General features: G+C 36.6%; 14 protein-coding genes and 3 pseudogenes across 15 annotated transcripts; 9 read left to right on the forward strand and 8 right to left on the reverse strand.

Annotated features, from left to right (window-relative positions):
- The first annotated feature begins 6,822 nt into the window (after positions 1-6,822).
- Positions 6,823-9,745, forward strand: LOC147566344 (ribosome production factor 2 homolog). The gene is made up of 7 exons (XM_086652850.1): positions 6,823-7,055; positions 7,280-7,349; positions 7,466-7,669; positions 8,584-8,829; positions 8,913-9,155; positions 9,247-9,312; positions 9,460-9,745. The coding sequence occupies exons 2-7, from the start codon at positions 7,281-7,283 to the stop codon at positions 9,577-9,579; spliced, it is 948 nt and encodes a 315-aa protein (XP_086508976.1). The 5' UTR covers positions 6,823-7,055; position 7,280; the 3' UTR covers positions 9,580-9,745.
- Positions 9,746-12,331: 2,586 nt separating this feature from the next.
- Positions 12,332-15,719, reverse strand: LOC147566345 (CDK inhibitor P21 binding protein). Its single transcript, XM_086652853.1, has 10 exons — positions 15,455-15,719; positions 15,009-15,180; positions 14,840-14,913; positions 14,525-14,758; positions 14,080-14,289; positions 13,946-13,996; positions 13,709-13,801; positions 13,576-13,626; positions 12,670-12,784; positions 12,332-12,596 (listed from the first exon to the last, which is right to left on the reverse strand). The coding sequence occupies exons 2-9, from the start codon at positions 15,145-15,147 to the stop codon at positions 12,692-12,694; spliced, it is 945 nt and encodes a 314-aa protein (XP_086508979.1). The 5' UTR covers positions 15,148-15,180; positions 15,455-15,719; the 3' UTR covers positions 12,332-12,596; positions 12,670-12,691.
- A 170-nt stretch (positions 15,720-15,889) lies between these two features.
- LOC147566346 (zinc finger BED domain-containing protein RICESLEEPER 2-like) lies at positions 15,890-23,118 on the forward strand. The gene is made up of 6 exons (XM_086652852.1): positions 15,890-16,110; positions 18,798-20,769; positions 20,850-21,153; positions 21,943-22,060; positions 22,729-22,762; positions 22,853-23,118. The coding sequence occupies exons 2-4, from the start codon at positions 18,886-18,888 to the stop codon at positions 22,047-22,049; spliced, it is 2,295 nt and encodes a 764-aa protein (XP_086508978.1). The 5' UTR covers positions 15,890-16,110; positions 18,798-18,885; the 3' UTR covers positions 22,050-22,060; positions 22,729-22,762; positions 22,853-23,118.
- A 5,916-nt stretch (positions 23,119-29,034) lies between these two features.
- Positions 29,035-34,864, reverse strand: LOC147566347 (ERAD-associated E3 ubiquitin-protein ligase component HRD3A-like). Its single transcript, XM_086652857.1, has 6 exons — positions 33,653-34,864; positions 33,002-33,490; positions 32,344-32,559; positions 30,420-30,743; positions 30,007-30,249; positions 29,035-29,579 (listed from the first exon to the last, which is right to left on the reverse strand). Exons 1-6 carry the CDS (start codon positions 34,205-34,207, stop codon positions 29,340-29,342), a joined length of 2,067 nt encoding a protein of 688 aa, XP_086508983.1. The 5' UTR covers positions 34,208-34,864; the 3' UTR covers positions 29,035-29,339.
- A 3,837-nt stretch (positions 34,865-38,701) lies between these two features.
- LOC147566348 (NAD(P)H-quinone oxidoreductase subunit L, chloroplastic-like) lies at positions 38,702-40,216 on the reverse strand. Its single transcript, XM_086652854.1, has 5 exons — positions 40,001-40,216; positions 39,716-39,811; positions 39,520-39,627; positions 39,332-39,426; positions 38,702-38,986 (listed from the first exon to the last, which is right to left on the reverse strand). Exons 1-5 carry the CDS (start codon positions 40,136-40,138, stop codon positions 38,872-38,874), a joined length of 552 nt encoding a protein of 183 aa, XP_086508980.1. The 5' UTR covers positions 40,139-40,216; the 3' UTR covers positions 38,702-38,871.
- An 889-nt stretch (positions 40,217-41,105) lies between these two features.
- Positions 41,106-45,051, forward strand: LOC147566349 (uncharacterized). The gene is made up of 2 exons (XM_086652859.1): positions 41,106-41,436; positions 41,587-45,051. Exons 1-2 carry the CDS (start codon positions 41,344-41,346, stop codon positions 44,875-44,877), a joined length of 3,384 nt encoding a protein of 1,127 aa, XP_086508985.1. The 5' UTR covers positions 41,106-41,343; the 3' UTR covers positions 44,878-45,051.
- A 195-nt stretch (positions 45,052-45,246) lies between these two features.
- LOC147566350 (putative pentatricopeptide repeat-containing protein At3g23330 pseudogene) lies at positions 45,247-46,743 on the forward strand (annotated as a pseudogene).
- Positions 46,744-48,861: 2,118 nt separating this feature from the next.
- Positions 48,862-56,428, reverse strand: LOC147566351 (DNA repair protein RAD4-like). Its single transcript, XM_086652855.1, has 14 exons — positions 56,261-56,428; positions 55,279-55,344; positions 55,070-55,194; positions 54,307-54,606; positions 54,111-54,203; positions 53,660-53,752; positions 53,436-53,537; positions 52,780-52,829; positions 51,694-52,476; positions 50,694-50,973; positions 50,400-50,594; positions 50,145-50,297; positions 49,735-49,944; positions 48,862-49,571 (listed from the first exon to the last, which is right to left on the reverse strand). The coding sequence occupies exons 1-14, from the start codon at positions 56,307-56,309 to the stop codon at positions 49,185-49,187; spliced, it is 2,886 nt and encodes a 961-aa protein (XP_086508981.1). The 5' UTR covers positions 56,310-56,428; the 3' UTR covers positions 48,862-49,184.
- Positions 56,429-57,949: 1,521 nt separating this feature from the next.
- LOC147566352 (protein FAR-RED ELONGATED HYPOCOTYL 3-like) lies at positions 57,950-59,683 on the forward strand. The gene is made up of 3 exons (XM_086654277.1): positions 57,950-58,093; positions 58,465-58,587; positions 58,673-59,683. Exons 1-3 carry the CDS (start codon positions 57,950-57,952, stop codon positions 59,681-59,683), a joined length of 1,278 nt encoding a protein of 425 aa, XP_086510403.1.
- A 12,123-nt stretch (positions 59,684-71,806) lies between these two features.
- On the forward strand, positions 71,807-78,755 carry LOC147566353 (THO complex subunit 4D-like). Its single transcript, XM_086652860.1, has 8 exons — positions 71,807-71,902; positions 73,956-74,354; positions 74,959-75,176; positions 75,832-75,975; positions 76,094-76,162; positions 76,657-76,850; positions 77,928-77,975; positions 78,359-78,755. Exons 3-8 carry the CDS (start codon positions 74,979-74,981, stop codon positions 78,534-78,536), a joined length of 831 nt encoding a protein of 276 aa, XP_086508986.1. The 5' UTR covers positions 71,807-71,902; positions 73,956-74,354; positions 74,959-74,978; the 3' UTR covers positions 78,537-78,755.
- Positions 78,756-81,082: 2,327 nt separating this feature from the next.
- Positions 81,083-82,915, forward strand: LOC147566354 (tetrahydroberberine oxidase pseudogene; annotated as a pseudogene). Its single transcript, XR_015230425.1, has one exon. The product of XR_015230425.1 is annotated as a tetrahydroberberine oxidase pseudogene (transcript).
- Positions 82,916-84,968: 2,053 nt separating this feature from the next.
- On the reverse strand, positions 84,969-87,712 carry LOC147566355 (putative F-box/FBD/LRR-repeat protein At1g78760). The gene is made up of 3 exons (XM_086652856.1): positions 86,121-87,712; positions 85,573-85,733; positions 84,969-85,480 (listed from the first exon to the last, which is right to left on the reverse strand). The coding sequence occupies exons 1-2, from the start codon at positions 87,147-87,149 to the stop codon at positions 85,605-85,607; spliced, it is 1,158 nt and encodes a 385-aa protein (XP_086508982.1). The 5' UTR covers positions 87,150-87,712; the 3' UTR covers positions 84,969-85,480; positions 85,573-85,604.
- A 4,938-nt stretch (positions 87,713-92,650) lies between these two features.
- Positions 92,651-93,244, reverse strand: LOC147566356 (uncharacterized). Its single transcript, XM_086654287.1, has one exon. It carries the CDS (start codon positions 93,242-93,244, stop codon positions 92,651-92,653), a length of 594 nt encoding a protein of 197 aa, XP_086510413.1.
- A 15,206-nt stretch (positions 93,245-108,450) lies between these two features.
- On the forward strand, positions 108,451-109,221 carry LOC147566357 (uncharacterized). Its single transcript, XM_086654298.1, has one exon. It carries the CDS (start codon positions 108,451-108,453, stop codon positions 109,219-109,221), a length of 771 nt encoding a protein of 256 aa, XP_086510424.1.
- Positions 109,222-118,814: 9,593 nt separating this feature from the next.
- Positions 118,815-120,413, forward strand: LOC147566358 (tetrahydroberberine oxidase pseudogene; annotated as a pseudogene).
- A 6,318-nt stretch (positions 120,414-126,731) lies between these two features.
- LOC147566359 (glucan endo-1,3-beta-glucosidase 2-like) lies at positions 126,732-129,921 on the reverse strand. Its single transcript, XM_086652861.1, has 4 exons — positions 129,500-129,921; positions 127,631-128,884; positions 127,480-127,507; positions 126,732-127,142 (listed from the first exon to the last, which is right to left on the reverse strand). Exons 1-4 carry the CDS (start codon positions 129,558-129,560, stop codon positions 126,998-127,000), a joined length of 1,488 nt encoding a protein of 495 aa, XP_086508987.1. The 5' UTR covers positions 129,561-129,921; the 3' UTR covers positions 126,732-126,997.
- A 2,533-nt stretch (positions 129,922-132,454) lies between these two features.
- On the reverse strand, positions 132,455-133,264 carry LOC147566360 (uncharacterized). The gene has a single exon (XM_086652862.1). The coding sequence runs from the start codon at positions 133,192-133,194 to the stop codon at positions 132,622-132,624; it is 573 nt and encodes a 190-aa protein (XP_086508988.1). The 5' UTR covers positions 133,195-133,264; the 3' UTR covers positions 132,455-132,621.
- Between the last annotated feature and the right edge of the window lie 8,706 nt (positions 133,265-141,970).

Below are 141,970 nucleotides of genomic sequence, written 5' to 3' on the forward strand. Positions count from 1 at the left end.
AAATTTCTGATAATTGTTGGTCTAAATTTTTGCTACGGATTCCTTTCATCCCAAATCTCTTCCTGGACTTCCTTAAAGGATTTTGTAATAGTTTAACACCAGCAACACCTGCAATCCCAAGAAAGTGAATAAACCTCAATCACAACTTCGGATAAGATATGCATTTCCTAGATTAAATAATTAATTCCTTTATAATTTTGAGAAGAAAGTTTTCTTCTTTTTGTTTTCTACAATAGCTAGTTAGATGTTCGGGATTCAACTTATGTACTCGGGTTGTCCGTTCTCATTTAATTATGGTTTTTCATTCCCAAATATACATTTGTCTTCTTATTTTATGCCTTGCTTCTTTGTAAGCCTTGGTTTTTTTCCTCAAAGTAAAATATCGAAGTTAAATCTTGCTCGAGCCTACGACTACTTGTATGGTTTTAAACTTCCAGACTTGAATCTGGTCCTAAAAGTCTTCGATTTATAGTGCATGGTTTATTTACGTACCAATAAAAGATTTAAGAAACAAAAAAGTTATCATCTGTAAGAAAAAAAAAATTTAACACGTGCAACTCGAATATTGAATTATTTCAGGCTAAAGTAAATGTACAATCAAGTACTTAAAGTTTGTTAATGCTTCCTAAAAACCGCATCTTACTGACAATACGATTAGGTTTATTATGTCTACATCAATCTATTTTTTTGGTGGAAAATGGTCTTCCTCTGGTTTTATTAAAAACCAAATTCATGAGCACTATTGGTTAATTGCCTTACAATGCATCCCGAAGTATGTAATATCTGCCCGGTTAATTCTACTTTTAAATTGAAAATTAACTGCTCTAACAAGTGCTGTGCTAAATTCGGATTTCGAACACAATAAACAAAACAGTAATCTCTAATTTTCAAAGTCCCCTTCAAACTTTCTGCTATAATGGTTCTTATACTCCACCTTGTTTTTTCTTCCCCTGCATGGAAAAAATGAATCACCTTTTGAGCATCTCCTTCAAGATGCAACCACACTGATAAAGAAATTTAGCCATCGAAGTAGCTAGACGCACAACTTTGGCCTCCGCTTTAAAAGTCGAGGAGGAAGTTTGTTACTTTTTTTTCAAGCCAAGATTAAGTCGCCACATCCATCTCTTCACAAATCAATCTATTTCTCACTAGTATCTAGTTGAGCTAGTTGAGCACGAGACTATAATGAAGAAAGAAAGAATTGATTTATTTTACAATACAGTTTTCCCACTACAACATTTTCTATTAAGTACATGGGGGGAGTTGGAATTATTAAAACAAAAAATCTGTATGAAAATTTGATATATAAACCATGTTACATTATGAACTAAAAATATAACTTAAATGATATACGATCTTTCTAATCTGACGTATGAATTCTTAGTAAGTCATTGGTTTGTTAAAATGGTATATTGATTGTTCTACAAAAGAGATGTGTCAAAAGAATTTTTTTAATTAAAGTTTTTTGTGGGTAAAACAATTAATTTTATAGACTCCGAAATAAATTTTAAATTAATGAGGTAAATATTTGTTCATCTCGAAGTAAGGATTTTAAAAGCCCGTGACGGTTAAAGAAGATTTTTGATTTAGAGTAGTCTTGTTTAAAATTTGGTGGAGGGTTAACAACTCTATATTTCAAATAATGGTTTTTCTTACTGGAAAATGGTACTGATTCATGGTCATATATAATGGTAAATTACTTAATAGTTAATCATTCTAAAGATGTACGTTATTTTGCCACATGTACTTAATTGTTGATATTTTGATGATACACGGCTCTTTGTTTACATTTATATACCCAAGGAACTGGGTTATGTTTTTTTTGATAAAAGAGCAACATTACTTAGTATTTCATATGTATGATGCAACGCTCTATCTATTAATTTTATGTACCTACGAAAAATGGTTTTCGTGGCAGACACTGATTCGGACCGCATCCCTTACAAGTTATTTGTCCGGATAGGGTTTAGAGAGAGAAAGTTTCTTACTTTCACTCCAAAATCCGGTCAAGACACCTACCCCGGTTGGAAATCTCTTGGGATAAGTGTTGGGCAGAGCATCACGATTGCATACTCAAATGTGATGTTTTTCTAATTCTTGGGACAATATTTTTTTTTATGATATTAGTGAATTATAGATGAATCACCTTTTGACGCACCCCCAACATGTTTCCATTTTACATAGCTTAACTTGCGTTATTAACAACTAGTATGTTAATAAACTTACTGTTATGTTTTACAGATCCTTAATGGTTTATTCAAAATTTGACTAATTCATGTTAATTTATATCAAGAGTCGCAACATTTTAAGTAACGGTAATTTTATCTCGGAATTTTGAAATGCTATTTCTATAGAGAATTATTTTGTCTTTATAAGAAAAAACTGTTTCGTAAAATTGGTTATCACTTAATGAAATTCTTATCTCACTTAATGAAATCTGACTAGGAAAAACAAACGTTTGTTGGATCACTAATAGCTATCTATCTCTAGTTATCTCTCGATGTCTATAAATATAAAACTCGAACTTCTCTTCCTTTACAAGCATCTATATTCATTAAAAGGAAAACATTTTCATTCGTACACTAATAAAATTGGATTAAGGCTACAAGAAAAAACAAAAAGATGAAAGGAGGACAAGTTCTCTCCATATCACTAATAACAATTCAGTTATTCACATTTTTCTCACATGGGCTGACACAAAATTCCCATGACATTACAAAAATTGTGAGTGAAACAGAGCTAGCGTTATCTCCAAGTTCGGATGCTACTTATTGGGGATCAGGGTCACAGAAAGAAATAGGATTACTTCCTCCACTGGAAGATCCAGAAATTGGGAAGTGTATATTTCCACTGCAAAGCATTGAAGGGTGTGTTCAAGAAATCTTTACTCCAATAGTAACCTTTCCACTTAGGATTGGGCCCGCCTGTTGCAAAGCAGTTATTGAAATTTCTGATAATTGTTGGTCTAAATTTTTGCTACGGATTCCTTTCATCCCAAATCTCTTCCCGGACTTCCTTAAAGGATTTTGTAATAGTTTAACACCAGCAACACCTGCAATCCCAAGAAAGTGAATAATCCTCAATCACAACTTCGGATAAGATATGCATTTCCTAGATTAAATAATTAATTCCTTTATAATTTTGAGAAGAAAGTTTTCTTCTTTTTGTTTTCTACAATAGCTAATTAGATGTTCGGGATTCAACTTATGTAGTTGGGTTGTCCGTTCTCATTTAATTATGGTTTCTCATTCCCAAATATACATTTGTTTTCTTATTTTATGCCTTGCTTCTTTGTAAGCCTTGGTTTTTTTCCTCAAAGTAAAATATCGAAGTTAAATCTTGCTCGAGCCTACGACTACTTGTATGGTTTTAAATTTCCAGACTTGAATCTGGTCCTAAAAGTCTTCGATTTATAGTGCATGGTTTATTTACGTACCAATAAAAGATTTAAGAAACAAAAAAGTTATCATCTGTAAGAAAAAAAAATTTTAACACGTGCAACTCAAATATTGAATTATTTCAGGCTAAAGTAAATGTACAATCAAGTACTTAAAGTTTGTTAATGCTTCCTAAAAACCGCATCTTACTGACAATACGATTAGGTTTATTATGTCTACATCAATCTATTTTTTTGGTGGAAAATGGTCTTCCTCTGGTTTTATTAAAAACCAAATTCATGAGCACTATTGGTTAATTGCCTTATAATGCATCCCGAAGTATGTAATATCTGCCCGGTTGATTCTACTTTTAAATTGAAAATTAACTGCTCTAACAAGTGCTGTGCTAAATTCGGATTTCGAACACAATAAACAAAACAGTAATCTCTAATTTTGAAAGTCCCCTTCAAACTTTCTGCTATAATGGTTCTTATACTCCACCTTGTTTTTTCTTCCCCTGCATGGCAAAAATGAATCACCTTTTGAGCATCTCCTTCTAAGATGCAACCACACTGATAAAGAAATTTAGCCATCGAAGTAGCTAGGCGCGCAACTTTGGCCTCCGCTTTAAAAGTCGAGGAGGAAGTTTGTTACTTTTTTTCAAGCCATGATTAAGTCGCCACATCTATCTCTTCACAAATCAATTTATTTCTCACTAGTATCTAGTTGAGCTAGTTGAGCACGAGACTATAATGAAGAAAGAAATAAAGAAAGAATTGATTTATTTTACAATACAGTTTTCCCACTACAACAGCTGCTATTAAGTACATGCGAGGAGTTGGAATTATTAAAACAATAAATCTAGAAGAAAATTTGATATATAAACCATGTTACATTATGATCTAAAAATATAAACTTAAATGATATACGATCTTTTTAATCTGACGTATGAATTCTCAGTAAGTCATTGGTCTGTTAAAATGGTATATTAATTGTTCTACAAAAGAGATGTGTCAAAAGAATTTTTTTAATTAAAGTTTTCTGTGGGTAAAACAATTAATTTCATAGACGCCGAAATAAATTTTAAATTAATGAGGTAAATTTTTGTTCATCTCGAAGTAAGGATTCTAAAAGCCCGTGACGGTTAAAGTAGATTTTTGATTTAGAGTAGTCTTGTTTAAAATTTGGTGGAGGGTTAACAACTCTATATTCCAAATAATTGTTTTTCTTACTGGAAAATGGTACTAATTCATGGTCATATGTAATGGTAAATTACTTAATAGTTAATCATTCTAAAGATGTACGTTATTTTGCCACATGTACTTAATTGTTGATATTTTGATGATACACGGCTCTTTGTTTACATTTATATACCGAAGGAACTGGGTTATTTTCTTTCGATAAAGGAACAACATTACTTAGTATTTCATACTGATGATGCAATGCTCTATCTATTAATTTTATGTACCTACGAAAAATGGTTTTCGTGGCAAACACTTATTCGGACCGCATCCCTTACAAGTTATTTGTCTGGATAGGGTTTAGAGAGAGAAAGTTTCTTACTTTCACTCCCAAAATCCAGTCAAGACACCTACCCTGGTTGGAAATCTCTTGGGATAAGTGTTAGCCAGAGGATCACGATGCATACTCAAATGTGATGTTTTTCTATTTCTTGGGACAATATTTTTTTTTATGATATTAGTGAATTATAGATGAATCACCTTTTGACGCACCCCCTACATGTTTCCATTTTACATAGCTTAACTTGCGTTATTAACAACTAGTATGTTAATAAACTTACTGTTATGTTTTACAGATCCTCAATGGTTTATTCAAAGTTTGACTAATTCATGTTCATTTATATCAAGAGTCGCAACATTTTAAGTAACGGTAATTTCATCTCGGAATTTTGAAATGCTATTTCTATAGAGAATTATTTTGTCTTTATAAGAAAAAACTGTTGCGTAAAATTGGTTATCACTTAATGAAATTCTTATCTCACTTAATGAAATCTGACTAGGAAAAACAAACGTTTGTTGGATCACTAATAGCTATCTATCTCTAGTTATCTCTCGATGTCTATAAATATAAAACTCGAACTTCTCTTCCTTTACAAGTATCTATATTCATTAAAAGAAAAAAAATATTTTCATTCGTACAATAATAAAATTGGATTAAGGCTACAAGAAAAAACAAAAAGATGAAAGGAGGACAAGTTCTCTCCATATCGTTAATAACAATTCAGTTATTCACATTTTTCTCACATGGGCTGAGAACAAAATTCCCATGACATTTCAAAAATTGTGAGTGAAACAGAGCTAGCGTTATCTCCGAGTTCGGATGCTACTTATTGGGGATCAGGGTCACAGAAAGAAATAGGATTACTTCCTCCACTGGAAGATCCAGAAATTGGGAAATGTATATTTCCTTTGCAAAGCGTTGAAGGGTGTGTTCAAGAAATCTTTACTCCAATGGTAACCTTTCCAATTAGGATAGGGCCCGCCTGTTGCAAAGCTGTTATTGAAATTTCTGATAATTGTTGGTCTAAATTTTTGCTACGGATTCGTTTCATCCCAAATCTCTTCCCGGACTTCCTTAAAGGATTTTGTAATAGTTTAACACCAGCAACACCTGCAATCCCAAGAAAGTGAATAATCCTCAATCACAACTTCGGATAAGGATTTTGTAATATTTTAACTCTACAAAATTATTTACTAAACTCAACCTTTTCTTTTGTTTAATTAATAAACAAAAAAAATTGTTTTATTGGTGTTATTTAGCAAAATATTATATTGAGAATCTAAAAAAAATATCATCGACGTCGTCATACCTCCATCATTACCCCATACATGTCTTATCCACCACCTCTACCACCACCACCATACCTCCGTGACTACCACTCACATACTTTGTCCACCACCATATCGCAACCACCACACCACCATATCGCAACCACCACACCACCACCGTACTTCCACCATTGCCACCACCATACTTCCACTCTTACCGCATTTCCATCACCATCATCATACCTCTACTACCACCACCACCACCATCCCTATACCTCCACCACCAACACCATCATAGCTTTGCCACCATCAAACCCCATAACCATACTTTCAAGGCACCGCCACCACCTCTTCCACCAATATCACCACCATTTCGTATACAAGAGTAATCGTGGAAATCATAAATAAATTCAAATGAAAATCATGTATCTCTCTGAGTAAAAGAAAAATAAAATTGTCAAAAGTAAATTTGATTGCCAAACTAATTTTTTGTCTTTTTTTGTTGTAAGTAACATTTTTGTCAAATATGTTTTTGATCTTTTTACTTTTTAAAGCGAAAAAACTTCTACTACAAACAAGAGTACCTATACTTTTGATTGCCGAACAACATCTCAATTAATAGAAAATATTACTTATTTTTTTGAAGATAATTATTTGACTCAAATAACTATTTTCTCCAAAAAGTTTAGAGCATTTGTTTAGAGGGTCCCTTTGGAGTTTGGAGGTGCTTTTTTGGCTAAATGGGTCTTTTGCCCATGACCTAATCCGCTACAGGTCCATTAGTAGTTGAGTTGTAACTTCTTCAAATAATTGTCTTTAAACCCTAAAACTTTTTTAGGGTTTATAACCCTCTCCTCTTCTTTCTCTGGCTCCAACGTCTTCTCACCAGGTATGTTGATCCCTTTCCCTATTCACTCTCCTGTTGTCACAACCTCGATTTTATAGTAAATCACATCAAATTTCTCCTCAAATTCTTCGTTTTTACAACTCAATTTGGTGTTCAGAATATTTTGATATAAAGCCAAACCCCTCCTCCACCACTTAAACCCTAGAACGATGACACAGAACAAATACATGATAAATTAAACAATTTAAAAGTACCCATTTTTGCAGAATGTTGAAAATCAAAACCCCGAAAACAGCTAGGGCTAAAAGAGAGGTGGAAAAGCGTGCTCCCAAGCTTGTGAGTATACCCATGATTTGTTTTCATTGATTTAAGTTCAAGTTTTATAGTGCATTTTCTGTTCTGTTTATGAGAATTGATCTTTAGTAGTTTAAGTTTCTGGTCTATTTATGTAGGTTGAAAATGGAAAGAAAACACTTATCCTTCAAGGTACCAAGACCAGCAATGTTTTGAATGACATTTTGACCAATATTTATCACCTCAAAAGGGGTAATGCTATAAGATATACTCGAAAGAATGATAACATTAGACCATTTGAAAGTGGAGGTGAAACGTCTTTAGAGTTCTTCTCGCTCAAAACTGATTGCAGTCTCTTTGTGGTAAGTAAATTTATCCTAGTTCATTTCGGTTGGATGTTCATAAGATTATGTGGATTGTTAGTTTGCCATGTTAAAGATGTATGTTTCTGAATCCTCTTTTAATAGTAAATAAATAAAATTTATGGGTAGGTGATAAAGAAATAATCCTAGTTGAATACGAGGATTCTCATTTTAATTTTTTGTCCGTTTTTTATTATAGCACTTTGGAGAAGTTCACATATTTTTTTAGATTGTATGAAAAGAGTTACCACATTTGCGTGTTCTTACTGTATAATGTAAATCAATTTATCAGTCCTAGTGAAGAAGTTATTTTCGGACTAAGATTATTCCAGATTTATGATTGTAAGATCAAAGGAAAACTTAATCGAGCACCAATTAGAGGAGTTTATGTATTCAAAAACTTCTCCTAGATTATGCTAACAAGTTTGTACAAAAATGATATTTTTGTAGTTCTTCTAATGTATAAGAAGCTGGATAATATGAACTGAGGATTTTTAACAACCTCTCTAAGATCCCTAACTTCTATAGAGAACATGTGAAATAGGGTCTCTGAATAAACGAGGAGGCTGCATGCATCTAAGATGGCTTTTATCCACGACCAGTTCGCTTTTCCCAAGCAACTTTCTTTAGAGTTCTACGTGTCTCTATCAAACACTATTGAGTGAGATGTGTCAGCATGTCAGGACTCAGGACGGGTTTTTCCCATACTATACTGCAATAGGTATTTTAGCTCTTCAACAATGAACCAAACTGGATGAAGTGTTAAGTTTTATTGATCAACTTTATTAAGTGAAAGTAAATAGTAAAAAAGATAGGTAATTACGTTGGTCATGTAAGTTGGTCTTGGAGAACTTGTTTAATGAGTACAGTTTAAAACGAACTTATTTTGATGAGTGATTATTGCCCTTTTTCAGTATGGTTCTCACTCAAAGAAACGACCCAACAATCTAGTAATTGGAAGGACCTATGATCACCACATCTATGATCTTGTTGAGGTTGGAGTAGAAAACTTCAAAACATTGGAATCGTTTTCTTTTGACAAGAAATTGGCGCCTCGAATTGGGTCGAAACCTCTCTTTGCTTTCATTGGAGAGGGTTTTGAGAGTGTGGAAGAGCTTAAACATCTGAAGGAGGTGTTGCTAGACTTGTTTAGAGGAGAGGTAAGATTTGTACATTATGGCATCCTCATTTGTTTTACTTAGTACGAGTTAATATACTGAGGAGCAAAGCTATGTTTTTGTAGGTTGTTGAGAATTTGAATCTTGCTGGTGTAGACCGAGTGTATGTATGTACGGCTGTGTCCTCGAAAACTGTTTTCTTTACACATTGTGCTCTGAGACTTAAAAGATCAGGTACTGTTGTCCCAAGAATGGAGCTGGTCGAGGTTGGTCCATCCATGGATTTGGTGGTTCGCAGGCATCGCCTTCCTAATGATGGTCTAAGGAAAGAAGCTATGAAATCATCTAGTGAACGTCCTAAAAAGAAGGTAAAAACCCGACTAGTGCAACATAAACTACTATGGTCCATTTTAGTTGGTTAATATTGCATATGCTTATCTATGCCTTATCTACGTGCAGGTGAAAAACGTTAAGGGTGACGTAGTAATGGGAACAATCGGGAAAGTTTACATGCCAGATCAACAGGTAGAGAGATCATTTTCTTTTTAGTTTCTTTACCATTTATCCTTAACAAAAAAAAAAGTTTCTTTACCATTTAGAATGGTTGGTTGTTCTCTGCCATGCAGTTTGCTCTTTGTGGTTTTAAGTTTCAGTTTTTGTCGCGTGGTTTAGGTTGGTAACATCGAACTATCAAACAATGCTAAGGGATTGAAGAGGGAAAGACGTGAAAATAAGATGAAGAAGGATCAGAACTCTCAGGAACCAAAGAAGCAGAAGGTGGATACTGAGTAAGACTTCGGGTTAGCTAGTATTTCAGGGTTAGGGTAATATTTGTTCTGTTATATCTATATATTGGTTCATCCTGCCATTTAGAAAGGTGGGTAGTTCTGTTAATATTACTTTATTATAGACATCAGTTTTTGAAGTTTAGTTTTCCTTGTCTGTTTTTTTTCCTCAATTCAGTTTTCACTATCCTTTATGTCTGAAATTCTCTGTCTATCTAAAAATTGTGTGCATCTAATTGTGTCTATAAAAAAACTCTGCACTTTGAGCAATGCAATGGAAATATGCAAACTTTTGGCCACCGGTAAAAAAATCATTAAATTTCAAACATTATGGTTGAAGTATATCTAATATTTTGGTCAGTATATCAACTTCACCCCTAGAAAGTGATAGTAAAAGGAGAAGAGCACTTGCGGTACTGGCAGCGTAAAATGGTATTAAGTTGTATGCAATTTGCAGTAAAGAATTATTTTTCATTATCATTTATCTCTTGCCAAATAATAAATTGATGGGTTAAGAAGATGAATAGAATTTAAGAATATATTGTTGTTCATTGTATGAGAGGACTTGTGGGGTCTAAGGAAGGAAAATATGAAAATAAAAGTAAAATTTATATGCCTCTATCATTTCAATTCTTATTTTTGACCCAATAAAAATCATACTTGATTTCAATCATTAAAAGTAACCTCTCTTTTCCGATTGCTAATCCTAGAATAAAACTTCCTCAACAAAAAAAAAACCGCGGCTTTGGGGAATAAAGAATAATCTCAGGGGAACTTCTTTTATTTCCCGAAGAACTTCTTTTATTCCCCAAAGCCGCGGCAAAAAAAAAAAAGTCCTGCAATAAATTTTTTATATGGAAATGTTGTATGAATAGTCCATCAGTCAGAGACAAAATAGGTAAATTTATTGGAACTCTTACTTATGGACCGACTGTGACAATGACGAAATGATCGATCATGCTTTAATTCACTGTCATTATGCTAGAACAATATGGTTTTATTTTCAGGTGCGGACATACATTATTACCTCGGTTAAACAGTGGATTCTTCAATGGAAAGATTTAGATGAGGATTTGACTAATTTATATGCTAAAATCTTATGGTTTGTAGAAGGTGAGAAGTGAGAAATACTTCACGATGCAGAGACAGACCCCTACGCAGGTTATAAATAAAATCAAAGCCACGCCAACAAAGTCCCTAAAAACAATATTAACAGTATACAAGAAAAATCAGCTGCCATGGAGCCCACCAATGACACCATATCTCAAAATCAACGTTGACGCCTCATTTAAAAATCTGACGGAATTAGCAAGCATGGAATGCATTATGTATGATGATCAAGCAAACGTCGTAACAGCCTTATCAGATACAACCAGAGGACAAAATGCAGAAGAATGTAAATGCTTAGCGTTTCGATGTGCAATCCTTTAGGTGATCGACTTACAAATCCAACATCTCCACATTGAAAGTGATAATCTCAACGTGATAAAGCATATTCATGATTATAGTAAATCCGTACAATGGCAATCAGAGAAACATGTTGAAGATATCCTCATTCTAAAGGAGCAATTTACCAGCATCATTTTCTCTTACACTCCGAGACAGAATAATAAGAAGGCGGACACACTGGCTCAATGAAGGTAGGAAACACCATCAGAAGCGCATTTGGAACTCCCTCCCGACTTTTATTTCTAGTACCAGTTCTTTTTGATTTATTGTAGCACTTACTTTCTCAACAACAAAAAAAAAAAAAAAAAGTTGACATGGTCATTAGGCTAAAGACCTTTCATTGAAACCCATGACTTTGTTAGATGGCTAATGTTGAGCCAAATACTAATCAGTTTAGACCAACTTAAGAAACCAACTGATTGACTATGATTGCATGTGACAAGACCCTTGTCGAACGCGTCTGGATCTGGAAAAGTGGAAAAGCTCTACCACGTGAGCCCCGGCTTGGGAGGTTGACATGAGTCTTGTAGGCATCTTGGCCTTGCGCCGGTCTAGAGGCACGTAAAGCGCGGGTCCGAGTCAGCTTTGCCACTAAATCCTCCTCAAGTCTCGAAACAAAGTAGGAAAGTTGGTAGAAGTCAACTTAGGTACCTCGAGCTTAGATCATCCTGAAGAGAACACCAACGACAAAGATCTGCCTTTTGTACACGAGCTATTATGTGTCAGAAAATCTACAAGTGTCCGAAAATACACACTCATCAAATATTATCTTCCGAACGGGTTATATGCACATTGATATTATTAGAACTGGTGGCTTATCATCTCGGACATGTTTGGACGCGGTCATCCGAACATATATAAACATATTAAACTTGCCCTAAAAAGGAATCGAAAGTCATCTTTTACACTCGGACTTCTAAGTTATTTCCATCAACTACAAAGAAACACACCATTGATTTGGATGTCGCAGTGTCTTCTTTGTGTTTTTTGTAATTGAAGCTCTTGAACAAAGGAAAATATCAACCTATTTCATACATCATCATTTTGTTCTTTTTAGACTAAACCGTTGTTAAAGTGTTATCTAAAGATAATTTGGACTTGCCAGGAAATGTGGTTTACAATTTGCACTTCAACCCAATTTAACATCCAAGTTTTTTCAAGTTAAAATGACAAGTTATATTGTCTGCTTACAAAACCCAAATATGTGCATTTTGTTTGGTTAAGAATACAAATGCAATGGAATGGAACTGATGCAAAAAAAAATTCCAGCACCCTTTATACTAAGTGGGCTCTTCGTACCAATGGCCAAATTTTAACCCTAAACCTTTTTAATAAAAACCAGTGTTACCAGAATTACATGGTATGTGGTGTACCTTTACCTTAACTTGAAAACCAACAAAAGTGAATCTTGAAATTCTTCACCACTATAATATTTGACAAAATCAAAAACTGAATTTTTAATTACCATCACCTTACACAAACTCTCTAGGAAATCAAACAGATTAACCAACAGAAGAATCCTCGTCATTAGGATAATACAAGGAGAATGATGAGAATAGAAAGAGTGCCCTGGCCCTGAAAATAAAATTCATATCAGTGGAAGTGAATATAAAAAAAACATAATAAATCTAGGAGCGGAATTGCTTACCATCTGGAAGGTAACCTCAAGATTAGGTTATTAGAGATTGCAGTTCTTGTTGAAATGTGGGAACTTTGTTTGCTTCAATAGCCATGACTAATCCCATGGGTCTGTAATTCTTCATCTAAAATATTGATTGTTCAAAACAACAATAAGAACATACCTTGGTAATAATAAGAACTCTTGCTGCTAGATTTTGAGAAGGCAGAATTGGAAGGAAAAGAATAGTATATATTATGTACGGCCAATTTGTTATTAAGGTACTAATGTGATTTTTCGAGTACAATGGCATTAGAATGCATATCGATTAAGGGAAGAAACTACTCCATTTACTGATACAAGTACATGACTGCCCTGGCATAGATCAGTCATAGGTTCATAGGTAGTTGAAGGTAAAGAGTTTGAAGACCAAAAGGTGATTTGGTAGCCAAATCACAAAACCGAAAAGCCCAAGATAAATGAGAAGTAACAACTGATATCTTTTTCCGGATTCTGGAGTCGATATCTATATGTTCATTATCGACTATATGATAGTTATATTTCTTAAGAATTGGCTCTAGTTCAATATTTGAATGAGATCAGTAATTGTATTACAGATACATAATATCGTTCTTTAACATCCAGTACTGAAGTAGATCCATGATTATCAGAGAAACTAACACACAAGTTTCAGTGCCTAGAATTTGCAAGGACTCAGAGGTGAAATAAAGTACCAGAGATGAAGTTTCTCTACACGGGGTGATTAAAAATAACAATTTAAGTCATGGTTCTTATTCGAAGTTAGCATCCTACCAAAAATGCAGTTGCCTACATGATCTAGACTTTCAAGCTACTGGAGAGCTTCAGGCACTGGGTTTACTAATTGCATCAATGACATAAAAGATATCCAAAACGTTGACAAAGAAAAAAACATACCTCGTCAGCTGGTCGAGAGCGTAGAGGAAAGGTAAAGGACCATAAGCTAAGCTGAAATTAGTTCGGACAATTAATTAGAAGTTTGAAAAATAAAAAATCTTCGGAGATCAATAAGTACGGAACTTGCATGTACCTTGTGAAAAATTTCATCCTCAGGCCAAACATATATTATTGGTTCGTCATTGCAAACTTTTGATGTCTTTTTTGGATGATCAGCGTTCTTATGCTACATTGTTGTACCCAAAACACAGAAAAGTCCCCAAAACAATGACACGCCAAAATGAAGTACTTTTCAGCTATTTCAGATTAAATCTTATTACTAACATAATTGTAAGTGAGGACTATTGAAGAATAACGTTGAAATTCATACCCTGTATATTCGAGTTATCAGTAGATAAACCTTGAAGCTGAAATTCTTCCGCTATAAGAAATTAAATGAGTAAGTGCTTTGTGTCATCTTTATCCAACAAAAGGAAATATTTCCGAAGTCAACATTCCGGTTACCTCTTTCTTTGCTGCCTGTGCCACTTCCTCAAAGAGAGTACTATATAGTGGAGGCAAGAGCTCAGGAGGAAAATTGATTACATGCTTTGAGACCAAGAGACCCACATCCTGTGCTTGCTCACCTAAAAGTATTTGCAAGTCACCTATAACATCCTTATCATCGCATACTTTAAGCAAATAATCATTGAGCTCCTTAAAGCATTTATGACCCTGTCAATAAGAAAACAAACTCATAATCTAGGCAACTATAGACGGAACTCCCCAATCTAAAGGTAGAAATTAGCAAATAGCACTAGAAATGGAACTGGAAAAGATTTATTTTAACAAGAGAAAGTAGTCATATATAAATAAAAGGGTTCTCGTAAGTCATTCGTGTTTCCTCACTATTGAATGTACTGATTCTAATTTTTCTCAATGAAAAAAGTCGTAAAGGAGTGATGCTTGCCTTATACCGACTCAAGTTAAGGGCTGTAACAATGGAGTAAAGACAATCATCATTTTCGTCCTCCTCGTCTTCTATTTTGACCACAGTACCTACTGTGGCCTGTTCCAGTATCAAGTCTACAAAACCACTCAAATCCCACTTCTTGTCATCCAGGTAAGTTTGCAGCAAGACCTTCACTCCGTGGAAGTCATCAGGTTTTGGACTGAAGAAGTCAAAATCTAATTGGACGGTTCCCTTCAATATAAACAGATCACATAAAAAAAACTTGGAATTAATTAATGAAATCTTGAATAAAACAAAGTGAGCTTTACTTACTCCGTTATCTTCGTCGCTGGAAGATTCAGAACTTTCAGTGTTCTTGTCGATAGTATCTTTTAACAATCTCTTGCCTAGAAGTTAAAATTATGTCATTATACTGAATGTCTCTACCAATAACATAGTTCAAATAGACGGTCACGACAGCTTAAACAAAAATAAAAATTACCTCTGGATCCGGATGGAGTTGTCCTATCCAGTTCAGAAGAGCTCATCTTCTTTGTGGAAGTAGATACAAATAGATTGGTAGTACGACCAAATGAGGAAAATGTAGGAGGTTGGCGATGTCTTGAAGGTTTACGGGTCATTACTTCTCAATCAGGTTGCAATTTGAGAAAGGTCTAAAACCAAATGTTAAGAACATTATAATCCAGTATTATATAGTTGGCAGTAAAAATTATGCACATCATAGAAATTATTGATAGGATACCCAAGTGGAAAACTAAAAACAAAAATCACAGACAAGAGAAACCAAACCCTATTTCATTCATGTTCATTTGATTAAACACACAAGTAATCATTTCAAGGACTAATATTTTCTTAAATTTTGATTAGATGTTTTAATTGATGGATAAATAGAAACTCATTAAGATAGGTAGAGAAAGATTAGATTACCTTCTGATTGCTCTGAACTTGGACTAAGAAGAAAAATCAAACAACAAAAGAAAACGTCCGGTGTCTAAGTGGTGGCGTTTCCCGGCCGTCTACAGCTATAGAGAGAGAGAGAGAGAGAGAGAGAGAGAGAGAGGGAGAGATTTAGTTAGCTAGTGGTGGCGCTGCCATGCTCGGTTGAGAGGAAGGCTGAATGAGTTTTCAGAGAGAGGGAGAGAGAGAGAGAGAGAGAGAGAGGGGTTTTGGTGTATATGAGATTGACCCGATTAGGAATAGGGTTATGAAAGTGACCCGTTTTAATTGAGTATCGTGGGTAATATGCGGTCCCACCGTATTACAACCCTAAGTAACCCTAGCTTAACGAACATCAAAACTTACACGGTAATTTCACCTAACGTATAGGGGTATTATAGTCATTGACTTTACTGACGAGAAAGCATCGTAATCTCCTCCTCTTCTTCTTCTCTTGACTCTTCTCATCATCAGAAGCTCCCTCCAAAAAAAAGAAAAGAACTTGGTAGCTCGAAATTAGGGTTTACAGTCAAATCTGTTCCTTTTTTAGGGTTTTGAGACATAACAATTGTCTGTGTCAGCAGAACTATAATTTTCTTCTAACGATCAGATGGTTCTTCATCTTTAATTTCGTTGGAGAACTAAAGGTGATCTTCAATTTCACGTATTTCTTCTTCTTTTCAGATTTACATGAATTATGATTCTTCGTTGAATCTCTCTCTCTCGCTCTAATCTTTTCTTTCCTTAGATCTCTTTGATTTTAGTTCATTTCAGTTCTAGTGATTAAATTTGAAGTTTTTATGCTTCAATTTTTGGATTTGCTGGTTTCTAAACCCTTTATAATAGTGTTGGTTATGGAATTTTTTTCTAGTATTCATATCCCGATTGGTTTGTATTCTGGTATTGTTCTTCAACCGCCAAAATTATATTGCAAAATCAGGGTTGGGCTAGCTAGAGTTAGGGCTAAGAATTTCGAAATTATTTCCAGAGTTTGTTCAGATCTTACAATTAATTAGGGCTATTTGTTAGCGGGTTATGATGGTGATCTCCATTTCCTAAACCTAATCTGTTTATTGTGCGGGTCATCTTCCCCAGCCCTAATAACCCTAGTCAGATTTATGGTATAATTTGAGGCTTATGTTCAAATCATCTAGTTTGGATTGGTAAGTTTTAGATTGTTTTATCCTGTAACCAGTTTTAAGCTTTGTACAGCATTTGTGATTGCGGAAAAGTTTGAATCTTTTGTTTCTCTAAATTAAGAAGTGTAAACCTTTGTATAACAGAAGGAAAAAACAAACAATCACATAAAGTTTATCTTTTTTGGGCATATCTGGAAATCCCCAAACTCCAACTCTACATATTTGTTTATCTGCTGGCTTAGTTAGGGTTGGGTCTCGAGTCGAGTGATGGTTTGGTTGGTGTGTCGTGGATGATTTCTTCCAGGTCTAATATTTGTACCTGTAGGAGTCCAGTAGACATCTTCTGTATGAATTGAAGCATGCATTCAGGATAAGCTCAAGTTTGGTTAGTAAGTGGTCTTTTTAGCCGTCGCATTCAGTCATCTAGTTTGGACGTCGGTGCATTTTTCCTTACTTTTATAAGGGTGCATTTCTTTTGCACTTCCTGGTCCAGTTAGTTATTGTTATTTACCTAAATCACTGTAGAGTTTCGTTTTTAAGATCATGGCAGACTATTATAATGAAAAATGTGATTGGGAAGGTTTACTACACATCAACGTTCTCGCTTAGCATCATATTTTCATATTGCATGCTTTCTACAACTTTCTTAATTAATGGAAGCTATTAGTGTGAATCCGCTGACATGATCTAGTGGTGTAATACTTGGAAGAGATAGTAAGCCTATGGTAATTCTTAGAACTGCACCTGTTTGTTAGGTTTGTGACTTGTGAATAAAATGTTAATATCTCTTTCAATGAGCTTAGTTTTTCTCTCTTTTTTATATGGACAAAATGGCTTCAACTTCACACATTTTCCTCCTGGTTGAAGTCATTCTCCATTCCAGTTGTTTTTCTAGGCATAACTGGATCCTACAATTAGACCATTAGCCATTAGGTCACTTTTCTACTTGTAACTTTTCATTTCACTGATCTTCCTTACTTAGACTTGAGCTATACGGGTGTCCATGTTGAAAGATGTTTTCACTTGCATTAAAAGTAGGCCGGTCTTACAGCTGCTTTGGTTCAGCTCCATGGTAGCAAAGTGATGCAAACTATCATGAGGTGTTATGAATCCAGACGAGACGATTCTTTGTTACTTGGAAGAATTTCCAACTCCCTTTTAGCTTCTATCCTAAGTTTCTAACATCTAATCCTTCAAGTTGTGTAAAGAAGATATGTTTCAAGGAGCTTTGTTTTGAATGGACAAAAATGCGCTAAACATGTCTTTCTTCTGGTCAGTAACCAGTTTCCTATAGACTTGAATGTATCAGTATCTATGTAGTTGGTCTCGGTATCGGTTCGGCCGAAGGCCGAGACGGACCGAGAAACTCGCCTGAGACAAACATGTATAGCTAATAAGTACTAAGTAATAAGCTTAATTACCTGACTCTTCATTATCTCAAAATTCTCGGACTTTAAACATAAAATTACTTCAATCATTGATAATTTGCAAAATCTTATCATAGTTCACTTCAATGAAATAAATTAATAATGAAGTTCATACTTTATAAGTATTCAAAGTTTCTGTAGAATTTTTAAAGTTTCTATAAGGCAAACGACCTAAAATATACATAGAATATTATTGCTACTTATCTTAGATTGATTGGGAATATAATAAGTAGTTAAGAAGGTAATAAATAGTAATATACAATTAGGATTTAAAGTTTCAAAAGATAAAGTTCCAAAAAACTAAAAGATGCTCGGTCACGGCCTGTCTCGGCCAAGACACCCGAGATTCTCGTCCAAACCCTAACTCGGTGTCTCGGCTGAGTCTCGTCTTGGAAGAGGGCTGAAACTCGAGATTCTCGGCTGAGGCGGCCGAGACCAATCATTCTCAAAAGCAGTTATATTTTGATTAGGCGTATACAATCAGGCCCTACTTAATAGGGCTATCAATGTAAACTTCGTCAAAATTTGAATTGTTTTCTTGATAATAGTTCCAAGCTTTCTAAATAATACTAATTCAAATTAGTTGATATGTTCATAAGCACTCATGGTTGTGAATTACATTCTATATTCTCTTGCATTAGCGAGTTAATTCATCTGTTGTCGTTGCTCTATGAGGTTATGAATTGGATGCTTTATGCTTGTTAGAACTTAGAATAAACTTGGTTCACATTGTTAACCGATTTATTCGTGATTTAAACTTTGTGTCAGTGTGCAAAATTCGGAGCATGCTATCATGATGTAATGATGCCAATCTCGAATCCTTGATTGTGAAGTATACTCCGTTGAAAAGGCTGAAATGGAAGAATCCAATACTGAAGATTCCAGCCTTGGGCCAAAACGCAAAAGGAATTTCAAATCTTCAGTTTGGAGTGAATTTGATTTGATTAAAAGAGATGATCGAGAGAAGGCCAAGTGCAGACATTGTGGAATTGAATATAGCTATGATAGTAGAAAGGGTGGAACATCAACTCTACAACGTCATGTTCAAAAGTGTGCTAGGATTAGGGCAAATGATGGTTGCATGCTACTATTATCTCATACGGGTGGGAGTGATTCTAATAATAACGCGACTGGAAAAGTAGAAATTGAAGAATTGAAGACTGAGGATCAAATTCCTGTAAAAAGAAAAAGAGCTCTGAAGTCTTCCGTTTGGAATGAATTTGATTTGATTAAAAAAAGTGGAAGAGAAAAGGCGAAGTGTAAACATTGTCATGTCGAGTATATTTATGATAGCAAAAGAAGTGGGACATCAACTTTACAACGTCATTTTCAGAAGTGGCATAAGCTTGGCGGGCGTGAAAGTGCTCAAAAATTACTGTCACCTGTGACTTGGAATGGTAATACAAGTGTAGAGCAGCTAGTTACAAACGGGCAAAAATTAGACCAATCGGTATTTCGTGAGAAAGTAGCCATGGCAATTGTCAAACACAATTATCCATTCACTATTGTGGAAGATGAGGGTTTTAGAGACATTTTCAACTACTTAAATACGGAAGTTCAACACATCTCACAAGATATTGTACAAGCAGATATACTGCAACTGCATAGCAGAGAAAAGGGGCTCGCAAGAAAGAGATTATTGTCGGCTTTGGGAAAAATTTGTCTTACATTGGACGTATGGACATCCGTAACTACGGATAGTTATTTATGTCTGACAGCCCAGTTCATTAATCAAGATTGGGCACTACAAAAGTTGGTCTTAGAATTTTCTCATATGCCGCGTCAGCACTCAGATCACGTTGTTGCTACTAAGGTTCTTTCTGCATTAAGTGATTGGGGAATTGAAGAGAAGATATTTTCTATCACCTTGGATGATGCAATAGTGAATGATACGTGTGTTCAAGCAATGAAGGACGAACTTTCTTTGAAGGGTGCTCTTTATAGTGGAGGTGAATATTTTCATGTTCATTGCTGTGCACATATTTTGAATCTTATTGTGAAAGAAGGGTTAGAAACAGTTAATGTGGCAGTGGAAAAGATACGGCATTCAATCAATTATCTTAAAGGTTCCCAATCGAGAAAAGAGAAGTTCTTTGACATTGTTACGGAATTAGGGTTGACAGAGAAGAGGGCTCTTCATCAAGATGATCCCAAGAGGTGGAATTCCACTTTTATCATGCTTGATAGCTGTCTTCTGTATCAAAAGGCTTTTGAACATCTAAACTTTGTTGATGAGAACTATCATGATTGCCCTACTCCAGGAGAATGGGAACAAATTGCGATGATCACTAAGTTCCTCAAAACTTTTTGTGAAGTCACACATTCATTTGCTAAAAGCAAGTATACAACTTCTGATGTGTATTTTCAAGGCGTATGGAAGATTCAAATGATTTTGAAGAAGGAATGTAATAATACAAACGACTTCGTTGGACTTATTGCTGAGAGGATGCAGCTAAAGTTTCGCAAATACTGGTCTCGTTTCAGTATACTACTGGGTATTGCAGTTGTTTTGGATCCAAGGAAGAAACTGTCGTTCGTGGAGTTTTGTTACCAAAAGTTGTACCCTGAGGCATATGGCCTAGAGGTTGAAAATGTTCGTAAAAGGATGGATTTACTCTATGGCGAATACTCGTCATCTACGTCCAAAAACCATACAAGTAACACAAGCACTAATACAGGGTCATTGGGTGAAGTAAATACGTCTACATTTGATGAAGATGCAATCGGGGAGGAGTTGCAGGTAAGTAGTTGCAAATGATTATAATTTATATTGTGGTTGTTTGTCTTTACATGCATTATTAAACTTACTTATTTTTGTAGGAGTTCGCATCATTTCAAAGCACGGATAGGCAATCTCATATGTCAGAATTAGATTTCTATATGCTAGAGCCACAACTTCCGTTACATCAGGAGTTGGACATCTTACAGTTTTGGAGAGCCCAAGAATATCGTTATCCAAACCTTGCTCGAATGGCACGTGATATTTTGACAATCCCCATATCAACTGTTTCATCGGAGTCTGCATTTAATCTTGGAGGAAGAATACTCGATCAATATCGTAGTTCCTTGACACCTGAAACTGCTGAAGCATTGGTAACAACTCGTGATTGGCTCTACGGAGTAGGTAAGTATTATTTAAATTAGAAGAAAGCTAGTATCATCCTACATAGAACAATGATTTAATGCTAATAGCTAATGTAGAGAATGTCATCTCTGCTTTGACGAGTAAAGGCTGGCTTTGTAAAACGGTTAAGATACCCTAGTGAATGCAATCTAATGTGACTTGTTTATGTCACAATAAACAATCTGTTCTTTTGAAGCTTAATGACAGTGCATGTTTCTTATCATCACCTGGGAAGTAATTTGTAATATTTTTAGTTCGATTATGATTGACAGTAATGCCTTTTCGACACAAAAGTTCTTAGTTGTTGCTCAATTTTCTAACTCAAGTCAAGCTTCAAGCTCGAAATGATGGGAGTTTTCTTTCTTTCCCTTCTCTGAATAAATAATTAGTTCCAAAGACGATGCCAGTTACCATTGAGAACTTCATTTGAAGTTTCATCTTTTCCTAAAATTAGTTTTACAAGTCTTAGATGGACCCTGGAAAGGTAAAACAACCCTTTAGAAATCTTCACTTGGTTATGGCGATCAGGAGATTGATCCTTTTTTAAGATAAGTGAGCCGTTTGGAGGCATTTCATGAACTGATAAATGTATATCTGAAAGTAGCAAAGAGATTGCTCGCAATCAAAAAAAGATGAGAAGAAAAGCAGTTGTGGAGAACCTAGAGAATTGGATTATTGTTTGAGTTATGCTAAATGAAAGATTTAACTTCTTATTTCCTATTTTGTCTTTCCTTGGTGCAACTTTGTGCTACTCTTTTGATGTAACTTTTCTTGTATTTTCCTTTACAGGAGTCGATTATTTGGAGGCACGGACTGATGAATTTTTCGTAGATATTTTAGCAGTTGAAAATCTGTCTTCAGATTGCAATACCTTCAATATAGCTGCTGACAACTAAAGGTTTTTCAGGTCGAAACCTATGCACTTCCTTTCAACTTTGTTTATAGAAATTTATAATACCTAATATACCTCAATGCTCAATCACATCATTAGCAAGTTTTCCTATCATTGTATGGTTCCTCCGATTTTGGCAAGTTGTATTTCATTGTTATTGCATCATGTGTTAAGGTTCAAATCTATGTAACATGGACATTAGTACTGCGATCAGTATCTGACACCAATAGGAGATGTTGATCACACTCACTATAGTTATTCTTAGGCCCTTGTATTATCTATTTTTGTTTTGATTCAAGAATTCCTACAAAGAATGAATAGATAGGAGATAATCAGAACGGTGAATGTGGTCGTATCGTGCCATGAAAGTTAAGATGAGTTGGGTTTATGGGTTGAGTCCTTGTTGGGTAGTAACCTTGACAGGGCTCATGAAACATTAGGCCTTGTTCTTACGTGCAATTTATCACGTTAACCTAGAGTGGTAATTGTTCCAACATGATTGTGTTACAAGTACCAACGTACATACATAAGAAGCTCACATTTCACCAATTGAAGTGACTGCAGTATCCGTTTTACACAACTCCAAAACCCAAGCATTACAAAAAATAAGAATAACAAAATACTGTTGTTTTGTTTATGTTGCCTTCTCTAACATGAGCAGCTGTTTTTTTTTCAAAACTCAGAGCAGAAAGGAGCACTCAAGCAAACTCGTATAAGGTAATGAAAGATGGACATATGATGGTTGTGTATTTCTGTTTTTAGTATTTTGGTTTCTGATCGTAAGAGTTTGCTGTTTTGATTATTCAGAACTCGGGTGTCTACTGATTTCTTCCTCGGCTGGAGTACTATGTTATTGATACAACGTCAGCAGCTCTGTGAGGAAGGATGCTGACGATGAAAAGTAGAGTTTGCTGTTGTTAGCCGTGTAAGTAGTTGATTTTATTATTCCTGTCTTATGATATTTTATTGAAGATGGACAACACATTATCTAAGGTTAAAAGATATTTTGTATAGTAGAAACTATGTGTAATGTTTCACATATTGTTAAGGAATTGTTTCTCATAAACCCAAAATAGCTTATTTCAGTTGGTATTTCTAAAATAGCAAGTGTGCATGGAGATGATTTGATGGTGATTTTTTTTTTCAAACAACACATGTTAAATATATTTTTTTTCGGGGTTTAAGTTAAAAAAAGATAAGTTATATTTTGTTTGGTTAAATTCAACGTTAGTATTTTAGTTCGGTAAATAATTCATATATTTATAATTTGTTTGGTTAAAAATCAAATGTTTTTGCAACTCTTTTGCTTTCCCACCACCAATTCTTCTCTACGACAAGGTAACTACCATTGCAGACAACCTTTAATATTTATAATTTGTAATTTGTTCGGTTAATTTGTAATTTGTTTGGTTAAAAGTCAAATGTTTTTGCAACTCTTTTGCTATCCCACCACCAATTCTTCTCTACGATAAGGTAAACTATCATTGCAGATAACCTTTAGTATTTTTTCAGATTTTTCTCTCCTCCTCCATCCACTACCATCATTTACGTCTTATCTTCTATCCTCTCTTTTCTCTCTCCCACCAAGTCCATCTCCAATGCGAAACTTAAAAAAATCTCTAATTGAGTTATATGTCAAGTTTCGATTGAGATTTTCTGTTCTATATGGCTAAATTGACTGTCAAATTTAAGTCTTTCGATGCAAACCTCAAAAAAAACTTTAATAATACACATACCACGCATACATTTAATTTGAAAAAAATAGTGGGTAGAGACTTTTTATTGGTTCAAAAATTAAATTTGATGACTATGACCCTTGAGATACTCAAAAGAGATCTCAAAAATAGAATTTGTATACAAGATATCTTAAAATTAGATGTTTCCACATCTCTCAATTGAATTTCGCATTAGAGAGAGTGTTTTAAAAAAAATCATTCTCATGTGGCATTTAAGATTTTAAGAATGAGTCTTGCATTGGAGATGCTCTAAAACCTTAGGTTTTAGCCGACTAAGATCCCATGGGTTTCAGTCTGAGTCTTTGAGAATGAGGGAAAAAATAGAGAGAGAGAGAGGGAGAGAACAATGGTTGTTGTGGTGACCGGAGTTGGTAGTCAGGGGAGTGTTGGGCCCAAAGCGGTCTCGTAATTTAGATTCTGCATATCACTTTCCAAACAATGTAACACGATTTAAGTTGTAAAATAGTGGTTAAAAATTTAGATCATGTGCAAGCCCAGGTGGTGAGAGATGTGGTGAGAGATGAAAAAGGAGACGTCATGATTGTCCCGTAACATCATTTCTCTTTTAACTCCAGAAATTTTTCGTGTTTTTCCAAATCGTCAACATGCACTAAGTCTGTAAGGAGTTATTAGCATCTAGATTTTCCCTTTTCTTTCGTCAACTCCTCCCCTGTTAGCCATTTGTTTTTACCTACGGCCCAATTCTCAATGTAGAATATAGTTTAGAAATTGATTTTTTTTGTTAAAAGGTTTGGAAATTGAGTTGGACAATTTTATTTTGAATCTAAAAAGCAATTTTATTTTGAATCTAAAAAGCAATTTTTTTTTTCTCTTAATCTTCATCCTCAACCTCACCTCTCCCATCACCACTATTTTTCTCTATTTCTACTAGAAAAATCGATCGGGTTTGAAAGATTCTTCCACCGTGGCACAATCTGATTTGGGGATTCCATCGAAGAGAGATGGTGGGGGACGGAGGTTATAAGTGGTCGGCAGAGATTATGGGTGGTGCTCGGAGTTGGAAAGTAAAAACAAATAAACTGATTTTTTAGATTCAAAACAAGATCGCCACAGAGTCAGATCCTCTTAACCAAAGTCTTATGTTTAGGATGTCCCAAAACCCCAGCCTAATAGATTAGTTTAAAGAGATCAGGATTCCTATTTGAAAATTTTTAAGGGTTAATCATTCTTTTACTACAAAAAGCAACCTAAATTTGTTTTTACCTATGGCCCAATTCTCAATGTAGAATATAGTTTAGAAATTGATTTTTTTTGTTAAAAGGTTTGAAAATTGAGTTGGACAATTTTATTTTGAATCTAAAAAGCAATTTTTTTTCTCTTAATCTTCATCCTCAACCTCACCTCTCCCATCACCACTATTTTTCTCTATTTCTACTAGAAAAATCGATCGGGTTTGAAAGATTCTTCCACCGTGGCACAATCTGATTTGGGGATTCCGTCGAAGAGAGATGGTGGTGGACGGAGGTTATAAGTGGTCGGCAGAGATTATGGGTGGTGCTCGGAGTTGGAAAGTAAAAACAAATAAATTGATTTTTTAGATTCAAAACAAGATCGCCACAAAGTCAGATCCTCTTAACCAAAGTCTTATGTTTAGGATGTCTCAAAATCCCAGCCTAATAGATCAGTTTAAAGAGATCAGGATTCCTATTTGAAAATTTTTAAGTCTTTTACTACAAAAAGCAACCTAAACTGTCTTGAGCGTCGGAGCGGTTTTCGAACCCTTTCCAGTTCCCCCCCCCCCCCCCCCCCCCCCCCCCCCCCCACGAAGGAGTAGAAGCAATGAGCATGAGCAAGGAACCAGAGCTGGAGCGAGGAGCAGGAACCAGGAACCACAATCAACTTACCAGAATCTTTAACCTTAACTATTTTCCTTCTCTCAAACATTCTCTCCTTATATGATGGACAATTAGAGGACATTCCTTCAAAAACGTAAATTATTTTCAATAGACATTTTGTTATTTACCGTAAACAACAAAATTTCCTATACATTCTTTCTAAAATATAAACTATTTCACTGAAAATTCGTAAGACAATTTGTTATGTACTAGACATGTTTTTATGTATTAGGTGTTTATTTATGTACAGGGTATTTTGTTATGTACTTGACACTTTTTACTAGACATTTTTTTATGAACTGGCCATTTGTTATGTACTGGACACGTTTTGAATAGAAAGTATAAGAAATTTTGTTATGTACAGTACATAATCCAATGTTCAGTAATGTATATTACACTTTAATAAAAATTTCATTGACAAATTCATGGAAACCAAATATATAAACCAGATTCAAAAAATTTCATAAAAGATAGTGAAATAGATCTGATTTCATTTACAATTTATTACACCTTCAAATTTTCAAGTCTACAATTTTTTAGATCGATCTAGTAAAGAAATATCTAGGTTTAATAATGAAGATCTGTAAGATGAAGAAAAGCTAGAAAGAGAAAAGAAAAATTAATGGAGTCTTGTTGTTGATGGCCTCAAATCTGAAATTTTGGAAAGAGAAATCACCCTTCCAGAATCAATAACCCAGATCTGATTTCTTCACCATTAAATTTTTATCAAATCTTCTTTCTTCACCGTATTCACTATATTAGAAAATCTCAGATCTATTTTTTTCTTCTATAGTTCATTTATTGTTCACAAATAGTAGACCAAAGATAATAAATCCTTGATCTTCGCTAAAAAGAGAGGAAGAATTTCACATCCAAATCTTTTTAAAGAGAGATTAGAAGTTATTAATCTTTTAGAGGAAGAAGATGATCATAAGAGCCAGGAACCAAATAGTAAATCGATTTTGAAAAGTTATTTTTAAAGGATGGGACCTAAATTTAATGCAATATGTCATGCCAGTCAAAAAAAGGTGAAGGCAACAGGCTTGAGTACCGTGCAGGGGTATAACAGGAAGAAAAAGGAAAAAATTGCATTCCCTGTACATCTCTGACATTTTGGACGTGCTTCAAATTTCTTGTTAAGGTTGAGGGCATCCAGATTATGGGAGGTGTTTTTGGATCTCCGACTCATTTATCCTATATTTTTTGAAACAAAATCATCAATTAAACCTTTGTAATCAATTTTGATTAAGAATCGACTTTCTTTTGTTTCTCTGTTAGTTGTAAAAAAAACTAGAGAGTAAAGCTAAAGTTTATAGGGAGATTTTATAGGGCCCCCTCATTTTTGTTAAAAGGCCTCCCCTTAGTGATAATTTAGCAAGTAAAATGGTTCATGGGGAGGCCTTTTAACAAAATTGGGGAGGCCTTATAAAATTTCCCAAGTTTATATCAAAAAAACTATCAATTAGTAATAAACTAAATGAAGTTAAACATCATTCCTTAATTAATGCTTAATAATTAATGTATTAGAAGTGATTTAAAATAATAGAACAATAAATATTGATCAATATACTCAAGTAAATTAACTGATTAAATATAATAATTAGTTGAAACTTGAGTGGTTTTTTTTTTATGATGGGTGTGTAATGGCATATAAATCAGAGAAGATTATTGAAAATTTTAATTGAAGAACACCTATTTTAAAGAGAACAATTCTTTGTCCCTGTTTCTAATATAGAGAAAGTAAGTTGGAAATGCAGGTGTGGCAAATAATTTAAAGATTTGGAGGGACTGTAAGAAAAGAGAATTGTAATGATTTGTATTGATTTTCATAGCTATTACATAAGATCATTATAAGGAGTAGTACAAGAGAAAAGTTTAAACAATTGAACAATGTGGGACTATATTAGACTATATTTCTAACATTCCCCCTCAAACGAATGACTTTTGCTAGTGAAAAATTCATGAGTTTGCTAAACAAATTTGTAGATTTTGACTTGATTTTGATATGGAGGCATCATTGTGAGGTCGCTATGTTGTTGTTTGTTGTCGATTTTCTTTTCTCCATGTGAAGAAAAGTTGGCACCTGCCAGGTTTTGTTGATGTTGATGTTGATTTTGATTTTGCTTTTCTCCACTTGAAGAAAAGTTGGCACCATTGCCAGGTTTTGATGTTGATGTTGTTGTTGATTTTACTTTTCTCCATTTGAAGAAAAGTTGGCACCGTTGCCAGGTATTGACAATTACTAACCATTGTCTGGTTGACAACTACTAACCATTGTCCGGTTGACAATTACTAACCATTGTCTGGTTTTGGAGATCTTCCTACCTTGGTTTTTAATAGCCCTCACACATGATTATTACTCCAACACCATCAAAGCAATTCAAGCCTTTGATCTACTTGGTTTTATGTGTTGTTGAACATAAACACTAACAATCATCGATCTTGACCTTCCCACTTCTATTCTTCATTTATACTCTCTCTTATCTCCTCTTTGTTTGATCTTATAGAAAATATAATGGAACCAAGTAGCATACTAAAGGAACAAACATTTGAGAGTTCTCATCTTGGATATAAGAAATATGAGCAAATCAAGTAAGAGAATTAACTCCTTTGCCATAAAGGAACCCACATACATGTTTTCAAACATCAAAAGAAAACCATCTTTGAAAATAAGCATGATTTCTTTGATACATTCTATTAAACACTCCATGTGCATCATATTGGAAATCAAGATTTTGGACAACTATAAATATAGTTTCAAGATAAACATGGGGTATATAACTATTCTAACAAGAAATCAATGAATTCTTTTCCCCCTCTCTAATAGCTTTCCAATTTCTCTCAAAATATAACTTCATGGACCATGGATACCCATAGATTTGATGTTGTGGAGGACTTGACATTTGAAATGCTTGAGATCATTGAAGAGTATATCATGTGATTTCTTCAACAAATCACTCTTGTTTGGCACTTTCATCTTCTTGTTAATCTTCATCATCTTCAAATACTATTGAGAAAAGTATTGAAGAATGATTAGATCTCAACAATAGAAAATAACTACTCTTATTGAAAAGGGAAAAAACACTAAACTTTGAACTAAAAACCGATAAAACTCCGGCGGACGGTAGCCATTAATGGGACTACCGCCGCCGGCAAGCGGAAGATTCTATTGACTGACCCAAGAAAAAAAAACCTAGAAGCTCTTGTACCATGTAAGAAAAGAGAATTGTAATAATTTGTATTGATTTTCATAGCTATTACATAAGATCATTATAAGGAGTAGTACAATAGAAAAGTTTAAGCAATTGAACAATGTGGGACTTTCTAACAGGGACAATAAGTGAGAGATGGAGAGAATTAAAGGAATGGAAAAAATTTGAAAAGCAAACGATAAATGTTTAGAGAGAGAAACCAAGAACTTAATTTTATACAGAGTGGAGAAAGAGAGTTATTTATGGTCCGGACTGTAAAGTGGGAAAGCAGAGAATGAATTAGGAGTTAATTCTGGTAATTGGTTACTTTATGTTCACTTTCAAAACCTACGGTTTACAAGACCTAATATTATAAATAGTAACTACTCTGCTAGAAAAATAAAATTGTTGGCCCCGTGAGATGGGAGCCAGAGCGGATGCCCTTCTCGCCTCCTTCAAACAGGGCTCTCCTGGTTGGCGGCAAACATTGTTGCCCTACCGAAGAAGAACCTTAGCGAATTAACTGGTTCGGTGCTGCAGGTAAATTGATATCGTTGTCGGGTTGAAGTGGGACGGCTACATCTCTGACAGCAGCTACTGCATGCCTCCGTTGTCTCTCACGAAGGTAAAGGACAGTCAAGAGACAGACAAAGAGTGTGAGGATTGTTGCATTTCCTTCGTCCATTATCACGTCCTCGACCCATGCTTCCACTTTAGGATAAACTCCAGGTAGTGAATCGATGACATCAACCTGAAAAAAAAAACAAATTTAAACTTAAATAAAGAACCTACAGAGACGGTGAGGATACACCAAGATTACTAAGATCTTAAGTCTGACTCGAGATCTGAACTGACTTGAGTCAAATTTGAGAAAGTTTCTGTTTTAACTGACTTGGGATGGCTGTCTCAGGCTAATTTTGGGCCCACTGAAGTTGGAGGTAAAACGACTATTGGGCCTGACCAAAAGTCAGACTCAGATTCAGACGAGTCGGAGTCAAACAGTAAGAAAACACAGGGTTAAATATGGCATTTGCTTTCAAAGTTACACCGGGCCAACTAGGTCTAGATGGAGATGAGTGGCTATTTTTAACAGTGATTTCTGAAGGTAGCCTACTCTAGGGGGTTCTCAAAGCAATATTAAAAAAACATCAAAAATAATCTTAGTTAGATGAACTCACCAAGAAGCTATTCTCATAGTTTTTCCTTACGTACAAGCTCATAAGAGCCAAAGATACAGGCAATTTTGCTGCTGGATCATTCTCTAAGGCCTGATCATAATATCGTTTGGCAAGATGAAGATCTAGCGGAAGCCCTTGACCATGCTCATGCATGTATCCAAGGTTGAACATGGCTTGGGCGTTGGATTGTGACTTAGCATGCATATAAGCCTCTGCCGCACGATCATAATCCCTCTCTGTACCCTGCAAAATAAAAAAGAAAATAACAACGATGAATTTAAAAGAGGGCAGAGAAAACTCACAAATCTTTCACCCAACGCTGGTCATAACATCACAAGAATAATTCAAGAAGTAGAGTGTAATCAATCATACACACTATAAGATTTAGAAGTAGAGTTCAGACACGAACGTACCCGGCCATAGTAATATGCATCCCCAATGAGTAAAGCAGCATGTTCATTACCCTGCTCTGAAGCTTGCCACCATAATGAATGTGCACGCCGATGTCTTTCAGCATCTGTGCAAAGTCCAGTCTCTCCCATACACATACTGCGTTCCCCGTACTTGTCAAGAATCCATGCAGCATTACTCTGTGCAACCTCGTATCCTAGTTCTGCCATTCTTGAGTACAGTAAAAATGCTCTTCCCACTTCACCTTTCAAGTACGACTCTAAAGCCCATCTTGACAAGGAACTCCAAGGCCCTCTCTCAGCAACTAATTTGTATAGTGCAGTAGCCTGAAAGAAAGGAGAATTCAAGACTCAGTTCAGAAGAACGTTAATGCTTGAGTGCATGCCTGAGGGTGAACAGAATTACAATTGAAAAATATATACATAACCCATGCTAATTACCAAATGTAATATATGAGACTTCCTAAACAATCAAAAAATTCACATGAAAAATTATGGTAACCCCTTATTTGAGGAGTTAAAATGGACAAGTGGCTAAAAGATAATAACACTACAACAGAGTCAGAAAGTACTGCAACCAAAAGCACTGAGCAAACTTTTCTTCTGAGAAATATTGAAGCAGAAACAGTAGCACCAGTAATTGGACTTGATTATAATGCGCAGATAACCATGGATACAATTACTTCATCGAGTTAGCTTGATATTGCTAAGACAAGAACCGGAATGGAACATAAGCTCAAGATGATGATGTGCAATAATTTCAAATCATCACATGATCTTGTTGAGATTGCAAAGACAGGCCAATACACATGGAAGAGAGCCTATCAAATAAATTTGCCTTATGTTTGTGTACTTTATCTTTCATTTCAGTACGAATAGAATAGTTCAAACTTTGAAAGACGTTGATAGCGGGTGACAGCAGAACGGCAACAATAACAAAAATTACTGTTTGTGGTTCTGCATACACATTCTGATGGAACCAGCAATTAGTGACCCAGAACTTTCAACTATGTTAATGAAATCACCAGCATCATTTTTCCCAATCATATGATTTTGTTGGTACTTAAATGCGTAAGAAAGAATATAAGTATATAACTAGAAGATCAGTAGGTCCAGACGTCCAGTACTAATACTTGGATATATCTCACCAAGAAGGTAAAGGACAGTAATTTTATTAACATAGTTGAAAGTTCAGTAGGTCCATATCCATAGGTTAATGCAATCCATAGATCACCTGTACATGGTACGGGTACACGATACGCTACCTTGTGAGTTTCGGGCACGATAACAGTATACTCTTTGGTACGCAATTAACTATTGCGGTACGTTTTGGACTATTTTCCCAGCCAATATATACTCTTTTTGATGCATTTATAATAGATACACCCACTCTTACACATCCTATCTACGTAAAACCTAAAATCTAACAAGTTTAACTACCCAACTGATCGAGTTTATAAATTTTACAAAAACGCGGATTAATTGAGACTAAAAAATTAGGTATTCTAATTTGAGGTGATGGATGGCGAACCCACCCAAAAAGGGTATAGGGAATCGGGTACGTGCTACGTGAGGAGAAGGAGCCTTATCCATCTAATGGTCCACTGCAAATACCCATAATTCGTATACAAGTCCAACAGTTAGATAACTTCTCTTTAGGTGTTATACTATTTGCAAACCTATCTGCTGAGAAATCCAACACAGTTATAAGACAGATCAAAGCGTTCCCACTTCAAGACTAGCAGAGGGCTAGAGGCAACTAAAAATCAGAATATGTTCTTAGGACTAAGGAGGAGATGGCTCGAATGTACAGTAACTTAATGTGAAAGCAGAAAAAGCAGAGAGACCTTGAATGCGTATTTAGTTCTTATAGAGTTATAACCTTTAAGAAAGAACTTCCAAAAGAAATATAAGCAAGTAAACTTACCATAGGAATATTCTTCTTAAGCCCTATGCCTGTCTGGAACATTTTTGCCAATTGGAAAAATGCCTTGGGTTGACCAGCATTAGCTGCTGTAATGAAATACTTGCATGCCGTCTTCACATCCCTTTTTACACCAATCCCTTTGAGGTATACAACCCCCAGATTATAATGACCACCAGCCTCCTCATTCTCAGCCGCCTTCTCAAAGTACTCTTTCGCCTGTTACAGAAAGAGTTAGCTACAAATATGATGAAGTATTTCCATATTAACGATTAATTTTCAGAGACACCAGCAATTGAACAAGTAATCTGCAGAAAATGACTTAAATGTAAAGTTCCTAAATTAGTTTTCTTCAACGATGATTTATGTGGTCATAGAATTGAGGAGTTTCGGCTACAAGTGGTAGACCAACCTTATTGCAAGCACAAAAATATGATCCAAGTCAGTATCAGAAAAGCACAAGATTTATACTACTAACAAGATTTAACTTACGTGCCCGTTATACAACCTTATGGTTCTCCATGTTTATCAATGCCAAATTAATATAGATTATAAGAAGCAATGAAATCACAAGTGTTCAAACAAGCAAATCAATGAAGTCGAAGCAAACCAAACTGAATTCTACTACCAATCTGAAATAAGGAGATAATGAGGAACTTACTTTGGTGAAGTTCTTTTTTTCCACTCCATACCCTTTGACATACAAATATCCCATTCCATTATAAGCTGAAAAATGTTGTTGTTTTGATGCAAGGGTTAGCCATTCAAGTGCCTTTGTATAGTTCCTCTCAACCCCAGCTCCCCTTGCATATATCTCACCAAGAAGCTCCATTGATCTAGGTTCTCCTTTCTCCACTGCTTTCAAAAACCAAGACAATGCCTTCGCGGGATCACGCCTTACTCCTCTCAACCCAAAGTAATAGAAAACCCCAATTCTATACATGGCTCCAGCACTCCCTTTCTGTGCTTGGTACTCAGTAATCTGAAAATCTTCATCATCTTCCCCTCTAGACTTTCTCAATCCCTCTTTGTTCTCTTCGGCGCCACTATGAATCCTCACAGGTTCAATCACTGGATCCTTAGAAATCAGAAAGCTCGATACTGCTGCTTCTGCTAGTTCAGCATAAAGTTTAACCGCTTCTTCAAACATCTATAACAAACCAAACAACAGCTTATTCATCAAATCAAATAAGAGAAGATAGCCTAATGAGTTTTTAAAGCAAAATTGAGAAAATGAAACAAATCAATTTCGAGAGTGAGTGTGTGAGAGAGAGAATTGGTTGATTATATATAGGGTTAGGGCATCAATTACATCTTGTCTGAAGTATGTATAAGCATGAGCCATTTTAGACTGCATATTTCCACCATCAGAAGCAAAATTATGATATAAGAAAGATTTAGCTCCACTCTGCTCTCTCAATTGTCCAGTTCCATAAAGAAACCCTAAAGCCGATTGAGCGTGAGGATATCCATTAACAGAAGCACCTTCGATCTCCGATACAGCTTCCTCCATCAACCTTGAATCTCCATTTGTTGAAGCGGAAATCATTTTTCCGATGCCAGAGTAATACAAACCCTCGTTATTGCTCTTCGGTGGAGAAACAACCAAATCTGGTTCAAAGATCTGACGCCATGAACCAGGGTCAAGTTCTTCTTCCGATTTATTATCAGAGTCACCGAATTCGTCCCATTCAGTCGAGGAATCTTCATCAAGAAGAGAAGAAGGAGAAGAATTGTCTTCAAGATCGTCTTTGGAGAGAACGAGAACGAAAGGACGAGCAATCGCAGAGAAAGGAAGAAGAGAGAATATGAGAAGCGAGTAAATGAAGGGATTGTTCGAGGAAGAAGGGTACGCGCGTCGACGCATCTCTCTTTGGTTTGTTTCGTTTGATCAGTTTTTTGTTGCCGGGCCGGCGATGTATAATTAGTTGTCTGTGAGATACTGATTATCTGACCCTGTTACAGATAAGATAAAGAGAGTTTTACAGAGAGAGACGATGACGATGGTAGAGAGTTGGTGATTGGTCAGTCTCTTCCATCTATGTGCCACGTAAGAGCTTTGTTTCTACCAGGTCGGCAATGTGGCACCTTGTTGATTCATCTGTGTCATTGGATATACTACCGTTTTGAAAAAGCACAAAAGTTTCCGGAGAAGACGGTTAAAAACCAAAAAAATTCAAACCAAAGACACCTTATCTCTCTTCTCTCTTCTCTCTTCTCTGGTCGACCCTCTCTCTCCGATCACCGCTGACCGGCACTCTCTCTCCTCTCTCTATCTCTCTTCTCTTCTCAGTCTCTCTCTCTTCTTTGTATCTCTCTTCTCACTCACTTTCTCTCTAAGTTCCGGCGAAGGGAATGGTCTCTTCGCCGGAACTATGAAAAAAAAAGAGAGAAGATAAAAGAGATGGATGGAGAGAGAGAGAGAGAGGTGATCAGAATTGTTGTCGCTCGAAATAATGGTCGTCGGAGTTGATGTTGGTGGGAAAGAAGAAGGTGGAAGAAGAAAATTGAAACATAAGAGGTGAGTAGTGTTTGGAGGAAACAAAAAAAAATTGTTTCCACTTAAAACTATCTTCCCCGAAAAATATCTTTATTTCCCGAAACATCCACCGGAGGATATTAACATTTCCACTTTAGGGGGGCAATTCAATTGGGAGAGGAGGTCGAATCCATGGTTATTGAATTTGAGTTGTCAACAACGGGTAACCCAGTTGGTAAGTGTATATACTTCGCAATACGAAGGTCTCAAGTTCGATCCCGCCATGGAAGTTCAAATCCAGAATGTTGGACTTTGGGTACAAATAAAGTAATTTTCGTAGACTTAAAAATCATTTAATTTCGTCGAAATTTAGATCATTTAGTTTTTCCGGACTTTAGACTAGAAATAATTCGACAGTTATCATGTTTATCACATGACTAACGTAGATCGTAATCCATTTAAAAAACAAACAGATTAAAATGCCTTACTAGTAATTTCATCTCATAGTTTTATTTTGTAAACAAAAATAATCAGGAATTGTTTGCAATATTGTTGTTAGGAAATCTCAACCCAAGAAGATGAGTGGTTCTATACTTTTATTTTGGGTGATCGGAGATGGGTCAAAACAACATTAGTAATGGCAAAAATAAATATGTTTTTTTAGGTAAGTGAGTGTAAAATTATCAAGAGCCGTGATTTAATGAGCTCGAGCTCATACCACTTGGCATGAGCTCGAGCTAAGAACCGTCAGATTCTTGATATTTATTAAGATTTATCCCTCATGTGTAGTTGTTGACAGTTCACATACCTTAAATTTCTCCCTATTTTAAGGCAGTGAAACATAACCTATCAAAATAAAACTATTTACATAATTGCCATTAATGCCAAACCAATTGAAGAAAACTCCTGTTTTAGGTCTACTCCTAATCATCCTTCTAGTTTTTAAGCCTTTTTGTCGTTCCAGATCTTTACAAACTTTTATCGCAAATTTTCAGCAGAACTATGAAGTTGGGGTGTTTCATATTGTTTATTAATTTTTGGTTACTCCTTGTGCGCATTTCCTAAGAGTGTTAGGGGCTTTTTTTTTTGTTGAAAATGTTAAGGGTTGTGATGGAGTTAGTATTTTGTGGCTTGTTTCATCATCTTTATCTTTCCTATTCACGTTTGGGGGTTGTTCATCTAGTACTGTTCTTACGTCTTCACTTTGAATCAGTTTTAGGTTTATTTAGTTTTTGTATTTTAAGGTTTTGGTGCAAAGAAAGAGAACCACTTTCAGTATTGTTTGAAAAGTCACCAGTTATTTGATGAAACCTTCATTGTAAAAACAACTTTGATATTTAATATCATAGATTGCTGGTCTCAGAGATTAATTTTTAGTGATATAGATGAAAGTGGACTGAAATCTGGTTCACATACGTTACTCTAATGTATGTGGAGATCTAATATATGTGGAGATCTTGTTTAAAATTACAATAGAAAACAGATACAACTTGCATTTAGGAAAACGAAAGAGTTTTATTCGCTGTGGCAGTTCTGTAAATAATTTAATTTAAAGGGTTAATTTTAGTTACTTTAAATTTGGAAATTTAGAAAGAATATGAGCTGTCAACAGTTAAACGTGAGGGAAAGATCTTGACAAATTTCATGGAGATCTAACGGTTCTTAGCTCGAGCTCATACCCAGAGGTATGAGCTCGAGCTCATTAAATCACGGCCCAATTATCAAAAAGAAGAAACAAAAACAAACACATAACATTTACACCTTAGTGTTTGTATTCACACGATATTAAATGTTGCCTCTAGAATTTGTGAAAATATTTGTTTGATCCTCTCTCTATTGTTTTTTCACTTGTCTTCTTTTACCATTATTTTACTGTATTTTGAAATGTTCTTTTTTTTTTCATGTTTTTACATTCTTTTTTTTTAATGTTTTTACATCCTTCTTTTTGTTTCTCACCAATTGTTCGCTATGTTATATCGTTTTTTCTTTGATTTATTTTCAGAGATTTTTTTTATTAATGTTTTGTTGTTTATAATGTATTTATATACATTTTTTTCGTTGATTTTTCGGCCATAAAAATTTTCAACTTAAAGATGGTCGTTTCTCGAAGCGTTTTTTCAGTTCACAAACAACGATTTGTTTTCTACCTGTGTCGTAAATAAAAAACACTTATTTATCTACCAAACTAGTATTTGTTTTGAAGAAAGTGTTTTTGTCTTAAACAAATTGATAATTGTCTTGAAATAGTTGTTGCTTGTTTTTTTTTTTTTTTTTTTTATCTTGTTATCCCTTTTCATTCTTTTCCAGGTAAACTATGTGTACAATCGACCCAACATATCGAACAAACATCAGTGTATATCAAACAAATAACAGTTTGTATCGAGCAGACAATTGTTTGTATCGAGCAGGCAACTGTTTGAAACACAAGTCTGATTTACAAAATATCAAAAACATATTGTGTATATGAAAACATATCAAACACAGATGAAAAGCGTCATCAAACATAGATCAAAATGGATATAAAAATAGGGAGATTTTATATGAAATGCCCAAAGATGTTATGGCAATGCCCAAAGAATCAAAGATGTTATAAGCGATGTCCAAAGATGTTTATACGCAATTCCTAGTTTACTACTTTACTTAAAGCTATGTGTGTTTAAGAAGCAATGTCTAAACCAATGTTTGACCTAACGGCGTCAACTGAAGTTAGGTCGTCGCTTGCCGCCAGTCGGCACCTGCCGACGACTTTGACTGATTTTTTTTCTTTTCTCTCTCTACTTCCTTCCTTCTTCTTCTCCGCCTTCCTTCTTCTTCCCCTTTCATCTCTCTTTTCTCTCTTTATTGCCAGCGAAGACACGGGATATGGCTAGTAGATCTGAATGAATATAGTTAAATAGTATAGCTTCATACAATTTTAGAACAAATCGAAAAACTTCACCAGAACTTAGAACATATATGATTGTCAAGAATGAACAACAGTTTGTTGAAAACAAACAATTGTATGTAGAATGCAAACTCAAGAAAGCTTCCAATTACTATGGACAGGACCGTGTGGTGGGGGGTGCGAGCAGGGCGCTCGCACTGGCCCCCACCACTAAGGGCCCACTTCCATTTAAAATTCTTTTAATATATATATATATATAGAACTATATGTATAAAAACGAGGAGATGTGTACAACTGCGTTAAATATATACCCAGCTGAGTTGGTAGGGCACATTTCATTCCAATCAATTGACGCGGGTTCGAGGGGCCTAAATTCAAATTTCGCACGAGACCTCTAAATTTTCAGGCATGGCCTGACTATGGATAACATTTTACGAGATTGTAGTCAAGGTAACTGGACTCTTTTCCGACGCGCCAAAAACAACACGAGTAAAGCCTTATATAAGAAATGGGGAAGTTAAGGTTGAATTGTTGTGGAGAGAAGGAAAAGTGCCACGAAAAAAATGACATTTTGATAAATGAATCAAAACATCTATCCGGATGTGCCTGTTTGTAATGAAATGCATGCAATGATGCAAAATGTTAGATAATTATTGTTTATTGAAATAAAATCGAGCATGAACTAGCATACTTACTTGGTATTTGTTACCTTGGGATATTTTGTAAATTTTCATATGTAATCTGATATGCGCAAATTTTAGTTCTAAACTCAAAAGACTGAGGATAAAAACGCCTCAATGCGTAAATGTAATAATCAATTAGATGGTGGGGTGGTGCTCTTTTTTCACATTTAGCATTTTACCAAAAAAATTACTGAGAAATCAATGATATGTTTGTGGTACTGGTAGTGTTTGTATTCTTAGAATCATCGTAAAGGAATTGGTACAATACTTAGAATTGACTCGGATTTCAAATTATTGAGATTTTCAGAAAATAGGTTTAAAGAGAAAGAAGCATTTCTTTTGTAGTATCTCATGATGACTTATCAATTTGGCTGCAATCCACAAGTATGACCATCAATGGAAAATATGAAAAGTTGTAGGGATCTTTATATATTTATACAGATTGAAGCAAAGACAAGTTTGGAATAGTGTTTCTGCAGTTTCATTTAGTTGGAAGTTGAATCAGTTAAGGAAGAATCTTGAGGTGTAGACCAAGGATATTTCATTGTTGGATCTCTTGGAAGTTGTCTGAAGTTTACAAATGGTGCCCATAGTAGAATTCTGTAAAAATAAACAAGTCACAAGAAACCATTTTAGAGTTTAAACAAATTTCAGTAACAAAAAACAAATTCGAAATCTTTGTAGATGTTTGAAACTCCTAATTCTACATTCACTAGTGTTTCTTTCTCTTAAAGTCTTACTCGGAAGCTTACTTCGTATCTTATTGACCACTCGAATATCTTAATGTGTTGAAACCACTCGTTCCGATTGTACCATCAATGCAATGAGTAAGACTTTGGGTCAAACTCTCGAAGTGATTGTAGCATTCTCCGTCATTGCTTTATATTTGACCTAATATTCTTCCCATTTCATTACAAAAATTTAGGAGAAGGAAGATTAACTTACCCAGGGAAGAACATGAACATACACATAAACTGAAAATACATCTCCACGAATTTCCTTTTATACCATCTTGTCCTAAGCCAGTTCAATATTATTGGCTGCAAAATTTAACTTCAAACTTATACCTCTCAAATCCGGAAAAAAATATAATCAACTAATTATAGTCAAATATAAAGATCGAACATCCTTACCGGCATGACAAGGAAATACCATACTGCAATAATTCCTAGTTGTATCAATTTCCATGAGAGTTCTTCTTCATTATTTACACCTGTTATTGCTAGTGCTGGTTGCTCAACCTGTACTTACATTATCATCATCATTTTACCACTACCTTCATTTTGTTAATGAAAGAAAATATTCAGAATGAATGAATTATGGACTTACTATAGTTAAAAGAGCTCCAATTTGAACTGCTAAAGTATTTGAATCCACAGGCCATGAAGATTTGATATTGGACTTCGAATCGGCTCGGGTAATTAACTGTTCATCGTAGAAGATGGGTTAGTAAGTTTTGTATGATCGTCTATGTTAGATATTGTTTTTTCCTTCACAAAAAGTACGTTAGCTCAGATGCGAACTAAACAATTTTAAGATGAGCTTTTTTTTATTTAATGATAATGTAATTAGCAAGAGAAGGAATGAAAATATATCATAAACAATTAAACTAACCTTATTATGCTTGTCATTTGGTTGTTGTTTTTGTTGTGTAAATTTGGAAGTAATAAAAATGTGATGATGAAGTCTTGATTTGTAAGGGATGGAGGAAAGGAAGGCCCTGGTAGATGTGAAACTCAGTGCACAGTTCATATTTTCTTCCAACTATCTCTATGTAAGGATCTCTTTGGACTATGTATTGTGTTGCCTTATCTTCATGTGTGTTTGGATGGACAGAAAGGAAAGTTCTAAAGGCTCCCTAGAGGATTGCTTTTGGGGCCCTAATTACACATGAAGGCCCCATAATTCTTTGTTGGAGTGGCTATAGAACCACCTACTACATTAGTGGTGATGGGTATCACACTATGGCTAAATTTTAAGTAATTTGAAGCTCAAATTTCTTTGAAGTCATAGTCTAGATACCGCCAGTGAATAGTGATCCATGTATAAATCTCATCCTTCAACAGAAACACACTGATCATGTAAACACAATTCTTTTTTTTTTTTTTGTTGAAATATGTAAACACAATTCATGTCTCATATAGCTATTTGTGCAAGTATACACGATTAAGAAACAACGGTCTCTTGTGTGATCGTGTATTAATCGAATACAACTGTAGGATACCCTATTCTCACGAATTAATGCATTTATACGAGTGATCCACAAACGACAAAAATCTCTCTTTTACACCTCCCTTAAAAGGTTGATACAGATAAAAGAATTTTTGTTCCATGTTTCCGAGCTCTATAGCCTTGTCTAATTCCAGTCTTTTTTGGTGGGCGGGCGTAGAGAGAAAGTTAAGCACTGCCACCAAATTCATGTATAGGATAAACCACGATAAGACGGTCTAGTATAATTTTCTTTTTGCCCTTAAATGGCGTGATTATTTGGGAGTCTTTCCGAATTCATGCACTTTTTCTTTGTTGCATCTATAGGCGACCCTTCTAGTTACTCTAGGGCCTCCTCTATCTTAGCCTCCTATGGATTAGGCTTGAAAAACACGGATTAGGTCCAGTCAGAATACCCTCAAACTCTCCTTGTATGAGGGCCTCGGGCTACTCAATCCGACACGCACGGAAAATGCCCCTAAGAACAAAAGAACTGGTCGCCTTTAGAGGCATCCCTTTTTCTTTTTCAACGTCACCGTACTTCAACCAATAAGCAGTTCCCAGCCGTCGATTTCACTCCAAACCTTGTCTCATTTTTCCTCGATTAGACAGACTTCAAACCCCCCTTCTAAATCCTCCCCAAACCACCATAATCTTCTCCCAACAGTTCTCTTCTCTCTATCCCACTCTTCCTACTAATGTTGTTGTATTTGTTTGTATAATTTTATTACTTTCTCTCTCTAACTTCAATGGCTACTGAAGAAGTTAACAAGTCTCCTCAGACTTCAATACCTACTGATGAAGTCGATGGGTCTCCTCTGACACTACCACCATTCCCAGAGGTAAGTAACTAAGCAACTTCATGCATTTGTTCATCAAGTAATTTAAACCCTAGTTCAACAAAAAAAAAGTAATTTAAACCCTACCCAACTAAAAATTCAATCTCCTTTGTTACTAATTTCATGTAATATTTTGTTTTGGGTGATTTTCAGTTGATAGTTGCAGCAATTTCTGGTATGGGTGAAAAATATGGATCAAACAAAGTTTCAATCTCTAAACACATGGAAACCCAATATGGAGTTCTACCAGCAGGTCATATAGTACTTCTTAATTATCACTTATCAAAGATGATAGATACTGGAGAGATATTAATGGTTAAGAAAAACAATTACATGCTCCCCCATACAGATCCTCTACCAAAACGAAACCGAGGTCGTCCCCGGAAACCTAAAAATCCACCACTGGGAGATGATCCGGCGACTGATCCACAGGAACCCAGAGATCTTCCAACTAAAGATCCATCTTTGGTAGCTGAAAAAAGGAAGGTTTTTGAATCTACTGGAAAACTCTGTGGACGACCCAAGAAGAAGAAGGTTAGGGTTAATAATGAAGTTGAAACTTCTACTGAGGGGAAGGTTGTAGTTGATGATGAAGGTCATGTTAATCCTTCTGTGACAACAGTTGGAGAAAGTATTGAAGGTGATATTAAGCCGTTGGTGCCACCGAAGGTTGGAGTTGACGTTGAAGGTAATGCCGAGTCTTTGGTAGTGATGGACAGAGGTGATAATGAAAGTGCTGTTGAACCTTTGGCTGCGCCAAAGGTTCAATCTGGTCTAACACCAAAACCTCGGGGTAGACCACCGAAGGTTGTGGGCGGTCCATCAAAACCTCGTGCACGACCGAAGAAGGTTAGGGTTAATAGTGAAGGTGAAGTTAAAGCTTCGGAAACAGTGAAGGTTGTTGACAATGAAGGTGATGTTAAGCCTTTGGTGCCACCGAAGGTTGGAGTTGACATTGAAGGTAATGCTGAACCTTTGGTTGTAATAGATAGAGTTGATAATGAATGTGCTGTTGAACCTTTGGTGTCACCAAATGGTGTAACTAGTCTAGTACCAAAACCTCGTGGTAGACCAACAAAGGTTGTGGGTGGTCCACCAAAACCTCGTAGACGGCCCAAGAAGGTTATGGTTAATAGTGAAGGTGAAGTAAACGTTATGGCAGCGGTGGAAGTTGGAGTTGGCAATGAAGGTGATGTTAAGCCGTTGGTGCCACCGAAGGTTGCAGTTGACACTGAAGGTAATGCTGAACCTTTAGTGGTATTAGATAGAGTTGATAATGAATGTGCTATTGAACCGTTGCTGTCACCAAATGGTGTGACTGCTCCACTACCAAAACCTCGTAGAGGGCCCAAGAAGGTTAGGGTTAATAGTGAAGCTAACGCTACGGCAGCGGTGGAAGTTGGAGTTGGCAATGAAGGTGATCTTAAGCCGTTGGTGCCACCAGAGGTTGGAGTTGACACTGAAAGTAATGCTGAACCTTTGGTGGTAATAGATAGAGTTGATAATGAATGTGTTGTTGAACCATTGCTGTCACCAAATGGTGTGACTGCTCCACTACCAAAACCTCGTTCTAGACCACCAAAGGTTGTGGGCGGTCCACCAAAACCCCGTAGACGGCCCAAGAAGGTTAGGGTTAATAGTGAAGGTGAAGTTAACGCTACGGCAGCGGTGGAAGTTGGAGTTGGCAATGAAGGTGATCTTAAGCCGTTGGTGCCACCAAAGGTTGGAGTTGACACTGAAGGTAATGCTGAACCTTTGGTGGTAATAGATAGAGTTGATAATGAATGTGTTGTTGAACCGTTGCTGTCACCAAATGGTGTGACTGCTCCACTACCAAAACCTCGTGTTAGACCACCAAAGGTTGTGGGCGGTCCACCAAAACCCCGTGGACGGCCCAAGAAGGTTAGGGTTAATAGTGAAGTTAACGCTACTGCAGCGGTGGAAGTTGGAGTTGGCAATGAAGGTGATCTTAAACCTTTGGTGCCACCGAAGGTTGGAGTTGACACTGAATGTAATGACGAACCTTTGGTGGTAATAGATAGAGTTGATAATGAATGTGTTGTTGAACGTTTGGTGTCACCAAATGGTTTGACTGGTCTAGTACCAAAGGTTATGAGTGGTCCATCAAAACCCTCTAGACGGCCAAAGAAGGTTATGGTTACTAATGAAAGTGAATGTGAAGCTTTGGCAGCGGTGGAAGTTGGAGTTGACAATGCTGTTGATGTTAAACCTTTGGTGCCATTAAAGGTTGGAGTTGATAGTGAAAGCAGTTTTGAGTCTTCGATAGTGAGAAATAGAGTTGATAATGAATGTGATGTTGAGTCCTCGATGCCATCGAATGTTGTAACTGGTCCAGTACCAAAACCTCGTGGCAGACCACGGATAGTTGTGAAGGGTCCAGTAAAACCCCGTTCACCGCCGAAGAAGGTTAGGGTTCTTAATGCAGGTGAAGTTGAAACTTCCACCGCGAGAACGGTTGGAATTGATAACGGAGGTAATGTTAACTCTTTGGAGCAACCAAAGGTTGGAGTTGGTAGTGAAGGTGATGTCGAGACTTGTCTGCCACTGCCACAAGTGGTTGGAGTTAATGGTGAAGGTGACTTTGAGCTATTGGTAGTGCTGAAAGATAGAACTGGTAATGACGGTGATCTTAAATCATTGGTTCCACCGAAGGTTGTGACTGGTGCGCCAAAACCTCGTGGTAGACCACCAAAGCCAAAGTTTGTGACTGGTCCAAGAAAACCCCGTGCACGACCCACGAAGGTTAGGGTTCTTAATGAAGGTGAAGTTGAAAATTCAACGGCGTCGAAGGTTGGAATTGATAACGGAGGTAATGTTAAATTTTTGGTGCAACCGAAGGTTGGGGTTGGTAGTGAAGGTGATGTTGAGAGCTGTATGCCACTGCCACCAGTGGTCGGAGTTAGTGGTGAAGGTGACGGTGAGCTATTGGTAGTGCTGAAAGATAGAATTGATAATGAAGGTGATCTTAAACCTTCAAAGCCACCGATGGTTGTTATGGGTGCACCAAAACCTCGTGGTAGACCACCAAAGCTAAAGGTTGTGACTGGTCCACGAAAACCCCGTTCACGGCCCCAGAAGGTTAGGGTTCTTAATGAAGGTGAAGTTGAAACTTCAACGGAAACAAAGGTTGGAACTGATAATGAAGATAATGTTAAATCTTTGGTGCAACCGAAGGTTGGAGTTGGTAGTGATGGCCATGTTGAGACTTGTGTGACATTGCCACCATCTGTTGGAGTTAACAGTGGAGGTGACATCGAGCTATTGGTAGTGCTAGAAGATAGAATTGATTACGAAGGTGGTCTTAAACCTTCAGTGCAACCAATGGTTCTGACCGATGCACCAAATCCGAAGGTTGTGACTGGTCCACGAAAACCCCGTGGTAGACCACCAAAAAAGGACCAAGCTCCAATTGGTACTGTTTGAGAGACTGATCTTCAAAAGGTTATTTCTAAAATGTTGGTGTGTGCACAAAAGTTTAGTTCAAACCATAGGTTATAAAGTGTATCTTGGTGTATTTGTAAATTATGTACATTAAGTAGCAACTTGATCTTTAACTCAATCGACGTTAGTTTTAATCAAATGAAGTAAAATTCATAAGAATGTTATAATCTATTTTTAAAGTTCAAAAATAAAAAATAATCGACGTTAATTTCGAATCAAATCCCTAACCTGGTTTTTTGGACTGATTTAAAAAAAAAAATTTGACATGAACTTATTTCACATTGGAGGTGTTTGTTTGGACTAATTTTTTCTTTTTAAAGTATGAAAGTTTTCTCATTTGGCGCCAAACAAGGTTTGAAGATTTGTCATGCTCTCACTTCCTTTCATTTTCTTTAATGTGTATGTATTTTAAATGTGAGAGTTATTGTAATCTTCAGATGATGTTTGATGAAATGCCTCATAGAAGCTCTGCTTCTTGGAATGTGTTAATATCTGGATATGCAGTTTTGGGTGACTTTACCTTTACTAAAGAGATATGGAAACTTGTGAAGAAGATGCAACTTGAAGGAGTTAAATTGGATGTATACACTGTCTCTACTCTTCTTCCTTTGTGTTGTGACGCCACTCAAACTACTAGTAAGTGGGACTTTGGAAAGGAGATTCATTGTTTTGCTCTAAAAAATGAGATGTGTTTGGGTTCAGATGTTCATATTGGGTGTTGTTTGATCGATATGTACACGAAAAATAAAAAATTAACCTTGGGTAGACGGGTTTTTGATGGTATGAATTGTAGAAACCTAGTTGCTTGGACTGCTATGATCACGGGTTACATTCAAAATGGATTTTTTGAGGAAGGTCTGACGCTTTTTCGTGAAATGAAGTTAAGAGCTGGAATAGATCCCAATAGAGTTTCTCTTTTGAGTATCCTTCCTGCTTGTAGCTCGCTTGCTAGTTTAAGAGGAGGGAAACAAATTCATGGGTTTGCAATTCGAAACGAATTTAATCATGAAATTTCTATTAATAATGCACTAATTGATATGTATTCGAAATGTGGGAAAATGGATTATGCTAAATGTATTTTTGATGATATCAGACATAACAGAGATGCTATATCATGGAGTTGTATGATTGCAGCATATGGCTTGCATGGAAATGGTAATGAAGCTATTTCTTTGTATAGTGAGATGCTCGAGCTTGGGATCAAGCCAGATAAGATAACACTAGTTGGTGTACTTTCTGCTTGTTGTAGATCTGGAATGGTGATAGAAGGGTTAAAGATTTACAATTCAGCCGTTACAGATTACGAAATTGCACTGACAGTGGAGATTTGTGCATGTATGGTTGATATGTTGGGTCGAGCAGGACTACTTGATAAAGCATTGGACTTTATCAACTCCATGCCTATGAAACCCAGCGCTAGTGTTTGGGGTGCTCTTTTTGGTGCTTGTGTAATTCACGAGAACTTAGAAATGCAGGATTTGGCTTCAAGGAACCTTATCCAACTTGAACCGGAGAATCCATCAAACTATGTCTCACTCTCAAATTTGCATGCTTCTTTTGGGAGGTGGGATAGTGCCGCAGATTTAAGAAGAGGAATGAAAGAAAAAGGTTTGAAGAAGTTGCCTGGGTGTAGAGTAGTTGGATTACTATCAGTGATTGCATTCACTCTTTCTACATAGCAGACAAATCACACCCTTGTTGTAATCGGATTTATGAGATGTTAGATGACCTAATAGCTATGATGAAGAGTTCTCATTATTTTCCTGATATTGAAAATCTTACCTAATTTGAGGGTTGGTTTTATTCGTCCGGTCAGCCAAGAGTTCTTAGGTGTCCTCCTTGACAGTGATTTCCTTACGAAAGTTTTAGAATGCTCACTTTTGAACAATCTTCTTGGGAACCCTTACTTTTGAGGGCAAGGATTATGTCATTGAGGAGATGAAGCATGAGAGCTTTGATAGTGTGGATATTGCACTTATCTTTGTTGGAGGGTCAAGAAATCACGAAATCAGGTGTGCTGCTGTGAGTTCTGGTTCAATGGGTATTGATAAAGCTCTAGAAATGGGAAGGATTAAATTGCCCAGTCGTTATTCCAGAAGTTAGTCCTGATGCAATTGTCAAACTTCGATCAGGAAAACAAGCGTAACTGCTAAGCCGAATTGTTCTACGATTCTCTGGTTTGTGGCAACAAACAGTCCTCCAGCGGCAAGCCAAGGTGTAAACCCAGATCATAATATTTCTTAGATCTTCGTTTCATCTTATCTTGGCTTTGTTGTAAATAATACGCCAAGCTTTTGAATATGAGAAATTTAAGTTTGTACTTGATATGTTTCTTTCATGTGTATTGAAATCTTGCATGTTTCTTATTTTTGTAATGCTGAACGTAATACGTGCAACTTATCAGTAATCTATTTTATCTTGTTTCTTAGTGATGCAAGTAAATTTTGATAGTAATTATCATGTCGTTGATGAACTATTCAGGACTTCGTTAGTCTAAAGATCATAGGGGGAAAGGATATGATATGATTAGATCTAGCTCGATGATTCTTTTTTGCTCTGCTGAGAAATCTCCCGTTACATTTGATTCTCCTTATACAAGTAAATTTCATCAAATTACAGAACCATGTTGCATCAAAAATATAAGAGTCTAAAGTTGTTGGAGGGGAATACTCTCGACGAGTTTTACAATAATAGGAAAATGACCAAGTTCAATGTTCTTTTTCTTGCAGCTAGTGGTGCTGCCGCAGTCGAAGACCTGAACTACCGTCTCATTCTCTCATGCGGGTATAATGAGGAAACATCTCTGGTGAAGGAGATTAGAAAACCTGGGTACAGGATAAAATTGATTTTTCTGCCTTTTTCTATATGACCAAGGCGACCAACCAAATAATTAATGCTCGCGCTCGGATATTTCTCTTCATACCGAAGTAATTCTTTCATCTCAACTGCAGAATTACAAGTTATCAAGTTGACAACCACTGCATCCGAGTTTCCTATTGTTCTTGCACATGTTGAAAGTCCAGTTTGAGGCGCTACTTGATGAGGTATAATATCTGCAAAATTGTTGATATAGTTTACTACTTTCTTGTAAATGATTTCTGAGTATAAATTTTCCCAACATTTTTCTTTTCCACGAGCTTGTAGTTCATAGTTATTATTGTTAAAATTGATTTGGTTAATGATAGAGTAGACAAATGTTACTCTAGAACTACGCAAATAATCCCTCTTTATAGCTCTTACAACGACACTAGTTCAATTTGGATTTTTCGCATTCCGAAATTCATAGATTAAGGGTAGCAGGAGATAATATAGTATCAAGGAAAACGTATACAATGGGAGGAAATTAGGTGATTATATCTAGATACTAGTACCTATGAGACTCTCACTAACTGTCGGGCTAATGAATCAGATTGTTGTTTGTGATCATTTGCGTTGGTACCACCCTCCTTCGTTATCTCGACTGCAGTCCGTACCTTAGACTTGCCTGACATTGTTCCGACTAGCTCTTGTAAGCACTTAGAATTTAAAATTTCACGGACAAGGCTCTCGTACCATTTGTCATAGCACTTGGGATTATGACACTTACTTTGCTTAGCCTTACTTCGTTTTCATCTACCTTTGCTTTGTCAATTTGTGTACAAGAAGTGATGGAAAGGCACCTCCAAGACAAAGAAGAAAGAGACCAAAGATTACCAATAAAATGAGCACTCTGTATTGTTCTGTTCGCTTACAAATCAATTTAAAAAAACTAGACACGTCTATAATGAAAACCCAAGAGAGAACCTAAACATCCATTAATGGGATCTTAGTAACTTAGTTTTCTATTCAACCACATCAACGAGTCAAATATTTGCATGATATTTTGGTCCGTGTAGGTTTTTAATTTTTCGAGAAAAAAAAATTGGTCACTAGTTACTATTAGAGTCCGTTTGATACGTGTGAATACAACTTTAATCCTTTCGTCCATTGATACCCAAACAAACCACTAAGTTACTTCAGATGTCTACAAAATACCTTTTCCTGTACATCAAAATCCACTTTTGATTGAGTGAGGTCTGACCATCAAGCTTCTTACAAACTCATAAATACACTAATACCCTATCAAAAGACTCTTCGGAAAGAGAGAAGGCTGCAACAAAAGAATGATTTGGAGCTCAAGAATCAATCACATATTGCCTCCCAGCGACATCTAATTCGTTCCTTATCTCCAAACCATTGACTTGTAGCAAAGAAACCCAAAAATACTAGCACGAGTTACTGAAGAAGTAACACCATAATTAACTGACATGCTACATTTCCTCTACCTGCACTGAGAACCCACAAGGGCATCGCTTGGTTCGAACTGAACTCTCTTCGTCAAAACTCTGATTCTCAATTGGGAATATATGTTCATGATCCTCGGGAAGACCAGCTTCTGAGTAAAGATTTGACCTTGAGTTACGAACATAACCTTGTTTTTGCTCTTGCGACATCATGATATCCTCAATTTTACCACAATCCCCTTCCTTCTGGTTTGGTACATTGGGAAGTTGAGAAGATGAGTCGTCCCCGTAGGTTTCGTTCAACCTTTGACGAGTTATGATAGATGAAAGAAGCTGATACCACCTAGAAAGTGCTTGAACTTCATCTCGTTTCTTCTCCGCCGCTTCTCTTCTTTCCTCTTCTTCAACATATGCCTGGAGACAATGAACACAAACTACCGAAATCATGATTCACTTAAAACAAAGAACTAGGAAATTGTTTTTTTTTTACCAAGACCACTTTGGGGCAAGTAAAGCCCATGACCACACCCACAATAACTTCTCAAGCACTCGGTTAAGAAAACTAATAATTAGTTACCTCCATGATTGCTTCTTTGAATTCACTGCAGACGACGATGCCTTCGAACACAGGAATTGAGCGACCATTGCGAAATTCAAACCCAACCATGGCAGGGGCATAATCAACTCCCAGCCTCTTTGCAACATTAAAGATTCTGGGAAACCTTAGGTGCACAGTTCCATGTGGTAGACACTTTTCAGACCACACATCCACTTGACCACGGTCATTCTGAAGAATCATCAAACCCAAAACTTGGCATTTAAGATACACAGTAGGTACCCAGAAATCCACATCTGGTAAATAAAATACTGCTCTTCAAGAAAGATATGATTTTCTGACACCAGAAATACTACATTACTAACCGTAAACAGTTTCTATAGCCTAATTTTTTTTTTTTATATGCAGTTATAGCCACAAGAAACTCTCACCTTTGGTACAATCCCATTTCTGGCATGAGGAAGAACCAGAGGTTCCATTTGCCACCTCCCATAAAGTTGAATAGTGCCTTCCCTTGCCTCTTCTTCTTCATCAACTGTTTCAGAAGACTGTACCTTTCCAGGCTTTAAAGAACCCTTAACCACCTAACAAGAAATGACAAGATTTATCCGTATATACTATATCAATTGAATAGTTAACAATTGATTTCTAAACCTAAATTTATGAAAAGTATAAAATTGCCATACCTTTGCAGGACTTTCACTTGCTTTTACTTGCAGTCCCTCCCTTAGCCATCTTTGTTTTGTATACAGCGTTTTAACACAATTTCGAGGGTAAACTGGATGACCAGAACAATAACCAAGTACGGGACCCTTAGGATGAAGTATCTGATACTTGGTAAGCCATCTTTCAATAGCATAAAGGTGGTGGCTTTTATAGGCCTGGAGTTCAAAAGCAAGTTTTTGGACAAGCTAAGTCAATGAAAAACTCACAAGTAACTGATTGTACCGGACAAATAACTTAGAATGGTCAATACATACCTGTTGATTAGTTGGAAGTGGTTCTGTTAAGGCCCTAGTTTCAAGCTCCATATCCTCGAGAGATTTCCTCGTCTCTAACCCGCTACTATGTCCCTCAGCAGAATTATACCTTTCAGATTTCTTATTATCTAGTTCAGTTGAAGTATTATTTTCTTTTGTCTCGAACTGGACCAGCCCTGCTGTAGCTGCAGATTCCAACTCTTTTAATGGTGTCAATACTCCATCCCACCAAGCTGAATTAATCCGCTTCGACGATATCTTATACCACTTCATACAATACCTGAAATAGAACTTATGATTCATTGATGGTGATGTACATTAGAGAAAGGTAGATTAACAATATAAGTCTTCCCAACTGTTTTTGCGAAAAATGGTTTACTGTAATTGATGACATTTAACCTTCAGTTAGTAAGAGGGAGGGGTTTTAAATAGAAACAACACCATCTTCATATGTCCAAAAGGCCATAATACAACTGTCAACCTGAGACTCAAGGTAAGTCCTAATTAATTACATACAACTGCTTAACGTAGATATGGATACAACTTTCTCATGCAAAACTGAGAAATACTTTCAGAGTGCTAATTCATTTAAATATGTACATGCATAATTGCACATGTACACAGTAAAACTGCAAAAAATGGAAAGAACACACTCTTTCTCAAGAATATGTGTATAACACAAATTACGTCATGAAATCAGGGATAGATGAGATGGAATAACAGTATAGCCCATAAAATTACAAACTAGCATAATTACTTTCACTTGTCTCTTACTTAAGTTTTTTCAGTACTAAGCATGTTATGTAAATGCCAAATGATGATATAGTATGGTTCAAAAGTATCTATAGCATGACATTTCTTTTTATCTCTAATGGGACTAGGATTTTACACGTATAAAGCCTACACTAACTTGCTTAAACATAATCATGATTTACAAAAGCAGTAAGAATTTTAGAATTCAGATTTATGGAGTGACAAACCCACGAGCTTTGAGTCAAACCTGCGAGTTACATCTTTAGCCCCATTCCCTGCAAAAGCAACAACATATCTCAAAGACCTCCTGCAAGCAGAGGCTGCAGCTTCTACTTTATCCTCACCACCAATAATAGCATTCACAGCATCAACATGCACCCACTTCCCTGTCAAGTTTTCTCCACTACAAAAGACTTCTGCCCAATACAAAGGAGCCCCAACTTTTTTTGATCCAATTGCAGTTGAGATTCCCTGAGGAGAATCCGAAGATTCTACAGTTTTAATTCTTTTTGATCTATTAAATGGAGAAGAAAGATGTGATGAACTACAAGGTGAGTCTTTGGGTTCTGAGTGTAACTTGCTGTCACGAGCACCTGCTGCAGTTGCAGCAATGGCCATTTCCAACTGCAATTCAAACTCAAGATCCCCTCTCCTCTTCGATCCTTCGGGCTTCTTGGTGGGGCGTGCTTCAGAGATGTCACTGCTCGAACCCGGAGCCAATGGATCATGCTTGCTATCATTAAACAATTTAGTGACATGACAACTTTTTGTCTTATCTGTCTTGGGCACTGAAATGCTTTTCTTGGTTCCACATACACCTCTATGACAAGTTCCACTTATAACATCGACAGAGGACCCTTCTTTCCGCGATGATGACTTGGCAGGAGATAGAGAAACTTGATGTGACTTGGCCACCATTAATGTAGAAGAATTAAATACCCTGCCATCTCCCCTTGTTGCATCTTGGGTTGAACAACCAGATGTATCTGTAACTGGTTTAATGGATGCCACATCCAAAATTGCCACGAACCTGAGAATATGTCATTCTCAGTTGTAAGCATTCATTGTAAATTTGACAAATCATTTCTTCAACAATAAAAAGAAAATTAAATTTTGATAGACCAGAATCCAGGTTCCCAAGGATATCGTTTGTAATGTTAGGAATATTTGTAAGAGAAGAAATCATCATAGGGTTATTCTCTCTTTCTGGACCAAGGGTTTCACATTTACTTGGTAAAGCATTAGATCATTTCCAACAGTTCATAAATATACGTATATATACATATGTGTGTGTGTGTGTGCGTGTGTGTGGAGTTGTGTTTCTCAAATGTACCGAGTTGTAAGATTGAGAGATCTGAATAACGCCACAGATAATGCAGCAACCTGCAAAGCAAACGATTACTTATTTCACTCTGACACATATGTGGTATAACATGTACATCCATATTGAATTTGATAATCTACACTAAATTTCAAAAAATTTTACTTCACTTCTTTCTGCTGTGATAAAAACGAGAACAGTCAAGCAATATCCGGACACCTAACATCTGTTACTCTTCTACATAGAATTGTAATATTACATTTACAGGTTAGAAAGTAGAAATACAAGTTTTAGATAATAATATATGCAAGCCCTCTTGATACTTCCATTATTTCCATATTAAATACCGAAATGCATTAACTGCCCTACTTCTCTCTCAACCAGACCTCATATGGCTTCAGAAGCATTAAAATTTGATTTCCCTGTGTTCCTAGCTGGTAATATTCTTCCAACATTTGTCTCATTAGATATTACACTGGACACTGGAATACTGGATATACGAAATTCGGAAAGAAACAATTTTTACCATATATACTCGTGTCTTGACAAGGTTTATTGCTTCTATATTACACATCTTGGGATGTTAGTACTTGACACCTCTCATGGGCAGAAGGTTATAGTTTCGCACTTCATCTGTACAATGAATAATAGAATGAAGGATAAAATACCTCTTCTGCAGTTCCTTCATGCGTTTCAAGAGCAGTGGCCAGACCCAACCTAAATGGTCTCTCTGTATTGTTTGTGCTTCTAACATGAAAGTTATCATGGAACTGCAGACAAAACATATTCAAACGGAACACCAAATAAGCTAGAAAAAGGTAACAGTTAACACATCAAAAAAAGAAAGAAAAGAAGACGCCCGATAGCTTAAATATGAAGAAAATATGCATACCCAATTGGCAATAGGACGCAAATCATTAGCAGTAAACTTTGCCCCTTCTGCTACCTTCAGCAAGTGTGTCGGTACAAGTGAAAGTAAGGCTGCCTGTAAATAGACATTGCTCGGATAAAATAGCACAATAGAAAAGGATACTACAGTATATATTTTAAAACAAAATATTGATTCTAAGATAAACAAAAAATCAAGTTAGCAAGAAAAAAAATTCTATTTAAAAAGCATATGCTGGATCAACTTAAACTGTTAATCTAGTTGTACAACAAATACATGAGGGAATAAAGTGCAGTCTGTCCTAGATGGCATGTCTTGCACTTGGACTGTTGAATGCAAATGCTAAATTAAGAGCAACTGCATAAAAACCAGCCAGCTGAAAGCAGTATGATGATATATGGAGTCCATTTAGAGTAGGGAACATAAAGTATTAGCTACAAACGGAAGTAAGCACCTGAATAAGAGGATCGCTGCAAGCACTGTCAACTAACCTTCCTCGTGCAAGTAAACATAGCAAGTGAGCCTTATGAACCAGCTCAGCCATTTCCTGAATTGAAACCATGACTTCTTAAATTTGTACAAATAAGCACAACAAAATCAGTAAGGTACAAAGTAACCATGTTACTAATAATCAGAGTATTCAGGTTCACCTTGTCTTCAGCTGAAGCTCTTCGAACAGGTTTTCGCTTACTGGAACATGGAGAATCATCGAATTCAACAATCACATCCCTTGTAACACTATGAGGCTGGTGGTTTTGAGAATCAAAGATGGTTATATCGCCATCCTCCCAATCAGATTCCTCTGTATCTTCTTCATTGTTAGGAAAATGACCACGAGTACTCCCCTCATCGGCATTCTTTTCAGGTAGAAGATTTTCAGACACCAATGTATTACATGCAACCATTGGCTTCACCTTTTGTTCATCCTTTCCTGTTGAGGCAATCTCTGGCTGGAAAGGAGTAAACACATGAAGTTTTTAGTTGGTCTGCACTTACTACAATATTTGGGATAGTAAATGATCTTTACAATTAACCTGGTTTACTGTTGTCAACTCGTAACAGCATAGAGTAGTGTGTATAGGGTCTATAAGCGGGTCTGACTATTGATGTACAAGCCAGGCGACCCCGCAGTTAATGTAATGTTTGAATCCAATGACAAGTTTAAAAGTTGGTAATCAAGTTAAAGTTTTGAAATCACTCTTGTGCCAGCTCGCTCCGCAAAAAAAAAGTGTACAACAAATGCTTCTTCGGGTTTTTAAACTTTGAAGAAAAGGAAATCAAAAAGATGCATTTAACGCCCTAACTGTGGCTGTCATGAGTAAACGAATTGCTGCTACAACAATAGTAGTCTGTATCAGTAAAATATGGTCTTAGAAAGAAAAATAAAATTAATTGATGGTCAGTGAGGCAAACCGCTGCATCAGAATCAATAGAATTGAGGTGGCTATCCGTTATTTTCTTTGACCTTGACGAACCACGAGAATTAGCACGTTTTAGAGGTCTTCCAACACCCTTCCTTAACGTATCATGAAGAGGATCTGACATAATTATAATTTTATGAACGTGAATGAAAGTAATGTAAGCACTGAAACCAACAATAACTCAGAAGTAGAAATACGAACCGTGGTCGACCTGTGATGTTGAACAACCATTTTCACTCTGTACGCCGTTGGTCTTATCCTCTTTCCCTGGCATAATGTGAACAAGGGAAAATAAACAAAACTTCAACAATTTGATTGATTTTACTTCAAAAACCAGTTCGACAACTTGCATAGTTTGTTTTTACGAAGAACACATGGTCCATCAAAGTGCATGCTTCATGACGAAGCTCTATCATCTCTTGCTCTTTTTTCTTTTATACTCTCACTCTATCAAATATTAATGACTTTTTTGTTTGTTTCCTTCCATTGGTTGGTTAATAAAACTACTCATATTTGGATGCAAGGAAACGACAACTACTTAAGATTTTATTGTCCAAATAGAAGATTGAAAATAAGCTACAAAACTTGAACTATTCAATTATGTTTACTACCCAAAATAATTGAAGTCTTGGTACCAGAAAGGACCATCCTCGCCAAGTCTCAGACAATGGGTAGCTACTTTGATTTCTTACTTTGTCATATCGAGATCAATTCACTGCCTTCCTAGTTACTTTTTTTAGCTATTCTAATCGTAATCATACGATGATTCAGTTTGGGTGTTTACAGGCAATGACAGATTCCCAGAACAGTCACCAAGTCACACCATGAACATTCAAGCCCATGCCCTTTCAATCGGATAAAGGTAGAATATTTGAGTTAAATGCGACTAATTTTTTGCCTTTCTTTCTTCTTTCTGCTCGATTAGCTAATCATTTAATACCCTATATTCCATAATAACTACAATTTCATCATTCGATTCTACTATATTCTTTACCATGTTAGAGTACATTACTACAAGAAAATTAACAGTTAGGGTTTTAGAAACAAAAAGACGCTTGATTTTGGGGTTCTAAACCTCAAAAAGTGACTCTATGATTTGTAGATAAAACCCTCAAACTGGACTAAATTTCGAATTTAGAAGATGAATAATGAAGATTGGGAAAAAACAAATAGAGTTACGTACTTTTAGATGAACCTTCGTCGAGACACTTGGATTGGTTTCTTGTTCTCATTCGGGTCGTTCAATTTGTCACTGGAGAAAAGGAAGTTCTCTTGGATTGGATTGAAGAACTCCGAAGGTAGCAGAAGGGTTCTTCTCCTTTTGCTTCTTGGAAAGTTACGTTTGAAACACAGTCTGATGAAATTGGGAGTTTTTCGCGCTTTAACCCGTTGTTTCTTTTCAATGGCTAATACAAGAGCATCTCAAAAAAAAAAAAAAATACTAAAAGATATCTTTTTTTTTCATCAATGTGTGGAGTTTTGATAGAGATGGTCATTTTTACGTGCCCAAAACAGAGATCCAAATTTCTTTTGTATATTTAATACAAATTTAATTTATTTATTTATGTGACGTGATTATTTTTTAAATAAATATTTAATTATTTTAAGAATATACGAATATTTAATTTCTATTGGTTCTAATTCAAATAATGATGAGTTTAACAAGTATAGATATCCTCGAGAGATCACTTTAGATAGAGTGTCTCTTGAGATATCTCCATTTAGAGCATCTCCAATGGGAGACTCTCAAAAAAACTATAAAAGTTCTAGTTGTCAAGTGTGAATTAAGATTATTTTTTTTAAATGTCAAAATAAACACTCTAAATCTTTTTTTATCTTCAACGAAGATCTCTAAAATGCTTCTATTTAATACACATATCACTCTTAAATTCAATGGAGAAAAGTAGTTAAAAAATAAGAATTTATTTTAGTTTAAAATTCTAGAGAGTGAGTAGGTGATACTTGGAAAACTCAAGAAGACACTCTAATTTTAAAGTGTCTCTATTGAGACGCTCTATAATAATACATCCACTTCCTATTAGAGAACGTTTTTTGACAATAACTCCAAAAAGTCACATGTGACACTCTAAGTGTTAGAGTTTAAATGTCCCATTGAAGATGCTCTTAATTACATCCACATCATGTTAGAAATATAAATCGAGTTTCGAAAGTTTTTATGATTGGGTGTCGCATTAGAGATGTTTACTTGCCATCCATAGATATTCTACTGGGAATGCTTCTCTAATGCGACACTAAGAAAAACTCTAAAACTTATGTTGTGAGTTGTGACTATAAAATTAAATGAATGGGTGGCACTAAGAGATCCTTTAGAGCATCTCCAATGGGGCACTAACAAAAACTCTTTTTCCTAATTGTTAATATAGAGACACTCTAAATTTTTTTAGTCTCCAGTGGAGTCTCTAAAATCTCTCTACTTAATACACGTGTCACTCTTAAAGTGAATATGGAAAAAGTAGTTGAAAAGAAAAGACTTCTATTGGTTTAAATTTTTAAATGACACTTAAAGAGTCTCAAGAGACACTCTAATTTTAGGGTTTCTCTCTCTAGACACTCTGTAATAAATGTGGGGGAAAACTATTTACTGAGCTACTTTGGCTATTTACAGGGTCCAAAAGTTGGAACTTTTTCATTTTCTCTGTAAATAAGGTTTTGCTATTTACAGAACATATAGGGACTAAAATCAAATTTTGATAAGGATCAAACTTAAAAATAAATAAATATTGGTTATTAAGTAGAAGATATTTTATTTCCTTCATCCCTAAGCCCCACCACCAACACCTTCCACCATCCCAACAATCACCACCATAACTATGAACAATCAACTCACAATCACCTACTCGAAACATTAACAATGAAAGAAACTAACAATGATGAAGGTACATTAATGGAGGAGCTTGGTGGTCAAGAAGGTTCATTAATGGGAGGTTTTGATATTGAAGAACTCAACTACAACTCTTCATTGAACTCATATAACAACATTATAAGTACTTTAGAGGTAAGATAAACTAATTTGTGGTGATTATTTCAAAAAAGAACTCAGATTTGCAGGTAAACTTTTTTTCTTCTCTTTTACGAACGACCCAAATTTTCGGTGAAATAATGCTTAGAACGATGAGCATTTTCGGTGAAGTTTTTACCATCTAATTTCGGTACCGTTTTTACCAAGTATTTTCGGTGACGTTTTTATGAACAAATGTCGGTGACGTTTTTGCCATCTAATTTCGGTGCCGTTATTAACAAACAATTTCCGTGACATTTTTTTGGACAAATTTTGGTACCGAATATTGCGCAGAAAACTGCTTGCTTATTTTTGCAACGTATACTTTTGTCGAGCTTTAAAATTGTTGTGCATTTCACTTTATCTAGCCGAATCTTGATAGGAATGGAGACAAAAACAATATAGCCAATGATGAACATAACAACTCTGAAGACCCAATCAAACCCAATTGTTTAAGCTTTGATTTGCCCCGTTTTTTCGACACAGACATGGTAAACTAGTTTTGAACTCATTTTTTCTTAATCTTTGATTACATTTGGTCTTACATACTCATTTTTGTTTTTGTTTACGTTATAGTTTTTTGAGTCCGAACAAGAAGTTGTTAATTGGTGCATTAGAGTTGGGAAAGAACATAAAATTGTTTTAGTCAAATGTTCATCTCCCACGAAGAGTTCAAACGGTGAAACAGGTTCATATATTGTGTTATCTTATGAGAGAAGTGAAGTTTATAACAGAGAACAAAATAAGTATTATACTACCAAGCCCAAAGTGAAGAGTAAGAAACCAGGTAACATGAAATGTGATTGTCCTTTTAGAGTAAAAACAAAATGTATCCGTTCGGGAGTATGGGTGATTGTTTTGCTGAATGGTTGTCACAATCACGTTCTTCCTGAAGATCTAACGGGACACGCATACGTTGCTCGGTTAACTCAAGATGAGAAAGTGATTGTTGAAGAGTGGGTTAAGAATGGGGTTCAAGCAAAAGAAATCCTTTTGAACCTCAAAAAACACAGCAAGGACAATTGTACAGTTAAAAAAATAGTTTACAAAGAAGCACAACGGATAAAACAAGACTTCAATAAGGGTAGAACATCAATTCAACAACTTTACAAGTTGTGCAATGATCAAAACTTTTTGGTGAAGCACCGGTGTCATAAAAATTCAGATGAGGTTTCCGATTTATTCTTTACACATTCTAAGAGTGTAAGTCTTGCGTTATGTTTTCCCCAAGTTCTCATAATTGACTCAACATACAAAACAAACAGATTTAAGCATCCACTTTTCCATGCGGTATCTGTTACTTCAACTGGGAAAACTTTTACTGTCGCATGTGCATTTATGTCTCAAGAGACTATAAACCACTACGTATGGGGGTTGGAATGCCTCAAACAATTGTATATTTCTGGAAGCTTTCCTACAGTTATTATAATCGATAGAGAACTTGCTTTGATTAGTGCTACCGATGTTGTATTTCTCGAGGCTTGTTATCTTCTCTGTTTATGGCATATAAACAAGAATGTTCAATCCCATGTTGCGAGCTCGTTTAAAGGGGTAGCCCTTGCTTGTGAGGAGTTCATGGCAGACTGACACATTGTTGTTTGGTCAGAGACAGAAACAATTTGAAGAGAATATGCTTGCTTTGAAAAGTAATTGGTCTAAAACTAGTATTGGGGTGCCAAGTGTGAATTACTGTATCAGTACTTGGGTCACACCATATAAGAAGAAGTTTGTACATTTTTTGACAAACAAGGTAAAACATTTTGGCAACATAACAACGAGCAGACCCGAAGGAGAACACGATAGACTTAAAAGATTTTTATCTAACTCACAAGGAAGTTTTGTGACTTGTTCGGAGGCAGCACACAAAATGTTTGAGCTCGAGTTTGTTGATATCACACACTCATTCGAGATAAATAAAAGAACTGTTAAGCACCAATATAATAGGAAATTGTTCGACAGACAACGTAATGTGGTTACACATCGAGCTTTGGATAGATACTCCAAAAAGCATTAACGTAAAGGAGTCGTGTGAACCTATCATTGGAAAGGGATGGAAAGGTAGAAGGCAAATTCAAAAAGAAAATTCAACAAAAAGAGAGTTGCCCAAGTATGAGGTTATATATGTTAAGTAAGGTAGCGGCTTATGAAGCGAAGCGAAAAAGAGGACCAAGTGTCAGGGAACAAATTCTTGAGCAACAAGACCGATGTGTTAAACTGAACTTTGAGAAAAAGGTATGGGAGGATAAATTGATGAAGGTCCAAAGTATAGAAAGGCGAAACCTGATGCGAAGTTGTTGCTTGCACGAATCTCCTCATGCTTTACATAAATATATAGATTACATTGAAGATGTTCCTAGAGATGGACATTGTGGATACCATGTAGTCTCGAAGCAACTCGGTTTTGAAAATAGTTATGGGTGGAAGCAAGTGAGGGCATTAATGCTCAAGAATATGAATACGAACTCATCTCTATATCTAGGAATGTAGTCCACCGAAATAGTTGAATTGTTGAAGCAATGCTTACAATATTATGGGAATGTTGCTCCATTTGCAAATTGGATGGGCATTCCGGAACAAGGGCATGTCATAGCAGAAACATTTGGAAAGGTAGTGGTCTTACGTTCCAAACACCAAAGCCTCACGTTTGTACCTACTTTGAAACCACCATCACCAACAGGCACAACTATGATTGTTTTAGGGTACCTAAAAATAAACACTTTGTCTCTATAAATCTTAAAAGTGGGTCTCCTATACCATGTTTGACAAACTTTTCATACTTCAAGAGAGTTATGAATGATAACACTGCGCAATGGATTGGGTTGTACAAGGAAAGAATCAAGCGGTATAAAGAAGAAATGGAATTGAAAAGATGGAAACTGCCCATTTCGAATTGGAGTGAAGAGGATAGGATAATACTCATAACATTTTTTTGTGAAAATGTTATCTTTTGTGAAGATACTTGTGTGAAGAAATTTTTTGTGAAGTTACTTTTGTGAAGATATATGGATTGGAAAAGAGAAGATATATAGTGAAGATCTCGTTGTTTCAATGAATGCAAATTTCAAGTCTAAAACACATAAAACCTTTGAAACTCAGTTTGTTGTAGCCTTAAAATTTATATATGAAATAAAATATTTAGTTTTATATGTTTAGTCAAGATATTATATTTTTTCCTCCTAAAAACAGTTGTCTTTTTGTTAGACATTATCGTTTACTCCGGAGACTTTTCTCTCAACGTTTCGGTCAGTTTGATGTTTAACTTTTCAACATTTTCGGTCAATGTGATGTTTAATTTTGCAATATTTTCTATATGTTTGATATTTACTTTTTCAAAATTTCGGTCAATTTGATCTTTAATGTTTCAACATTTTCGATCAGTTTGATGTTTAAGTGTTCAACATTTTCGGTCAGTTCCACGATTATTTTTTCGACATTTACATTCTGTTTGGCCTTTTTGTATGAACATTTATGTTCGTTTTCACCATTTTTTAGCAAAATTTTAACATTCTTAGATCAGTAGGTCATTATGTTTGAGTGATGTGGTTTAGTTAGAGTAAACGAATATAATCTCAAACATATTTAGAATTGATAACCAAAAAATTACGAAAGCCACTTTCGTCTCACAAAGCTCTATAAATATAAAAAGACCTGTTTGGCTTTCTTCATGTCTATGATTTTACAAAAAATTCTACCCCTGACCATTTTCCTTCATAATCTTCACTTTCATTGTCTTCGTCATCTTCATCGCTTGATTCTCCCTCTACGACCATTTTTCCTCTTTTGTTTGGGAATTGCATACGAGCACACAATGAGTACAACCCCTAAAGCCTGTCATGAAATATCCTCTTCGAGCACGAGCTCATTGGTGCGTTAGGCCTCCCCACAAGTCTTTAGATTGTCTATGATACTATGAAGATTGTCGCTCTGGATTAAAATGAGAGAAAAATTAGAGAAAAACTATAAATACATAAATAACGTGAATAAAACTTATAAATACTTGCACTTACGACATGTTTTACAAACAATGAATTGTTTGAAATTGGTCTTCCGGGCACCGAAGTAGTAAGCATTGGTGTTATTCGTCTGTCTGGGTGAATCACCTTAGTATGTGAAACATTTTTGTACCAAGTCATGTATCCAGGGGTGCATCCTGGATTGGGTTCTGCTTCAAATTTGATGTTGTCACTCATAAGGTGGTTTCTCCATCGTTTCCATGTCCAGCTTCATGAGTTTCCATAATACGGACCATAGTTTTTGTGATTAATGATTGACTTCTTTTTGTCGTGTTTGAACGGTTTAGATGGTACACCTTGAAGGGATCCAAATTGTCGTAGAACCCTCTGAGGATATGATACCGACGGTTGTGTCGAAACGCACGGTAAAACCAATGTAATATTGCTAGGGTTCCAATGAATAATTTGTTCGATTTGCTTTGTAAGGATCCCACATAACGTGAAAAAAAATATCAATATACAATTAGCTAGACTTGTAAGACTCCAAATTGTAAGATTTTTTACATTTAAATTTTCATTTTATACTTACATCTTCATCTTTGACATCGTCAATTTCCTGATGTAGATTCTTCAAACTCAGTTTCATGTCATTTACTTTATTCATTTCAGGTTTGCTCTGACGTAAAAAAGGCATCCTAGGCTGGAAGCCTTATAGTTGGACTCTTATATAAAGAGTCGGCAAATGAAGGTAAATTCAACTCTGTCATAAAAAAATGGATGGAACAAAATAAGCGAATTTGTTAAACAAACAATTTCCCCATGAATAGATAGTCAGGCATATGGAGGAAATTTCTACATTTCCTACCTGCAAGAGCGGAATACATCCAGCTACTTGTTGGCTACTCCAGCGACTCGCATTCCCGAGTTCATGAAGTAAATTTGTCAAACAAGCAGTTCCCCATGAATAGTTCCTAACCTAATCGACATTCCTCAAACATAACAAGTATAAAACTGAAACCCTACTGCCACTTTTATTTGGACACAAACAAGTACCAATTATATATAACAAATATGCTCTAACAGTCTGATTTTTTTTCAACTAAATCAGTTTTCTTAAAATTACCAAACTTACGATGTAAGACTAATGGTTTTGACTTTTCCTTTCTTCAACTCATATTTTGCAACCCTCCTCCATTCCAAGAGTATCATACATAAGGGAATATATCTCAGAGTAACTCATATCATGTGTCCTATCATCTTCCACTGCTAAACCATCAATCGGTAAATCTAGAATATGTGCAACATCATCCAAAGTGATCATCATCTCACCAAATGGGAGATGAAATGTGTGTCTCGGGATGGAATCTTTCTATAAATGCACTCACTAAAACATTATCAATCTTTCTATGAGAGAATTGAAGCAAAGAGAGAAAACCTGACCTCTCTATTTTCTCCCTAACATAAGGACATTCTTCGACGAAATTCCATAAGTCAGCCACACCAATAAGATACTTAACTCTTAAAACTCTACCATCTTTCTGCAAAAAAACAATTGAAGTCCTTCAAATGATAATGTTCATTACTCGTGATTTTTAATGACTAACATAAAAATAAGAAAACTTACCTCTCTAATCCATATCTTACAAGCAATGTGATGTTTAAAGGAATGAAGGAGAGAATGGTCAGATGGTGCGAAAGAAGATTCATTAACTGCCGAGGAACTAGGGATGGTAGAGGAAGTGTGGGCAGAAGATGCCAAAGGTGCAACTTCCTCCTCTAAAGTTTGTGACACGGCTTCTTCCTCTAGAGTTGGTGGTACGACTTCCTCTAAAGTTGGTGTTATGACTTCTTCCTCTAGAGTTGGCGGTACGGCTTCATCTATAGCTGGTGTTATGACTTCTTCCTCTGGATTGCTTGAAAGCAGTTTCATTAGTCTATAGCAGAATTGGGTGAAGAGAGAGTGATTTGAAATTTAATCTTTAATATTGAGATTTGAAATATAGTTGACAAAATACTACTCGATATAGTACCTCTAAAAAATGTCACATTATGTATGTACTAATGATATTAAACCACAACTCTTTCAGATCATTCTGCAGTAGAAAAAGACTCCCAATTTAGCCAAATTGCAAGTAAGACTAATAAGATTGTCTAAATACAACATAGAACATAGTAGTCATGCCTATTAATTAATAGTATTAGATAAGGAATAAATATGATGGTTGAAGTTTTATCTAATGTTGAACGAAATCAACCTAGAAACTATTCAGCAACTTACAGAAACACACGACACCTGCTCAACAGTGATGCAGTAAAAAAAGAGCTCGATAAAAACAATTAAAAGCTGAGACCCTAGAGAAACCAACCTAAAGAACCAAACAATTTTCGACCAAAACCACCCTAATACTTGTAAAATCCTACCCTAATACACCATGAAGCCATGAAACCTAATACATCTAAAATTTTCGGTTCAGTTTAGTATTTACTCTTAATACGGAAGTTGTAAGGTCGAATATGAACATTGTTATTCTTGCTTCCGAAATAGTTCCTTGTTCGTTTACTTATCAAGAAAGCATATTTTTGTTTAAACTTAAGCCATCATTATTGTAGCCCCATTTCTCAGAATGGCAAAATGTTTTGTTAGACTTTCTTTTTTAATCTCATCAAATCATTTCGACTTGCGCTAACTAGTAATGTGATGTTAATATGCAGAGAAGAATTTGAGCTCAACAATAAATATGTTTGAGCATGAAATTTATATGGGGAAGATCCTGAACCTAAGATCCATGGAAGACCTATTCGCTTATATTTCGACATGGTGTAAAATAGTTTTAGTTTGGGCCCAAGAGTTGAAGCACGCGTGTTTCATTTGGAAGCAGTCATAGCAAAAAATTCACGGCCAAATATTGTCGAAACCTTAAGGTAATTTTTGAGTCGTGCATTAAATTTCATTTTCAATCTTATTATTCTACGTATTCATTTGTAAAAGTTACAGGTCGGCAATATGTTCTTGCTATTGGAGAAATATACAGAGTTGTTGAAGTTATGAGAGCATCTATAACACTTTATAAACCTTGGTACGTTACTATCAAGCCTAGAAAACCCTAAGCAAATATTTGCCCTTCTGGAGGAGTGTACTGCTGCATGGTCAAATTCTAGATTGGAAGAAGCTATATTAGGTTTTTCAGATCAGTTTGGTTTTTGATTTAAAGGGACTTCTTGTTCATTAATGGAATCCATCAAGTTCGTCAGAAATCTCGACATGGTTTTTCGTCCAGAACCACCTCAAATTTTTTTGGCCAGAACCCTAGAGAAATCAACCTAAAGAAGCCATGAAATCTAGTAAATCAAGATGAAACCCTACTACACAATGAAGCCATAAAACCCTAAATCAACCTAAAGAAGCCATGAAAGATGAAACCCTAATACACCATGAAGCCATAAAACCCTAAATCTATAACAAGATTTCTTTTAAAACTTAAACAAACAAGCAAGGAGAGTAAAGAAACAAGAATCTTACGTTTTCCTTTGACATTTCTTCATCTTCGTTGGAGAAGAAAAATCAGATTGAAACTTCTCTTTTATGAGAATATGAAAGTTGGAGAAGAAAACTCAGGTTGAAGGTCGGCAAACATGAAAAGTTAGAACGGTCTGGTGGAGGGAAGAATATGGATGAAGGGTTTTAGATGGATGGACCTATCTCAAAATAGGGGCTTAATTCTAAATAGCTAATAAGTTGTGATAAAATCAAAAGTATTTGTAAATAGTAAAATGTTGATCTACAAATAGCCAGCCCTGTAAATAGCTATTCGTAGCTCTATAAAAAGCACCGGCCTAAATGTGTCCACCTCATAATAGAGCGTCTAACAAAGTGTCCCACGGGTGATGGCTTTTTAACAAAAACTCCAAAAAGTCATATATGACATTTTGAGTGTTAGAGATTAAGTGTCCCATTGGAGATGCTCTTAACTCTAAATTTGGAGTGTCCTCTTCAGGATCTCTAAAATAAATGATGTCACGTTATTTAGAGTTTTCATGTGTGACTTTGCATTGGCAATAGATTTTGAGAAAAAAGTCTAAAAAATCCTATGTGACAATCTAAGTTTTAGAATTATAGTATTATGTTAGAGATGGTTTAAGATACGACTAAGTTTGCGTAAAATAAATAAAAGCCACCATTTTAGGGGCACAAGAAATCTTTTGAGGTATAAAGTCTTTGATGAAAATTTAGGAAAAAATATTTTGTTTTCTTTTTGTGTCCTCGTATCCATCACCGCCATTTTCTTTACGTCGGTAAGAGTCAACGTCAATGGTCAAATCTCTCTTTCCTCTCTTCCTTATTGGACCACGACCTCTGGTCACTTTTCTTTCTCAGATCTTTCTTGCTCTACATCTCTTACACACTCATGTAGTTTACAATTTTCCACTAATCTTTACACTCACTGTTTACTTCTCTTTCTCCACGAAGAGGAGAAAAAAAGAAAAAATGGTGGTGGTCAGTGGCGACGCCAGAAATTTTTGTGTTGGGGACACTTTTTCGTTATAAGTAATGAAAGAATTCCATATTATACGATTAGACAAGAATCAAAAAGCAAATCTTCAACAAAATTTTATTTATAATTAAGATATTTCATTGTAATTTTGACGTATAATAAGCTATCTGTTTCATTTTCTCATCAATATGGTTCGAGGATCTTCCCCCAACTAGATTCCCAAATAATATTAAAATAAACACAAAGAAAGTGAGATGAAGAAATGGTGGTGTAGATTAAAATGAAACGATGGTGGATACGGTGAAGAGGAAGTGATCGTAATGGAAGAAAAGATAAAGATAAAGATAAAGTTTTCTTTCTAATAACATGTTTACTATGACAATTCTGACAAAGGTATAGAAAAGACAATTTTGAATTCCAAAATACAAGTCACCGAAAAATCTAACAAAATTAAGATGTTGGAGGTTATTTAAAAAAATTTATCATCTCTACAGGTGATGAGTCATGAAGATGCCTCATTTGAATCTCTTAATTTAGGCTAATTAGTCTATTTCGAGCAGTTACTCTCATGAATTACTTGTTTCTCTTTTCCAGGTGTCTTTTACGGAGTTCAGTGTGAAAAACAGATAAAAACGGAAGAAAAACACGCCTAGGGGCATTTTGGTAATTTGGAGATTATTGTAGTCTGGTGATTAGGCCAATTTTGATGCTCGGATGAAAGTAGAGTCCAAGACGAGTCCAACGGCGAAAACGGGAGTCAAATCGGAGTCCGGATGGGTGAATTATAACAGGTCAAGGTCCGAGTCCAACACTGTTGACTAGTGGGATAAGCTCGGGAACTGTTCTGGCCAGCGGGATTATGTTTATGATGTGGCACAAAATCAAGGCGTTGATCATCCGAGATCCGTGTACCGGTTCTGTAGCGAAATGGATCTTATCCTAATACTTCAATGCAGCCGAAGCAGCATAAAAACTGTACTCCCACTCCCCGACATGCGTCCAGATCTCGTGGCTAATAAATCAGACGGCTGCTGAAGCTCTTCACAGGTGTAGACCAATCTGAAGCGCGTCGCAGCATTTTAACGTACTCCAAGATGCACCATAGCGGTCAGGTAAGGGCCATTAACTGCATTGACTGGCGCCCAGATTTGAAAATAGGATATTTCCTATTCTCTCTCCCTCTTGTCTTCTTCTTTAAGAATTTCTTTCTTTAAAAGAAAACAGAGGAAGAGAGAAAGATTTACTACAAAGATGGAAAGAGAACGTGAGATATTCAGGAAGAGATATGGAATGAATTGGTTGATTAAGAGATTTTCGAAATCAGATGAAGATGAAGAATTCGATTCTTTCCATTATTTTTTTAAAACTCCATATCTCTCTCTTGAAAAGAAAACCAGTAGAGAGAGAAACAGTTTAAATGCAAAAGGAAAGAGAGATTAGCTGGAGATTATGTCTTTAAAACCGAATTGTGAAGAGAGAGAAAGTGATCAAGGAAGGAAAGATTTGAAATTCAGATTGAGACAGATTTCTCTCTTATCCTCCATTATCCAACGTTAGAGAGAGGGAGTCTATTTTGAGAGAAAGAAAGCTCTCGGTCTATGATAGCAGGACAGGGAGAGAGGTGGATATTTTTGGAAGATTTGATAGAGAAGGAAAGAAGATTGAAGATAATAGATATTTTTGGAGAGAAGGGGTCGACTGGTTTTGGTTATTATAAAAACAGAGAAAGAACAAAGTGAAAGGATCTCATCTTTGGGGGATCATCTCTCTAGCTCAATTAGAACAGAAAATCAGAGAGAGAGTGAAGGAGAAGAACAGAAACAGAATTACCATTGTCTTCTTCTTAGAGAGAACTGTAAACAGAGAGAGAAAGGAAGCACTGTATTTTCATCTTTACTTTATCATCAATTTATCATCTTTGCTGTGAAAGTTTTCTTCATTTATTTCTTTTCTTTGTGAGAGAGAAAGGGAGTGATTAGAGAGTGTTTTTAGAGAGAGATAGAGAGAAAGAAGAAAAAATAATTGTTCATTATCTTTAACAGAGAGCATTCTCATGTTCCTTTCTTCATCATTTGAGGATCTTTATCAACACCTTTTCTTTGTGAGAGGGAAAAGAGAGTTAACAGAGATGGATAACAAAAACAGAGTATAAAGAAAGAGAGGGAACAAAGAGCTCAAATACCAGGATCATTCTTCTTTTGGTGATTTCTTTTCTTACTTTTCTCTAGAACATACTTCTTTCTGATGAATTTGATGTGTAGCTAAGTCTCTTTCTAGGGTTTTAGGATGAAACTTCATTTTCTAGCTTTTAGAGACACGTTCTTATTTGATTAATTCTCTTGAATAAGTTTGAAAGTTTAAGATTGTTTTAATTAGTTAAATCGATTTTCTATTCATTGTCTATGCTTTTGGATTTGATGCATCATACTTAGGTTAAATCGTTTGATGGTGTATACTTATTAATTGATAGATAATAGTTCAGAGATCTCTTTTTCAAAACGAAACAATTACGTTATGGTTAATCGGTTTTACACGAAAACATCTCCCGGAATTAGGATAGTTCATTATCCGAAATTCTGAGTTATAAAACGAGAGAGTTAGTCGGTTAATTTTGTGTGTTTGAAAGTGAATTATTCGGTGGATTCCAAAAACCCTAGGCCTTCTCCCCATTGATTTGTTTATTTAATTTATTTTAGTACTTTATTATTTTATCACAAAAATCCTAAAAACCAATTTCAAAATCAAAACCGAGTTACTTCCAAGTCTTAGAATAGGTTTCACTTAGTCTCTGAGGAACGAACCGGTCTTACCGGAATTATTACTTGACGCTCGTATACTTGCGGGTGGTGACCTATTTAGGGTAACCTTCTAGGCCCATCAACAGGCCATTTTAAAAAGGTGGTGGTTTTGAAAAGGTCAAGATTGAGTTAGCCTAATCAACAAGAACCAATTTAAGGCCAACATGGTCCGAAGCTTAAGTAGTAAAAATTCTAGGAAATAAAAAGTGTGGTATACGGGATTCGATCCCAAGACCTTAAGCCCATGTTTGGCGCGTGGGAATGGAATGTGATTCCTCCCGTAACGTGATCACTGGGAATCAGATTACTGTAGTTTGATGTTTGGTTTGACCAGGAATGGGAATTTGATTCCTGACATATTCCTAACTAGGTGTTTGGTTCGTATAGGAATAGGAATGTAAATATTTGTAAAAGTTCACTTTTACCCCTTACTTAAACTACATAAAATATACATCAAATATTTTATTTAGCATAAAATATACAAATGAACTTTGTAATATATTAAAATCAATTTTATTTTTTCAAATTCGTAGATATGAAATAATAACACGATACATCAAAGGGTTAGAATTTAAAGATAATAAATAAAAGTTTATCTAAAATAAAAGTTTGTTTGTAAACCTAAATAGAAATTTATGTAAAATTAAATTTTGTTCAGAAACATAATAGTACTTATTCATACCAAATCCTACAAAAATAAAATAAAATTGGTAATTCAATATTTTGTTAACGATATATTTGTCAATAAATATTAATATATGTAATTCCGGGGGAATAGGAATCACAAACCCACCTCCCCCTCTGGGTTTGCTATTACCCCTTTTTGAGGGAATCACATTTCCGGGCCCACACCATTCTCGCAAGCCAAACAATGATCTGGAATGTGATTCCCGAGAATCACATTCCATTCCCACGCCATTCCCGCGCGCCAAACATGGTATAACTATGCAACTCATGTTTTTCACCGCCTGAGCTACGCAAACAATTAATTTGAGAAACAGAAATACAATATAATATACTGGCTAGTGTACTATAACACATACGAGCTACATTAGGGTTGTGGGGCCTACGTGCCCGTATGTGGGCTCAGCCCTGGTGGTGGTGGTGGAAAGAAATGAGGGTGTGATGATGCCAATCACCTTAACCTACATAAAAAGAAAGTAGTGGTGGTAGAGTTTTTTTTTTGGAAATCAAACTTCATTTAAAGGCCAAAAGGCTAATGAGAATTACATCATGAAGTTTAAATAAACAAAGACACAATCAAAGTCGGGAAACAAGACAAGTTATGCCCACTTGGGTGCCTCTGTAGCTGTCTGATCTAGCTGGTGGGCTTCTTTTGGTACATCCACCACTAACCATCTAAGGGTAGTTTTATGACCGATGCTTCTTTCACCTTCTTCTTTTCTCGCCGTCAATCGCGACGTGCAGATTTCCGGTTAGCGCCTCTGATTCTGGTACGTCGGTAGAGAGAGTTGTAAGTTGATGAAGAAACTCCCAATAGTGGTCTATGATCAAAACACTCGACCCTGAATTAAACGAAAATAACAAAAGGTCCTAAAGACCAACAAAACATGCCCTAAAGACCAACAAAGAACCATAACCTTTATTATACCAATAATATATAGGTTAAATAGGGATACATCCTTCTTATGCCTCTCTTCGCACCACCACCACCACCGCCACGAAAACACCACAAAATACACCACCACAACTACCATCATCATAAAACACATCCATCTTCTTCATAACTTCACACCACCACCACCACCACCACTACCACCACCACACCACCACTATGTCATAGAGCCCGCCACCACCACCACCACCACTTAAAACACCACCAGATCCTATCACCAACACCACCATCACACCACCAAATTGAAACCAAACACCATCACGTATTGAGACCAACCAAAATCGTGTTGAAGAAAGGATTGGTAGAGAGAAGACGATGAAGTGATTGAGTGAGAATAAACCCTAGATCCAACGGTTGAGATGAAGAAGGTATCATACGCAATGTGTATTCAACACCCATGAAAAAATTAGAGAGAAACTAAAAATGCAAGGAATCGGATGAAACGATATTAAATCAACCGCATCATTAATAGACCAAACTCATGAAATAAGGATCACTGAGTGAACTCGCTGTTGTTGATTTCTTGCTCATGATTTGATCTTATCTGAAATACCGTCTTTGCGATTTCCGTTCATAATGATGATTCCGTTGATGGGATTTAGGTTTTCATCTCTATTTCTGAAATTGAGAGTTGAATTAATAGTGCCATAGGTATAGATGGGTTACCTTTTCCCTCCATTGTTGGTGATCAGAGAAATCGACATAGAAGAGGAAACATAATAACAAATAAACAGAAAAAACATATAAGAAGAAACTCCGGCGAAGGGTTTCCCTTCGCCGGAAATATAGATCTCGATCTCTCTTTCTCTCTAGGAACGGTTATGCAGAGCAGATAAAGTGTTAGAATTGGGAGGAAAGAAATCTCGAAAATTTCTCCCCCCAAAGCGGCCGTGTACTTTAGAACATAAGGTCGTTTAAACACGTAGGTGCTGTTTGTTTTTTTGTTTACAAAAATCTGAAATTTTGACTGAATTATTTTTACATCTGAAAAGGCTGAATAGATGCCCACTCATTTCAGACTTGTTTTAAAGTCTGAAATGAGATACCAACATCTGAAATCAACCAAATGACGAGAATAACCCTGCGAAAATTGGAAATCTTTTCTTTCATCTTTTTACACAACCTACCAGAACCACCACCGACCAGAACCACCACCGACCAGAACCACCACCACACCACCACCGACCAGAACCACCACCGACCATAACCACTAACAAACAGAACCACCACCACCACCACCACCACCTTCTCTCTCTATCCGACCCTCACTTTCTCCTTTTCCTCTTTACCCTAACAAACATAAGAACCAAGCCAAGATGAAATCCCTGAGAAACATAGCTAACCAAAGAACATTTTTTGGATCCAACTCTCCATTAGAATATCTGGATGAGGAACTTTTTATGCTTACCCGTTGCTGTTGTGATTGTGTTGATAATGATGAAATTGAAGATTTTGATTGTGTCGATAGTGGATGAATCGCAGGTTCAAGCTTTTTAGTAGAACCTGGTCTTCAATAGTAAATACAGAGATGTAGAGAGATGTAGAGAGAGAGAGAGAGAGAGAGAGAGAAAGAACATGAATGGGAAGGAGTAAAAGTAATTAGGGTTTTCTTTGTTTTTAGGAGAGAGAGCAGGAATAGGAAGGAGTAAAAGTAATTAGGGTTTTCTTTGTTTTTAGGAGAGAGAGCAGGAATGGGAAGGAGTAAAAGTAATTAGGGTTTTCTTTGTTTTTAGATGTGGGAAAAAAATTAGGGTTTTTTGTTAGAAAGACTGGTAAGGGTATATATGTCAAAATTATTATTCAGACCTAATTATTCAGATGTAGAAAACAAACATACTAACTTACAAAAAATTCAGCCAATTCAGATTCAGCTAATTCAGATTCAGCCAATTCAGATTCAGTCAATTCAGATGGCCGCGGCTTTGGGGAATAAACAAAAGTCTCGGGGGAATAAAGATTTTGGTAAAAAATAATTGACTTCTGGACATCTTTATTTTTAGTCTGAAAATTGGATTTCTTACTTTTTGGTCCCAAATCTTCATCTCCTACTATCTCTCATGTTGCTGCTCACTCTTTCTCTCTCTAAAAAATTTGCTTTCTCGAGAAACCCTAATCCGCCATTGTTTTCTCTCTTATAGAAATCGCAATTTATCTCTCTTAAAGCTAATTCAATGATTATTCTTCAATACCCAAATACTAAAAACACTCCAGATCTTCAGATTTGAGAGATAAACAACTTCACTATAGATCAAATCATATAAGAGACAATCACAAAGTAAATCAAACTCTTTTAAACACTACAAATTGATAAAAATAAATTATGCCTTTGGGTTCTGAATTTAATCATGTTTTAGGATCTACCCATTACCCAACCTTAATCTCCCCAAAAGAAATACAAACCTAACATGGATCTGAAGAAGAGTGAAGATATACAAAATATAACCTAAAAAAAAAAGTTAAAAGAAACCATAGTAGAGAGAGGGAGAGATGAACCAAGGTAGGTTCGGTCTGGTGATTAAGAGAGAACCGGAAATTGGAATAGTGAGATATGGAGAAACTGAAAGTTGGAAGGAAGAAATCAGTACTGTCTCTCTAAAAGAAAAGAGATTAGTATTGTTTCTCTCTCTCTCTATTGTTTCTCATGACTCCATGACTGTTTCTCTCTATTATTTGATGTACTTGCAGGCAGTAGATCAGTACTCGTGTATTACATATCTCTCGACTATTGAACTAAAACAACCTAAGAGCTAGCTTTATTTCTGGATTTTCTTTGTATGGTTATTATTAGGAAAGAAGAGATGAAGATTAGGTAGCGATATGTAATCAAGTTAATTTTTGGACTAAAAAAGAAAAATTCCCTATAGAATATTTACAAAAATATGGATTCCTAGAGATTTTATTCCCTAGAGACTTTTCTTTATTCCCCAAAGCCGCGACCATTCAGATTCAGACATTAAAAAAAAACAAACAACACCGTAGATGCACGAGAGTCGGTTGGTTCGTGGGTGATGGTTACGGTTTTAATGTGGGTCTACAAAATCTAACTTGTCAAATGCACGAAAGCGCTTAAGTCTCCGCCTAGAGTCCCTCTCCTTCTCTATTCATATTCCCTTCATCAACCTAATCAATCTCGGCAGAAACCCTAAAATATATGGAGTTCTGAAACTCCTCTTTCCACCCCGTCTTAAACATCTTGCTCACAAACGACCCCAAACCCTTCAAAATTTATCCTCTTCCTTACCTCCTCAATCCGTCTCTTCGAAACCCTAAAAGTTTCTCAGTCTTTTCACTTAGCTTTGATCTTGAAAGTTCTCGTCTTTAAACTTCGTGTGAGAAACCCGTTCTTCGATCCCCGAAGAAATCTGCTATCTTGTTCAGGTACGTGTTCTCATGTCTTCTTTTAGTATTTTCAGATCTATAGATTTGATTTTTGTTTTTGACCAATAGTTAGGGTTTTCAGATGTATTATTGACGGTTATAGTTTGTGTTTTGCCACTACTCATAACTGTTTTGTTGTGTAATTCGCTTTAAATTTCATCCTTGAACTTATAATCAGAGAACCATCAATAAAGAGTGTTCCTTTCTTCTCTCTCTCTCTCTCTCTCGTAAGATTAAGACGGTGATAGTTAAGTAATGATTTGTTTTTGATTGTTGAAGGGAAACTTTAGTGATTCAGTTTATGTTATTTGATAGTTCTGCTTCCATTATTAGGGAACTCTTAAGATGGCTTCTCTAGAATAACATGGTTGCCTCTTCTTGAATAACCCTAAAAGAGTAGAAGAAGATAGTAGTTCAAAGTAATGTGGCATTGCCAGAATAATAACTCGTTCACATCAACAAAACCACCATTTTATGTATATTTATACTAGCTATTTTCCACTCATTAAAGCTTCTTAAGTGGGTTTTATCATTTTCTGAAATATGTTGGTATTTGATTTTGAGGCAGCTTTTAATATTGTTTACTTTTACTTTTACTAAACAGTTTCAGTATCTGCAAATTCAATGGCGACCTCTTTGGATATGTCACTCGATGATCTGATTAAGAGCAGCAAAAGTAATGCCTCGAAAGGCAGAGGACGAGGGAGGGCTCGACAGAGCCTAGCACGAGGAGGCACGAAAAGCCGTGGAAGGGCGGCAGGAATGCATCCTAGAGGGCAACTCAGGGTGAATGCTCGGCCATCTGGTAACACAATTGCCAAGGCAAGCTCAAAACACAATTGCTGATTTTTGCTCTATGTTCCAAGAATATGATATTCTTTAAACTCAAAAACACTAAGAGGGGATTTTTTCGTAGCATGAAGAAGCTCAATCTGAAGTTCCTATCACTAAAGAAATCTGGTTTTGACGAGTTGTTTATACATGTTCTTCACCGGTTTTCCATATTTAATGAGTAATTATGTAAGGGGTAACATGGAGCTTCTTGATATGCGTGGAAGTTTCAGTGTGGGCCATCGATAATGCTAGTCCATGGAGTTTGATACGCCAAGGAGTTCTTGTTAGTCAAATTTCATTAACTGGAGCTCTCACCAATACCATGCATATCATCAGCTTGTGTAGTGGGTGGATACTCTATTCCCATTATCATATGCCTGCTTACATTTTATGATAACTTTGTTATTCCAAATATCTGTTTTGCTGGTTAGTGAGACAAACACAACATAAGTGTCTCATTACTTTAAAATTTCTCCTTTCTTTAAATGGAATTTCGTACAATAAATGGTCTGAGGAGCATCAAATTAGTCCCTTCTGTGGCATGTGCTGACATATGTGGTATGCCCTTTTTTGGATATTAACACTTGGTCAATTTGTTCACTTGTTCTCCTAACTTGGATTTCTGTGCATATGCTTCAATCAGCCTTCCAGCAGAACCAAAGAGTTTACATGGCCGCACGATTTGTTAGAAGATAGCCTGGTAGCCGCAGGGTACCCTGGGATTGAAACTGGCACTAAATTATATGTTTCTAATCTGGACCCTGGCGTTACTAATGAAGATATCAAGGTATGGCGTTTCCTGCTGCTCTCATTCAGCTGTTGCGGCTTCAATTCTTTCTCCTTATCACGGGAAGCTGAAGTGTGTTCTCCTAACACTAGTTTTCTGTAATTGAATGTCCATCCAGGAATTATTTTCTGAAATTGGAAGTCTGAAGAAATATGCACTTCATTATGACAGAAATGGTAGATCAAGTGTAAGTTTTATGCTCTGTAGTTTGAGTGTTATTTCAATATGTTTCGCTCCCTCATTCTAGGCTGGCACCGCAGTTAATGGGGTCTGCACTATTGTGTATGTTAAGTGCAAATGGAATCCGGACGAAAGTTTAACTATTTGTCGTGGAACTTCTCCAGTATTAGGTTTTGGATTGTCAGGCGAATGCTCAGAGATTATTTGTGTAGTGTCAGTTTTGACGTACTTTATATATGTCATTTGCTGGATCTTAATTATTGAGAATTGCTATCTCCTTTTGATTACATGAAGTAAAATCTCCAGTCTAGGCACCGTAAGCCCTTAAAATTGATGCTAAGCTTGCTATAGGAATTCAGTAACCACTATTTAGCTAACTTTTCTGAGGCACTTGGTATATGAGGACATTTTTCCTGCTTTTGTGCCTGCTAGTTGGATCCCTAGTTATTAAGGTCTCTTGACTCACCTTCGAATGAAATGATTTTGGATTTTGTTTGACAGGGCTCTGCAGAGGTGGTTTATACTAGAAAAGTTGATGCATTGACAGCCATGAAGAAATATAATAATGTTCAACTTGATGGAAAGGCGATGAAGATAGAAATAATAGGTATCAATTCAGGAGTTGTGCCAGTTTCAGCTCGTGTCAATGTGCTTGGAGGAGCTAATGCAAGAGGAAAGAGAACAGTTGTTATGACGTATGTGATCCTTTTTTCTTCCTTGTTAAGGTCTTTTATAGCTTCATATATATATTATGTTCTTTTTAATAAAGAAAAAAGATAGTGTGCAAATTTCTTTTATAATAGCAAGCGATTTTTTAAACTTTCTTTTATACTAGTAGGCGTATTTTTTCTTATAAATTTCTCTCCCCTAAAAAAGGTAAAGAGTGTTTGTTTACCATAGGATGGTTTGTTAATCACGGCCTTGTTTTTGGTAGGGGTTAAATTCGTTCATTATGCAATATGTAGGAAAATGTATTGTAATGTAGCTTGTTTTAGCCATAGCTTAGGTGCATGTAATTGAAAGTTCAGTTGTATGGAGCTTTTTAACTTATCACTGAAGATTAGGTTATTGAATTTTAGCGGTGTGCTTTTGCTAACATTTCGTATAATAATGAATTTAATCAGTTGACAGTGTTGAGAGATCCCATTTTAGCATAGAAAGAGGGGTTAAACTTCGAGGAATTAGGCTGTTGACTCATAAAATGCTGAATAGCTAAAAGCGCCGGTAGCATGTCTTTACATTTTTGGAAATTGTATAATTTTGCTCAAAGACGTAGAATCTCCATCAGAGTGTTGATGGTAGAATCTTTACCGTTTGTTTTATATCATTTTGCCTTAAAAACATGACTTGTATGACTATAGTGGAAATAAGCATTTGCCGTATACTAATATACCCTTTATCCGTCGACTTAATTGACTAATTTATTAAGTGTTTCTGCAATATTAGATTTAGGAAAACCACACATGTATTGTATAATATGGGCGCCGCCGCCTCGCCTCGCCTCTTGCCATTTAGCTTGTGGAATGCTACAGACCACTTCATCTGGAGTCAACCTTTTCCCATGAATAAAGTTTTCAACTGTTCTATGTTTTGGTAATCGACCATTTTGAGCTGATTTATTATTCATTTAGCTTTGAGTTTATCTTATGACGAATAGTTTCAAGAAAATTGTCTGCCAAGATGTAAACTGCATCAAATGCTATGTTTGTAGAGATATTGAGTTGCTGTAATGATAATTCAGAAACAGCTCTCATAGTTTAAACTTTTTGCAGGTCCAAGGTGGGCAGAGGAACTTCTGCTTTTCCTAGTCTTGGTGCAAGGTATGATATGGATTACAATCTGCTTTTTTACATTTTGGCGCTATTACATTTTGAGCTCAGTTAAGGTATTGGATTACGATCTACTTTTACATTTCGACGATGTCACATTTTAAGTTAAAATAAGGTATTTCATTGTGTACATAGTCAGAGGTCGAAAGATTATCACAAAAATTAAGCTTGACAAGCATTTGCAGTGCTACGTTGGCTATATGGACTATCCTAAAAGCATAAAATATGTGCCTGTCTGTGACACCATCTTTAAGTCTCAATTGTTCAAACTCTGACTAGCAAATTCATTTGAGATATTTGTTGATTCGCCATACTTTATATTACTAGACGATTAAAGTATTTGATCGCCCATTTGTTGCATTCCTTTGTTGTAGAAGCCGTGGGGTATTCCAGCGCGGTGGCCGAGGGCGAGGAGGTCAGAGTAGTAGGGGACGTGGTCAGGGACGTGGTGGCCGAGGTCGTGGTCGTGGAAAGAGTCAACCCTCGGAGAAGTCTGCTGTTGAACTCGACAAGGAATTGGAGAATTATCATGCTGAGTCCATGCAGACCTAACAAAACGAACAGAAAAAAGTTAAGAAACTTTTTGTGGCGTGATGGATGATGATGGTATTAATTATTTAGCTGTACAAAAGCAAATGATATGGAGTCAGTACTAGTTTGCCCTAATTATTGGTATTAGCTTTGCTTAGCTTGTTTCTTAGTTCTATAATACAAGTTGATTTGGAATTTGACAAATTTTACCGAGTCAGCAGTAGTTGATATATTCCCCTTCTGAAGCCTTGGTTCTGTCCTGTTTGGTGCATAATTTAGTTATACTTTTTAATAGTTCCTACAAATCCCATACAGTCATGGGCTAATGGCTAGCTCACATAAAATAATGTTGTGGGATTAGTAAAAGAAAAGAATTACATTAAGTTATTTATTCAAATAAGTAGTATTTGAATACACCACCTTTTGGTGAAATGGGTGGACACCCCTCTTAAGCCCATGAAGTTGTGGAATCGAATTTCGGTGGAAGCAGTTTGCCATCAAGATTTGTGTCATGTAATTTAGGTAATATATAAAGTAAATATTGTAATAAATGTGTTGGGCTTTAGGTCTCTTCCATATTGTCGGGCTTTAGGTCTCTCTTTCGTTATGGTTAAAATTTGGCGGTTATCGTGCTCTTCATATCTTCATTATGTACCAAAAATCTTGTAAGGACTAACGTAGATTGTACTCGATTTTTCAAAAAAAAAAAATTAGTATTTGTTGCATAAATGCACTAGCAGAAGAGTCATTCCCAGTCAAAAGTAGCCTTATCTTTGATTTTTCCTAGGAGAGATGTGTTGTTTGTTTATGAAAAAGTTGTCAACTGGGCTCCTTACCTTCTGGAGTCTTTCCAAGTTGCCCTTGAAATACTTTTTACCCTATTTTCTTGCTTTAATATAGATCATATGTCACAGACCATTAGGTCGATCCGACATAATACGCTTAAATACACGGGTTGAAGTGCGGAGTATCAAAATCCTAAGGAAGTTTCCGTGCATGATATAAGGAAGCTTCTGACCCTGTTCGACCCCGTCTTTGGCCATCCGGTCTGTATGCTAGCGCCTGCCATCCTGGCACAGGTCACGACGTAAACTTCTCCAAGAATATGATCGTGACACATGGATACACTAGCATTCTCTCTGTTTTGACCCCAAGTCGAGGTCTTTGTAGTTGAGAGATATGCACATCTTGTGTTCTTAAAAACATAAGGGGTCATATAACTGTCACCCAATCTATGTCAGTTTTGGAGTCACTTTTTTTTTTTTTGAACTAGGAGTCACTTTCCTGTAGCAAGTTTTTGACAAACATAATATTATAAATGTTGCCTGAAAAATGTCCATGCCATAAAAGTTCAACTGGCACCACCACGGACGTAGAAGTAGACATGAAATTCAACCCAACTCATTTTGGTATAGTCAATTGTGTTTCAATCCCAACTCAGGAAAGCTCTCTCTCATTAACTCTATCGGCACCACCAAAAAACATGAACAAGAATGGAGCCATCACTGCCTTCTGATTTGATCTACTGGCATTCTGAACGGTTAATGTGAGTCCAATATAGACATCTTGGTGGAGCCTGTCACAATGGGTGTGACATAAACCACTCCAAAGTTGGATGCTCCTCCTCCTCCCCTAATAGGCCAAAACACATCGTTTCCCATGGTTTCCTTGTCAATAATTTTTCAACAAAGCGAGCTTCAATGACTTGATCATCGGCAAGACCATATTTATAAACCAAAGCACCAAACCTACCACCAGTAATGCGTCCACCAACACCAACAATTGGGCAAAAGCCGACCGAAAAGCCGCGTGTCTTGCTTGTATTGGGATATTTCAAGAAAAATGTAATTTTTATATGTATATTTTTTAATTTATCACATTTACTTGGAAACATATTATAAACAAGAAGTATTAGATGTCCTAACAAAACAAAACAACACACCCAAAATGTAAAATGTTTTTCTTTAAATGTTGACTACAACAGTCATTACAAAGACATTGATACATCAATACGATACGATAAACACGATAACTGTGAATTACTAATGGCCTAAAATTAGACGAATTAATGACTTAAAATCGAACAAATTAATGACCTAAAGCTGGCGTATATTACATGCCTAATTGTTGCTGCTGTTTTTTCAGGAGGAAACATACAGAGTCAAATGAGGTAGTCTTAATTTGATTGATTAATTATTGACTTTATACCTCTTCACCCTTCTAGAAAACGTGATCCACCTGAATTTTGAAAATATAGGTTGTTTTTTTTTTGTTGAACTGAAAATATAGGTTGTTGAAAACCTAAGATTGACAAGGCACTGATGGATCAATTTCTTTTACATTGACCCATGATTTTGAGCCATTGGATTGTGTAGAATTCCTCTTCCTTGATAATTAAGCATAGCATTCATTATGTGGACCAACTGAGTCAAAATTGACAGGTACATGAAGTCAACCACAATACCTCATCATGAAATAAAAGTACTTTGACTTCTAGGGTTTTGATGTTTCTATAAATAGGTGAACCTCAAAACCATATCTTTCATCACTTCAATTCTCAACCAAAAAAGAAACTCTCAGTAATAAACATGAAGGTTTCTTCAACTCTTTCATTTCTTCTTGTTTTCTTATTCTCATTATTATTAACAAGTTCTTGGGCTCTTCATTCAAACTCAATTCATCAAGACTTCCTCCAATGCATTAATTCTCAACAAAAACAATATCTTCATTCTTCTTCCATTGATTCTAATGAATTCTTGGTTCCCATCCATACCCCAACCAGTTCCAACTTTACTAAACTCTTTAGATCCTCAGCTAGAAACCTAAGATTCTTATCACCCAACTCAACTAAACCCCAATTCATTATTACACCTACCCATGAATCTCATATTCAAGCATCTGTTATTTGCTGCAGGAAACATGGGTTAGACCTGAAAGTTCGTAGCGGAGGTCACGACGTCGAAGGCATCTCTTATGTATCTGAAAATCCATTTGTTATTTTAGATTTGATTGGTTTTAGAAATATCTCTGTTGATGTAAGTAGTAAAACTGCTTGGATTCAAGGTGGTGCTTCTCTCGGCGAAGTTTATTATGCAGTAGGAAATAAGAGCAAGACACTTGGCTTTCCGGCCGGCTTTTGTCCAACTGTTGGTGTTGGTGGACACATTAGTGGTGGTGGGTTCGGTGCTTTGGTTCGTAAATATGGTCTTGCAGCTGATCAAGTCATTGACGCTCGATTTGTGAATGCGGATGGTAAAATTCTTGATAAAGAAACCATGGGAAAAGATTTGTTTTGGGCTATTAGAGGAGGAGGAGCATCCAACTTTGGAGTGGTTGTGGCATGGAAAGTGAAGCTGGTTGATGTTACACCCGTTGTGACAGTTGCTACGGTTAACAGGGCCTTAGAAGAAGGTGCTACTAACCTAGTTCATAAATGGCAGTTCATTGCTGATAGGCTCCATGAAGATATCTATATTGGTCTCACATTAACAGTTGGTAATGCCAGTGGATCGAACCAAAAGACGGTAATGGCTCAATTCTCGTTCATGTTCCTTGGAAGTGTCGATAGACTCTTCAAGTTGATGGAAGAAAGCTTTCCTGAGTTGGGTTTGAAACGCAGCGATTGTAACGAAATGAGTTGGGTTGAATCTCATGTCTACTTCTATGCACGTGGGAGAACGGTCGAACTTTTATGGGATAGAGATCATGTAACAAAGAGTTACTTGAAAATTAAAGCCGATTATGTTAGGGAGCCTATATCAAAAGCCGAGCTAGAAGGTATATGGAAAATGTATATGACGGGCGATTCACCTGCAATGTTATGGACACCAATGGGTGGAAGAATGAACGAAATTTCGGAGTATGAACTTCCTTACCCACACAGAGCTGGTAACATTTATAATATTATGTATGTTGGAAACTGGCTACAAGAAAGTGACTCGAAAAAACAGATAGATTGGATGAGAGAGTTTTATAGTTATATGACTCCTTATGTTTCTAAGAACCCAAGGTCTGCATATCTCAACTACAAAGATCTTGACTTGGGCCAAAACAGCAAGAATGCTGGCAGTGAATCCATGGCCTACATTAGAGCAAGGAGATGGGGTAAAAAGTATTTCAAGGGTAACTTCGAAAGACTAGTGAAGGTAAAGAGCAAGGTTGATCCTGACAACTTTTTCAAGAACCAGCAAAGCATCTCTCCTATTCGTTCTTGGAGAAAGAATTAAAGATAAGGCGACTTTCGACACATTGACACCGAATGATTTAGCAGACTTAAGACACATACTATTTATTTAAATAAATAGCTTATTGTAATTCTTTTTTTATACGTATCCCGCAACATTATTTAATTTTGTAATTTGACGTGTAATGGGAATGAAAAATGCGAGATAGACTTTCATGAATTTTAGAAACATATTCTTGAAATTTTATCAAGAAAAGCATTTAACCCGGTCTTACTAGAAGTCTAGAATTTAGGACCATATTATTATTCAAAGTATGCATGGGAAGGAAGAACATGACTCCTTTCAACAAACAAAAAAAAAAAAAAGGAGAGATGCTAGAATCAAAAAAGATTTTGACAAAAAAAAGTTCCCAGCTGATGTGGCGGTTGTGATTTTCATCTCTCAACGGCCTAGATTTGGTCAAAGTTTGAAACCACACCCGCCACATCAGCTGGGAACCTTTTTTTGTCAAAATCTTTTGTAACTTTATCATTTCCCAAAAAAAAGGAAGAATATAATTCAAGTGCCGATTACCAATTCCAACAACTGCATGGACATTTAGGTGCTGTTTGTTTTTTATAATTTTCAGATCTGAAATCTGAATTTTAATCCAATCCAGATTTCAGATGTTTGTTTTTGTATTTAGCAAAATCTGAATTTTCGTCTGAATTGAATAAAAGTCTGAATTAGCTGAATTAATGACCAGACATTTCAGACTTCAAAAGAAGTCTGAAAGTGAACCCAAGATCTGAAAAATTGCAAAAGACAAATATACCCCTATTAAATTTTAGAATTCATAACTATATCCATCTTCTTCCCTTCTCTGCCACCACCACCACCAAAACCACCACCGCCGCCACCAAAACTACCACCACTAAATCGCACCACCACTAAATCGCACGGAAACGACCTGATACTGTTTCTGCTATTGCTATGTCCGTCGATGGCACCTTGAAAACTCCAAAGAATACCCGACAACTAACAAAGTCAGTGGTGGTACCGGCATAGGTGGTAGCGGAAATGGTGAAAATACCAAGAAGAACAAGAGGAAACGACCTACTTCTGGTGAGATCAATGAATCTGGTAGTGGGGGTTCACTTTCTTCCAGTTTAGCCCCAATTGAGATTATTCCTGCTACTATGGCTGCCGGTGACGGCGACGGCGGTGGAAAGAGTGGTGGTTCGATGTGGGCTTTTAGTGGCGGAGCAAACAACAACAAACACCATTACTGGACCTTCAAATAATGGTTGTAATGTGATGGAGAATTATAGTCTTTATAGTGATTGAGAAATAATGGTTGCTAGGGTTTGAGAGAAGATGATATGATGTTAGGGTTTTGAGTTTGAGAGAGATAAGTTGCTAGAGTTTTGAGTTTGGGAGGGAGGCTGCTAGGGTTTTGAGTTTGGGAATTGGGAGGGAGCCTGCTAGGGTATTGAGTTTAGGAATTGGGAGGGAGGCTGCTAGGGTTTTTGAGTTTGGGAGAGGATAAATGAGTTTTATATTATAGATAAGGGTATAAAAGTCAGTTTCGAATTCCAGACTTATCAATTCCGATGGAAAAAAAAAACATTTTATTTCAATTTTTTAGATTCAGTATTTTCAGATTCAGATTTTTCAGATTCAGTTTTTCAGATTCAGACTTAATAAAAAAAACAAACAGCACCTTAGTTGTGCATCTACTCTGAAAACTCGGAAGTCAGTACTGAGCCAAATATTAGCAAACCTTAACCAATCAAGAAGTCAACTGATTGATTTGGACGACACGTTCTGAATCCTTGAATGCGCAAGAAAGATATTTTGTTCATGTAAGATTTCTAATTTTTTGTATTGTCATTTTAAAATTTTGTCCACATTAGATTCTAAAAGTGTGGCTACCATGTTTTTGGTCCCCTATGATAATATTCAATGATTTCTTACTAAGGTTTCAACATAGATAGGACGTCTCAACATTGTGGGTAGTAATGAGCAGAGCCAGGATTTCAACTAAATCAATGGGGTTTAGTTTAGACGCTTCTAAGATGCTCAAGTCGAAATTAAATTGGGTTTGAATTCGACAGGTACAGTTAGGTTTTTGGCCTGATCAAGAAGTTTGGCTCTCTCCCCCAAGGTTGTCACCTCAATTAAATATTTTTTCTTAAACCTTCTTTTCAATTTTATTTCTTCAATCGTGTTTGATTTCGAAATCAGACTAATTGAACTGGAGTGGAAGACAAATTCTGCCGTAGAAGGGTTTGGATAGAAATGATATATATCTCAAGAGTTGTTCATTACACATTAAAACAAAAGTTTGTAGAAGTCTTAATCTGTTAAAATCAGTACTCTTCCGGTCTTCCCTACTTCAAATCAGCTTTAGGAACTTCTAGATCCGAATCTTGATATGTAACCCAAGAATCTCTTCGAGTCTTATTCAAGAATTGCTCGGGTGACTCATGATCCACAAGCAAAAGTTAATAGATTCTCGATAGCCTTCTCCTGTTGTTGCTGCAAGACTGTTAAATGGTTCCCATCATGATTCATGATTTCATATCTTGATTTCATTTCTTCTTTACAGGTGACTATTTTCTCCAAACTTAATGAACTCTTTAACATGATCTTCACAAGCTCCGCTTCGTTTGCTCCGCCATAAAAACCTTTTATCTCAACTTTCTTGAGGTTAGTTACATTGTAGGAAGGAAGCAAATGTGGTCTCCAAAATGTCGGTTTGTCATTGAACAATGATGATATTTCATCATCCTCAAACTCCTGCAGAACCATACCAAATTTTCTCAATGGGTAAAGCATTAGATGTGGCGAAAAATGAAGACCCAAAGTTTGCACGTTTAATTGATACTCACATTAGATTGATCAAAATGTATTGAGAGAGTCTCTAAGGAGCACTCTTTAATATGCCCGATAGACTGGGAAGCTCCCGGTTTTGTGAACACAGTTTTACTGTTAAATGCCTCAAGTTATTGAATGTTCTAGGCATTATTATCATACCATTTGCACTTAGAACCTTCAGAGTCAAAACAAATAAAAAGATTATGTATATCTGTACTCAATTCATGTAATACTTAAATGTGATCTGAATCAACTTGTGTCAATTTTCAGAATGTCTGTTTTCTATCCGAGCCGTCTAAATGACTGACTCGTGTTGTTTTGAGCACATTTGAGTGAAACGTATAATAAGTCTGGATTAAAAACCTACTGGCTAACATTATCTGAAATAACAATTGTGCCCTGACACGAACAAGACAGACTCATATTATTTAGATTTAGACATTCCAGACTCAGACGAGTCATCTGCATATAATTAAAAAAACGTGTAAGACTCTAACATTACCTAGAAATATTGTACTAGTAGAATATTAGGATTCAAACAAGTCAAAAAAGAATAATATACCTCAAGACACCAGCCACATAGTGTTAAAATCTTGACATGACTGAGATCCTTAAGAATGTCGCAGAGCTGCATCTGTTCATATTCAATAACAGAGAGGTCAAGTTCAACTTCAATCAGATTTTTCCCATTGATGATTGAGAAATGTGCAGGCATATTCCCTCCAAACTTAAATTGTGAAAGACTTGGAATGTTGACTTCAACCCAACTATCATCATCCTTGCTATTGTAGCACCAATCCAGCACTAAGGACTTGAGTTTTGATTTTGGGTGATGGAGATAAAGATAAGGGGTAATACAACACTGAATTAGTTGTAATTCTTCAAGGCAAGGAGAATTCGAGATCAAATGATAAACTGAGTCCTTGGGTAGTTTTACTTTCATCATAATTGCAATCTTAAGTGACATGAAATTCGCATACCTAGAGGATACAAACTTGCATTCGGTTAGCTTCAAATTGATGAGTGTTTCACTTGGGAAAGAACATGGAGGTAAAGAGTAGACAGATTTGAGGGCAAACCCTTCGTTTGCATACGAAAAGTCTAAATCAAGTTCCGAACAATTACTACTCGTAGCAAATCTAATCAACTTACGGATTCGATGAGTATAGACTTTGAACACAGCCATGTCAAAACCAAGTCGAAGTTTCTGAAATTGTTTGATTTCACTATGAAATAACACATATTCAAGAAACTCAAGAAATAGGTGTTTTCGATAGTCCAAGCATAGATTATTCAATCTTTTGGAGAAGGATATAAAATCTAGGTCTAGAACAGGAAGTTCAGTCCATAATGACTTCCATCTCTTCGACCAAAAACTCGTCCGAACTGCCTCCTCAGTAGGAAGTAAAGTAAGAATTTGAACTAAAATGTCATTAGGTAAACCACTTATGTGATCTGTATCATCTCTTCTTACATTATCCATCTCTTTTTTCTCTTCTTGTGGGTTCTTGATGGCAGAACTATTCGATCTTGAGGTTTCCTTCCTCCGATTCCTACTCTTAAACATCAAACATGCAAGAGAACGGTACATTGTTAACCAAAAACTAGTGAAGCAAAGTATCTGCAAATGGTTAACCTAACAAAATGATTCAGATTGACCATGAGACCAGGGCATAAGTATCAATTACCATAAGAAAGGAACCTCTTAGATCATATGTAACCTTTAAGGGTTTAGGGTTTATACAAAAGTACATTTTTTTCCTTGGAATGGATAAGATTAGAATGACTTCAAGACATTAAGAATCCCCTTCTGTATCTTTCCCACTTCAATAAACTTGTCAAAATCCTGACTTTGAGAAGAAAACAACAATGATCCTATCAATTTATGGAGAAAATGTTGGATTCTCATACATGGGTTTATAACTGATTTTGAAGTTGGATCCTGAACAAGCCAAATTGTTGAAGGAAAGGATTACAATGAGAAGAGTTCAAGCAATTTACTTACATGTTCGAGCTTGGTTTGAACAGGAAGAACAGAAATGGAATGGAAGCAGAGAGAGAGAGAGAGAAATGAAAAGGAAAGTTGGTCGCAGACTCACACATCAGTGCCGTTACGGGCGACCCATATTTAGGGTGGCTGGACAATCCATTTTCTTATATGGATTATTATTTTTTTTTAAGTAAACCATACTTTCAATCATAAATGAACAACACGAGGTTACATGGTATAATTGTTATTTCTCTCCTCAATTTCATGAGAGTTACATAAGAAAAGTTCATAGAACTTTCGAATATAAAGTGCCTCGTGAAGGGACAGAAATAGACTCGACACTGACTCAAACAAAAGACCTTAAAGGCTGACAAAAGATCCTAAAGATCGTGAATGAAAAGACCCTAAAGGTCGACAAAATATTACAGTAAAACTAATAAAAGAGCGACCACCGTTGTCGTCGGAAAATCGTTGTCGTCACCGGAAAACCGTTGTTGTCGTCAGAAAACCGCCACCGTCACCGGAGAACCGTCGCCATCACACCACCACAGAAATCACTTCACCACCACACCACCATCACGAAGTACCACCAGATCTAGCCGTAAAAACCAATCGCTCCACCACCACCACCATCAATAAAACACCACCACAGAAATTACACACAACCCTTTTCTCCACCACCACCCACCACCATCATTAAACACCACCACAGAAATAACCGACATCCCTCTTCTCCACCACCACCAACCACAAGCATTTAAAAACACCACCATCATCACATCACCACCACGCCACCATTAAACCAATTGCTCCACCAACAGATCCGAATCTGACTCCACCATTAAGTAGAGTGGATCGATTGAAGAGATATCCATTAGATCGATCTTGAAAGGTTTTTGGATCCGATTTCGGAGTATACCAAACCCTGTAGCGATGGATCTAGAAAATCTTAAGAACTAAAAAAACTACTAATCAAACAAAAATAAGGATCCGCGAAGGGAGGGCTCTTCGCCGGAGAGCCACAGGTCAAGAAAACGGAGATTCAGAGGCGATTTTACAATAAAATAGGGTTTTTATTGAAAGGGGGGAAAAGAAAACGAGAGAGACAAGACTAGAGAAACTGAAAGTTACTAGGCAAATAATTATGGATAATTATTTTCGGACGCAGTGCGAGTCAACTATGTTTAACTTAGTTGACTTATATTTATTAAAGGGACAAAATTAAAAGGACTTATTATTAATGCTCTATCATTCTATGTATCACCATGAGATTAGGCTATTTCTCTGGGTAAAACAAACCCTTTCTTTCTTTCTGTCTCCCTCTAGAACAAATTTAACCTCTCATTAAAAACTTCGACATACCAATTATAGTCAAAACTTATTTTCCTCCTGCCCTTCTTTCTCTCTCATCAGTATCCTTTCTTTCTATTGATTTTACTTTATGTCTATCAGTGTTCATCAAACCCACTTTCTTGTTGTAAATCAGAACTTAGAAGACTGAATGTGTTATTCGATTCAACTAACTAGTAGCTATATATAGCTTTTACACAGAAGATAAACTAACAGAATTTGCCCTTAATAAGGCTACAATAGTGCATAGAAAAACAGACTCTAATTTCTCCTAAAGACTAGGACTGACTTTAACAAACTAACAGACTTGTAAATTCAGAAAATAACTAAAATATCTAACATTCCCTCCCTTAAGCTAAAAGCATGTGCATTTAGCTTACTTCAGATGCAGTAACCATTCCAAGCATAGTACGAAGTTTCTCAAACTGCTCCAATTTAAGTGGCTTTGTCATTAGGTCTGCAACTTGTTCTTGAGAATTGCAATACTTCAGCTCCACAATACCATCATTCACCAAATCCCTTAAGAAATGGAATCTGACATGAATATGTTTGCTTTTTCCATGAAAGACAGGATACTTAGACAATTGAATAGCAGAACTATTATCACAATGAATTGTAGTACATCCATTCTCCTCCATTCCAATTTTTTTCAAAATTCTCTTGAGCCATATACACTGACATGCACATAGAACTGCAGCGATATATTCGGCTTCGGTAGTAGACAAGGTTACCACTGGTTGTTTTTTCGAAGACCATGAAACAGCTCCAGATCCTATCATGAACACATATCCAGAAGTACTCTTCCTATCGTCAAGATCATCAGCATATCCGCTATCCGTGAATGCAAAGAGTTTTGAACTGCCACCTCCCTTCCTGTATAGAATGCCTAGTTCAGTTGTCCCCTTTAGATACCTTAGAATCCTCTTGGCTGCCAACCAATGTGACATGGTTGGGCTAGACATGTACCTGCTAATAAGACTTACACCATACATTAGGTCAGGACGAGTCACGGTTAAATACATGAGACTTCCAACTAGTTGTTTGAACAAAGTTGTATCAACTTTAGTTCCTCCTTCATCCTTTGAAAGCTTTGAACCAGGGACAATTGGATTTTTCACACCATTGCTACTCGCCATTCCAAACCTTGTTAATACCTCTCGTGCATATCTTCTTTGACAAATAAAAATACCATTTGAATTTTGCAGCACTTCTACTCCAAGAAAATGCTTCATTCTTCCCAAATCAGACATGTCAAACTCTATCATCATTGAGTTTTTAAACTTATTACACATGTTCAAATCACTTCCTGTAAAAATTAAATCATCTACGTAAAGGCATATTATCAAAATTTTACCTCCTACAGATTTGGTGAACAAAGTATGTTCACTGGAACATTTCTCAAAGCCTTCACGCAGAAAATAAGTCTCAATCTTGCTGTACCATGCCCTTGGTGCTTGCTTGAGGCCATACAAAGCTTTCTTCAATTTGTAAACCCTTCCTTCTTCCCCCTCCTTAATAAACCCTTCAGGTTGTTGGACAAACACTTCCTCCTTGAGCTCACCATGAAGAAAGGCACTCTTCACGTCAAGCTGAAAAACTTCCCATCCATATTGTGCTGCTGTTGCGAGTATTACTCGAACAGTGTCAAGTCTTGCAACTGGTGCAAATACTTCAGTATAATCCACTCCATAACGTTGGGCATAACCCTTGGCTACCAATCTCGCCTTATATTTCTCCACATCCCCATTTTCGTTAAGTTTGGTTTTGAAAACCCACTTAACCCCAATAGGCTTAGCACCCTTAGGCAGATCCATCAACTCCCAAGTCTGGTTCTTCTCTATAGCTTCAATTTCTGCCGCCATTGCCTCTCTCCACTTTTTGCTTTTAACTGCCTCATCAAACAAATATGGATCATCATCTATGACCATCATCATTGCATGCATATCTTCTTCTTCTGACAACCCTTCTCCTGCCTCATAGTCTGCCATCCAGACTGGTTCTTTTCTGATTCTCTCATCCCTCCCTTGGATTGCAACTTCTCGAGTATTTCTTTCATTTGAAAGTGAACTATTTTCATTGTTGTTGCCTGAGATATTCTGAGTATTTTCTTCCTCAATATGTTCTTCATCACTTTCTTTATCATCTTCTAAAACATCCAATTTTGATTCTTCATCAGTTCTGCCCCAATCCCAACTCTCTTCTTCTTCAAATAAAACATCATTGCTGATGATAATCTTCTTAGTGACTGGATCATACAATCTATAAGCCTTGGATTCATCACTAACACCCAATAATACACACTTCTTACTCTTGGAGTCCAGCTTACTCCTCTTCTGGTCAGAAATGTGAGCATGAGCAATACATCCGAAGATCCGAAAGTAGTCTACCGTTGGTTTAACACCACTCCATGCTTCCTCTGGAGTTTTTTCTTTCACTGCTGCAGTTAGACTCCTGTTTTGAATGTGCACACACCATTTTACAGCCTCAGGCCAGAATGTTTTTGGAACATTCTTATTAGCTAACATTGAACGTACGGCATTCATGATTGTTCGATTTTTCCGCTCAGCAACTCCGTTCTGCTGTGGAGTGTATGCTGCTGTCAACTGCCTGCTTATACCCTGAACCTTACAAAATTCTTGAAATTCATTGGAGTTAAATTCTCCTCCTCTATCTGTTCTTAAACAAGTAATATGTGCGCCAATTTCTTTTTCAACACATGCTTTAAAGTTTTTGAATGCAACAAAAGCTTCTGACTTCTCGTGTAAAAAATAAACCCAAGTTTTACGTGAGAAATCATCAATAAAACTTATGATATACCTTTTATCGCTGTTGGAAGTCGGCATGATTGGTCCACATAGATCAGAATGCACCAATTGAAGCTGCTTCGACGCTCTCCATGAACTTTGCTTTGGTATAGACTCTCTGTGTTGTTTGCCAACCAAACAAGCTTCACATAATTTCTCTGGAATTTTAACCAAAGGCACACCATCTACCATTCTTTTGGATGCAAGAGTTCTCAACCCTTGATAATTCAAATGGCCAAAGCGACGATGCCACAAATCCGACTCTTTTTCAGCCAAAGCTTCAGCTTGAAAGCACATAGAATTTTTTGGAGCCATGGATACTGACAGATAGAACATTCTATTTCCACTCATATTAGTTTGCATAATTACCCCTCTTCTAGGATGATAGACTCTACAAGTCCCTTTCTGAAATAAAACAGCTAAACCTTTCTCCTGAAGTTGTCCTATGCTCAATAAATTGCTCTTTAGTTCAGGTATATAATAAACATCTGAAATTACCTGAATGATGCCATTTATTTGAAGTCGTACATTTCCTTTAGCTACCACTGCCATCCTAGTATCATTACCAAGTTTCACAGTTTGACGAAATCCTTCCTCTAGCTCCGAGAACCATTCTTTGTTGCCTGTCATGTGATTTGAACACCCGGAGTCAAGGAACCAGATTTCTTCTTTTTTGGTTTCTTGAAAGTCGACATATGCCATCAACAAGAGTTCTTCTTCTCCATGTTCAGCATAGTTGGCCTTCTTCTCCCAATCAGGACACTCATATTGATAGTGTCCTAACTGATGACATTTGAAACACTCAACAATAGCTTTGTTTTGAGACATCCTCCCTCGCTCTCTACCACCTCGACCTCCTCGGAATGAGCCTCTGCCCCTTTCTCTCCTTGGCTTATCATCATAAGAGATTCTTAAGGCTTGTTCTTCTTCCTGACTTTCCTGCATTCTCTATTCTTGAACCAACAGACTTCCATGGAGCTCATCAATGGTCAAGGTATCTAAATCATTTGACTCCTCGATTGAACAAACAACATAATTAAATTTTGGAGTCAAAGATCTCAAAACCTTACCCACCACTGTGTTTGGCTTCACAACTTCACCATTCACTTTCATCTTGTTCACAACTGTTAGAGTTCGTGAAACATAGCTATCGATCTTTTCTCCTTCCTTCATAGTCAGCATTTCAAACTCCTTCCTTAATGACTGCAACTGTGCTCTTTTCACCTTGGTGGAACCTTGGTATTTCTGCTTCATTGAATCCCATATTGCCTTCGACGTCCTTTTGTCAAGAATTGTTTCCATGATTTCTCTTTCAATTGAGTGAAACAGGTAATTCTTTACCTTAAGGTCCTTCAGCTTAGCTTCTTCAACGCTCTTCCTTTGCGTCTCACTTGCAGATGATATCCCGATTGCTGGTGATGAGATCCCTTCATCCACCAGACTCCACATCTCTTTGCTCCTCAAGAAATTTTCCATCAACATCGACCAATGGTCGTAATGGCCATCGAATTTTGGAATTAAGAATTTCTCTGAGGTTGTCATGCTTCACTCTCACTCTCACTCTCACACTCCTACTTAGTCAGGCCCCTTTTAATGCTCTGATGCCAATTGTTGTAAATCAGAACTTAGAAGACTGAATGTGTTATTCGATTCAACTAACTAGTAGCTATATATAGCTTTTACACAGAAGATAAACTAACAGAATTTGCCCTTAATAAGGCTACAATAGTGCATAGAAAAACAGACTCTAAACAGACTCTAATTTCTCCTAAAGACTAGGACTGACTTTAACAAACTAACAGACTTGTAAATTCAGAAAACAACTAAAATATCTAACATTTCTTTCTATTAATTTCTGTCTCTCATCAATCTCAATATACCACCCTTCACAGTTCATGCACATTTACCAAGAACACTTTTCTATCCACAAAAGATCATAACTTTCTTTACAGTGGAATTGTGGTTCTAACCTAGAAGCAATCTTTGTGGTAGATCATGCTACTGTTCTATGAGCATGGAACACAGATCCCTCTTATATACTGAATTTATCTTTAGAGTTTTTAGGGTTCTAATTACTAATAGATCTGCCATGAATTGGCTAGATTTTGCTCAATGTGGATATGTTCAATAAAAAATTTAAGAAATTGATGAGAAAATCAATTAAATATAAGTTTATGTTGGAATAAAAGTAATCTTTCTCTGTTAGAATATTTTTCAACAATATCCTTTGATTTTCTTGATTTGCCGTGTTTAACAATTTTTTTTCATAGTTTCTCTCCCTAAAAATTAAGTTGTTGGTGATGATGAAGAAGAAGGAACGTTAAGGTATTGCCTTGGGTTTGTAGAAGAAGAAAAGGGGGAGAACTTAAATTGAAAATTCTAATTTTTAGAGGACAGAAGTGAAATACAGTAGGGTAGTGCCCCTTAAAAATTGTTGTCCAGATAAGATTTTTAATTTTATTTGTCCACATAAAATTGTTGTCCACATAAGATATTTAATCGTTCATATATTGGTCACCATATTATTTAGAGTACTTGATTTTTTTTTTGAATATTAACTACAGTGGTGGGTGAGAAATGAAAACCACCTCCTCCATTCTCTCCTAACCACCTCCTCAATTCTCTCCAAACCAGTTTTCTAGATCTTCAATTAATCCGGATGAGGGGCTCCTTCTCTGGAATTTCCTCTTGTTATGTATATATTTTTCTTTTAATGTATAGTAATCTTTTTGGAAGTAGAGATTCGATTTTCTGTTCTAGATTTGAGAGATTTTCAAGAAAACCGGAAAGAAGGAGAGGAAACTAGAAGGTATTTTCCATGTTCAAATTTTCTTCTCTTTCTCATCGATCTGAGTTTTTGTATCTTGATGCTAAGAAGAAAATGTCAATGGAGGGGGAAATATTATACATAAACAACAAGAAAATAAAGTTATAAAATCACTCAACCTTCATCTTCGAAATCAAGTATAATAATTCGTCTCCGAGAAACTTAGTGGTGCTCTTGATGAAACCGTAATTCGTCTCTACTTGATCCATCCTGATTACATATAATTAAGTATTAGGGTTAATTCCGTTTTAGCCCCCGATTTGTGACCAACTAGCCGTTTTGGCCCCTAATTGTGTCCGGCAGTTCGTTTTGGCCCCAAAAAATTCCTAAATGGCCCCAAATTTTTTCAACCTCCCAATTCTACCCCCATGGCATTTCTGTAATTATTTTTTTTTTCTTTTTTTTGTCCACCTCATCTAACAATTGACACATCACTCTGTCCACCTCACCCTTCTTCTCCGGCGAAAGGTTGCCGGCCGAAATAAAAAATTCCGGCCGGCCACCTTTACCAAAATATTTTTTTTTTCATTTCTCTCTCTTCTTCATCTCCTTCTTTCTCTCTCTTCTTCATCTCATTCTTTCTCTCTCTTCTTCTTCTCTCTCTTCTTCTTCTCTCTCTTCTTCTTCTTTCTCTCTCTTCTTCATCTCCTTCTTTCTCTCTCTTCTTCTTCTCTCTCTTCTTCTTCTTTCTCTCTCTTCTTCATCTCCTTCTTTCTCTCTCTTCTTCTTCTCTCTCTTCTTCTTCTTTCTCTCTTCTTTTTTCTTTACCTCTCTCTCTCTCTATATAACTCCGGCGAAGGGGCGGAAGGTCTGGTTTCACTTTGAAACCAGACCGGAATCTGGTTTCACTTTGAAACCAGACCGGAATCTGGTTTCACTTTGAAACCAGACCGGAATCTGGTTGTAGAAACCAGATCTCGGTCTGGTTTCAAACCAGACCGAATCTGGTTTCCAACCAGACCTTGAAGGTCTGGTTCTCCGGCGAAGGGGCTCCACCCCTTCGCCGGAGTTATATAGAGAGAGAGAGGTAAAGAAAGAAGAAGAAGAGAGAGAAAGAATGAGATGAAGAAGAGAGAGAAAGAAGGAGATGAAGAAGAGAGAGAAATGAAAAAAAAAAAAAATTGGTAAAGGTGGCCGGCCGGAATTTTTTATTCCGGCCGGCAACCTTTCGCCGGAGAAGAAGGGTGAGGTGGACAGAGTGATGTGTCAATTGTTAGATGAGGTGGACAAAGAAAAAGAAAAAAAATAATTACAGAAATGCCATGGGGGGTAGAATTGGGAGGTTGAAAAAATTTGGGGCCATTTAGGAATTTTTTGGGGCCAAAACGAACTGCCGGACACAATTAGGGGCCAAAACGGCCAGTTGGTCACAAATCGGGGGCTAAAACGGAATTAACCCTAAGTATTATAATTCACGACCTTTAGGGTCTCCTTCGTGATCTTTAGGATCTTTTATTTGTGACCTTTAGGGTCTTTTTATTTTATTTTTGCAGTCTTGTACTTCATTTCCCTTCATGTTGTCTTTACTTTTATAAGTTTCATTTTGTTATTTATTTGAGTAAATCAATGTTGTACTCAAAGGAGTCAAAACCATCAAAACCATGTAATTTGTTGGAATATATTCCTTTCTATGAATGAAATTCTGGTTTATTTAAAAAAAACTACAATGGTTATTACAAAGACATTGATAGATGGATACGATGTGTTAAGTACGATAACGGTCGATTTACTACGGGCCTAAAGTCCGACGAAATGATAAAGCCTAAAACCCGATGAAATTATATGGCCTAAAGCCCGACGAAATTATATGGCCTAAAGCCCAACGAAATTATATTGGCCTAAAGCCCGACGAATTAAATAGCCCAAAGCCCACATAAACTACTTTATTCATACCCAAATTCAATATTCCTAGATTTTGGAACCAAGATTTGATTATTCTTATTGGGTGCGGCTAAAAGCACCCGTTAAAAATGTTGTTAGCCCCCGGTGTTAAAGATTGACCAAGGTCAATCTCTTTTGATCACAAACATATGTTGGCACCCGCTGAAATTGTTGTATACAGATTGACCCATCCGAAATTCTAAGATACTTTGTTAATAGGTACGATGAAAGTTCACAATGTGTTACGAAAAGTACAAGATTTTTAAAGAGAAAAAAATCTAAAAAGGAATATGACCGTCAATCATGGGAAAACAACATTTTGTTAGACTAGATACCAACAGAGCGTTAAAAAGATCTTCAAAGCAATATATATGTTGAGCAGAGCTAGTGGTTTGTTTTGGGATTTGGTTTCGATTACTTATTTTGGTTGAGTAGGACAGTTCATCGAATTAAGACAGAGAAAATAAACTATAAATGAAGGGTGTCGACCGTTGATTGGGCAGAGAAATGACATAGTGAGTAAGAATTTCATTTCACATTCTTTATCTTTTTTCGGAGAAAAATTTACATTTGAAAATGGTTTTATAACTATTTATAATAATTATATTTAGTTGAGTTAAATAATTAGTTTCCAAAAAACAAAGCATATGAAATGATTACATGTGCCATAATCTATATAATAAAACAGGTGGATGGGTGCTGACTGGGACAAATCTCTGGATAAATCCAGCCGTCCGTCCCACATCACCATCGGTATAAACCCTAGGATTCAGCAAAATCATAACTCTTTTTTCTGATGGGTTACATCTTCTCAGTTCTCAACAGACATACCTTCTCAGTTCCTGTTTTTAATCTATAAAACCACGACTTCTCCCACACTTTTTCTTCATTTTATTCCTTCATTGTTCGGGAATTCAGGGCATGCTTCAACAGATCATTCACCTCATTTCAAAGGTTTTGATCACTCATCTCAATTCCTCACCGGTAAGAATCCATTTCGATCACTGTGTTGATATATTAGATTACTGGTTTTGCCTTTTAGATTTATATATTAAGTCTATAGGGTAGGTTTTGTTTTTCAGTTGAATTATTTTTGTGTGTATGTGTTTGATGTTGCCATACATGTATGTGTTTGATGAATTGTATAATAGAAATTAATCATAGAATGGTTTGTATTTTTTGCTTCATTGATCATAGGACGTGGAGGAACAGCAGGAAGCAAGTACAGAATGTCACTAGGTCTTCCAGTTACAGCAACTGTGAATTGTGCCGATAGCACTGGTGCTAAATCTTTACATCATTTCCGTTAAAGGAATCAAAGGTCGTCTCAATAGATCACCTTGAAGGTAAAAATTATGCCTGGTCTTAGGTAAAAGGTTATGCCTGTTGTTATTGTTAGACAAGGGAAAGACTGGCGCCGTAAATATGGTGTTTTCATGTACTTTGAAGGTAAAAATTTCTGCTTTCTTATTTAGGTTCTTGTGTTTTTATTGATCAGCGATAGATATGATTTTGTGGGTGATTGTAGATGAATCCTTTGAATGTTTTTTATTGATCAATGATGGATATGTGCTTGTGTGTTTTAGAGTTTAGACCGTTGGATTACTTCCTCCTCTCCCTTCTCATATAGACACATCTTCCCATCAAATAGACACATCTATTGGCAAGCCACAAGATTAATGTTCCTTCTGCCTTTTTAACCATTTCCAATTAGGTTCCGACATGTCCGCTAATTTCATTCTACTGTTGGGTTCATCAGAAGCTCTCTCATATTTGGTAGTTTCTCCAATAACTAATTATTTTCATTGGATTGGGAACTTTTTTCTCATGGCACCATGATTCACTCAAATCCTAGATTTTATCTTTCTTAAGACCAGACAATAATTATCTATTTAACACTGACAATACAACTTACAATTTGATTCATATCGACAAAACTTAAACATTTTGTGGCTTTTCAGTTCTGTTGCTTCATTTTGTGATTTCTCTCAGGAATTCAGGACACGTTATAGAAAGGTTAGTATCTTTTTTGCTTATTCTTTGAGAATGTTCCATTGTTAATTTCGTTGAGTTATCTACTTTGTGTATGTGTTTAACTCTTAATCAAATGGTTTTAATGTATGTGTTTGGTGAAATGTCATATAGAAATTAATATAGTATGTGTATGATGCTTTCATATATGTGTTCGATGAAATGTATAGAAATTTTGAATCAGAACGTAAACTAGGAAACCCTCCTACCTTCTTTTTTTCAGTTTGCATTTATCTCGATTTTTTCTTACGTTAATTTCGTAAAAAAAAATTGGGTTTCTTATTGTTTTCTATCGTTCCGCGCTTAGGAATAGAGATTTCATTTTCAGTGAAGATTTCGAGGATACATATATACATGGTTTTTGATGATGGAATCGACATCTTATGCCACCATTTCTTTTCTATCATTCCTTGGAAACTTCTTCACAATAAACAGAGTCTTCTATAACTATACATGGTTTCTTTTCAAGAACTTCAAAAAGTTTGGGTTTCTTTGTCTTTTCTGGCATTCCTTGTTTAGGAATACAGATTTCATTTTCGGTGATGATTTCGGGGATACATATATACATGGCTTTTGAGCACCTCCTAATGTATTTACTTTGTCATGAGATTTACATTTTAGATTCATAGTTTTCGGTAGGAACTTTTTAGAATTGTCAAAATTATGAATGATGAGAGTTTATATTTCATGGTAGAGGAGCCCCTAAACCGTCGTTTTTTAAGAGCTTCAAAATGATGGAATGGACATCATATGCCACCATTTTTTTAATGTGTTGGCTACTTCTTAACAATCAACAACATCTTCTATAACTATTTGCATAAGATTTTTCTCTAACTTTCCAGCTCTTTGTAAGATCCCAATCGCCTCATTTGTCAGCGTCGAAGCCAGGGTTAAGTATTGTTTCAACACTACTGCGTGACTATTGTGGAGGGTTATGGCAGCAACTCCATCAGCAACTGGGTGTCATCTCTTCAGTATAGGACTAAAGTTCTCCATCTCCTTTATAGCCAGTTCTTATGTCTCTTTAGCTCGAATTAATCAATAGTCTTATATGACTATTTGGCATAAGTTTCCCATAGATATGGTTATTAAATTTATACATGGATGCACTCTTTCATGCATGGATGCCTCGGGTTTTAATATAAATATTGTTAGACTAATTCTGATATTGTTTCTTATAATGCATGACCTCTGTTCTTAGTCTAGAAGCATCAATGCCTCGTACATAGATGAAGCAATTGTTCTTTATTGATTTGCTTTTCTTGAAAGAATTGTGAGATATATACTCTCTTTGCTACTGTTTTCAATCAAATGGACGGAACTTTACAGTCTCTGGGGTCAATAGATTATGAACTCATTATCAATGAAAATTTCGATGATACATATATACATTATTCCTGTCAAAGTTTTTGAACTCTAACATGTGACTAAGTCTTCTGAAGATGATTGTTATGTTTTATCTCAGTATATACTACACAACCCTTAGGATTTATATGTTCATTGATGAGTAGTAATTCCAGGTTATTTCAGATAACCAGGGAAGTACCCTTACTTTGCTTTATTTTCTTCTTATTAGTAAAGTATTTTAGTTGCTCTCCTTCCCTCTATCAGCACATAATATTGTGTCCCCATCTCTTTGCCTTCCTCTCAAATTTTTGGTTGGGTAGTGTGTGCCAAGTCTCCATCAGATTTACATGTTCACCTTAATCCTCTTAGCTGTGAAGGATATGGTGCCTGAAGTCTGAAGGAATGGTATCCTTCCGAAGGAGTGTCCTTCGACCAAGGATGCAATGCGTGCAATTTGGCTATTAGGATCTTAATGACCTTATTCGGAAGATCATTAGTCCGGTCCAATTAGGGGTCGTAATGCTTAGCTAGAAGCCAACTACGACCGTCGAATCAAGAGTTGATTCGCGGCTAACATAGACCGGATCCTACAAGGGTTACACAACAGAATAATGATTTGAACGGAGAGAATTGACTAGATGGATAATGGCAAATAAGTGGATTGGATCCGTTATTGGTAAGTCCAGAAAGATTCGGAGAAGTCCGAAAGAGATAAACATGTCCGGGCCCAAAAGGGAGGCCCGGAATGGCTTTAGAGAAGCCGGCCATGTGATGGCCGGCCAAGGCAATAGGGCCGGCCATGTGATGGCCGGCTAGGCCCTAAGTGGGCCGGCCAAGGAAGCCCATAAAGGGCTATGTTGGCCGGCCACACTTAAGTGACCCAATGGAGGGTATTTTGGGTGTTGCCTAATAATTAGGTTTATGGAATCCTAGTTTGAGTCTAATACCTCTTCTAGGGAATTCTATATATACCTAATTATACAACCTAAAGCAGAGAGGCAATTTCAGAAGAGAAATTCCCAAGTCTGAAAGAGTTTCAGAATATACATCTCAGAGAGAGAGAGAGAAAAGGAGTTTTCTCAAGTATCTAGTCAAGAAGAAGGAGTTCTTCATCTCAACCTTCAAGAAGGTCCTAGCTGACTGAAAGGAGGGAGTTCAAGTCATTATTCGGTGTCTCAAGTAGAGGAGCTACACTTGGAGCTCTTATCTTCCGAATACTGATCGGAATTTAGTTCGTGGGAAAGCGATTAAGAGGTAATCTTCTTTCCAATCTAGTTCATTGGTATGTTCATGTATAGATCCTGGAATTAGTGTTAAACATATGATGTTTGAGATTCCGCTACCAACACTAATAGACAATTAGGTGTATGAGATACACTAGGTTATTCCCATCAGTGGCATCACGAGCCGTTTGCATGAACTATCTTTGACTAGATGAATTAGATTCATACTTGAACAACTAGATATTAGTGTTTTAATGTTTGAATAGAGATTTAAACATAAGTTTGATGAGATTAAATTAGGGTTTTGGATGAGATTCATGGCCTAGAAACACTAGAAACAAAGTTTTATGAAAAGAGTTTTCATAAACAAGTGTTAGGGTTTTAGAATTTTGATAGAATTCATCAAAACCATGAGGATTGGTTGATGAATTGATCAAAAACAGTACCTAACAGCAGCTGGAACAGAAAGAAAGAAAAGAAAAAGAAGTTGGAACGGCAGGATTTTCCAAAAAATTTGGAAACCCTACTGGCCGGACCGGCCAGGACGCGTCCGGGCCGGACCAGCACGTCTCGGACAGACAGTCCGAGACAGACAGGGACACGGACTGGAAATCCCAGTCCGTGAAGGACCGGGAATCCTAGTCCGAGCTGGACTAGGAGTCCGAGACTCTCGGGTCTCGGACATCCCAGAGCGTCTAGGACGCGTCTGGGAATCCCAGTCCAACACGGACTAGGAGTCCGAGACTCTCGGGTCTCGGACGTCCCAGCGCGTGGGACGCGTCTGGGACATCCCAGTCCGAGACGGAATAGGATTCCGAGACAGGAGCGTCTCGGATATCCCTGACGCGTCTGGGACGCGCTCGAGGGAACCTATTTAGAGTCTCGGTCTAGGACCGAGACACTGGACGGGCGTTCGGATGCATCGAGGATGCGTCTGGAGCAACCAGAAGCATCTCGGATGCGACTGGAAGCTTCCGGACGCAACTCGGATGCGACCGGAGCATCCAGAAGCGTCTAGGACGCGTCTGGACGCGTCCAGAAGGCATCCCAGATGGGATGGCCTAGCCGTCTGTGCACAGAAGCGTCTGGGACGCGACTGTGGGGCACGGGTGCATCCCGGACCAAAAATCCGAGATGGCACGAGTGCTGTCCCGAGACCAGACACGTCGGGGACGCGTCTGGGAGTTCCAACAGCTCTCGGATTAAGCATCCGAGAGGCATATGCAGCAACCGGATGGTCTGGACGCGTCTAGGACGCGACCAGGACGCATCCTAGCTAGACATCTCACCCGAGATGTCTATGGTCTGTCCTAGGACAGATGCGACTAGCTGGGCTAGGACGCGTCTGCCCGAGAGACATAGCACGGCAGGAAGGTGCTGTCTCTAGGACCGGACCTTGACCAGGCTGAGTCAAGAGTTGACCAGAGACCAGTCAAGGGGCTTTGACCAGGGTTGACTCAGATCCTTTTTGAGTGAGACTCAAGGGCCTTTTGGGCCATGATCTGAAAGGGAGTTTTTCAGAATTTTCTCCCGGTTCCGAGCATATTTTTTCCGACTTAGACCCGGGTTAGAGGAGTACCCGAACGGAGTTTTTCCTTATTTTGATTTTGGAAACAATTAAGGAAGAAACGTAATGTTTTAGTTTAAGTATTGAGAATACGAAACTTTAGAAACATTAGACATAGAGATGTCACAAAATCCCACGAATAGCTATGCGATAGCAAAACCTAGAAACGAATCTAGGATACATACTTTATTTATTATGATTGTCATATTTTTGTATGTATGGATATATGTGATTGCGTAGAATAGTATACCTTTAGATAGGATTATCGTTTCTTGTTCTAAGCGCAAGGAGTTGTGCCCGAATAATACTTAGAGTATAGGGTCTTAGAATCTATTGACGAACTGAATGATGAGATCATGGTTCAAGTGGGAGTAGTCAATAGAGGTTCTTGGATATGAATCCAATCGAACCATAGGCGAACAAGAAATAAACTTAAAAGATGGGATCTTTTAAGGGGTAATACTAAGATTTAACAAATCATTACGCAAACCCACATAAACTTTTACGTAATAAATCATGAATGGTTATGCAAGAGTTCACAGTAACGCAACTTGATAAATTACGTAATAAGTCCCAAAAAGAATTTTGAGTAAAGCCTACCCAGATTAAGACACCTGTTGAGCCCTTGTTCATCGATGGTGGATCATGCCAAAGCAGGGTGCCATCTTTTACCTCGGGACAATACGGTAGATCTATGAAGAGGTCTACATGTCTAAATGGTTATTCTCAAACGAGTCAGCAAAAGGGTTTTGGATTTCGAGGCTAAAGGACGATTTAATGTTTAAATCGTTAACCAAGAGTCATATGAGATATGATCAGTAAGGAGTTACTCACCCAGGAGGGTGAAGTTAAGGGCAGTGCCAAAGTACGCTTAGCTTCACAGGAATGGGATCTTGGAATTATATTATTCTAAGGGGACAACAAAAGTAGAATAATATAGGCAAATTAGGAAAATTGCCAGGATAACAAGTTTAATCACTTTCGCATTTCTTACATGTAGTTTAATTATGACAACAAACATCTTCAACCTCTACACCATACTTGAGAAATTGAACGACACCAACTTCGTTCAATGGGAGAGGAACCTGAGAAAGGTTCTAGGAAAAAGCGCAGAAATATTGGACATTCCGATCCCCGTGCTTTCAGAAACTTCTTCTGATGAAGAACGTAAGCAAGTAGACGATATTCGAAGGAAGTCAGCGCCAGTAACCGGTTTAATGCTAATGGCCATGGAAAGAAAATATATAGATATGTTCATTGAAATGGAGGCATACACCATTATTCGACGGCTAAGAGAAGTGTTTAGAACACAATGTCGAATAGAAAGATTTAGATTCACAATGGTGTTACTGGGGATGCGACTGGAGAAAGGGAAACCCGTTCGTTATCATGTTTTGGAGATGATTGATCACCTCAAAGACATGGAATGGATGGGGTCTCCTATGCCAGTCGAACTGGCAGTTGACATGATCCTGAATTCATTGGATGAAAGGTTTAAGGATGTAGTTGCAAACTTTGAAGATAAGTTTGGACGGGTATCCTTCGAAAGTCTACTGGCGATTCTGGAAGTTGCTGAAAGTGGTTTCAGCACCCCTGAAACTCTAGAAGAGATTCTAGGAATTCAGGAGACAGTAAATACGGGAACGGAAGACGTTAGGAGAAGGAAGCCGTCTGGCAGGAGAATGGGCAAGAAAGCACCAAGACCCAGAACCATCCTTCCTAACAAGAGATGTCTTGTGTGCGGTAGTACATCTCATATTCGATTAAGAGATTGCCCGCGATTCTTGGAAGAACAAAACGACGGAGCTGGGAGTTCCGATCAAGGTAAAAATTGTTAAAAGTTATTCAATTAAATACACATTCCTCAAGGTATGCGATACCTAAAAGACTCTTATCATTGTGAATGACAGGAGCGAGAGGGAGCTGAGTATTTATTGAAGAGGAGATGAACCTGTCGAAAGCTGAAGAAGGCAAGAGTTGCTGGAAAAGCTCAAGAAGGATCATAGACTCGATAGGCAATACTTTAAAGTAGTTTTAGTATTTCTATTTCTTTTTAGAACATTGACTCTGTAATGAGATTATGGGAGTGAATAAAATATGAGATATTTTATGATGTTCTTAAAAGAGCCTATCTAACTTTTAAGTAAATTTTAACGGACGATCCGACTTAGTCATTCTAAATCTTGTAAGAGTATACAAGAGTACAGTTAATCGTAGAAAACAATGTTGGACATGAAAGTCTGCGATTAGTGTGATTAGAATGGACATAAGACTTGATTGTGGAGGAGTTTTAGAAACAAATCCAAAATCGAGAAGTGGATCTGGATGACTAAAGAATATGATGAGATCATGAGTTCGATAGTCATCGGTCTTCCAAAAACACAAAGTCTAATACGTATCTGCCAAACCACTAAAAACCTAAAAGCTATAGTGAATAATTGAGTCCATCCGTATATGGACATCATTTTAGAAGGAGTTCTAAAATTATCAATTATTCCAATGTCTAAAGCGGGTTAGACATAGGTTCTTCAAGAAGAAGAACGGGGTTTTCCTGTCAAACATCGGAACACAATGAGATTGTTGCTCTCGATGGTGTCTTCATTAAAAGGAGGGTCCTTCTAAGAAGACAAGTGGGAGGAAAAATCGAATGGGATTCGATAAAGAGCAACAAGAGGAAGTAAGGAGTTACTTGCCTTAAAACAAAAGAGAGTAAGAGTTACTCGACTTAAAACGAAAGAGAGTAAGAGTTACTCGTCTTACGTGACAAGGGATGTCGACTTGAATGGTTCAAGGGACGATCGCCTAGAAACTTCTTAAGGAGTTAAGAAGGTTGCTCAAAAACCCCAATGAGTCTTGGGAAGATTCAAAAGAACTATAGCAGAAACCACTCTGAAATTGGATCGGAAATCCAAAGAGATAAGAGTAAGAATGGTTGAATCTTGTGAGACAAGAAGGTAAGTGGGAGTGAAACAAGAGTTGTTTCAGGTCCTGTATGTGGGAGACATACAAGAAAGGACAAGAAGACGAGGGTGAATTAACCATGGGCATCAAAAGTCTATGGAGATAGACCTTAGATGATAAAGACTCGTTCAAAAGGAGTTTTGGAGAGGTCTGAATAAGAAATTCTCTTGGAGAGAAATTCTACCCAACTCCCGTGATAAACACAGGAGAGACACTTATGTTAGGAAACATAAGAACGATCATGAGATGATTATTGTTTACCCGTACATCTAAAAGGTACTTGGAGTACGAAAAGATGTCGTCGCCCATACAAGTCAGAAGATTGAAGAAAGTCATAAAAGTAATCTTCCGAAAACAAAGATAGGAATCTTTTAGGAAGGGCTAACAGATGGGAAAGAGTTTTCCATGCTGGGAGTCGTTACTTAACTCTACTAGATAAGAAAGTAAAATTAGAACTTGGGAAGTACTAATTTCAGTGGGAGAAAACAGATAATATCATAACAGCTTACGAAGAGTTCGAAAGCAAGATAATTACAAAGCGAAGTGAAAAGGAAACTAAACTGTCACCTTAGAACGATCATGAGATGCTCGGGTCTAAGGAATTAGGATCCAGGAGGAGAATCCTAAAAAGACTTGTAAAATTGAGAACGTGAAGGAGTTCACGCGGGTGCTCAAATTTTACAAACTCTTGTTATCCGAAATAAACTGGGTTTATTTCGTCATCTAAATTGTGGTTTAGAATTTAGACGACAGTCCAAAAGGATGGAGTGTTCCAGGTAGGTTTATTAGATACGTGATCTAATGAAAGAAACCCTACTAAGTGAACATGGAAGCACATCATCCTACTATCCCTAGTCCAGGTCATTAGTTGGACAATAATGACTTATGAAGACTAGCATGAGTGATTGACAAGATAGCGCTGTTTCTTGGGCTATGGGAATAGGAGTATTCAAAGGTCAACTTCATGGGTGTATAGTTGATACACTGGAAACCCGCCGAATGAGAGTACTTCAAGAGTTGAAGTTATAAGATGTCATAACTCTCATTTAAGCAAATTGGAGAGATTCCTCAAAACATGAGTACTCACTCAGTTTATGGAAGGAATGTCGAACTTTGGTACCGTCAAACGCCATCCGTAAAAAGTGGTTATAAAAGCGGCATACTGGGGGAGACAGGATAGACATGAAATTGAGTGGGAGTACAAGAATGGATTATGTTTTCCTGAGTAAAATTGGGATAAAGTATCTCCGGGCCACTTGATGAGAAACAACTGAAAAATGCATGGCCGTGCTCAAACGGATTAAGAGTTAATCGTTTGGATTGGAAGTTGTTCTCGGGATCAAGAGAGTCTGATAAATATGACATATCAGATGAGATACGAAAAAAAACATGGGAATCGAGCATTGCACTTGTTCTAAGTACAAGTGGGAGACTGAAGGATATGGTGCCTGAAGTCTGAAGGAATGGTATCCTTCCGAAGGAGTGTCCTTCGACCAAGGATGCAATGCGTGCAATTTGGCTATTAGGATCTTAATGACCTTATTCGGAAGATCATTAGTCCGGTCCAATTAGGGGTCGTAATGCTTAGCTAGAAGCCAACTACGACCGTCGAATCAAGAGTTACTTCGCGGCTAACATAGACCGGATCCTACAAGGGTTACACAACAGAATAATGATTTGAACGGAGAGAATTGACTAGATGGATAATGGCAAATAAGTGGATTGGATCCGTTATTGGTAAGTCCAGAAAGATTCGGAGAAGTCCGAAAGAGATAAACATGTCCGGGCCCAAAAGGGAGGCCCGGAATGGCTTTAGAGAAGCCGGCCATGTGATGGCCGGCCAAGGCAATAGGGCCGGCCATGTGATGGCCGGCTAGGCCCTAAGTGGGCCGGCCAAGGAAGCCCATAAAGGGCTATGTTGGCCGGCCACACTTAAGTGACCCAATGGAGGGTATTTTGGGTGTTGCCTAATAATTAGGTTTATGGAATCCTAGTTTGAGTCTAATACCTCTTCTAGGGAATTCTATATATACCTAATTATACAACCTAAAGCAGAGAGGCAATTTCAGAAGAGAAATTCCCAAGTCTGAAAGAGTTTCAGAATATACATCTCAGAGAGAGAGAGAGAAAAGGAGTTTTCTCAAGTATCTAGTCAAGAAGAAGGAGTTCTTCATCTCAACCTTCAAGAAGGTCCTAGCTGACTGAAAGGAGGGAGTTCAAGTCATTATTCGGTGTCTCAAGTAGAGGAGCTACACTTGGAGCTCTTATCTTCCGAATACTGATCGGAATTTAGTTCGTGGGAAAGCGATTAAGAGGTAATCTTCTTTCCAATCTAGTTCATTGGTATGTTCATGTATAGATCCTGGAATTAGTGTTAAACATATGATGTTTGAGATTCCGCTACCAACACTAATAGACAATTAGGTGTATGAGATACACTAGGTTATTCCCCATCAAGTTGTACATTAGTTAAGTTCTTTTCATACTGCATGAATCTAAAATATTTATGAGGGATAGGCGATTTAGTTTCTTTGTTGTCTTTGCTTTAATATATATGTTATAGTTCAATATATAGGTAATAGTGTTAGCGATTGTCTTCTTTCATTGTAGTTTATGTATCTGTATCTTACTAGCTTCTCATTATAGTTTGTCTGCTTAGTTAATGCTCTTTATTTTTCTATTTGTGGTGCACTTGGGGAGTGCCTTTATACTTTTGGTCTCTGGGACTTTAGGTCTGCCTCTATTCCTTAGTATGCTGAATAACACCCCCACCATGGATAATCCATCCATTTTAAGTTGGAACGTGAGGGGAGCCTCAACTTTCCTCACTAAGAAACACACCCTCAATATTATCATGAAACACAAGCCGGACATCATTTTCCTTTCGGAAACCAAAAACAAATCTTACAATATGAACAAACACATTCCCATCTCCAAAAACTACTCTAGTTACTTTGTGGACCCTATTAACAAAGCAGGAGGCCTCGCTATTTACTGGAAGCACCACCTCAACCTCAAAGTTATATACTCGGACAACAACATTATTCAAGCTGAATTGAAGAATGCCAGCTGGCCCACTCCCATCATGATTTCTGGCTTCTATGGGTCCCCTTACCACAAGAACAAGTTGAAGCCTTGGAAAACTCTCAGTCAGCTGAATCAAGACCAAGAAAACCCTTGGGTGATGATTGGGGATCTCAACTCTATTCTTGATCCCATAGAGAAGAGTGGCGGCTCTAAAGGGTCCTACTCTAATATTCCTAAAATCTTGGAGATTATCAATAAATTAGGTTTATTAGATTTAGGCTATCAAGGTAATCCCTACACTTGGAGTAATAAACAACTTGGAGAGAATCTGATTCAAGAGAGGCTGGATAGGGCAATGGCTAACCTTCAATGGCTTCACCAATTTCAATCTTATGGAGTCACTCACTTGGAAGCAGTCGGATCAGACCATTTGCCCATCCTTCTTGACAACAAAGATCCTAGTCAAACTACCCCCAAACCTTTTAAGTTTATCAGAACGTGGATGACCCACCCTGACTGCTATAACTTCATTGCTGACAATTGGGAACACATAAAACAATATCAGAACGCCAACAATATTCAACAAGACCTTAAAAAGCTTAGCAAGCAGCTATCTAAATGGAATGAAAAGGCCTTCGGTAACATAGAAAAATAACATTAATCAGATTACAAAAAGCCTTCAGAATAGTAAATCAAAAGAGGAAGTCCACAAACTCACACTCGCCTTGGAGGAGCTCTACAACCAGCAAGAGAGTTTATGGAAAGAGAAATCAAGAAACAACTTTATCACCTTAGGTGACAAAAATACCAAATATTTTCACTCTCAGGCTATTCAACGCAACAGGACCAACAAAATCAGTGCTATCAAAGATAAAGAGGGAGATTGGCACGAAGATATAAAAGACATTCAAGATACCTTCACTTCACATCTCCTTGATATTAGTACGAAGATCAATCCTGTAGAAGATCAGAATACTCTCAACCTTTTCACTCCCACTATCACGCAAAATCAGAACAGAGACCTACTAGCTATTCCAGATAAGGAAGAAATCGATTGGGCTATTCATAGTCTCAAGAAAGAAGCTGCCCCGGGCCCTGACGGTTACCCTCCTTTTTTCTTCCAATCTAACTGGGAGACTGTCAACGCAGATATCTATGACCTGGTTCAGAATTTCTTCAAAAAAGCCTACCTTCCTCCTGATATAAATCATACTCACATCTGTCTGATCCCCAAAACCCCTATCCCCCAAACCCCGGCGGACTATCGACCCATCAGTCTCCTGAACACCACTTACAAGATCATCACCAAGTTGTTGGCTGAACGTTTCAAACACACCTTAAACCATATTATCTCTCCCTTTCAAGCAGCTTACGTCCCCGGTCGACAGATAACAGACAACATCATTATGGGACAGGAAATTATCCACTCTTTTAAGAAGATGAAAGGTTCAGCTGGATATTTCGGTCTTAAGTTAGACATGTCCAAAGCGTTCGATAGAATAGAATGGAAATTTCTTATAGACATCATGAGAAAACTAGGCTACGACGAACATTGGATTAAGATGATCTATACTTGCATCTCTACTTCATCAATGTCAGTGCTTATTAATGGTCGACCAGGTAAAACTTTTTACCCTTCTAGAGGTATTCGACAAGGTGACCCGCTTTCCCCATTTCTCTTCACTTTAGCTATGGAAGGCCTAAGTCGTAAGTTGATGATGAATAATAATCAAAATAGGTTTTTGGGTTTTCCTACTTATCATACAGACTTTGAGATCTCCCACCTCCTATTCGTTGACGATTGCATCATTTTTGGTAAAAACACAATAGACAACATCCATATCCTCAAAAAGATTCTTCAGGACTTCTGTGATAGCTCGGGTCAAATGATTAATTATGCTAAATCCAACATCTTCTACTCAAAGAATTCACATCCCAAGTTCAAAAGACTGATTATGCGCACTCTGAAAGTTAAATATGCCTCCGCCTCAGAGAAATACCTAGGAGCCCAGCTGTTCATTGGAGCACAAAAAACCAAAGTATTCAAGGATATCCTGGAGCACATCAAGAATAAGCTCAACAAGTGGAACCACTCGTTCCTATCTCAAGCTGGTCGCACTGTGGTCATCTCAGCCATAGCGGCGGCCGTACCCCGATACCAGATGCAGTGCTTTGCAATTCCTAAAGGAATAAGCAAAAGCATCAAGGCCGTTCAACGGAATTTCTGGTGGGGTAAGTCGAAAGGTATTTGCACCAAAGCCTGGTCTTATATCTGCACTCCTAAAAAACTTGGAGGGCTAGGGCTTCATCTGCCAGATCTGGATAATACAGCTCTCCTTTCTAAGATGGCCTGGCGGCTCAAGACTGAACCAGAAGCAATATGGGTCAAACTCCTTAAAGCCAAGTATTTCCCGCACTCCAACACCCCAGGCCCTGCTAAATCTCATCACTCCTGGAATTGGAAGACGATCAGAAAGCACTGTAGCCTTCTTGATGATCTATCAACTTGGGAAGTGCAATCGGGTAATGACATTAACATCTGGACTGACAATTGGATCCCTGAAATCAATGGAACTATTCAGAACAACAATCAATCCGATCTTACCAAAGTAGCTCAACTTATCTCGAACAACAACTGGAATAATGAAGTGCTCAGAGCCAACTTTGACGTTAATACTCAGAATCTTATCAAAACTATCCCGGTGAACATCGAAGGTAAAGACCAGCTCAAATGGAAACTTACCAAATCGGGTAAATTCACGGTTGCTTCCATGTATCAGCACCTCAGCAATAATAACAGTAATCACAACCCTAACAACCATAACTGGAATTTCATCTGGTCTCTCCCGACCGTTCCGCGCATCAAAATGTTCATCTGGAAAGTATGCACTAAAGCTATCCCTGTTAGGGAAAGAATCGGAAAATACATCGACAATAATACCACTTGTCCCAACTGCACTAGTATAGAATCTATTGAACATGCTCTTTTACACTGCGCTTTAGCTAAAAACATCTGGTTTAACTACAATATTATATCTGAAAATATTACGTCCATATCTGATTGGATCTTCTCTTGGGAAAATCATATTCACCTTTGCTACACTAGAGATAATATTCACTTTTCGACCATTTTATGGATTTTATGGAAAGTGAGGTGTGACCATTGTTTTCAATATGAAATCAATGACCTGAATAAAATAATCAGAATGATCGAAAACTTCCCAAATATCAATATGAAACAGGAGAAAATAAAACATACTTCTAGTGAGAAATGGCAACCCCCGCCCTAGAATTTCATTAAGGTGAATGTTGATGCATCTTTTACTAATATAACATCCAATGTGGGAATTAGCTTGATTGTTCACAATGCAGAATCGAAATTCATATAAGCGAAAGTAAAATCCACTAGAGCCAGAAACAGTGAAGAAGGAGAGGCGATGGCAATCTTACTCGGCCTCGAATGGGCGAAAACTAATCAATTCAAGAATATAATTGTAGAAAGCGACAATATTAATCTCATCAAACATCTTCACAATAAACATCACACGTTACACTGGCAATCTTTAATCCACATCCGGAGAATTCGAGAAAGCAGAAAAGAATTCGAAGAGGTGAAATTCAAGTATACGAAAAGAGAACTCAATTCCAGTGCAGACAGATTAGCTAAATGGGCAAGGAAGAAAAACGCGAGCAAAGAGTGGAAGAATGTACCTTGTATTTTAGTTAATAAATATTGTAATAACGCTGTTATTTAATCTATGAAAGCTAGTTCAACAAAAAAAAAAAAAAAAAAAAAGTAGTAATTCCAGGAAGTGGTTCACATTTACTACATTATGGTTCAACCCAACACATACTTCAAGTTACCCCATAATTAATTCTATGGTTCAAAAGATTTCTTATTCATTGTTTTGGTTGAAATCTATGCAACAAATGACATGGTTTCTTTTTAAGAGTTCCAAAAGATTCAAATATTCTTCTTCTCTCCTTTATTTCATTCATTTTGTCTGTTCTTCTTCATTTTGTTATATGGATGATTGTAGTTTGTGTTCATCTGCTAACGCAAAAGACTAATTATGCCGTGTTGGAGGCACGGGCTATACCCTAGTATATTATAATATAAAAAAAATTGTTGTTTTAGGACGAGTTTAAAAGGTCAAACAAGTTTTTGAAAGTCAAATGAGTATTCAAACAAAACCCCTTAGGCCTCATTTGGGTAAGCAAAATTTTTTTGCACTATTTTTTTCACACTTTATTTCAAGTGCTTAAGAAAAGTTGTTTTTGTAGTTGGGCAAAATTCACTGTTCCACTCGTAGAAATTAACAAAGTCATTTGGCAAAAATAAGTACGGCAACAAATTAAAGATTGTTAAATGGAGCACAACTACATGATCCCCTATATTGGTGGAAACCCTCAATCTAAATCGACCAGAATAAACAAACAACAAAAATTTTGATATTCAGCCAAACAATATTCACCATAAGAATGAATCACAACAAACATTTCCAAAAGTAGAGAGTGAGGGTGATCCTAACAACTTTTTCAAGAACAAAGAGAACATCTCTCCTATTCGTTCTTGGAGAAAGAATTAAAGATAAGGCAAGTTTTGATACAGAATGATTTTACTCATTTAAGACACATACACTACTTATTTAAATGAATAACATTGTAATTCTTTTCTTATAGTACCCCACGTCAACCTTATTTTATTTTGTAATTTATTGTTTAATTGGAATGAAAAAAGAATGAGATAGACTTTTGTGGATTTTAGGAATCTAGAGTTGAAGCATTTGACCCACTCTTATTAGAACTTAGGTTGTGTTTGATAGTAATGTGGAGAAAGGAAAAAAAAATAGAGAATTATTTGCTCCGAGAAAATTTTTCACCGGGAAACATTTACCTTGTAGACAGTTCCATATTTTCCTGTGTTTGATTGATTAAGAGAAAATTTTTCTTTTTTCTATTTTCTCAATTTTCTATTGTTTGTTTCACGAAAAAAATTATATATCAATTTAATACTGTCTCATCGTGGTCATAGAGATTAGGGGAGAAATCTGGTTGTATTGAAGTAACTTTGTCCGGGCAAAATCCGCATAGAATCTAGCCCTATTTGTTGGTTAATCAAGTCTTCTGGTGGTCTTACCAATTTATCTTTTTGTGGGCACAAAACTAAAGCTAGTGATTTCCTTGATGCTTCAATCTTAAGTCTTAACTATTATTCTGTGTAAACAACTCTTGCATCTCTGATAGATCTTGAAAACCCTAGAAAAGTATTGAGAAAATACTTATTAAAGTTCAAACCAGTGTTGTGTTGTTTATAATGACAATAATCTTTATACAACTATGTCTATGATATTTGTAATAGGGTAGCATGTACAATTATGAGTTTAGACCCAACTTTTTGCCACTAAAACTCTCGATGGGAGATCATTGAAATGGGTATATGAGATCACTTTGAAGAACTGATTGAACCATGGTGTTTTAGGGGAATGGAGGTTTAACATAAAATGATTCTTGACTTGTATTTTCAATAAACACAAAAATACTCTATAAGAATCCAGAGACATAGTATAGAGAAAAATTGAATACAACTTCAGTAAACTTTTGAGGTTATCTTTCACCATCTTTACTAGTACAGGTATGAATCAAAAAAATTTAATAGAAGGTTATGAAGAACATAAGAATCTTCTCTCTCTGCAACACATTTGGGGTTTTTGGAGTGGGTTTAGTAATATATGCAGTGAAATCAAATGAAGGTTTTTTGGGAGGTGTGTTGGAATGAGATGACTAATTAAAGTTGAAGCTGAAGCCTAGAGAGAGAAAGTGATGAGAGAGAGGGAGTCAAAGATGGGAGGCTCACGAATTAGGAGAAAAAAGATGGCAGATTTTTCTTTGAAGAAAGTTTTTCCCTGGTAGAAGGTGGGTAATAAGTTTCTCCATTTTTGAGGAAAAATGGGAAAAAGTAGTCACGTGACAATATATCTCTTTTTCCCTGTTTTGTCTATCAAACACGGGGAAAATTCTATTTTAGAGAAAAAGTTTCTCTTTTCCCCGGGAAAATCTCCTATCAAACAGACCCTTAGAACCATATTATTATACATGGGAAGAAAGTACATGACTCAAGTGCTTGAAAGTATATGCATGGGAAGAACGCAGTGCTTTAGGATATACCGATGCAAATTAGATCTCAGATAGGGACAATTCTAAATCCACAGAGTGGATATGTTTTTACCATAAGCAGTGTATTCGTTTCATGGAAATCCTCAAAACAAACATGCATAGGTAAATCAACTATGAAGTCGGAGTTTATTACTTTAGAGAAAGCTGGAGAAGAAGCTGAATGGCTTCGTAATTTTATAAAAGTTATTCCAATTTGGCCAGAATCTAAGTATGTTATTAAAATACATTTCGATAGTAAAACGACGATTGATAAGACACATATTAAAATGCATAACGGAAAATCTCGACACATACGTCGAAGACGCAATACCATTTAAAATTTCCTCTCAAGTGGAATAATTACAATTCATTATATATAATCAAAGGATAAAGGTCCGTTTCCAAAAGGGTTATTGAAAGAGCGAATGCACCAATTATGAATGGACAGGCTTATAGTCTAATATAAATGAGTAGATCGCAATAGAAACCCAACCTAGTTGACTGGAGATCCCAATATTTAGGTTCAAAGGGGAGGAAAAAAATGTGAAGTACTCGTTATGTCTTAAGGTGGAATTCTCTAAAATACTCATGATTCCAGGAATTGTCCAGGGTCGATATGGGCACAACTATATAACCAAATATGTATGGAAGAAGTTGTGTGCTGGCTATTGTATTGACTCACTGCAACAATTGAATAGCTCAAGACATCATATTCACTAGACAATTTCAAGTTGTCATACACTAAGCAAGGTTCAAAGCCAAAAGTCACCTTTCCTGATGCAACATATTCCATATAATCTCTCTTAGTCTGTCTGCATCATCACTTAGCATCATTCATATGGAATAAATTTTAATTCAAGTGGGGAGTTGTTGGCAATGGCAGTTAAGTAATTAAGGCCTTATGTGAATCAAAATTCAAAGAGAAACATTGGTTATGATATAATAGAAGAGATACATCTCTAGATTTATGTCTCTACAAATAGTCCCCACTCTCTTTATAAATATTCATGTGTTTTCGTTTAGGAAAATCAATTCTTCTGGGTTTTAGAGTTTGCATTAGCAGTTCTAAGTGGTTAAGAGAATTCTCTATATATTATATTTGAAGTTTCTTGAAGATCGAAGTGTTGCATTTCAAGAAGGTTAGACTGTTTTATTCTGGGAGAGATTCGTATAAATAACCCGACATAGCACCATTGCAGGACGAATAACGTCTTAAGGAGAATACCCGGTCTTAAAACAATTTTTTACTAAAACATTAAAATTTCAAATCATAAATACCTAATAGTGCATATATCTGGGCCGATAATTTATAAGCCAAAATATGAAAAGTGATAGAAACCATGCCCAATCTAGGAAGTTAATGCAAGAAAAACCATTACATGAAAATACGCTTTTAATCTGAAAAATGAAAATTCCGGTCGAATTCGCCCCTATTACAATTCCCGCCAAAAATCTACTGAAAGTCTGAAAAGTCATTTTTGAAAATTTCTGAACAAATCTTAGTTTGCTTTCACTAATTCTTAAATTTCTGAACAAATTTATTTTTGCTCAAAAAATTATTTTGCATTTGACAAACGCATTGACTCGGACTAACATTTTGGCAAAGATGAATATGATTTTCCCAAGAAAAGATGGTCGAAAAGTGATTTCATATTGAAAACAATGGTCACACCTCACTTTCCATAAAATCCATAAAATGGTCGAAAAGTGAATATTTTCTCTGGTATAGCAAAGATGAATATGATTTTCCCAAGAGAAGATCCAGTCAGATATGTACGTAATATTTTCAGATATAATTCGTATTTGGACTTGATATCAATTAACTTTTTTTTTTGGGTTTTTTGAGCTTACCCCCTCAACACTAATTAGTAATTGAGTTTACCCCCTTCAGTAATTAGTAATTGAGCTTACCCCCTTAAATTTAGAATTTTTGACAAAACTACTAAGGACTTGTTTGGCATGAGATAATAGAATCATAAGTTAAATAATGTACAAATAAAATCAACATTTGCTAATCATATTACAGACCAAATCAAACAATAAAGTAAGGATAAATAACTATGAGGAATCATATTGAAGGGTATTAGCTCTTGGTAGTCGCATTTATTTCACGTATGCCAAACACGCCCTTTGTATCTTTGTGAAAAATAGTAACTGCAAGGGGTAAGTTCAATTACCCATTATTGAGGGGGGTAAACTTAATTATCAATTAGTGATGAGGGGGTAAGCTCAAAAAACCCTTTTTTTTTTTTTTTTTTTTTCTGAAAGTGATATCAATTAATTTTGAAACTTTAAACTTTTTTACAATCTTTGTTACACTTGCCCTTATTTGGAATGGGAATTAAGGCCTGTTTTTGGACTTTTCATCAAAAATTTCCATATGAGGAGTCTATCTACATCTATCAAATACGGTCAACATATAATAGTCAAATAAGTGAAAGTATCCAGCATACATACATGATGAAGAAAAAAAAAATTCGTTCTCGTTGAAAATATTGACAAATATCAAATGGCCGAATTTTTTGTTGCTGCTTATCCCCTAAATTGTCAGAATACCTGCCCTAAAAGCGCAGAATGATTGACCAATACTAGTTAGTTTTCAAGATGTCAAAATTCTGACTAATTTTCAAAGGATGGAGTCGTCATGGGATACACTTTCCCATGCTTCTTGTTTGTTTTTATTTGATATTTGCACTAATTTGTTATGTCTTACGTTTGTTATGCCCTACGAAAATCAAAGCTTCAACAATCAACAATGGGAAGGTGGACAATTAGTATTTTCCAGTTGGAAGGTGTTATAAGGAAACAACAAAATATTTCAGAGCTTCCACATACTAGTGTTCCCGAAAAGAGCAAAGAGAGAGGTGGTGGTTAAAAGGAGAGAAGAAAGAAGAAGATGTGAATCTTTTTCAAAAGTCGCTGGCAATGGCAATTCGTCAACCAGTAACTATGCTAGGGGCACGGACTAGGCACGACACAAATTGAGTCGTGTCGTGCTCCAAAACTTGGAACAACATGACACACCCTATTCCATACATCACACCGCACACCACAACCAAACAACACGTTGTTCTACTACCAGGATCGGTCCTAAACCAAAGCCACCAAAACGGTAGTTTTGAGCCTCCAATTTAAAATTTGTCCTCGTTCGATTTTGTTTATTATCTTACTTTGAAATAGATAATGTGAAAGAATATTTTCTTTTTTGTTGAAAAAAAGTGAAAGAGTAGTTGGCAAATTGGTTGTTACACTTCTCTGCAACCGTGACCAATGTTCAAGTCCCACAAGTTCATCTTTCTAATAAAAAAATTTAAAAAGTTGATAGAGAACTTAGAAGGAACTTATGTTAGAGACCTAAAGTTAGAAATGGGCTTCCTAGGTTGTAGGGGCTGGTCATGTCCACTGTAGAACGACAAGTTGACCGCCACTATTGATGGCTACAATTTTGGTTTGGGAAAACTCCCCTCGAATAGAGGAAGTAGTGATTCAGACTGCCAACAATCCTTGGTTGGAGTGGTAAGAGGTATAATCTTCCACCTTAGAGGTCAAGGGTTCGAGGCACACGCTGAACAATTCAAAAAAAAAAAAAGTAGTGATTCAGACTTTGAGGGGTTCCCCCTAATCAAACGCGAGCTCTTGCGAAAGGGACATGTGTCGTTGTGCAGAAAAAAAAATTACCCAAAGTTTTGTACCCCGAGTTCTTTTTTGTTTTCCCAAGCGGCGACCTTCGGGTTTCCAAACTCTTTACATTACAAACAAGTAATTTTTTATTCTAGACAATCTGACGAACTCGATAATTTGGCCTTCTAAATGTGGGCAACTCGTTTTAAAGGTTTTGTCCGAAAAAAAAGTCGACTCCCATCTCTTTTCCAGATTTGCTCTTCACCCTTTTTAATCTTTGTCTTATTTTTCAGAAAAATTGGAGCTAACATTGTTAGAATTGAACCTTAAAGAGGGTTGGCGGTATTTCGACCCAGATAGGGGCTAAATAGATGTATTTGTCACATATGGGGGGGCCAAATAGGAATTAGCCCTTATAAATATGGCATTCCTATTTCATGTAATAACTCACAATTAAGAACAAGAAACAATATGGGTGTTTCTAGCTTGTCCTCAATTCTTTCATTACTACTTCCATTTCTTGTTGTTTTCTCATTTTTATCAACCACTTCTTGTGCTGCCAATACAAGTTCAGTCCATGGTGACTTTCTCCAATGTCTAAACTCTTCCTCTCCATCAATCCACATTCATACACCAACCAGTTTTAACTTCACTAACCTCTTCCGATCTTCTGCTCGAAACCTCAGATTTTTAACACCCAATGCAACAAAACCTGAATTTATCATTACACCTACACATGAATCCCATATTCAAACAGCTATCATTTGCTGTAAACAATACAATTTAGACCTCAAAGTAAGAAGTGGTGGTCATGATGTTGAAGGTCAATCTTATGTATCTGATAATCCGTTCGTCATTGTTGATTTGATTGGTTTTCGGAATATAACTATTGATGTCGAAAGTAAAACTGCTTGGATTCAAGCTGGTGCCTCCCTCGGCGAAGTTTATTATGCAGTAGGAAATAAGAGCAATACTCTTGGCTTCCCAGCCGGGTTTTGCCCTACTGTAGGTACTGGTGGACACATTGGTGGAGGTGGGTTTGGTGGTTTGGTTCGTAAATATGGTCTTTCATCTGATCAAGTCATCGATGCTCGCTTTATTAATGCTAATGGACAAATCCTTGACCAAAAAAACATGGGAAAAGATTTGTTTTGGGCTATTAGAGGAGGGGGTGTATCCAATTTTGGAGTGATTGTGGCATGGAAAGTGAAGTTGGTTGATGTTACACCAATTGTGACTGTTGCATCAGTTACCAGGGCTTTAGAACAAGGTGCCACTGACCTTGTTCATAGGTGGCAATTCGTCGCCCATAAGCTCGAGAAAGACATCTATGTCGGACTCACAATAGTTCAGGGTAATGGTAGTCGTCCAGGGCAAAAGACAGTTATAGCTTCATTCTCAGTGTTGTTTCTTGGACGGGTCGACCGACTCCTTGAACTCATGGGAAAGAGCTTCCCGGAGTTAGGATTAGGTCGAAATGATTGTACTGAAATGAGTTGGGTGCAATCTCATGTTTACTTCTTTTCACCTGGAAGAACGATCGAGTTTTTATGGGATAGAGATCATCTAACAAAGAGCTTCTTAAAAATAAAAACCGATTATGTTAGAACACCTATATCTAAAGCCGGGTTAGAAGGTATATGGAAAATGTATATGACGGGTGATTCACCTGCAATGATGTGGACTCCAACAGGTGGAAGGATGAACGAGATTTCGGAGTTTGAAACTCCTTACCCACATAGAGCAGGAAATATTTACAATATTATGTACGTCGGAAACTGGCTACAAGAAGATAATTCTGAAAAACAGATGGAATGGATGAGGAAGTTTTATACCTACATGACTCCGTTCGTTTCTAAGAATCCAAGATCTGCATATGTAAACTACAAAGATCTTGACTTAGGCCAGAACATGAAGAATGATAGTGCAGCAATGGCCTATATTAGAGCTAGAAGTTGGGGCAAGAAGTACTTCAAGGGGAACTTTGAAAGACTAGTGAAAGTAAAGAGCATGGTTGATCCAGATAACTTCTTCAAGAACCAACAAAGCATTCCTTCAATTAGATCTTAAAGAAAGAACTAGAAGAGATTTTTTAATTATATAATATGCAGTTAATTACATAACTAAGTTAATTATTTAGTTTATTAGTAGGTTTGTTTGTGTTGAGAATAAATTCATTTGCTAGCAAGAATGAAAATATACTATGTAATTTGTTATTCTTCTTTGAAATAATCGAAGTTTGATACGTTATATAACTCATTGACCCAGGGCCGGTTGGAATTGGATCGTTAACAGGGTTCTTTTTCCTCTGCTTTTAGGGACCTAAATACGTTGAAATCAGGACCCCTTGGATTGTTTCTCAGTACGAAATTTCATTTATCTCTCTATTAAGTTAAAGAAAGAATTGTTATGTTTCGGCAAACAAACAAACTTTCTTTTAGTCCAATAAAACAGAAAAAATGTATAGTCAAAGCAACTAGAAAACCAACTGGTTGGTAGCTGAGAATTTAGGAACCTAATGTCAAAATTCAATCCAACCCTTTATGACAATATTAAAACTAGAAAAAAAATTCACACAAAACTCTAAAAAGTATTCAAACGCCATGTAACTTCAAAAGGTAATATATAAAACAAAGATTAATTTATATTTAAGAAATTACTTGCAACAAAAATTTTAAACTCAACGGGTTCGACATGCTATGCTAAACCTAATAGAGCCTTTGCCATTTATACCAGATATCAATGCACCCCACAAATCAGGAACATTCAACATTATGAACTGATAGGGCTTGTATTCTTATTGATAGACCTCGTTCCGCCTAAAGAATGTTGGGGCAGCTTACCATAGGCTACTTAATCAGATCTTGCACGAATAAATTGGAAAGTTCATGGAGTGATTCGTGGAAGACATGATTGTGAAGATTAAGGTCAAAGATGATCTCACGCCAAACCTCAAAATAATCTTTTGCAGGCGCAAAGCTTATAACATGAAACAAATCTAGAGAAACGTGCAGAAGTTGACTATCAGACTGGCTTCGTCAGATTCACCTTCTTAATGGCTTCAACGAGGGTCTGGCTTTATGCGTTTTTGGTCAATCTATTTTGACTTCTTGACTTGGTCCAAACTAACTTACACTCGGCTCTCACCAAATAGCAAAGTATATTGCTATTGAAAATTGTGAATCTTCGAGTTGATATTCTAGTTCACAACAAGACGCGGGCAGCCGGGCACTCCCACTGGTAAGGGTGGGAATCGGTTCGGATCGGTCGGTACCGGACTCTAACTTCATCGAACCGGTCGACTCGGACATAAACTCTTGGTGACCACCTATTTACTTGGGCGGACTCGGACGGTCACTCTCAAGAATTCTTTGTCCATTGACCGTCCAAAACCGTTTATTTTACCGGGCCAGTCGGACACTGGACGGTCTCGGTCCGGACTTTCCAATAAAATTTACTTAAATTCAGAACTTTATTTTTATTACCACAAACAAAATTACTTACAAATGAAGATGTTTAACCAAGAAATCAAAAGTAAATATGAAAAAGAAAAAAACAGTTGATCATCATTTGACAAGATATAATTAAGCCATGTACTAATGTTTGGTCTTCCAGATGACTATATGACTATAGCTAACGACCGTCATATATTCATATGTCTATAAAATTCAACGACCAACTTCTAAAAATGAGGACAGTTTAGTCGGTCAACCTCTTCGGTCACTCGTATCGCTCGGTTGTTTGGACAGACTATATTGGTCGGTCGGTTAGCGGTCGGTCCTTCGACATAAAATTTTGACCGTGACCGTTCGCCAATTCTTTCGGGCCGGTCGGACACTGACCGTTATGACCATCGGGTGTGCATGGACACTTTTTATCTCGGTCGAACGGATCGGATAACGGTCTTCCGGGTCTTTTTCCCACCCCTACAGGCCACTGGTCTCATAGCAAGAAGCGAATACTGCGGTCTCTTTTAGATGATTTGACAAGCAATAAAATTGAATAATAAATAAGGGTGGGGGATTGAGCCATTGGTCCAAAAAGGGGACCAAAATGAAAATCCCACCCAAAGTTGCCTAAAAATGAAAGGGAGGTCCAATGTGTCAGTTTGGGGGTCAAAATTACGTAAAGGGCCCTTAGAAAATAAAGTATTTACCGTTCATGCCATCGAAAATTACAAAATTGCCATTGAAAATTACAAAATTGCCATCGAAATTTCTCGGGAAACGATTTTTTCTGAAAAATAATCTGACAACCCGTCCATCAGAATGTGTACTGTTCAGAAATTTACGGAACTGCCACCGAAAAATAAATTTTTTTCGGGAAATTATTTTATTTACTGGAAATGTTTTTCTGTACTAGACATTTTTGCTGGGCGGGAATTTGAAATTTCGTAAAAAAATTTGAAAATTTGGGCGGGAATTTGAAATTTCGTTTGAAAATTTCAAAACTTCGAAAAAAAGATTTTGTGACCGGGAAATTATTTTATTTACTGGAAATTATTTTCTGTACTAGACACTTTTGCTGGGCGGGAATTTAAAATTTTCAAAAAAATTTGAAATTTTGGCCAGGAATTTGAAATTTCGTTTGAAAATTTCGAAAATTTCAAAATTTCGAAAAAAAGATTTCGTTTGAAAATTTCAAAAAAATTTGAAAATTGGAATTTTTTGTGTACGGGAAATTATTTTATTTACCGGGAAGAGATGGTTTGCTGGGCGGGAATTTGAAATTTCGTTTGAAAATTTCAAATTTTCAAAAAATTTTGAAACTTTGGATTTTTCGTGTACTGGTAAATTATTTTATTTACTAGACATTCTTTTTTTCAGGAAAACGTCAGCATGTCCCGTCCAAGGGCAAGAGGGGAATAAAAAAACTGACATTTGGACCTGCAACTAATTTTTGGGCAAGAGTGGATTTTTTTTGGTTTACCCCCCAGATTTTGAACTGTTGACTCAAAAATCTTTCATAAATAAGTAATAGATTTATTTTTATGAGTATGTGAGGTTAAAAATGTAATAGTAACTTATAAGCACTTCTAGTTTATTTGTGCCCTGCGGAAAATCACATTTTGGAAGCATTACACAACAACCCAGTGGGCGAGAAAGCGTAATCGAAGCAAAGTATGGGACAACATCCCATGTATTTTAATTGACAGATACTGTAATAACGCTTTAATGCATTAATGTATTTTCAATTCAACAAAAAAAATTACACAACAACCCAATTGAGCTTCTTGTAGACACCTTAGATAAAGTGCTAAAACAATAGCATTACCAAACAACCAAATTGAGCATCTCTGAGACACTTGAAATAAAGTGCTAAAGAAATAGCAATTGAGGAAAAAAATCCTTATGAGGGTTTTCTTTCTTTCTTTTTTTTTGATGAGAGGGTTTTCTTTCTGTTTGATGTCTTCTTGTAATTTTTGTTTTTATATTCACCATCACCTACTTTCTTTCCATCTGATTCCATTTTTCTTATTGCCATTACCTCGTTCTCCCATTTTCTTAATTTCTTTTCAATGCTTCATCCTTTTCTTTTGGAATCTTTTTTTTGTCAATTAGATGAATTTCTTTGTTTGGAAAGTAATAGAAATATAAAAAATCTTAAGAACTACATTTTATGGAGTACTTTTTCAAAAAATGCTTAGAACAATTAAAACAATAATATCTATTATCTATTTCGATATGATTTTTAGTATAATTAGTGTTTATTAATTATATTTATTTTGTTCATTGAAAACAAAAATGATTGGGAGAATTCCGCTCGTATTCTTTGTCATACTTCATTGCTTACTCAGATAAGGGCCAAAGATTGTTGAGATGGCTAATAAAAAGAGTATTTTAGTATTTTCAAGTAAATATGCTCTCAGATAAGGGCCAAAGATTGTCCACAAAAGAATTTTTTAAGAAGATAAAAAATAGAAAAACTCAACTTATAATAAGTGAACATTTAAGAAATATATTACCAATTCTTTGATACTTAACGAAGACTTCACCATCAAATTAAAAAAAGGATTTACAACAGAAATCCCAAAGTTAATCAAATGGATCATCAATCAACACCAAATATCAAAGAACAAAATTTCTCCCATCTTCAACAAATTATGAAAAGAGTTTTTACTATATTCCTCTCAAAGATATTCTATTTCAGTGTGGTTAAAGCAATTAATCATCATTGAGCATCCAATTCAATCTTTAAAAATTTGTCAATCTAAATCAAATCTACTTACTATATCTAACTAGGTTCAAACAAAAAAAAAAACCCTAGATTGAAATCAGTGATGATTTGAGATAGAGAATAAGAATTTTAATTTGTAGAAACTACGAGAAAGAGCGAGAATCCATGGAGAAAAGGAAGACCGCATGTCCAGAAGTTCTAATTGATTTGATTTCGCATCTCTTCTTGTTTTCCCCGCTTTATAACGGAGATTATAATGAAGAAGAAGAGTGCTTTTGATAGAGATCAAACACTTAAAAAAACAGAATGAAATAAAAAAAAAGTAATAGTACTAGATTGAAAGCATTTTTTAGAGATTGTTGTAAATATTAACAGAGAACCCTCTTCAACAAAAAAAAAACAGAGAACCCTAAAACCGCCGTATAGTTTAAGACTTTGGGAGGTGAAAGGGTGTAGATCCGAATTTATAAGCGGAATAACTAGGGTTTCAAAGGTGTACTACTCGGTCTATAATTTCCACAAAAGTGCTGTGTCTATAGGCCCCCCCTCTTTTTTACTCTTGCTCACTCTTACCACCCTCACGGATTGGTGTAGTGGAGGGCACCGGACTAAGCTAGATATGTGTTAGACTTGGACAGCACGGACTCAGACTCATTCGAAACCTACCAAAAGTGCAAAGAGGAAAATGACCTGATGGCCCAAGTGGATTTAGGGATTGCAAGTGCCCCTGACGTGAGGTCTTAGGTCTATTTACCATGATCCATGTCACTTGGTTAAAATGGTCTCTACTTACACAAGTCTCCTACTTGGTGATGTGTGGTATGGACACCCACTCTAGAACCAGAATTCTGTATTCGATTATAATAAACAGGAGTTGTTAAGGATAAAAATAAAATAAATGTATGAATAAGTAACCTTTACGTCATTGGATGGCCTTAAATCAAACCCACTAGTAAAAGACTTGACTCCCATATTCAAAAATTTGGGAATCCAGCACCTGGGTTGCGCTCCTTTAGAGGTTCGGAGCCCCTTGAACCCCCTCCCTAGTCCTAACTAGCCGTTGTGCCTTGGCTAGTTTGGGGTGGCTTCCGTAAATAAGGGGATTCACCTTGTTTTATTATGATTTATTTTAAATTAATTTTTCACTTAAAGAAATATACGATTGACACTTTTAAAATTTCAAGCTACTGGAGTATTTTTTTTTTAGTTGAAAATTAGATCTAAAATCACACACGCATTAAATTTGGGCTGGAAACCCCTCATTTGCGAATCCCTCTTAGAATTGAAAACTCAAAAATTCAGAGACTTCCAAAATGACATGGGACTATTGGAGCCTCTACACGTTTGGCTCTTAAGCGTCTTATGAGGCCTTTAGGACCCAAATTGTCTTTGAGAAGTTATAATGCTTATTTAATTGATGATGTAACTACATATTATACAAGTTTATTAGAGGTAAGATATAAAATGGACTAACTCATCCAAGTAAATAGACTTTTTTTTTTGTTGTTGAAGGAAGTAAATTGACTTAGATGTGATGTTTTCACATCCATCAGCATCTTCCTCGTTCATGGTTCGGTTAAAAATAAACGTAGAACCCTGGAAATACCAATGAAACCACGTTGTTCTTGTACGTCTCTTGTTCTCTTTCTCCAAAATTTGTTCTTCGGTGTAGCTCGTGAATCTCCCTAAATTAGACCAATAGGCCTACAATTTGTCATCAAATTGCACCCAAAATTTGTTCTTGGAGTGTTGAACGACATTCCAAATAATGGTCTAATTATATAATCAGTTGGATTGGTGTATCGAGTGGTATCTCTCCAATATTACCAACCTCGACTGAAATCTAGTGGTGGCCAACTTGTCTTGTTGACATGTGAAATGCCGAAAGAGCAGGCTAAAAAGAGATCACGACACAGCACGACCAATGCAGAGTCCTAGTATTATGACATTTAGACTCCTAGACCAATTTGGCCACGACTCATTACGCGCCCCCCCTATACAACATAGTCCGTTCAAAAGAAAGGTATAAATAACTTTGTGTTGGTTAACCATTTAAGTTTTGTTGAATGGATAGACAACACAATTTCAGATCTTGAAAGTTCATTTCAGGAGAAGTCAGAAACAGGAAAGAAATCTTCCTTACAAAATCAAAATCACAGTTCCTCCGAATGAAAATCGTCAATCGCAGAGGCTACTGAGATCCTAAAATAGTAAGAACAAAATCTGATAAATTCATAGTAAACCTTAATAAAATTAACTAATCAAGGATGATACACCAGTAAATCCTCCAAAACAATCAATCCAATGGTTGTTTTATACAAAGCTGCCCCCTTATCCCCTTCAATCTCAGATGAGAATAACAAAATTGGGTATGAAGGGAAAAAGATAGACTTCTCTTTCTTATCCATATCTCCTAGAATTTGAAAAGAATTCAGTTCGGTGTAGAAGATGAAAAGAAATAGTGATACACCGCCCGTCTACAAGAAAGCTGCACTAAACAGTAGTAGAACCCCAGTAATTGTAAAACTCGAAACAACACCAACATCGAAAAGACGAACAGAGTTCGAAGCAGTTGAGTTAGATGAAAGCCCTAACGTGCCGTTTAAGAAGGTACCATTACCACTACAATCAGAAGAGAAACAAAAAGATGTCAGTCGCTTGTTGGGAATGATATGGATGATGTTATTATATGAGATTTAATGCAAATGGAGGGGTTTAGTTCAGCCAATGGATGTTCGCGAAGTCCCATTCCGACCCTACGGCTGTAAGCCAGGTAACAGCTACATAATACTTGGATTGAACAAGTAAGAAAAACGTTTTTTTTTATAAGTCCATCTTAGCCACTTTGGAGGAGTGATCGCATAGACACCCATGGGGTAGCTACAGCTGGTCGTCCCCCTCCGACTGTTTTTTTTGTTATCGAAAAGTAAACAAAAATCCTAATAGGTTAGACTCATACCTTCCAGGAAATACACAGCTACCACGACCTAAACAACGAAAAAAAAAACAATATTAGTAAACCGTATATCAAATCAGTGCTATTTGACTTCTGAGATTCAACAACGGATAGAGGAGATAAGATTTTGACAAGAGTATTTTAGATTTCATACTTGGGTTACTGGTAGTAATTGTAGCAACTCCATTGAAGGAACATGCTCCAGGGCCCTTTCCAGACTGGTGATAATACGTATCGAATGCGTAAGTAGCATGTGCAGCTACTGTATCTGGTTCATAACATGGCTGACCCTGCAACAAATCCGAACAATCCACTTTCCCAGGTCCGCAAGCCCAGTCCAACGCTGCTTGCAGCATCTTAGGATCAGCACCATCTCTAGCAACACAATAAGTCGTATTTGTCGTATCATTTGCTAATACAGCTCCAGAACCAGTCAAATGCATTATATAGACAGGAACACCATTCGCATCAAATAAACCCCAATTCTTCTCAGAGACTTCCCCAGGTCTTAGATCTTCATTATAGAGCTCATAAATATAAGTACTAACTGCAACTCCGGGGTGTTTTGGAGTACCGGTATTGTTCAAAACATGCCGGATCAAGTTACTGTTAAACGTATTTGCATTATCAAGAGTAGCATCTGGCTCAGACGAACTACCTTTTGATGGCCAACCTGATTCCGTAACCACAATAGGAATGTTTGTAAAGTTTAAGGAAGCCATAGCATTGTAAGAAGCATCTATTATTGCATCAAAAACATTAGTGTAATGAAGAAGAGAATTTGAATCAACTACTTCTTTGTTTGGAGCCAATGGGCGAAAAAGTGCATAATCTAATGGTACAACGTTATTCGCTCGCATATAGTCATAGTAAGGATAGGCATTAAGCATTAAGTAAGAATGAGTTGACTGCAAAAATTTGAACATAGGAACAAGAACATGATCCCATGAACTGTTAAAGAATGCTTGAGATGGTGGAAATGAGTCGAGAATCAAAGATGTAGAGATTGGTGTGGAAACTTTTATTTGACGATCAAGGTTTGATGCAACAAGGGCAGACTGTATGTATTTCATGGCAGAAAGAAGGACGGGTGCCGCATTTGGTAAAGAGGTTAGGATATCCGAGCCCACGGCTATGGCAGTAATGTTAGTGGCCGGGACGTGGGCGACCACATTACGGGCAACCCAGTGAGCAGCTGTGGCATTTGATTGCCCAACACCGAGGAGTTCGTTGTTGGGTACAGAAATAGTAACACGTATTCCAGTGTTAGCGAGTGCTAGAAGCATTGCCCTGTCAGCATCATAAAGACGAACATGTCGGATTTGCTGTGCTTTGAGTAGGGCAGCAACTTGTGTCGGATTTGGCATATCAGATAGAGCTGTTCCAATGTTCACACCAATAAATGCACCTGAAATACGATACAACAAATTATTTCACTTATAAACCACTGCCACAAACACATTGAGAAGGTTCAAGAATATGCACATAAACAGTATCTGAAGTTACTCCAACATGTTTTTGGAGAAATTTTATAGAGGATAATCAAAGATTAGGTTTTCCACTATGAAATGACTTCAATCCAATATTTTTACCATTCAAAGATGTTATCAACTAGTGTCAAGAATACATTACTTGAGAAATCCACCCAAAATATTACACACTGATCCCACCAACTTGAAGGAAAGAGTAAAGGCAAACTACTACTAAACAGATTGATCTTAAATTTCTTCTTTGTCTTTCCAAATTTATGTATTTTAATGGGCATTGAGCAATCTCCCCAAAACTTTCATTTTTTTACCAACCCATTTAAACACTAACTATTTTAAACCCATCAAATGAAATCCACTTAAAACAATGGGTCTTAACAAAACCTGAAATCACTTCTTTCACTTGAAGAAAGAAAAGTAAGAAAACAAAATCACATTTCCAATCAGCTCAAAACCCATGAAATCAAAAACAAAAAGAGAGAAAAGAAGTGACCAATCTAACAAAGAAGAAGATACTAAAAAGGGGAAAAACTCACCTTCATCAGCAGCAGCTGCAACAAAAACTACTGCAAGAAGTAAAAGATGAAGCAACCCCATAGTTAGCTAGATTCTAAAATTTTCAAAATCATACAAAATACCCAGATTGCAAATCCTTTAGAGAAAACACGTCCAAGAAGAGAGAGTGTAAGTTCTAGAGAGAGAGAAGTAAAGGCAAAATGTGGAGGTTTGTTGTTGAGGAGGTAAGGAACAGAGAGAGGGTTTGAGGGGTGGAATTAATAAAAAGAAAGAAAGGAATAGTTTGAGTGGGAAATAGAAAGAAGTGTCTTTTAATAGGAGAGATAACAAGGTGGGGTTTGTCGGACTTTCGTTTTGTATTTATTTCATCGACCACGATGAATTGTCAGATATCGGACGGTTAATCTTCGTTTAATGATGATCTAAGCTCATGTTGGACGTGTGTAGCCGTTTGAATAATGCGATCTACGAGGCTAGAGAGTTTATGTGCTTACGTGGGAAGTAGATGGTCCCCAACGGTCATATTTGCCGGATTCCTTTTCTTTTTGATATTTTTGTTGATTATTCTATCTTTCATTTTTTGAAGATATTCAAATAAAAATGGAAAAGGATTTGGGGTTATTGGAATGAAGGCAAGTTACTCTGCCTTGTGCAGTGAGCCTGGTATTTCAGGCATTGGGTCGTTGTGAAAACCTAAATCCCCAAAAAGTGATGGAATACTAGATTATTGCTCCATAAATTTTATGAAGGTTTATCTGAAGACATGGGTTTTTTGTACTTTTAGTTGTAATTTTTTTTTTTTGAAAAATCGACTACAATCTAAGTTAGTTATTACAAGATATTGACACGTCATAAATATGTGATAAGAACGATAATCGACAGGCAAAAAAAAAAATGGATTACAACTTTGTGTTTGGTTTCTTTAATTTGAATCACAAACTAGATTTGATTTTTAAAGTTTGATATCAACTAAAGTTGTTAGTTCTCATAAAAAAAAAAAACTAAAGTTAGTTTTCAACAAAAAAAAAAAACTAAAGTTGTTAGTGACCCAACATCAAATGTTTAGAATTGGAATCCAAATTTTTTTCTAAATGATACAAAGCTTCTGGCCTAAACCAAACTCACCACTTCAAACCTCCAACATTTTCTAGAGAAATACTCCGTCAATAAACGGACAGAGTACCTATCTATCAGAAACTTATCATACATCCCGATAAACATCCAAATTCGAGCAGATATTTTATCTTATAATATTCGGACTGTTAAGGAGTTCGATTTTTTTTTTCTTTTATGAATTTCCAACAATTTCTTCTCCCTTGCTTTTCCATGCGAAATTGATAACCTTGCAGATACTACAGATAATGTTTACATGCATCACTATTTGAAGTATCCCAAAACTTCAAAATTGGTCATTTCAGGATGCCCTATCAAGATAAACCTAGAGCTCAAAAATATGTTAACATTCATCTGGAGTAAATTTCAATTCCTTCGCGAGACCAACGTAAAAAAATCAGAAGAATTGAAGTTCATTCACTGAGCTCAAAAATATGTTACTATGCAAAGAATCTTCCATAAAGAACACAAGCTAAGAAGAACCAGATACTTCGATTTGTGTATAAGACTTGTAGAACTATCATATAGCACGAAGAAAGTCAGATATACTGTAAAAGGTAAAGTCAAGAGAGTGAAAAACTTCTAACAGATTTGAACATAGACCACTTCATATCCATCTTGCACTGAACTTCCGACAAATATTTCATTCCTACAAATCCTTGAGTAACAATTTTTAGATTCAAGAATCTAAGGTCTTTGTTGAATTCGAGGACGAAGAAGACCGAAAATAATGTCTACTTTGGGTAGAGATAGCACGATCAGAGATATGATCTAAACCCAAATGTCCGTCACAGCAGCCTAAATACAAGAATCATCTCCTCGAGAAGATCTCTAGTTTTGAAGAGACGACGAAATTTAAACCCTTTGAGAAAGGAGGGAGACAGTGGAACTGGTTCTGGGCACTTTTATACAATAAATGAGAGGTGATGGGCAATCCTAGGTCGATAACCATAAATGTTGTTTGAGGCGCCTAAGTCTCGCCTTTCACCATGGGAAGGACACCCGAAACACCTATTCTCTCTTCATACCTCAGCATATCTAGTTGCATGTTTTCCATAAATACTAAGCCATATTTACTTCTATAAATGTATCCATGCATATGGTGGTAAAAACATTCAAGCGTTCAACATAAAACTAAAATACTCAACACGGGAAAGGAAGGCATGTAGCACAGGTTCAGTTAGCTCCTAAGCAACCAGAATTTTTCTGGTCGCCTCAGCCGCTTCAAAGCCGTGACAACGCCTATTAGTTTAAAAGGTCGGATTAGTTTATGCTTCTGTGTCAAAATCTTCTAGTGTTTAAGTCCAACTACCCCGATAACAAGACTAATATCTCTCCACTAGCGTTAAGATGATTAATAGACAATCAAATTTCGGACACTCGCAAATAATTTAATCCATCAGAATTTTGGATGAGATGAAGAAAAATAATGACAGACCAAAGGTTAGACTTAAGAAGCATAATCAGCTAGATAAAATAAACATCCTAAACCTTTCACCGTGTTCTTGTTTTAGGATTGATGGTTTTATGAAATCGATTCATGTAACTAACAATAAAATTGTTATTAAATAATAGGTTATCTATAACCCTAATCATTTATGGACTGCCAAGCTGAACCTCCATTACAATTCTAATCTAAAGATAGGATCGAAACCTAAAAACCCTAAAACTAAAAGTAGAAAATTATTCAGTTCAGGGTAGTTTAACCTCTCATAGTATCATAGCAATAACACATTCAAGATTTTAATTTTCGACAGATGTGGTTTCTCCCATGATTCAGTCATTGTGTCTTCATCAAAATAATGCGAAAATTAAATGGTAATTAGAGGAATTAATCATAATTTAACAAATAAAAGATGAACTGAAACCCTAAATAAGCATAGCTACATAGATATAAATCAGTAAGCATAAAGTAGTCACAATGTTCTACTTGAGTACTTGTACAAATAGAAAAGGCGATTGAATCACAATCTAAACCCTAACAATAACCAAATACAGTAAATCTCACCAGAGAAGTTAAATTGACTTTTTAATTAGTCTTAGGATCAGGCATTGGGAAGAGTCCAGCACCAGCAGCACCTCTCGGAGGAGCAAACCCTAGAAACTTCTGCAAATTGGTACGAATACTGATAGAACACAAGAAATACAAGAAAGCCATTGAACAATCAGTTGGATCATCACCAGGTATACCTCTATGACTCATTTTCTGAACAATAGAAGCAGGTGAAAAAGGTAATTTAGCGATCGATTTGCCTTCAAAAAGAGAATTCAAGAAACCAAAAACAACAAATAGAACTAAAGCAACAACAACACCAGATTTGAGTTTAGAGAGAGAAAGATCACGACTTGATTCTTTAAGACTAGTTTCAACTCGATCGATCTTCTTAGTTTTTGATTTCTTTGTTGTGATTTTAGTTTCGATTGTTTTCATAGTTTCTAATTTCTTAGAAGCTTTATCGATTGTTGATCGGAGAGATTTGTAAGAATTGGTTCGGTAGATGAGTAACCATGATATGGCTTCACATAGAAAAGCTGTGCAGATTGAGATCCCTACTACAACTATACTATCTGAGTATTTGAATGAAGATAGTATGGACGCCATTGTTGAAGTAGAGAAAAAGGGGGAACACCACAAGCAAAGAAATCTCTCTACTCTTCAGAGGCCTCTACGCTTCTTTTAAGTCACTAGTGATAATTGTGAGAATAGTTTGTTTTAGTCCCTCGTCTTGTCTTGACTTGGGTTTCTAGTCCTTCTGTTTACTTCATTGCTTTGTACTGAACTTTTAGTTGTAATGAAGTTTCTTTTCCAAAATAAAAAAAAAAAATTGTGAGAATAGTCCCACATTGGACAATGGGTATCAAGCAATCAAGAATACAAGGTCTAGGTCCTCTCCACTCATTGCCATTTGTAGAACGGGTGAGCAACATCCCCCAGACGGACCCAGAAAACGATAAATGGATCTTGATTTGAGTTGGCTTTAACTTGAATTTTTGAAATCCTGCACAGGTTTCTCTCTCCTCTCATATGTTCAGTCACGTGGACAGAGAAATTCTAGTTTTTGTCACAGGTGGGTCAAGTGAGAGTCTAAAGAGACGGGTCATGAAGACTTGTTATTTTTGAAAATCGCTCGAACTATATGTATATACGAGGGTGTAACCCGTGCCCGTGAGGCGCAGACAGTTCTTTTGAATGTATTAAAGAGCTAAATATATAATGTCAAATATTTATGGCGAAAACATGAGCTAACCATTCAAAATCAATTATAGTAAACCTATGCCAAAAATAGTCAAAATCAATTCATTAACCTTCTTACTGGGATGAACACTTGACCCTGTTGACACCAACATGCATATATTCATCCTCTTCATCATCTTTTTTATCAATGAAAAAGTGTATCTTATCAAACTTCACAACATCCTCAGGGTTGATCTAGATGAGCATATATTTCTATACTGGTATTTCTGTCATTTTCTCTTTACAAATCTCAAAATAAAGATATTTCTTTGATCACTTTGAACATGGTATAAGAGCTAGACACATGCATATAAAGTCAAAAGAACATGTGTTCCACATCATGCGAAAAAAACACGTATTAAGTTCAAAAAATACTACACGTGAGTGAGCTATGAGAATATCTTACATTGAATAAGGGTGATCTAGCAATCAATAATATAATGTGTAGCTAGGTTTCTTTCGCTCATTACTAATTGATTTCGTCTTCAACAAAAAAAAAAAAAAAAATTGATTTCGAGTTAGATGATTACAAACTTATCAGAATACCATAACTATCACTTTGAACATGGTATAAGAGCTAGACGCATGCATATAAAGTCAAAAGAACATGTGTTCCACATCATGCGAAAAAAAACACGTATTAAGCTCAAAAAATACTACACGTGAGTAAGCTATGAGAATATCTTACATTGAATAAGGGTGATCTAGCAACCAATAATATAATGTGTAGGTTTCTTTCCCTCATATTACTAATTGATTTCGAGTTAGATGATTAGTTGACTACAAACTTAACATAATACCATAACTAAACGAGTTTACAAACTCTAAGAAAGTTGATCATGTCTAACGATCTCTTGTGTTTACAATTTGATTCGGTTTAACTATATTGATAAGCTGACTCTCCTAAGTTGCATATTCTACACGTGACTATAAGAATTATTACTCCAGGTGACTATTATCACGCACGGATACCGCTTTTGACTTTTACAAGGATGTTAACCTTCATGACATAATTCCATCTAATGAGCTAAGTTATGCTATTTATATTTGTTAACAAGGAGAGATCCATAATTAAAAGGATGCCCATGGGCGGATCGAGGTGAGGGCAAACAGGGGCAATTCACCTTTTTTTTGAAACTATTCATTATATTAAGAACTTACAAGGTTATTACAGTATATATTAACTAAAAGGAAAGGAACATTCTTCCACGTCTTCGTTCTGTGCTTCTTTCTAGCCCACTTCGCTAGTTTGTCTGCCTGCGAGTTTGAGCTCCTTCTTGTGTATTTGAATCGGACTATCTCAATTTTGTTTCCGATCTCTTGAATTCTTCGTATATGTATCATCGATTGACACTGAACTGCGTGTCTCTTATTATTTATGTTGCTGATTAAGTTAAGGTTGTCACTCTCTATTATAATGTAACTGTAGTTGTGTTCTTCCGCCCATACTAAGCCGTGTAGGATAGCTATAGCTTCGCTCCCTTCACTATTCCTTGTCCTGAATTTTGTGGTGTGAGCTGCTATGAATTTGGATTCTGCGTTGTGTATTATTAGGCGTGCTCCGATGATGGATTCGATATTCGTAAATGAAGCGTCTACATTAATTTTGAGGAAGGGTGTATCTGGGGGTATCCATTTTCCTGACTTTGTCGGGTTGTTTTTCTTTTCCTTTTGAGCGTTTTTCGGAAAAGCTGTTATCATGTTGATCATTGTGCTTAAATTATTTATTTTGTGTTGAAAGCAATGGTCACATCGTGTTTTCCAGATGATCCAAAGAATAGTGGCATAATGGATGTTATTTGCTGTGTAGCATTGTTGTGACTGTTGTTGCCAAGAGAAAATCCATTCCGCTACTGATGTTATATTTTCGGATATAATATTAAAATGAAACCAAATGTTTCTCGCAAGTGGACAGTGTAGGAGCGCATGTTCTATGGATTCTATTTCGTTGCAATTCGGACAAATCAAGTTGTTATCAATGTATTTTCCGATTCTTTCTCTTACTGGAAGAGCCTTAGTACATATTTTCCAGATGAAAAGTTGTACCCTTGGCACTGTGGGGATAGTCCATATGAATTGCCAATTATGGGGGGATGGTTGGGGCGAGTTCATGGACACGCATAGGTGTTGGTACATTGATTTAACCATGTAGTTCCCTGATTCCGTGAGGGACCATTTCATTTGGTCTCCCATCTTCTTAGGGAGACATATATCGGTCCACGCCTTGGTGCATATCCCTTTTGACTTACCCCACCAGAACGACTTTTGAAAGAGTCGTAATGCCTTTGCTCACACCTTTTGGGATTGCGAAGCATTGCATTTGGTATCGGGGTACGACCGCCGCTATTGCCGAAATGACAACAGTACGGCCTACTTGGGACAAGAAAGAGTGATTCTATTTGTTCAGCTTGGTTTTGATTTGCTCGAGTATATCTCTGAAGACCTTAGTTTTATGTGCTCCTATAAAAAGTTGTGCTCCCAGATATTTTTCGGAGGTGAAGGCATATTTTACCTTGAGGGTCTTCATAATAAGCCGCTTGAACTTCGGGTGGGAGTTTTTGGAGTAGAAGATGTTGGATTTATTGTAGTTAATCATCTCGCCTGAGGCTTCGCAGAAGATATTAAGAATGGTCTTGAGCGTATAGATGTTATCAATGTTGTTGCGCCCAAAAATAATACAATCATCTGTAAAAAGAAGATGTGAGATCTCTAAGGTATTGATGTTAGTTGGGAATCCCATAAACTTTCCTGTACTATGATTGGCTGTAAGGAGACGACTAAGCCCCTCCATGGCCAGAGTGAAGAGGAAGGGAGATAAAGGATCGCCCTGTGTGATTCCTTTTGAAGGGTAGAACGTGGAGCCAGGGCGTCCATTAATCAACACCGCCATAGATGAGGTAGAGATGCAAGTGGATATCATGTTAAGCCAGTGTTCTGAGTACCCCAGTTTCTTCATAATATCAATGAGAAAGTTCCATTCAATTCTATCAAAGGCTTTGGACATATCGAGTTTACGGCCGAAATACCCTGTGGCTCCTTTCATTCTCTTAAGGGAATGAATAATCTTTTGACCTATAATAATGTTGTCTTTTATTTGTCTGCCTGGTATGTAGGCTGCTTGGAAAGGAGTAATGATGGAGTTCAGAGTGTGGTTAAGTCTATCTGCGAGGATCTTCGTTATAATCTTATAAGTGGTGTTAAGGAGGCTGATCGGCCGATAGTTTGACGGGGTTTGTGGGGTTGTTGTCTTAGGGATAAGGCAGATGTGAGTGTGGTTTGCTCCCTGAGAAAGAGAAGCCGTTATAAAAAAGTTTTCTACCAAATTTTGGATATCTTGGCTAACTGTATCCAAGTTTGATTGGAATAAGAAAGGAGGGTAGCCATCTAGAGCTAGAGCGGCATTTTTTTTGAGTTCTCTGATGGCTCTATCAATTTCTTCTTTGTCTGGGATGGCAGTTAATTCCTAATTCTAGGTAGGGGTTATAGTGGGTTGAAAAAGGTTAAGAATGTTTGCATCTGTGTTCTTATTTGCCGTCATGATGATCTTCAGGAGGTGGGACGTGAAGACTTTTTGAATGTTATTTTGACATTCCTGCCACTCTCTATTGCTATCCTTGATGGCAAGAATTTTGTTGGTTCTGTTGCGCTGGATATCATGCGAGTGGAAATATTTAGTGTTTTTGTCTCCTATGGTAAGAAAATTCTTTCGCGATTTTTCCTTCCAGAGACTTTCTTGATGCATATATAGTTCTTCTAGTCGAGAATTCAACAATCTAATTTCCTCCTTGTTTCTGCTATACTGCAGGGATTCAATTATCTGACTAATATTTCTTTCTATGTTTCCATATACATTTTTGTTCCAATTTGTGAGGTGTGTACTCAACTTGGAAAGTTCTGACTGTATGTTCGGGTTATGATGGCCAATATCATTATGATTCCATTTCTCCGCTATAAAGTCGTGGCAATCGGGGTGGGACATCCACATTCTTATGAACTTGAGAGACTTATTAGGTCCGAATCCCCTTAGCCTCAAATTAATTTCTTTTTTTTTCTACTTTAGTTTTTACCACCTAATTCTTACGAACTCTCTTTTTGGCCCCAATATTTCTTCTTGAGCTCCCTTCTTTTTTGTAGTTTCTATGTTGACCACACATTTTTTCTAAACTTGTGTTATTGTCTTCTACTATCTTTCTTTCAATAACTTGTTAAGGAACATAAATGGTGTTGAGTCTTTTCAAGATGAACAAGTTTCTTAATATATTCTATAGAGAATTAACATTTTTTATATAATTGCCAACAAAAGTCGTAAGTTAACGGTAATCAAGTTTTTTGAGAGTGTCATCGTAAGTCCATAAGATATAGTGGTCACTAGTTTTAGACGATTCATTTATGACACAATAACTAAATTGTTGTAGTGTGTATTACTCTCGCAATCCATCATTATCTTCGATATTTGATTTTTCTTTTTTGATATTTAACATAGTTAAAAAGTGTCTCCACAATGAAAATTTTCTGGGTCCGCCACTGGTGGTGGTTGTCGAAATTAGTGATTGGAAGAGGAGAAATATGGACAGAAAATTTTGATTTTTTTTCTTAAAGATGGTCTAGTATTTCCTTAAACAATTTTATTTATAGAAAATTTCAATTTCTTTTTTTCTGGGAGGCATTGAGTAAAATTTAATGTCATGCCCAATGTGAAAGAAATATACGTAGGCTGGTTGTGAAGCGAGGAAAGGGGCAGAGAGTCTAGGTAGGTGGCACAGGAAAGAAGGAGAGATAGAGAATTGAATGAATGAATTAGGGTATAGAGAGAGAGACGTGATAGAGTGGAGCACCGACTGAAACGCCCAATCGATCTCTTCTCGGCTACTGTTCCGCTTTTCAAGCTGCCATGTCCTATCTATATGCTATCGTCTTGTACCTGTTGGAATCGGAGACGATTTTAACTCGACCCGACTCGTCGAACTCAGAAACAGAATGGGCCATTGCGTTCGTCTCGTCGAGCTCTTAAATTTAGAGTTAAGAATCACTCGAATCCGATTCCAGATGAATGAGAAATTCTAGTTTAAAGCTTGGACGAAGATCGGTGAAATTATTGACTAAAGCGTCAAACCGGACGAGTCGGATTGAGGGCCATTTGAGCAAAGCGAACACGTCCAGATCTGGACGGTTCGCGTTCACTCCGCGGGAAATGAAGCAATCTAACGGTCGCGCGGATATGGCTTCGGCACAGCGTTGGGACGCGTGCCGAATCGTTGGATCCGCAAGATCCAGCGGTACGCGTCTCTTCCGCGTCGGGCACCGAGTGGGACAAATCCCATCTTTTAATCTAGCCGTCGCTTTCTTCATCTAGTGGGTTTTGTTCGAGCACCATCCAATGGCAGGCGTTTGTTCCACGTTTTTCACCCAGATCCGACGTCCCAAGGTGCACTAATGGGCCTAAAAATAGGTCTCTTCCCGCAAGTATACGGGGTCAAGTTATAGTATTGAAAATAAGATCGAGTATCGTCCCAAGAGACAAGCTATTTTATCTAAATCTCGAATTAAACCCCCTTTCAAACTTTTGATTTGATTTGGAAACTACTATGAACAAAAGAAAGCAATACTAATAGACTAATGAGAATGAAATCAAGATGAGAAGAAGAATTTAGGGATTTCGATTTCACCACATAAATGGACTACTTAAAACAAACATTCAATCAACAAATCACTATTTGTTTATAACTCAAAACCTAGCTTAATGAACTAATTAGGTTTCGGATAATATTCTTTAATAGCACAATTCAAAATCAAGAATGTATGATTGACTACCATATAAAACTAATTTCCTACACTATCATTCAAGATCTAAAAGGCATATCTCATCTAATAAATCAATAAAAGCATGAAATATCTAATTATAATACATGAATGATAACAAGGTTATAGAATCAACATGAAATGACAATCAATAGGCATTGAAGCTCAAAATAAGGATTCATTGATTTATAACATATCTCAAAATAAGCCCAAATATGGGTTTCCTCTACACCCTAGATACAAAATTTAGCTACTCATGGAATCTAAAATAATATTCATTGAATTCATAAAATAAATGAAATTACAAAAGATTAATGGAAAGAAATCACCAAGAATGTTCACAATCCATACTCCCATGTATCTCCATTTTGATGTCCAATTTAAGCTCCAAGTATATCAAGAATATTGCTCAAAACTCCAAGTAATAGCTTATTAGAAGATAAAAGAAGAGAAATTTAGAAGAGAGATAGAAGAAGAAGAAGAGATTTTAGAGAAGAAGGTATGGAGAAATTAGAAGGTTAGAAGTAGAAAGAAAATGTAGAGAATAGATGAAGGTGGTAGAGAAAGTAGAAGAAAAGAATGGGGGATTAGGGTTAGAAGATAGAAAGAGAAGTGGCTTAGAAATTAGATAAGGAAGCCATTTGAGAGGGTTGTTGAAGTCTAGGTTTTAATGGAGGAGAAAGGGACTTATTTATAGGTGGGTTAGGGTTTTTGGTGGGTTAAATTGGTAAAAATTGGGAATTTGAGGGCTAAAAGGGTAAAATGAGGGTTTAAAAGGGCAAAACCTTAGTTGGGCTGGCAGCTAGGGTTTCCAATGAGAAATTTGGATGCTATTGTGTAGCGCGGCTAATGAGGACGAGTGCGCCAGCAAGCAGCAGCCCTCGGATGCATTGCGCACGGATCTGGACGGCCGGAAAGTGGACACGCGTCCAGGTGCACTGTCCTTATGATACTTCGGTTCACACAGAATAAGCAATAAAGGGATAGATCATCCGTAGCCGTCGGATCTTGAAAACGCGGAAGCGAGAGGCTGAGATTAAAACGTGGAGACGGACGCTACCAAGTTAAGTTGCTACGGGTGCACAGGATAAGTATAAAACACGGGATGCAGAGGAACCGTCCGATCTAGGACACGCGGAAGGCTACGGTCCAGATTAAGACGTGAACAAGGGACTACCGAAGCTCGCTGAGACGCGCTACACTGGATGATTCACGATGGTCCCACTTCGCTGCTTAGCGCGAACATGCGATTTAGATGCTCCGACCTCCGAACTACGACACGTGTCCCTAAGCATACCGCATGCCCGAATTTCTACCAAAAGTGTCCCACCAAGTCAACAACATTTGACCCAACTTTGACTTTGGTTAATTCCTTCGTCCGGACTCCGATTTGACTTCCGTTTTCTCCTACGGGCTCGTCTCGACCTCTACTTTTCAACCACGCACTGACCTTGGCCAAATTACCAAATTGTCCTTGACTCCAAATGACCAAAATACCCTTCATGCATCTTTTCCTCGTTTTTAACCGTTTTTCGCACCTAACTCTCCAAAAGACACCTAATCAAGAAAACCAACCATTTTATTATAATAAAGACTCGAAACCGACTAACTTGGCTAAATTAAACGACTCAGATGGGACATTTTCATGACCCATCAAACATCCCCAAACTTAGATTTTGCTAGTCCTCGAGCAAAACAAAATAAAAGAAAAACCTAACTCACTGTCGGAGGAATCCCGGTTGCATTTAGCATATGCAACAAGCCGTTAAACCCCTAGGTTGCCCTAGTGGACGAGTTTTGTCTCGTGAGGGTTTCCAGAGAATATACCCACAAAATTCAAAAACATTTCAAAAATACAATAGGGTTCAAAAACACTCAAAGTCAACTAAGACGGACTAAAAATGTGTATCTCATAGAAAATTTTAGCAAGCTAATAGGAATCAGTCAAAGTTAACAACACTATACAGACGTTAAAAATCTCTTAACTAATAATCTAGACTCAAAGTGTACGTGACTAGCCATAAAGAGAATCACTTCAGTTCCAAGCAGGCAGACCCTTGATCCCTATCTTAATACATTTCACCTCGACTTTGGCCTCACAGACATACGCTCTAAAAGATGAATCACTCAGAAATGGTTCGCTCATATGTGCGAGTGTGATCACTAAACTTGAACTCAACACATAAAAAGGGTGAGGACAACATTTTAGAACGAATGATCTACGAAAAGGAATATAACCACTAAATGGAATGGTGAAGCTCATTACCCTTCTCACCCACTCTACCTTATAATAATGCTTCCTAAAGGTCAACGGATACAAGTGATGAGATGGATGGTGATGAGA

This window comes from Eschscholzia californica, unplaced genomic scaffold, assembly GCF_041429995.1.
Source record: "Eschscholzia californica isolate CP2 unplaced genomic scaffold, dmEscCali1.0.p SCAF_1, whole genome shotgun sequence".
Lineage (NCBI taxonomy): Eukaryota > Viridiplantae > Streptophyta > Magnoliopsida > Ranunculales > Papaveraceae > Eschscholzia > Eschscholzia californica.

Bases quoted from the DNA above. Each gene is read 5' to 3' on its own strand.
- LOC147566357 (XM_086654298.1), top strand. From the start codon at position 108,451: ATGAACAAACACATTCCCATCTCCAAAAACTACTCTAGTTACTTTGTG.
- LOC147566352 (XM_086654277.1), top strand. From the start codon at position 57,950: ATGAAAGAAACTAACAATGATGAAGGTACATTAATGGAGGAGCTTGGT. The intron at 58,094-58,464 runs GTAAGATAAACT...CACTTTATCTAG, and splicing joins ACATTATAAGTACTTTAGAG to CCGAATCTTGATAGGAATGG. The intron at 58,588-58,672 runs GTAAACTAGTTT...TTTACGTTATAG, and splicing joins GTTTTTTCGACACAGACATG to TTTTTTGAGTCCGAACAAGA.
- LOC147566345 (XM_086652853.1), bottom strand. From the start codon at position 15,147: ATGACCCGTAAACCTTCAAGACATCGCCAACCTCCTACATTTTCCTCA. The intron at 14,759-14,839 runs GTAAGTAAAGCT...TTTATATTGAAG, and splicing joins CCAGCGACGAAGATAACGGA to GGAACCGTCCAATTAGATTT. The intron at 14,290-14,524 runs GCAAGCATCACT...TCTTATTGACAG, and splicing joins TTAACTTGAGTCGGTATAAG to GGTCATAAATGCTTTAAGGA.
- LOC147566356 (XM_086654287.1), bottom strand. From the start codon at position 93,244: ATGACAACCTCAGAGAAATTCTTAATTCCAAAATTCGATGGCCATTAC.
- LOC147566347 (XM_086652857.1), bottom strand. From the start codon at position 34,207: ATGCGTCGACGCGCGTACCCTTCTTCCTCGAACAATCCCTTCATTTAC. The intron at 33,491-33,652 runs GTAATTGATGCC...GGTTTGTTATAG, and splicing joins ATACATACTTCAGACAAGAT to ATGTTTGAAGAAGCGGTTAA. The intron at 30,250-30,419 runs GTACGTTCGTGT...TTTATTTTGCAG, and splicing joins ATGCATATTACTATGGCCGG to GGTACAGAGAGGGATTATGA.
- LOC147566348 (XM_086652854.1), bottom strand. From the start codon at position 40,138: ATGAACTGTGCACTGAGTTTCACATCTACCAGGGCCTTCCTTTCCTCC. The intron at 39,427-39,519 runs GTAAGGATGTTC...TAAATTTTGCAG, and splicing joins GGTATTTCCTTGTCATGCCG to CCAATAATATTGAACTGGCT. The intron at 38,987-39,331 runs GTAAGTTAATCT...TTATTTTTACAG, and splicing joins ATGTTCATGTTCTTCCCTGG to AATTCTACTATGGGCACCAT.
- LOC147566353 (XM_086652860.1), top strand. From the start codon at position 74,979: ATGGCGACCTCTTTGGATATGTCACTCGATGATCTGATTAAGAGCAGC. The intron at 75,177-75,831 runs GCAAGCTCAAAA...TGCTTCAATCAG, and splicing joins CTGGTAACACAATTGCCAAG to CCTTCCAGCAGAACCAAAGA. The intron at 76,851-77,927 runs GTATGTGATCCT...AACTTTTTGCAG, and splicing joins AAGAGAACAGTTGTTATGAC to GTCCAAGGTGGGCAGAGGAA.
- LOC147566346 (XM_086652852.1), top strand. From the start codon at position 18,886: ATGGAAGAATCCAATACTGAAGATTCCAGCCTTGGGCCAAAACGCAAA. The intron at 20,770-20,849 runs GTAAGTAGTTGC...TTATTTTTGTAG, and splicing joins CAATCGGGGAGGAGTTGCAG to GAGTTCGCATCATTTCAAAG. The intron at 21,154-21,942 runs GTAAGTATTATT...TTTCCTTTACAG, and splicing joins TGATTGGCTCTACGGAGTAG to GAGTCGATTATTTGGAGGCA.
- LOC147566360 (XM_086652862.1), bottom strand. From the start codon at position 133,194: ATGGCGTCCATACTATCTTCATTCAAATACTCAGATAGTATAGTTGTA.
- LOC147566344 (XM_086652850.1), top strand. From the start codon at position 7,281: ATGTTGAAAATCAAAACCCCGAAAACAGCTAGGGCTAAAAGAGAGGTG. The intron at 8,830-8,912 runs GTAAGATTTGTA...ATGTTTTTGTAG, and splicing joins TAGACTTGTTTAGAGGAGAG to GTTGTTGAGAATTTGAATCT. The intron at 9,156-9,246 runs GTAAAAACCCGA...ATCTACGTGCAG, and splicing joins GTGAACGTCCTAAAAAGAAG to GTGAAAAACGTTAAGGGTGA.
- LOC147566355 (XM_086652856.1), bottom strand. From the start codon at position 87,149: ATGTACCGTTCTCTTGCATGTTTGATGTTTAAGAGTAGGAATCGGAGG. The intron at 85,734-86,120 runs GTATATTATTCT...TTGACTCTGAAG, and splicing joins TATGTGGCTGGTGTCTTGAG to GTTCTAAGTGCAAATGGTAT.
- LOC147566359 (XM_086652861.1), bottom strand. From the start codon at position 129,560: ATGGGGTTGCTTCATCTTTTACTTCTTGCAGTAGTTTTTGTTGCAGCT. The intron at 128,885-129,499 runs GTGAGTTTTTCC...ATCGTATTTCAG, and splicing joins TGCAGCTGCTGCTGATGAAG to GTGCATTTATTGGTGTGAAC. The intron at 127,143-127,479 runs GTATGAGTCTAA...TTCTGATTGTAG, and splicing joins AGCTGTGTATTTCCTGGAAG to TGGTAATGGTACCTTCTTAA.
- LOC147566349 (XM_086652859.1), top strand. From the start codon at position 41,344: ATGGCTACTGAAGAAGTTAACAAGTCTCCTCAGACTTCAATACCTACT. The intron at 41,437-41,586 runs GTAAGTAACTAA...GGTGATTTTCAG, and splicing joins CACTACCACCATTCCCAGAG to TTGATAGTTGCAGCAATTTC.
- LOC147566351 (XM_086652855.1), bottom strand. From the start codon at position 56,309: ATGAGAACAAGAAACCAATCCAAGTGTCTCGACGAAGGTTCATCTAAA. The intron at 54,607-55,069 runs GTTTGCCTCACT...ACTCCTTTCCAG, and splicing joins CTATTGATTCTGATGCAGCG to CCAGAGATTGCCTCAACAGG. The intron at 49,945-50,144 runs GTGAGAGTTTCT...ATGATTCTTCAG, and splicing joins GAAATGGGATTGTACCAAAG to AATGACCGTGGTCAAGTGGA.